Source organism: Ammodytes marinus (assembly GCF_949987685.1).
Source record: "Ammodytes marinus genome assembly, chromosome: 18".
NCBI lineage: Eukaryota > Metazoa > Chordata > Actinopteri > Uranoscopiformes > Ammodytidae > Ammodytes > Ammodytes marinus.
This window is the reverse complement of record NC_137222.1, coordinates 10,632,711-10,747,059: the sequence shown is the minus strand read 5'-3', so window position 1 is coordinate 10,747,059 and position 114,349 is coordinate 10,632,711. Positions and strand designations below refer to the sequence as shown.

The window sequence follows — 114,349 nt, the reverse complement described above, 5'->3', positions numbered from 1 at the left end:
TTTATGTGCATTAAACTGTTAAATAAGCTACAACCATCTACAACTTCTGTGCCGGGGGAGAGAAGACTCCTTCAATGGACGTCTCATGCACATTTTACATTTTTAATGAACATTTGATCCTGATCATTGTCTTTGACCCATCCAACAGTTCATTCAAACGTGAGGAATGATCTGCGTGTGAAGGCCTAACCACACACACCACACAACAAAGCACTGACTGTCTTAAGAATTGAAGTAATAAAAAATTAAATATTCCCTGAGAGGCTCTCTGTACAAATTCGACCATAGGTGCATGGCGCATTTTAATAAACTTAAGTTGCTTCCCAATGATTAGATTTTTATTAATTTTATTATTTTTCATTTCGTTTTTTTTTAAAGTTTTTTCCGGGTCTCTTATGTCTCCATATTTCTCCATATTATGTGTTACAGCCTATGCGCCCCCTTGTTTGAGGCGTCATGGTTGGAATGTCTTCAGGTGCATTGTTTGGAATTTGGAATTGTTCTTGTCCTTAAAGGGACACTGTGTAACATTTTAAGTAATTTATTAGCTAAAATCAATATCCTCATTCATAAATATGTCCTCATTGGTGTAAAATCACCTCTGCCAATTATCTGAATTATCCTCCTGAGCGGAGAATTACAAATATTAATATTACATTTTGTATTGAGCAGGCAGGTCTTATGGAGGCATCCATGTTTTTGGAATGTCATCAGGTGCATTGTTTGAAGTTTAGAATTGTTCTTGTCCTTGGGGGCCACTGTAGCTTCTGTTGTTATTCAAAAGGGGTGGGGTTACAGGGAGCGTTGCATTCTAGAACTTTAAGGAGTATGCCCTGACTGCAGCTCTACTTGCCTTTAAGGGCCACTGTACTTCTCTTATTATCTGTAAGGAGTGGGGTTGCCCAGGGAATGTTGCATTCTAGAACTTTCTTGATGATGTCATATTACACACTGCATGTAGTTGTCTCTTTTGTAACTGTTTTTAATGTTTTTTTTTATGTCATTTTATATGTCATCTTTCCAAGGATTGTTTGGGGTGTGGGGTGGGTAGGGTTCTAAATGTTTTGTATGTTTGTTAAAAAAGAAAAATTTCAATAAAAATCGTTTATGGAAAAAAAAAGAATTTAAGTAATAAAATACACACAATTTGAGAAAAGAACTCTCAGAATTATTTCAAAGCCAACTGCCTGTGGGATGAATGACTTCTTATACCCGGCTTATTGCCGGACTAACGTACAGAGACAGTTTCTTTCGAGCGTATTTAACACACCTTTTTAAAGCATCTGCTGTCTTTAGACTGTGAGCGGCAACCAGAAGAAATCTGTGCAGACCCATGAAGAACAAGCTAAGATTCAAACCCAGTGACGCACTGCCTGCTCCTGTATGGCACTAGACCACTGAGCCAATGTTCTGCTTTACCTCATCCAGTCTCCTGGTACACTGCATCTCCAGCAACTGTGATGCTCAACACGGATAGAGGTAAAAAAAACAAGCCAAATATTTCAGGGGCGCCCTTAGCTCAGTTGGTAGGGCGTCCCCCCCATGGGCCTCGGCCAGCAGCGGACCCGGGTTCAATTCCAGCCCGCGGTCGCTCTCTGCATGTCACTCCCCTCTCTGCCCCATTTCAACTCTGTCTCTACACTATCAATAAAGCATAAAAATGCCAAAAAAAATATCTGTAAAAAAAAAAAAAGACAAATATTTCTCATGTGACTCAATAAAATTAGTAAATCATTCCCTCTTTGACAGACTTCCTATTTTAATGTAAAAAATGGTATTTCAATACATCAAAATAGCTTACTTCAAATATAAGTAAAAGCACTCAATATTAAGAATAATGGACATATTTTTAAATTACTGATAAGATGGCACTTTATTCATCCCGAAGGAAATTCTTTTTTGTTACTGACGTTGATGTTGTATCTGATAAATGTAGTTTAATATATATAATAACTTTATATACTGGGATTTATAAAGGATAATTGCTATAATAATATTTGGTGATTATTTATAATTTGTATTGCAGTAATAAAAGATATCAAGTAATTGTACATCTAGATCCCACTCCTCATACTGTTTATTCTGTACATTAGTCTTTAAAGCAGCGACATGGGTTTTGCTGTTTAAATAGTTGTTGCAATAATTACAATCATATATAATATCATATTTATTTAGATAAGAAGAAAGCACAAATGTATTTACATTCACATGTACAGTAGCATACAATATAATTTTACAGTAAGTAACACTATAGTATATAGTATACAGTCTGTGCAAGGTTAAAGTGACAATTTCAGTTTTCAGTGTGGGACAGCTGACACAATGTACCCATGTCCCTTAGTTTTCTACTTACTGTACAAATCACTGACTGTTGTTTGAGTTAACTTTTCACCTGAGCTGGTGAAGATGAGATGTGAAATTAAAAAAATTAGAAATAAGTCTCACATGTGTAGTATATGACACTAGTGTCCACAGAGAAGTCTTAATAATTGATTTTGTAAAAATCTTCAGAGTTGCTTTATAGCATATTTTCCAAAATACAGAAAATCAATAAAACATATTTCTGTTGGAATTTGGATCACATGGTATAGCCAAAGAAACAAGCAATACAAATAAGGCAACATCTTTAAATGTCTTTGTGAGATGCTTTACCGTCACATCAACTCGTTTATTTCCTCAGTTAGGGAGTCTCTTCTGCCTCTATACAGCTATCATCTAAAGTGCAACGTTGTTCTGCGGGACTGTGTGTCATCATAGCACCATGGTGGGGATGTGGTGCACCAGCGGCATCTGGTGCTGGTGGGGCATGGCCGTCATCTGTTGGGGAGGAGAGGACACTTGCGGATGCACGTCGCCGCTTTGCACCACCGGCTTGTGCCGCGCGCTCTTCTGGTGAGCCCTGAGGCCCGCGAGCTGCGAGTAGGCGCTCTGACAAACGTGACACTTGTAGGGCCGCTCGCCGGTGTGCAGGCGGACGTGGTTTCGGAGAGTGGACGACTGGCTGAAGCGCCGGTTGCAGAAGCGGCAGACGAAGGGCTTGTCCAGCGTGTGGATGCGCATGTGGGAGCGCAGGTTGCTGCGGGAGTTGAAGCCGCGGTGGCAGATGACACAGCGCATGCGACCTGCCGAGGTGGTGGAGGTGGAGGAGGGAGGGGAGCAGGAGGGAGGGACTTCACAGGAGTGGGGGTCATCTAGGGGAGGAAACAAAGAAGAGGGAGGTGAGCTTAGGTCTCCACAGTCTGGGTTTGTCCTGGATGGGTGCTGCAGCCAAGAAGTTAATGTTTTATCTAAAAAAAAATAAGTAGGCCTATATCCTTACTCCACAATAAATAAATGGCCTATACACTTTTATCTATTTTGTTGCTTCATTGACTTTGTTTATTTTATTCACAAACACATTTTTGTTTTCTATTCTTTTTTAGGCCTAGGCCTATGTCTTTTTTTCACTTGTTTGAGAGTAAAAAACTCAACTTAAAAAATAAAGCCTGTTAAGGACACTCACAGAACAATTAATAGGCTACTGAATACTGATCTGTACTCACCATTCCTGATTTTCTTCTGTTGTTCTTCATCTAATCCTGGAACTCCGGGTATTCCAAGGAAAGTGTTGTGGGTGTTTCCATACCAGACAAGAAGCTCCTGGTCCGGTGGGATTGTCTGAGGAGGAAAGAAAAGAGGGCAAAGATTATAGCTAATCAATGTCATTTCAGCTCGCTGCTGGCTGATATCAGACTTGAAATCTCATTTGGCCAGCAGGCGGCGCTATTCCAAAGGACATTCAAATTTTGGATGGTCATAAATAAATCTCATAAAAGCCCCCCGAAGGCCCATTCAGTCCACACACATAGCCTGCATCGGTATGAATTTAAAAGGTTTTTTCTCACCTCCACCGCTCTATAGAAGATGCTGCTGCCGATCTGCACCACCTCGAGGTTCTGCTCCTGCTCGTTCCGCGCGCACTTGATATATGTCATCCAGCTGCGTTGGTCCTCCTGGCTGGCATCGATGAAGTAGCGCACCGTGCCGTCTTCGTTGAACACCTGAGCGCACAAAACAGCGAGGAGAACCAGTCAATATTGAAACACATGTCTGATCCAAATCACCTAGGATCCTCGTACAGACCAGAAACGTTTACAGCTTAAATCTCAGCTCACCTCCCACATGAGGTTGTTATTCTTGAGCAGGTCCACGTGCTCGGGGGAAATGACTCTCCCCGTGAAAGGGCCCATCTCGGTTCCTGCTTTGATCCAAGTCTTGGAGAAGATGCCGAGACCTTCTCCAGGGATGGAGCTCTGGGCGATGATCACCTCGCTGGGCAGCACGAGGCTGGACAGCTTCTGCACCTCTGCAAACGATGAATAAAGAATAAAAAATATCAGAATAAAATTCAGTGTCATTGCCTGAGAGTTAGACGTCAGTAAATAAAGGTTGTGCATCAATGCGCTCGAATAGATCTGTAAAAGATGTGCACGCGATTTTATTTTATTTCAGACAAAATTTCAAGTGGTCAGACTCAGAGTTGTTCCGCGGTGGAAGGGGAGCTGAAAGCAGCAAATGGACTGGATCTTATTTTAGTCACGAAATATTAAGCTAGACTTTATCCTCCGTTTAATTCGATTATCTGGTTGAAGTGAAAGTGTTTTGTTGTGCAGAGAAACCCCCTCGGAAAGTATTTTCATCCGCACCAGAGACGGAGAGAAAAAAGAAAAAAACTTCTTTAATGTCAAAATCAAAGTTTTTTTTTTTCTTTTTCTTTTTTTCCTTCCAAATGATTATTATTAAGGGCTTTGGAGAGAAAAAGGCCTGGCCGAATACAGGTTAAATGGTCCTCTATTGCTCAGGGTCCAGCAATTTGTCATGCTTCAGATGTGATATTCATTAAACTTTACTGGAAAAGAGACGGCTAATTCCAAATTCATTATCCTTTTAAGAACTTTGTAGCAATAAATTCGCGCTGAATGAGACGAGGACTTGTTTAAAAGGCTCAGGAATTTCGGCGACAAAAAAATGGAAAGGCGATTAGATGGTTGACATGCAATGAATAGCATTAGATTTAGCCTTCACGGTGCATTATGCGAGGAACAGCAAATCTTTTAAAGGGGAGAGAAAAGGAGAAAAGCTCCGGAGCCCCATAGCTGCCAAGAGAGGAAAAGAGACTGTCCGGAGATTGATGAATGCGGGATAAAAAACCCGCGACATCTCAAAGAAAGGAAAGCTTTCTCTGCGCGAGGTTTAAGTGGAAACTTTCCCAGGTCAAGCACAAAGTTAACCAAATGAATTTAATGCCCCTGCGTCTTTCAATCAGCGGTAGTTACACGCCTAACAAGCCTCTGAAGGCGAGGTCCCAGGGCTGTGGAAGGGCTAACGCGTTAAATGGCTCGAAATAAAAGCAGCAAAATGAAGGGAAAAACTGCAGGGAATAGCGACAAGTAGGGCCTTTAGAGAGAAACTTAAGGAGGTAAATGTTTGAGATGGAAAGGGGGACAATTTGATTTGGGATGCAGGATCTATAGCCTATAGTTGAAATGATGTTATAAGGATAATGGGACAACGTGCATTTCGCTGCCAGTTGAGAAAAAGAAGAGGGAAGAAAATGCTCCATGCAATACAACATTATTTGTTTAATCAAAGCCAGGCTATTTGATCAAGTCATGATTTTTATTTAAAAAAAAAATCTTTTAAAACGAGCCTGCAAAAGTGCAACTTCCACACGTGCAAACAAAATAAAAAATACGGTCAAACTGAAAAAATGCAGCGTGCATGTGTGTGAGCTTACCTCCGGCGAAGGACTGAGCCAGCACCTCGGCGGTGAAGGCAGTCTTGGTTTGGCCGCTGTGCCGCTCCTCTGCCAGGTGTTCTCCCAGTACGTTCCTCCACCTGCCGTACAGGAAGCTGTGCAGGATGTCCGAGGTGATCACGTCCGATAGCGCGCGGCTCGGACACTTAAATCCAGACTTGAGAGCCAGAGCGTCCGCAGGTAACACGGAGCCCATGTTGCAAAGGTAGGGAGAGAGAGAGCCAACTACGAAAACGGGAGAAAAAACCCCCAGGGATAATAGCGGTGCAGCTGCAAGAGGAGCGATACAGAACTATTTAGAGAAGAAGTGTTAACAATTGGGCACCGAGAAGCTGCTCCTCGTTCTGTCCCTCTGCTCCAAACTGTCTGCCCTGTCTGGCTGTGAGGGTCTCTTTATATAAGTGGCTGGTGTGTGACCCTTGTCTAATTACTTATTAATGACACACCCCTCACCGCGTGGACCTGCCCGCTGCACAGTAGCACAAGGAGGCGGAGAAGAAGTGTCCAGAAGTTTATTTTAGTAATTATCTGCTCTTAAAGCCAGACATTCAATTAATGAAATATTTTTTTGTTTAGGCTATAGTTGCAAATGCATGCCGACTAAAGGCCCTAGAAATAGGCCTACAGTTTTAAAAAAAATATCCTAATCATAAACCTAAAAGAAAAGAGAAAAGTTAAGTTTAGCCTAGGAGTGTAATAAATAGGCTAAAGATGATTTTATGAAAAGGCTGTATGTGGCACATGGATTTATGTAGCCTAGTCAAATATTGCGAAGGGTTGGATGTAAAAAAAGAATAAATAAAAACATTTCAGAAGTTGGATTGTGGGAGTCACTGCCATCGGTGTTTCCCCCATGCATTCATTTAGTATTCATTTGGTAGTAAGCTTTTTTTATTTATTTATTTCCTGTGAAGAGTTTAGCGCGGGAACAACAAGAATATAAAACCTCGAAGTGTTTTTTCTTTCTTTCAATATACATTTATATATAAAGCATTGTCCGAATGCAAAGCCTCTTTTGACGTGGTTCACGTGGTTTCCAAGCCCTTGTTGTTGAGGTATAAGCGGTTTAATATTCATGGTTGTTCGGAGCCCCCCTCCCCTCTTCTCTGTATTGTGACAACGTTTAGATGAGTATAGGCCCCCCTCTCGTTTCTCCTCTATAGTCCCGGTCCTCTGTGTCTTTTCCTCTCGCCTATTTTTCGGACTTGATGGACTGGGGGCTAAATGGGCAGTTTTCCTTCTCTTCCAGCAGAGAGGACATCTTTATTCCATCCCCGGCTCACAGGTTTCCTATTCAGCTCCCCTCCAAGTAATGTCAGGGCCCTGAAAAGTGCCGCAAATCAATCTTTCATGGTGTTTTGAGGGCAATTTGACATCCATGCACTCCTCTTTTCACTCCAACAACTACAAGGGGATTGTCCGGAGAGAAAAAAAGAAAAGAAAAAATGGGCAAGTTGTGCTCTCTCTTTCTCTCCCTTTCTGGACGAATATGGACTATGTAATGGGAATAGAAGATATGGCAACTAAATACAATAGCGGAGTTTTTTTTCTTCCTCCGAGCTACACAGATAGTGAAAAGGAAAGGTGAGTGACAGGGCAAGAAAAAAGATTACTGTGAAACAGCTGCTTTTTATGAGCGGGCCCCCTCCTACACTTGTCTCCTTTTCCCAGATGAAATTTCGCCGCTCTTTCAATGGGGATTCTTTCTCATCTAGATTGATTTACATTTATAGCATTCATCGCACAAATCCGAGGTAAATGGCGGAGGGGACGGGGAGGTGGGGCAGCCTCTTTATTAAAGAGGAATTAAATGAATTGAATTGGGGTAACGCATGGATTTGATTTGCTTATTTATGCATTAACCTATGGCATTATGCGGAGCTGGTAAAGCCGCGGGCATGTCACCAATGGCAAATCATCCCGCTTAGCAGTTCCATTGTATAACTATTTGAGCCATTATTCCGTCCATTTAAAGCTTATCAATTTAATGTGGATGATTGACAATTATTGCACAAAGAGTGCGGTAATTGTTTTATTTCAAAGAGCCGTTGGGAAACTTATCAAAGAAAGGCATTTGTCATGCGGATAAATAGTGGGGAGTTCATGCATGTCATTGAGAAAGTGAACCAAAAAGAGTGCAAGAATATAAAAAGTCGGTCCTTTAAAATAACAGCACGTGAACATTTCATGTAAAAGGATAAAAAACGGGGTAGGCCTAAGAAGACTATTATATTTGTGTTTTGATGCGTTAAAAAAAATGAATATATGCCTATGGGTTACACACACACACACACACACACACACACACACACACACACACACACACACACACACACACACACACACACACACACACACACACACACACACACACACACACACACACACACACACACACACACACACACACACACACACACACACACACACACACACACACACGAATTATGTCCACTGAAACACAAGTTGCTCAAGAATCACTGAGTCAGATTTCAGGCCTGCAGAGACACACAGACCCTTCTGCCGTCCAACCAGCTGGGAGGAAAGAGTGCAAAGTCTCCGGGGATCCTGCGCAGGGTCATTAAAAACAGATTAGTTGGCAGCCACAGTGAGGAGGATTCTGAAGATCAGCTCATCTGTTGCAAAGGTGAGAGAGGTGCAGTCCCTCCTCCTCGTGCCTGCCGCTCTTTCTCTCTCTCTATGGAGTCAAGACACCTGCTTGCATGATGGAAGTGTGTGTGTGTGTTTACCTACACAGCATGGAAAACAGTTTTTAAATTGTATCTAATTATAAAAGTGGATCCTCTATTTGAAGTCCTCAGACACTGACGCAACAATTACAACATGCATTATTGATTAGTGATACATTTTTCAATTCTTCTTTTTAATCATTAGCAGGAAAGTAAATAAGTACTTAAACAATTACAGTGAGTTTTTACTAATTTCAGGTACTTTTCACTGGAAGTAATTCTATTTCATGCTACTATATTTCTTATAAACATTACATTTTACCTTTTATACATAAGATGTCAACAAGAAGCATACAACCCAATTTGTATTATTCTTCAACAACAATTTAAAGTGTCAACATTTTGCTGTTGTTGAGAAGAGTTTTTGCATGTTTAGTCATTTTTCAAGTCATATATTTCATTAGACTGTAAGCTACACTTTCCCCAACACGGAGAAAACCGTTTCCTGCTCAACATGTCCTTTTTCAAATAGAAGAATTAGGGTTCAAATGCTGCAGCGTAAAAGAACCCCTGAAGGAGGAAAACTGTGTTCATGAATGGTTATTTATTAGGGATAATCTCATCTCTCATCCTCAGCCTGCGAAAGATCCGGGAAACAACTAAATCATTAGACAACCATCAGGTCATAAGTGTTCTCAATGACGACGTGTTGTTAAATGGTAAATAAAAGGAAGAGGATCAAAATCAAGGGCTGGATTTGGAAACAGCTGCAGCGCATCAATGCAGGGGCCGTGCGGGGCAGGGATCCCCGCAGAGTGCAAAGATGTGCAGTGACTAAGCTGGAGATGCTCTGGAGGAGGGGGGGGGGGGGGGAGGGGAGGCATAGAGGAACATCTCAGAGCAATGACATGAAAGATTTTAATCTATCATGAATTAAAAGTATTCTGTAGTGGACAAAACACATATTTGAGAAAAGTCACACCTGAAAAAGATCCAGAATGTTTGATATCAATTATTGTATTTTACCAAAAGGAGTCACTGTCAAGAATGAGAAAAAGCATAAAGGTTAACAGCTTTTAAAAAACATTTCTTCTTTTACTTAACATAATTGCCAGAATTAACACATAAAAATAATGTGTTGGATTTAGAAGAAATTTGAAGCAACACGTTTAAAACTTCTTCACTGATTTGATCTGAAATCCAGCAAGATTTATGTCTCACTCGTTTAAAATACTAAAGGACATGTATTTTACAAATTTACATTTCTACATCTTAAACATATCATTTGTATTATTCTATTTTACTGGCAGCTGTGTGGTAAAACAGAAACAACTGTACCTTTAAGTGAATTTTAAAATGTGCGCAGTGGAATAGTGTTAATATTGAGAAACTGTAACGATAGTCAACCCCAAGAGAGGCTTGTGGAACATTTATTTGAATTTGAGTATTGGCAATAGACTATAGAAAATATTTTTTCTCTGCTTAAAAAAACAAACATGAAAACACACTGTTGGCCGACAGATCCTCTATGCATCACCTGTTAGTATTTACACAATAGAAATCTAACATCAGAATACAACAAAAGACATGTTTCTATAATGGCATCAAACAGTAAATCAGCTTAACACACAATAAAGGTAGTCTGGATGTTTTTAATACATGGTTAACTGTACACATTAAGGAAAAACAAAAACACCATAATTAGAAATTATATCCCTTTTCATTAAGAAATTACGTTAATACCAGAATAATTTTTCCATAATGATGCATCATTTATATTAGATCACACAAAGAAATAAAAAATTAATTAAAACGTTATTAGCATTGGACTGAGTCCAACACCCCGCTGAGTCCACTGCGAGGGCTCAGTGGGGCGTTAGTGAACTGGGAGGTACCAAATAAGACAGTTTTTGATCATAATACTTAAAACATAAAAATACTACATTAATTATTACACAGGTAGAGAAGTACAGAGGCTTAGCAGTCTTGAATAGTTCAGGGTACGGAACATACACAAAATCTACCACTTCTTAGTTTTTTTTCTTCATGACAAGATGCAACATCAGATTTCAAATCACACATTCACAATCTTTGAACATTTTCAGTATGAAAACAGAAACAGAAAAAAGAGGGACAATTTTTTCCTGCAACACTGATCACAGGAAAAAAAATATTTTATATAAGTATATATATATGAAACATATATATTTTAAATTAACAGTCAAATATGAGCATATATACATAGTTTTACAAGGTAGCAAAGGCAAAAAAGCTATTTGCAACATCCCCCTAGATCCTATCATATGAGATAATTTTAATAAATTATCCATGACATTTCCATTTGAAAAGAAGAAGAAAATAAAACATCTTAAAACTACAAGTTAAAAGTCTCAAAATATTAGAAAAACCCATCTTTGTTTCAAAAGGGAAATAGGATATTGCACCTTTTTTTTTGTTTAAACCAGAGTACAATAAAATGACAATGAAAAACAGTTTACAATGCACAACAGGAATTAAATTAGAACTATTGCCACTGGCTGACATTAATCCTTATTTTTAAGCCTTGTAACAAAAATACATTTCCTGTAACAAAACATCACAGTTTCATTTCACTGAATTATTTAAAAAGAAAAAACAGTTCAACACACTCTTTTTTAAACATCTCGTGACATAACAAAAGTATTCAAGACTGCTAAGCATATAACCATGGGTTCATTTCAACATAACTAGAAAAAATAGATCATATTGCCGTTTGAAATGTTACAACTTTTGGGTTCATTTTGGCGGTACAATCTGAGTCAAAGACAGGAAAATATAGAAAAAACGAAAGCTCTCTCAAGTCCAAAAAGGGATCCCAGATACTGTCTATCCAAAATAACAGTGTACACAAGCATTTAGTAACAAATAAATGTTCCTGATTTTAGAAATATTACTTTATCATATAAGGTCATTCTACAGCTAGTGTTTCTCACTAAGAAAAAAAGTCTTCAAGGCGTTGTAAATCTAGAACCGCCCCCTGTTAAAAAAAGGGTTGTTTTCATCCTCTCAGTGATTCAAGTTTTTCACCTGGGCGTCTTCTCTAATGATCCTGAGGGAGGAAACCAGTTGGTTAATCTTTTCTCACAATATTTACCAACAACTAAGCTGATCCCTGAGGTGCTATACATGTATAACATTTGTTTACAGTCTAAAAGGACAGGCCTTTTTTTCTTATTGTCAACCAATACCATAACAAGATCCAAAATGAACAATTAATAAATCCCACAATTAAGTGCTATGCTATACAGCTTCATAGTTTCATGTTCTGTGATATGTTAACTCATTACAATGAACATGGCTACTGTAGTTTAGTGCGTATTTGTAGTTTTGAGAGACGAAATATGCATGTGGGAAGGTCCATTAAGAACCAGAAGAGACAAAGAAAAGCAGCAAACCCACGCGTTTTTGCTTGACAATTTATCAAAGTGGTCACAAATTAATTCTTTATTGATTGAGTAAGGGCTTTAGCTATACTCCTGTTGAAGTAATATTTGCTACCAACTAGTTTTTAACAATAACAGAGACCCGTTCACAAAGATTTATGTCTTCTGTTGGAGCCTGTATGCTTATGGCAAAAGTCAGGGTATGAAAGTCAAAAGTTTAAAACATTGTTGGTTTTGGTCTTTTGGTGGGATTTTGTTGAAACTGATAATAAATGCATAATAAAACAACAGCCTTATCCCCAAAGAACGTGCACCGTGTTTCTCACCTGAAGGCCCGGGGCTTGTGTCTGCTGTGCGCCCTGGTTAAAGTAGGCCATCGTAGGCTGTCTGTAGAAGTCAACCCAGGCGCTGTAGTCAGCATTAGAGGTCTGCTGAGATGCAGGACCACCTGTCTGGCCTGAAGAGGACGATAGATGATACATTAATTAAACTAATAGGAAGAAAATGATGTTCCTGTGTCACGGTCACATTTCTGTGTTGTGCTCGTTATAAAACACTTCCACATATACTCACCCCAAGCTTTGTTGTATTCAGGAGCAGTGCTCTGGGCTTGGTTCTGCTGACCTGGAAACAAACAAATAAACTTCATTTAAACGCCGCAGCTTCCATCAGGTCCTTTTAAATGTACAAGTTACAATTTTTGTCTCTTTCCTGAAACAGCTTTTTCTACTCCGACAGTTTAATTGACCAGGTTATAGGATTAAAGTTACCAACAGCATTTTTGCTCAACTTTTCCAACATAACGATAAATGCATGTTTTGCATGTCAGGCTTGTGTGAGCAAACAACAATGTGTACTTAAGAGAAGGATTTATTCAAATATAAACAAAAACCTTTTCTGTATGAGTGACACTTGCCTAGCTTTTTATAATACTGCTCCCAGTCCATCTGGCCCGTCTGGGATCCATTGTGACCTGAAAGCAGACACAGATAACACCAGCGGAGTTACTGAGAGTGGGCTTTGCTTTTCCCCCCTTTTCACCTTCTGCTCTCATCTGCAAATCTGTTTCCTATCGACAGCAAGTTTAAAATCTGTCCATACAGGAAAGAGGTGGTTAGCCACAGGAAACGCAACCATCCCATCAACCCAGACTGCAGCAGAAAAACTGGTCTGGGCCATTCATTCAGATCCTAAATTTATGGGTGCGGAAAATAATTCAATGGGTGAAACCTTGATATATTCTTTTGTTCCTTCGTTGATCTGGCTAAGGATAAGATTTTTTTCACTTGTGTTTTTCTATCTAATCCTGGTTTGGGATTTTGGCAGCAGATTGTCTATAAAACTTTAAGTAGTTCTTGGTGTGTTTACTCACTGTGGTCCTGTTGGCCTTGAGGTTGCCATATTTGAAAAGTTGTACCCCATCCTCCAGGCATGAACGACTGAGGCCCACTTATGCAGGAATAAACAGACAATTCAATGAGAGTTATTATATTGTAAACCAGCTTCTTAGTGAAAACACTATGTTTAACTTTATGAGCACATGGTGGAACAATAGCCGATTGAAATGTCGAGGGGAGAAATGGAAACTTACTGTTGAGGAGGAGTGGTTGGTCCTTGGTTGTAAGGGTTCATACCGAAGCTGCTGTTGCCCCCCATTCCTGGGCCCTAAATCAGAGAAAGGGAAGAGGAGGCAGGTGAGGGACCACACTTGTGTTTATAAAGAGAGCCAACAGGCAAGGTCAGAGGGCAGGGCCGGCCGCTGATGCACTCCATTAAGTCCATTTGATGGATTCTTCATGTTTAACCTCTGGTGACATCCTGCCAGCCACCAGCACCACGGCCACCAGGCTCACCCCAGCCGCTCCCCGCATTGACATGTGCGCTCATGAATATCAGGCCAGACAAAAGCGTTTTTTAGCAAAAAGAAAAAAATAGGGGGGGGGGGGGGGGAGATGCTAGAGTGAGACCACCTACCCCAATTCTCTCATCGATCAGCTGGCGAGCCTTTTCCAACTGCTGAGGGGTTCCTCGTATGGAGAAGATGCGCACGTTGGGGTCGGTGTTGGGCGGTGGGTTTCTCTGTAGCTCCACGTGGGCACGAGACTGCTCTTTGATGTTCTTGATGGTTTCTCCACCTGGAAAGTCATTGGGATTATTTAACTGGGGCTGCTGCACCTCACAATCACTTTCATTATTGATTCATCTGCAAATTATTTTTCTCAAATAATTCTTTGGTCTAAATATTAAAAAACACAACAATGATCCTTGAGCTCAAGGTGACTGATCAAAATCTTAAAGATAATTGGTTAACGGTCGCAAAAGACAGACAGACAAAACAGCAAACCCTCCATCCACAGGAAACACAGGAAATGTTTGGTAAAAACAAACCAATTTAGTTGCAAATTAATGTTCTGAAGATTAAATAAACTGAATGATACAATCAGAAACTGCTCGTGTGCAGCAAACAGAAGATTTTCACTAAACAAGTAACAATGCAAGTCAGACCGCAGCATTTGAACCTCTTCCTGCAGCTTCCTGGAGGTCAGAATTGGGGACAATTACATTTCTGTAACTTTCCAAAAACAACAATCCAGCAATCATGCCAACTTTATGTAGAGTTTTCTTTCAGCAATTCGTTCTGTCACCATTGTGTATGTCCAAAGGAGTGCCAAACTATGAATGCCTTTGAGATCAAACTGAAAAGGAGCAACATTATCCTCTTATTTAAACAATATATTGCCTTGATGTGGGGCAGTTCAAACAAATTTAGACACTTTTGACTTCCAACATGTGATGTGAACTGGGTATTTTCTAGCATACACTGACCCTAATAAGGATATTCAAGAAATATCAAGCAGTGATGGGCCCCTAACATCAACCAAATTCAATGGTTCAATGTTATGATATGTGTAAACAGATTTTATATACTATAAATACCCACTTTTTTGATAGAGTAAGAAATCAAACAACCATCTTCAGTTGTCTGAAGATGTGAAGTCATTAATATGGGAATCGTGCCCATCTCTCCGGTTCTACCTTACCAAGACATGTTTACCATTCTGTGGTAACATCCATGCAAATCGAGAAACAAAAGGAGACATCTCCTGCACACATCCCCCTCCTGTGCATCAGATGCCAGCTTCCCGACGTGTGGGGAGAGCAATTACACCAGCAGGTTGAAATGAAACATAGCTGGCAGGAGAAAAGGGCCAAAATTGAAGCGTATCCTCCTTCTGGGATATCGTTTGTCTCTTTTTTTTTTTTTACCCTTTTCATTCTTGACTCTGTGTTGTCCTCTGTGATGAGAAGAGGGAGTGGATGGGGGCATATAGCAGCACCCACCCAGCCCCCCTCTACAATGCCCATCTGAACCAAAAAAGGCTGAGGGGTGCTTCCCGGGGGGACACCAGGGCTGTCCCAACATCAATTACACATTTGTTCACTTGTGGCTGACACTCGGACGACCCTGGCTGACCCCCCAATGAAAACGCTCATCAGAAACCTCTCCCCTCCCGCAGCCTATTCCATGCTGCTAACAGACTGCACATGGGCCATTAACCCATTGTCAACCAAATGAAACTTCTGCCTTAATGAAGCCATTATGAGCTCTTCTAGTCAGACAGCAGAGAGCAATGAAGACCCGGACTATTCATTTCATGGACTGGGCTGTAGTGAGGACAGATAATACGGGCCTTATTAATGAGACTGGTTTAGTGAGCTGGAGAATAGGAGGGGATACAAAGGTGCAACTGGTGGCAGCATTCAGGGCAAAGCCAAGGGACTGGTTAGCGGCCAGGGGGGGAAAAAAACTCTCAGGCCTCAAGGGAAAATAACTTATAATGCATCAGCAGCTTTACAATCAAGTTAGGGGCGGGCAATGTGGATCAAATCAATATTATGTGTAAAAGTGTTTTTAATATATCAATTTATATCCGAAAAGAAAGCTTATCATATTCTACAATTAATTATGTTCGCCCACAAGGATAAATATAGTTCCCTTTCATTGATTTACTGTATAAACTCAAAAAGACTTACCGGTAAAGGAAAAATCTAAAGCTATTGAATGAGGGTTTTTGGATTTGTGGGCATTTATATTTTTCACTGTGGTTTATTAGGAGATCCTATGACTGGTTAAATTAAATAATCAATTTGTTAAGAACATTAATCTTCAGTTCATCCAATAGCTGCGTTTTTTCCATATATTAACAAAAGGGTGATCAAATTATACGAACAGAGCCTATAATAGTAAATAGCTGGATTTGACCAATACACTTTTATCCAAAGTGCTTAACAAATTCTCAGCTCAACAACTCTTTACATTCAAATGATTTACAGGTATTTAGGTATTACATTTTGTGAACATTGTGTCATCCCAACATTTTTTTTATTTATTTTTTTATTGTGTTGTATTCAAATGTTTTTTGGGTGTGGTTTTCATACAAGCCTGTACAGGTTTTTACCGCACCCACACATGTACTATTTATCTTTTATCACTTTTATTTTGCTTGTATGTGAAATAAAGCTTAACTAAACAGTTTCACTTAGACAATAAAGAGTAATATCAGAATATCGCCCAGGTCAAAGATGAAGATTTGATGAAAATCCACTTTTGTACCGGTATGTTCTCTTTGCATGGAAGTTTCTTTTTAACATTTAAGATAATCAAATCAACTTTAGTTCTCATAGTTCAGATATATTGAACTGATTAGATTAACATTTAGCTAATGTTAAGAAAAGATTTAAGTTAACATCTTGGTAAAGTGAGAACATTCACTCTTGACCTAAGCAGTCATAGTTATGGCAGTAGAAAGTTAAACTTAAAAGACCTACTTCACCGGTGGGAATATGAAGGTGTATTTAATTCTGAGATCCTATTTAGTATAAGTGTGCAATTTTTTTTTTAAATTTTTTAAAACATCCTAGCCTGAGAAAAGGCAGAAAGAGTGTTTTATGGTCTCACTGTCTAACCCTACATTTTCCTTACTGTGACATCACAGTAAGGGCTAGGATTAACAGGACAGCTTGGCCAAGGGAAGACTGAGGGAAGAAAAACCTCATTCATTATATTATAATAGTGATTTTATAATGATAGAACGCCTGTTCCGTATGGGTGAAGTATTCCTTTAAGCTCCACTCACTAGCTTTCTACAGAGCTTTGACAAGATTATTTCAACTACAACAACTTTATCTGTTTGCCCTGAGATATGTTTGAAGGCCCTGAAAAACCTAGTAAGTGGACCTTTCAGTTTAAGTTTTTTTAGGTAAAAAAATCTATTTGTAGTATACTTATTATGGCTCTTGCTGTCTGAGCAGATTAGTTAGTGGGTGGCTTGATTCATCAAGCTGTGTGTGTGTAGGGGGTCAAAACAGAGGGGCAATGGGCTGCATATGGCATCGTAAAGATATTAATCACTGCACCCTTTAAGGGCTGGCTGACAGCACCCAGACCCACCGCCATCTCCACCATATTGGCTCACTTCATATGCTAATGCACAGAGAGGGGGACGCAACGCCCAGGTTTATTTGTTTCCCTCTCCCCACTACATGCACAAAAGCCACTTGACATTTCTATTGCCATGTTTTTATCTTAGGTAAAGAGGCCCCCTCTGACCCCGCCCTCCACTGCACGCACGCACACACACACCAAGGCGACATGCACGCACACATGCTCCACTCGCACAATCACAGCCCCTTCCAATGCAATGGTCAATGACTTTTAAATAGCTGGCAATAGAGTGGGCATGAATAGCCAATAAGCTAATTCCTCCTATTCATTCCTTCGCTGCACTCTATTGGGCTGAAAGACCCTCATTAGATGCCAGGCAGCCTTCCACATGATTGAGGGCTGTTATTATGCACCTTTAACAATTAATGTCACATTACACGCATTATCCCCGTCATTAAGCCCTTAGTGAAGCCAATGAATGCCACTTGTGCTGTATACATGAGCCCCGGAGGGAGAATAGGAGGGTGGTCACTCACCCCCTCTTCTCATCACTTTCACGCCGTGGCTCAACACCAAAAGCCATTCAGTTATTATAAGAGAAAAGGCAATCTGGTGAGTTGGATATACTCTTCATTAAGACTGTTCATATTGATGAACTCCATTATTTATCGGAAGACGGCAAGTCGTGTCTGATTTCAGCAAAAGCTAGTCAACACCCTTCTAGGCAACGTTAAAAAATAAATAAAATAAAAGTGTCTTACCTTTGCCGATCACTAGACCACACTTGTCAGCGGGTACTGCATATGTCACCTCCTGCAGTCCTCCAGACCCTCCCATGTTGCAGTCACTTCGAGCTCGACGACCCATTATACCAAAGCCGTCTCTCTCCTTCAGGAAGGGAACCAGGACGGAAAAGGCATTGAGATAAGAAATCTTGACAAACTTTGATGGAAAGGTCATCTTAAAAAGAACTCATCTACTCATGTAGAAATGTCAAACTAAGATTGGCATGATAAGCAGACGACTCATTCATCCACCAAATCGCAACCTGGGAGGGAATTCTCATGGAAATGTATTTTCTTTCTTTTTTGACACCGAAAACGAAATGTAAGCAGCTGCAGGCGTCAGAAATGTTGTCCAGAGTGCGGATCTTTTGATGTTGACCACTCATGTTTTTTGGAAAAGTCAGAAAATGGTTGTAATTTTTGGAAATGGTATGTAAAGTGCTACGGTATGAAGTCCCGTAGAAAGTTGTGTAACTTCTCTGTTATAAATGTGATTGCAAATGATAAATATTTGATTAAAATACTGCTGGTAGCAAGCAAATAAGCTATCACTATGCAAAGGGGCAAGGAAACACTGCATTTTTATGCTTTATTGGATAGTTTGGAGAGACAGAGGTGAAATGAAGAGAACGACCACTGGCTGGATTCAAAACCGTGGTCTGCTGCTTCTGAGGACTGAGCCTCTACGGGCACTCTAACATGTGCCAATGTTTTTTATCGAAGCATTGGCACATACATTGTGACTGCCAAAAAGCGCAACTACACAGAAATGGAAACATTTACTATACAGGACTCAAAATAAAATACATTACACTGGAACAATAGTATCAGAATCATTCGCTTTCAAGGCACTTCCCAAGCAGTACATTTTTTTTATAAAGTTTTGTCTTGCCAGCTTTTTTTAATTGATTAGTTCCCATGTTGTCAACATGTCATGAATATTGTGTCAATAAAGATTGAAGTGAAAAGAAAAAGCTTTATCTTAAAAAAAAACCTGTAGGAAATGTGGGCAAGTTTATATTAGCTTAATTTTAAAGTTCATTTTATGTCGGGTTGATTTAATTTGTTTTAATTATACACATAATAAATATGTGCAACCAATTACTGCAACAACAAATTCACCTTGAATATAAGGAACAAAGTAGGAACAAATACCTGAGCAGTTTGAACCAGTTCGTTGATGAGGTGGACCGCATGGTGGCAGTGGTCGGGCTGGCCCATCACTTGAGCAACTCTGTCAGGACTGACTCCATCATCTGAAGGACAAATACAAGGAATACAAAGTCTTAACAGCCCAAAGATTGTATACATAATATTTACCTTTGGGTTCTTTAAAACACACTTCACTAAATTAGAAGATAAAAGGTTTGGTGTGATTTTTCCACTTGAGCTGCTTGCAGGTTTTGATTTCAGTGAGAAGTGAAGTAGGTAAAAAAATAAATAACTTTCCGATGATCATACTGGAAAAAATATCAATCTGTCGCCTATGAATTCTGGTGATTGTGAAGCTCTGCCTGGCGCTCAAATCAATCTTTATTCAGCCATCAAGTACTCAGATTCCCAAAATGACAGGCCAGATCTTTGTCAAAGTTGTTGCTGTTCCTAAACCAACACCACATCATCCATCTTCTGTGTGCACCAATTCATTTTGAATTTCAGGGCTTAAAAGGTCGACTTCCAGCGTGCCGTTGTGTCTGTTCAATATAAACTGAGCCTGAAAAACACACACTTTATTAACTCATGCAATTCCAGTTATTGGCGTTTCAAATGTTTCAGAACTAAATTCATAGGGTACTCTGCTTCCCAAGGTTATCAAGACCTACACTAAGGTGAGTAATACGGTGTAGGTTTTGTGGTTTCGGTGTCTCATTTCTCATGCTGATTTCACCACAGCAACACTCGATGGATGTATCATACAGTTGTGTTCAAAATAATAGCAGTGTGTTTAAAAAAGTGGCAAGATCAAAATCTGTATCATAGCTTTTATTTCCAAACACGCAAATGCATTGGGAACATTGAACTTTCTATTCCAACTCCAAATATGAAGAAACATTTGTCAAATGTTTCTTCATCTTTACAGAAAGTGAAGAAAAAGGAATATTAAGACTGTTCAAAAAAAATAGCAGTGTCTGCATTTTTCTTTACAACTCAAACATTTACTGTATCAACTGAAATGCATGAAGATTTAGCTTTCCTATGAATCACTGAACTAATATTTAGTTGTATAACCTCTGTTTCTGAGAACTGCTTCACATCTGTGTTGCAGGGAGCCGACCAACTTATGGCACCTGTGAACAGGTGTTTCAGCCCAGGACGATTGGACCACATTCCACAATTCCTCTGCATTTCTTGGTTTTGCCTCAAAAACAGCATTTTTGATGTCACCACATAGGTTTTCTATTGGATTAAGGTCCAGGGATTGGGCTGGCCACTCCATAACGTTAATCTTGTCGGTCTGGAACCAAGATCTTGTTCGCTTACTGGTGTGTTTGGGGTCGTTGACTTGTTGGAACACCCATTTCAAGGGCATTTCCTCTTCAGCATAAGGCAACATGACCTCTTCAAGTATTCTAATGTATCCAAACTGATCCATGATGCATGGTATGCGATAAATAGACCCAACACCATAGTATGAGAAACATCCCCGTAACATGATGTCTGTGCCACCATGCTTCACTGTCTTCAAAGTGTACCGTGGCTTGAATTCAGTGTTTGGGGGTCGTCTGACAAACTGTCTGTGGCCCCTATTCAAGCCACAGTACACTTTGAAGACAGTGAAGCATGGTGGCATATTTGGAGTTGGAATAGAATGTGCAATGTCCCCAATGCATTTGCGTGTTTGGAAATAAAAGCTATGATAAGGATTTTGATCTTTACTAATTTTTTTTAAACACACTGCTATTATTTTGAACACAACTGTACGTGATCAGACCATATTCTGCTTTTGTGAGGAGCAAGGGGATCGGTGTTTGATTGCTAACATAAGGTCCTGTTTCACCTTCTTACCTTGTTTAAACTGGATCCTGACCCCTGCATCATTCTGAATCTTCTTGATCATCTCTCCGTTCCTGCCGATGATGATGCCGACAGCAAATCTGGGAACAACCACCTGGATGACAAGGACAAAAGTGTAGGATTCAGAAAAGATTACTTATTATGCATTTAAAAAAATAATAATAATCACATTATCTTAGCTTCCCAGTGTTTTGAAAAGCAGAACAAAGTTCCTACTTCCAGACTGCTTCCCCCCATTTTGGATCCAAAGTCTGCTCTGCCAGGCCTGAAGTCTCCCTGGTCCTTGTCTCGGATGAGCTTCACCACAAGTTCACGGGCTTGCTGTCAACAAGATTAAAAAGACACACCAAAATCATCATGAGTAATGACATTTTAACAGAGAATGCTGCATGGGAAATATAAACAAGCCTAGATTTAACTCCCAATAAAAACAAACATGCAAACATCCATTGGGTGGTAGACTAAAAGGAATAAAATGTGTAAAATTGAGTGTAAACTGGACAAATAGCTGCGCGCACACACACACCAAGCTCTTCTCAGACTGACCTGCACTTTGTGGGGATCCCCAGTGATTCTCAGGGGCTTGTCTGCTCCAGTGGGCATGGGGTCATCTTGAATCATTATCATCTGCACTCCTGTTCTCTCCTGCAGGGGTACAATCAGACGGAAGCAAAAGCACACATCAAAAGAGTTACCAGGGAGCCAAAGGACTATTCTCTCCAACGACTGAAACTTGTGCCACATCTCAAAGAACAGGTTGTATTTTCTTAATTAATCTTGACAACCAATACCTGGGGGTGAATACCTATGGAGAGAATGTACACTGATCATTTGCAGTTTACTTTTCAATGCCAGGAATGTCGGATAAATAACTGTCGATTAAACCGGTTTAGTGGCATGTTCACAAGCTGCACTATGATGCTCTAGCGCAGGGGTTCTCAACCTTCTGCAAGCTGGGCCCCCCCCCAAAGCTGGGTTATTGCAGTTGGGCGCCCTCCCCCCCAGACAGACAGACAGACGGATAATCTATTATTGTTATTATCACAAGGGCTAGGCCAGTGGCGCACCTTTGAGTTGAACATTGGGTTTAGGGTTGGGGTCCGGAAATTTCTTATATCAACGTTAAATGCATCATTCTGGTGCACTTTAAAAGCTAATTATGAGATTGTATCAATGAGACACTGAGGAAATGTTTTTTTTTAAATCTCCTTAGAAGAGAAGAAAATAGTAGCCTAAATAGAAACATTTAGAATAGATACAAATGTGTGATTAATTGCGACTTAACTATGACATTTATGTGATTAATCGCGATTAAATATTTTAATCGTTTGACAGCACTACTATTTATTTATTAATTTATCTGAGGAGCCGTCCCACTTCAACCCCTGGAATAGTAATCATCTGCATTTTGGACAGAAGCTTGCAGGTAGGCGATTTTAATGTGAGATCTGAGCCTGCTTTGCCTTCAGACCTGCAAACTCATAGGAGGTGAAAAAGGTGACAAACACCCGTCCCTTCTAGGGGGGTCGGGTGTTTTTCGCTGTCCAAACGATTGGCTATTGTTAAATATCATTCACACAACCAGAGTTCTCCACTATTGCCTCCAATGTCCAGCTGGGTGAAAATAATAGCCAGCTGAGATCCTGACCCTCCTAGGGGGGTCTGGGGGTATGCCCCCCCGGGAGATTTTTTTTAAACTTTTTAAAGTGAAATGCATGATTCTGGTGCACTTTGAGAGGGAAATTAAGAGGCTAAATCTGAGGAATTTTGTGTGAACAAATAATTTGGAGACACTGGGTCGGATGAATTAGAAGCTTCTTGGATTTTCCATTAAAATGTTCATTTAAAATAAAATATTATGCAGGGTCCTCTGGGTTGGGCTTGGTGCTCTTTTTCTTTTATGCGACATATTTCTCTGTAATATAATGAATACATTTAAATGCAGTGAGAGGAATGAAGCAGAAGAACTCTGTTGTCCAGCTTTTTTTCCACAGACGAGGCTGAAATAGGTTATACAGTGCATGGGCATCTGAGCCCCATTTCCAAATGTTTTTAAATAAACTCAATACACACTGGACGTGAACGTGACGTGATCAGTTAAACTTGGATTACCTCCCAGATGAACTGATTAAATTATTGGGCTATTAACTAGGCTATCTAGATCAAAACATTGTATTCATTTTTTTGTATGATATAATAATATGATGTTAATATCAAACACAAACTAAAAAATAAAAATAAAAATAAATTGGGGGGGGGGGGGGGGGGGGCCTGTCGGTCGGCTCTGATTGTGAGCGCACTGCAGACACTGCGCTCATTAAACTGTCAGCTTCAAGAGTCCTGTGTGGGTCAACAGTGCAGTGCAAACTATGCAGCATAAAGTTACAACATTCGTCTACGACCGTGATGTTAAATCACCTTCACACAAAGTCTCCGCCCCAGCAAAGCAGCGAGTCGATCGCTGTGACGTTGAAAATCACCGGGACCCGGGAGACCCAGTGAGCGAGTGAGACGCCGCTCAGAAAAAACTCTGTGGTTTGATGGATGAAATCAGTCGGGGATATCCTGCCCGTTAACTTCCGCGATCTTTTTCTATGTCTCGAGTCTAACAGAGAGCCATGTCGGCAAACTGACACCGCGACTAAATAAAGGGACCTTAGGCTACAGTGAGCTGCGTCCCTCCGTATAGTTTCTGTTTCAGTAGGCTGTTACATTAACCTCTGAAGCATTGACAGTGTTTAATCAAAGCCTCTAATTTTTTATTATCAAAAGGGCTTTGATTGAGACTTTTAGCCAATTCTAAAGTCTGAACACACAGCGGCAGCAGTGATGCTTTACGGTGCCCGATCTTAACGCTGATTGGACAATACTCATGACGTCTACCAAAGATGTTTTATTGCCAAGATAACGATATTCCCTTGTCTCACACTACGGTAACTCGCCCACACAGTCCAGTCTGGGAAGCGCTGGCTGACTTCTCTGGCAGCTGCCGCTACCCCCCCCCCTCCCAAAAACAAAAACTCTTCGGATCTATACGATTCACGTGGGTCATATATTTTGATTCTAAACGGCGATTTTCGCCGAAAAGCGACGAGTTTGCAGGTATGTGCCTTGCAAAGATCCTCAATTCTTGGCGCAATGTTTGATAAACATAGCCTCAAAACATCCTCGATTTGTGCACGATTGCGGTATTTTGTTTTGAGTGCAGTCATTTTTGAGAATCCTGCCTCACACAAATATGTCGACGCGAAAGGGAGGAGAATCTTCAAGGCTATGTCACCAAGTTGAGGGTATTCCTGCATCAATGCTGCCCAGAATGACGAGAGAGGGCAGGAGGTAAAAAGTTCTTTCAGCCTACTGTCACTCTTCAGCTCAATAAGCTGCTCCTGCATATCAATCGACAGCTCATTTGATGTGCACACAAAGGGATCTCGAACCCACGCAAAAGAGCGATAATCCTCTTTGAAATAAGCTGCAAATTGTTTTCTCATTTCTGACAAGTGCTCAGATGCTGATTGAAATAAAGAGGAGAAATCATGTGACGTGCCTGCATCAGCGATAAAGTCTGCAAGGCTGGGGAACATGTCGCAGTTCCCTCGACTGATGCGGCCATGCCAGAGGTCAAGTTTTTGTGTGAAAGCGTCCACTCTGTCTGCGAGAAGCAGACAGAGTGCTACCTGCGATTAATGTGCTGTGCAGCCTGGACGCGGAGTTGTGTGTGTCTCCTCTCTGCTCTGACTGCAGGCTGAGACTGCTGCGGGAGGCTACTGAGAGACTAACTGCCTGTAAGTGCTCTTGGACGGGCAGGGGCTCACGGCAGCACCCGCTGCTCGTTGAGCACAGTAGAGCGATACGTGCTTTCAAGTCAGAGTCTCCAAACACCACAGAAGTTTACAATAACACCATTTAAAGTCTGTAGATTTGTCGCTAGTCACTTTTGACAAAAAAAAAGTCGCCCGGAGGATTTGGAAAGTGGCCAGATTTAGCTCAAAATGCTACCTGCGATTAATGTGCTGTGCAGCCTGAACGCGGAGTTGTGCGTGTCTCCTCTCTGCTCTGACTGCAGGCTGAGACTGCTGCGGGAGGCTACTGAGAGACTAACCGCCCGTGAGTGCTCGTGAACGGGCAGCGGCTCACGGCAGCAGCCGCTGACAATTATTTATTTTAATTTTTTTGATTTTTTTCCCCCCATCCCGTAGCGTAGCCTCCTCGCGCCCCCCCGGTAGAGTGTGCGCGCCCCACCGGTTGAGAACCACTGCTCTAGCGAAATTGTTCACGGCAAGGAAGATGGCAGACTAGAAAAAGCCAGTTTGTCAAGTTATCAAATGAACTAATTTACTGCAATAGCTTTACGTTGAGTGCGCTCTACTTCCAGACCTGCAGTTGTTTGATGGTCTCTCCCCCTTTGCCGATGACCAGGCCAACTTTGTTAGCAGGGATGAGGATCTGCTGGATTGAACTGTTGCCGTCCATGTCACAGTGGAAGCCCGGGCCATACCGACACTGCTCCACTATCTCACTCAGCAGCCTCTTGGCCTGACTGTGGGGGTGGAGTAAATATATTTGTCAACAGTTACAGACTCCACACACACAAAAACAAACGTTTGTGTCACGAAAATGTCAAAACAAAGTGAAAGAGGCTTTTTCCCCAGGTGATTCAGTGACTGATTAAGAGGATACGTGAAAAGAGATTTGAGTTCATACCCTCTGTTTCACAACAATGGGGCACACTTTCCAAATGGTCTGTGCAGTTTTAGTAAATCTGTCAGAGTTGAGAGGTGAGACTTACTCGATGTTCTCTGGGCTTCCAGTCAGCGTGCAGGGCCTGTCCAACATGCCTCCACTCTCTGCAACAAAAGCAGCACAGAAGTTAAAGATAACCCACATCTTCACATACACAAGAATGACATCAGTATATTTAAATATTTTCACACAGAATTAATGAGTGACTTTATCTTGGCTGTTGGTATCAAAATGTTGGTTTATGTGAAAGGGTCCACTGTTAAATTTCTATTTAATAAAGACAACGGCAACAACTTTGATGCAAACTGTTCTTGCTTCTCATTTTGCAAACTGCTCATTTAAAATGTATTTAATGTCAGCTTTACTGTCTCTGATCTTGAGTAAAGTGTCACACCACACTCTTGTAAGCTTAATATTTGACCAGGACTGGTTAATCTGGTTGTGAGGACACAAACTCCTGCTTGTACGGACACGTCTTGAATTCTGATTGAACATGAGCACAGAAACACGTTTCTGTGTTAAGCCTTTTAGATACAGCCTGCACATACATCACTCTGAGTGAAGGTTAAACTTCCAAGTGAAGGAACAATAAGCAAAAAGTTTTTCACTTGAGATCGGCATTTTAAGAGATGGAAACGACACGCAACTATGTCCCTGGTTGGACTCAAACTGAGGAGGTTGCAGTTTGTGGCTAGCAACTCAAGCCCCACCAGTCACCCCCCCTGACAAATACTGCATTTAATTGTACATTTCTTTGTCAGTAGAGTAGTAAAACACAAATGCAGCTACAATGGAAGCAGACCACATTTTCCCCCATAACACATTATAACTGTTAACATTGTTTTAGAGACTAGCAACACACAACTGACAGAAAACCTACAGAACACGTTTTACAGAATGTACAGCTGCTGCAAAACTTCGCACTTGTGTGCGATCTTACAGCAATGCATGGCCTCATCTACATCTTGTGTCATGCACAAAAAGAAAAAAGTTGAAATAAAAATTCGAGAACACATTTTATGCTGATATTGCATTTCATCTTCATTCTCAAAATTGAATTTCAACTTTTTTTTCATGTGCATAAGTGCGGAGTATAAAAAATGTCCTCTTCTCATTTTCTATCTCTCTTGTGGCTGATGTCGAACATTTGCAACATGAGGAGAAATACTTGTCGTTCCAAGTTTCTACTGCCACCGTACTTTTTGTTTATGGTCCCTGCCTTTCATTCTGGCCTCAGAGGAGAAAATTACATCTTAGTTCTGCCAGAACTTACCTGAAGCAATCTGGATCTTACAACCTGATTCCAGCTGAATTCTTGAGATCTGCTCCCCTCCCTTCCCAATGACTGTGGAAGAGAGGGAGATAAAAGGCCAGTTTTAAGCTTTTATTTCAGACAGTGTCCCACAAGAAGTGACCCAAAAACTGAGTGAATGTCAATACTGATGATTACATGTCAAACACTAATACTGACTATAATGAACAGGGGGGCTACTTACTGAATCCCACCATCTTATCAGGCACTTTGAAGTCTTCTGTCGCAAGAGCCCTAGAAGAGATTAGCAGATCAATAACTCCTACTGAACAAAGAAAAAGATATGTCTAAAACTAAACTACACTTTCGCCAAACCACTTTGTGATTATAAAAAAAGAAGCTGAAATGATCAGGGCTTATATCAATAATTTTATTTATTTATTTTTGGTCTATAAACTGCCGCAAAATACTAAAAAGTGCCCTGGTTGACTTGGTCGAATTGCTTCTATGTCTGACCAATATTCAAATGCGGAACCAGTGAATTAATTGCATTAAAATAAAATAAATAAACACATCATCAAAACTGTTGCTGTTAATTTTACCGTTGATCTGTTAATTACTTGAGTATGACAGAAAGTTATTCAGAAACAATTTTGATGAATAATTTTTTGTTGAGCTTATTTTTCAGGCAAAAATATAAAATGGTTGCTGGTTCCAGCTTCTTAAAGGTTAAGATTTGTCACTTTATTTGTTTGGTTTTTAAATCATAATGAAATTAATATATTTTGCTTAGTTGGTTAGTAAACTTTCACTCTGTTCAATCAAAAAAAAATATATATTTTTTTCAGATAAGTTAGTATACCTTAAAATTAGTTTACAAGTTTAGAATGAATTAAATTCAGTGAGAGAATTATTATATCTGATGGCTATTTTAGCTTCATGTAGAAAAATAATCTGTCTTTAAAGGCCTACTTCACCGGTTTGAATATGAAGGTGTATTGAATTCTGAGATCCTATGTAGTATAAATGTGCGAACATTTTTTAAATCGGTTCATCCTAGCCTGAGAAAAGGCAGAAAGAGTGTTTTTTTTAACCCTGTATTTCTCTTTCTCGTGACATCACAGAAAGAGAAGTATAGGGTTAAAAAAAATCTTACTTTGTAAATATTACTGTGATGTCTTTTACTGTGACATCACAGTAATATTTACAAAGTACGTTTTTTTTTTAACCCTATATTTCTCTTTCTGTGATGTCACGAGAAAGAGAAATATAGGGTTAAAAAACACTCTTTCTGCCTTTTCTCAGGCGAGGATGAACCGATTTAATTTTTTTTCGCACATTTATACTACATAGGATCTCAGAATTCAATACACCTTCATATTCAAACCGGTGAAGTAGGCCTTTAAAGAAGCATTGTGATTAAATAATGCTTTTTGGGAAAATAAAAAGGATAAGTGATCTCAAAAGTACTCAACTGGGACACAGTAAATACTAGGAATACCGAAATGAACAGCAACAAATATGTGAATGTGCTCTGCTCACCTTTGATGTACCATGGCACCAAGGTGGTTCCCTACTGAGAAGTGAAAAGAAAAACAACCTAATTAGCATGTGAGAAATAATCGGATCATGGTGAAAAAGCAGCAATATTTTATAATGTGTGTTAAAGTGACGAAGCAGCAAAACGAAAAAAAGAATGAGTCAGAGCTGGAGGGGACGGGAACAGATGGATATGGTCCTGCTGCCAATCTTTGGTTGTTTGTGTGTGACCCACAGCAGGGGCCTTTCACCAGCATGGTAATCAGGCCTGTGAGTGTCTGAGCGAGTGTTTCAATCAGAAAGAGGCAGCAGCCGGGTCAGCGGCTGCCGGTCAGGAATTGAATTTTGACAGGTAGCACCAAGCAAAGGGTCGTGCAGGGTCAGTGGAGGATGTGCTGCCACAGACGCCAACACCTGAGTTGATATCTAGCAGGTTCAATCATTTTATGGTCGTTTGCACTGATTTCACTTCTTCTGGAAAATGCACCGGGGTTAATGCTCGAGAATGGAACAGCTATGAATATAAAACAGTTGGTGCACCAAATTCATACCAGGAGAAGACTGCAAGATAAGATGTGAATGCCTCGAGCCCATTCGTATTCTTTTACATTTAATCATTAAAAGCTGCGAGCTAACTGCAGATACCACTTCTATACCCCCCGCCCAACCCAATATGGGACAACCTTGACTGAGGACATATTGTCGCCAACAATAACAAGTGTCACGTCAACGTCAAACAAACCTAAACTGGGATTCCATACAAATCTGTCCATGCATTTAGCGTCTAACTATCATACAAACAACTGTGACAAGATAAGAGGAGGACGGGATAAATGACTAGTGTTTCCACTTCATGGATATGAAATGGATCAAATCTTTATGTGTGAAGGCAGTGAGATAGAACAACGCCTTTCGTGCCTTTTCTCACTACACTGTACTGTCAGATACTTAATACTCTATACAAACACCAAAACAAAGGCTCCGACTTCAGATTACAGTGTTTCGCCTACATAAATCTATCTGTTGTCCATGGCCAGTTTTGCAACAACTACCAGAATCATAATAATTAAAAGAAATGTGTTGACCCCAAGCTGTGGAAGCACCAAACAAGTGGAGAAAGTAGAGCTGCTGTCACCATTATTAATTGAGGAGTTTGACAGGAAGTAATTTTTCAGTTTGTTTTTTAACTTTATTAACAAAATAATTTTTTTATTCAAACTGGATTATTATTTTAAAGGGGACTGTAGACACTAATTATTTGGCACTTTTTCCCTATTTAAAAAAAATAAGTTTATAGGTAAAGCTTATGGTTGCATGTAGAAAAAATGTATTCAGAAAAAAGTTGTTTACCAGCAGAAACACTAGCACAATGACATAAAGCCCTGACTGAAACCTTGTCACAAGCTAAATATTTCTAGTTATTTTTTACGTTATCATGATTTATTACATGTAAATATAAAATGTACAGTATAATGTGCCTTTTATATAGTAAAAAATCCTGAGCGAGTACGTACGACAAGATAGACTACGAACTCTTGGACCAGTTTCAAACTGGACTTCATGAATCAGTGTTCAGATCTGGTGTTTTAACCCTCTGAACCCGGAGCCCGCAGTACTGCGTTCTATTGCGTTACTTGACGTGCTGATCACGTGATCACCTTCGATCCGACGCAGCATAGAAACTAAAGCGGGGACAACTTCTTTTAAATTGACCCAGTATAACCAGAGATATAATGGTTTGAAGTTGATACATATCTATTTTATTTAAGCGGGCTCAAAAGTATGATAATTCAATGGTTGCGGCCATTATTTTGTCATTTTACGATCAGAAAATTATGCCGGAAACTAGCTCCTACTCAACAGGCTGCATTTACCAGGGAGGGGAGGAGGAGGGGCAGGGGTTGGCGGAGTGATACGAAGCTACACCAAAAGAGACGAAGAAGAAGAGTGACAGGGGGCGGGAGCTGTGGGAGAGTCTCTCTATGCGAGAGAGAGAGACGAGGCTGCTAGCTAACAAAATTGACAGACGCGGTGGAAGATTGAGAGGTAATGAGAGGTTTGAAGATAGACTACTGAGAATGTTTTAGTCATATTGAAGAAAACTTTGAACGTAAGTCAAGCTATCAGCTTGTTCTTTGACATGAAGGAGGAGGACAGTTCATCCTCAGAGTCAAAGTATGACTATGTAGGCTACATAAAGCCATTGTTGTCTGACTGAAGCACTGAGTACACACACAGCAGCCAGCCTTCATAACGTGTAGCCTACAGACACAGTAGCCTAATAATCTGTTCTTTACACATACATGTCGTATATGTATCCATATACTGTATGTGTTATTATATAGGTCTACCTAGGCCTAGCTTTTTTTAAATAAAAAGGCATATATGAAAAAAAAGTTTTTTTTTGTGTGGTTTGGGTCCATAATGTTCAAATATTATGTCAAATTGAAAAAAAAAACTGGCAGGTAATGTAGGTGAAGTTTTACTGAAACAAAATATACCAAACACAGCAAGCTTAACATTTTTGTATGTGCCCTCTGTGTTATGATTGACAGAACTTTGAGGAATTTGGGGAAAACGCCTATGTATTCACCTGCTATTTGTTCATAAAATTTGTATGAAGGCTGATGCCACCTCAATCAAACTTTTAAATTACCATGTATTTATTTTCAGCTTTCAATAAAATTCAATATGAATTTTTGAGTTACCCATGGTAGCAATAATATATTTTTTAATCTGTTTTTACATTTATCATGTTGTTTTTGGTCAACAAATGAAAGAAATAACTATCAGGTCATATAGGTTAGGGTGTTTTGAACAAAAAGATACCAAACTTTGGCATGATAAACATTTCTTACTGTAGTTTAGTAAGGATTGATCAAAAGTATGCAAAACGGCCAAAATAGCCCTAGGGTTCAGAGGGTTAACGGAGGGCTAATTCGGTTTTAAATGTTAAAACTTGAAAGTAGCTTGGTTCCAGATATTTAATTCACAACCAACATGTTGGTGTGGTGATGTGCTCAGTGGCTGTTTGAAAAAACAACAACAATCAATCTAAAATTTGTAGTCAAGAATGAGAATGTTATCTTCCTTTGCCAGAAACAGAAAAATGGAGACAGAAAATGGAACCAGCTGTACAGGTTGCATGTTGAGTTTTATAAAAAACTTCAAGAGGAAACTGCTCCAAGTAAACTGCTTATGTCAGTTGTCACTGATGGGTTAGCGCCAAATAACCACCTTTTCCAAACAATCAATGGCAACATGTCAGATTTCATAGGTGAAATGAAGGGGCATTCAGTCAGGATTGTTTAGGCTGAACTTTATCGGGTGATTTGAGCAGAAGTTACATAAAAAGAAGCACAGACTAAAACTGTTGGAACAGGCAGAAGCATTCATTAGAGCATCTCCTTTGTACAGCGCAGCAGTAAACATTGAGAGCTTGTTTTTATGAAGGCGTCAACAGGAATAAAAAGCTAAAGCATCAGACAGAGTGGTCGTGAATGTGTGTCAATATATCAGAACAGTCTGCAGACAAGCACACATGGTATGCATGAGTGCATACTGAAGGCTTACCTCCGTTGTCTAGTGAACGTTTTGGGCCTCCAAAGCCGTAGAGGGAGGGGTCCATGACTGGAGATGAACTGTTCATGTTGGGCATCTGGTCTCCGCCCATCTTGGCTGCCATCTGGAGACACATAGCAGCAAGACAGATGGAATAAAAGGTGAAAAGTGGATATGCGATGACACACTCTTTGAACATCACTTCCTTTCCAAGACATCTTGGCCAACCCCTCACTTTATATTCAGCAGCACATTTACTTTCCTTCTTGCTTTATGAAGGTATCCAGTTTGCTGTGTAGTTGGGCCTTGACAGAACCATATGTTGTGGACACTGTTATCTTTTTGACAGCAGCCGAGAACTGCACTTTGTACAATATGACAGCAGCTTGAAACAGTCTGCTACAGTTCTTGTTGAGACTACTGACACTGGTGTTTTCCTCAAAACATCCATCAGGTGCCAGCTATCACTGACTAACCTAATTATGTTTCACTGACAATGACACAGGTTATCACTGCATACGGCAATTCCTATACACACTTTGACTAGATGAAATGGCTAACAGTTACAACAGATACATTCTGCTACATAGAATTATTTCACAAAGAATACATTTTCAAGTGTAGGTTGCCTTTTGTTTGGAGTGGTACCAAAGAGGCGCTGTATTCAGTTTTGTGGTACTTCTTTCAAGCTGTAGTTTGTGCTTATTTTATATTTAACTGTAATGTTCTAATGGTAAATGTTGTCATACAAGCAATTGTACAAGATCTGTACATAATCGAGTATTGCGGCTCAACATTCTTAGTAATAATTTCATGTTAGAACACAATATTACCAAAAACATTGTCAGTGTTAACGTTTGCAGATCAAAATCAATACATGACTGACAGAAAGGAACCATCCATCACTGACTTACATTTCAACTCAAACATTAATTTCTCTACACATTTCTACCCATTAGCAATGGAAAGTGTTCCTTCCTTTAGTGTACATTGTACAACTAAAAGAAGATTGCACTTCGTAATTGCATTACAGCTAAAACCAATCCATGTCTATTACTACTTAAAGTGGATGATCACGTTCTGCAATGATGGACATTTAAAACTTCAGTCATGTTGCACGAGAGCGCCAACAGCATTTTCCACTCCCCGTTAATCTGTCACCTCTCCTTCCATACAAGTATAGCATTTCAGAAAATTACACTAAATTGACATCTGTGCCTGACTGGAATTCTTTTCACAATATGAAAATATAGTGACGGCAATTAGAGTCTTCCATCACCTTCGGGGATCTACTTCAGAGCCAAGCGTGGAAGTGAGAGGGTTGCAATGGAAATAAGGACGTGAAAGGAAGCAGGTGTGGGTTTGTTGTTTTGCATGGCACCTCCATAGCTACATATGTCAAGCAGCAGCCTAAAAAGCATTTTCAATGAAGCCAATACACAAGAAAAGTGTATGTAGTCACATTCACGAGGCTGTGTTGCACTAAAGTCAAGAAGAAATTTCACTGATAAATGTGTCTGAAACTGAGCACAAAAGTTAAGCAGTTTGGGAGTGTCCTGTTGGCAAGTATCAATTATTTATGAGCTGTGAAAATCACTGCTTTACTTGTTCTCTTGACTGATGACATTTCAACTCAAACAAAACAGTCATTTTGAAAAACTACATCATGAATTCAGCTGTATTAAAACAAAGTAAAGGTGATTACACAGAGTGTGAAGAGGATGAATAGAGGGCTGACAGGCTGAGACACAGCGGACTAACCGGGTTTTGTCTGCCACTCACCAAGCACATGTTGGCTGTAAGCGAGGAAAGACTAAATTAAATAAATAATACATTTAGCTGTTTTCTGTCTGTTTTCCAGTCTGATGTGCAGGTGATTCACTGTGGGCAAAGGTTTCTATGAAAACAGCCTAGAGACGATGGTGTGTAAGCATTCTATTTTCAGCATTTTAAACGGTTTATTGTGGATTTAATCTTTTGAATAACGAACTATGGTTGTTTTGGGTCACTAACAATATACACTATTAAACTATAGATCAAAGCACCTAAAATAACTATGAACCCCAAAATTTACTGTGTCAGATGCAGAGTTACCCGAGTGCATAATCAATCAAACATGAATGTTGCATATGAACACATTTGCTACAAAGACATCCTGCAACAGTCAGGTTTACAGTCATGCAGTCTGGTGGATTTGATGGAAAACTGTCTGGTGCAAACCATCTATCATACAGTAGAAAACTTTGGATGTCCACTGAGGCCTCTAGATAAACACCACTGTGGACTGGACTGCCATCAAAGACCAACTCACTTGTTGAATGAAATCTTTGCAAAGCAAAAATTAGAAATAAAAAAGACCTTTATCAGCAACTAGACAGGGTTCAACATAACTTTTTTTTCCTACTGGCCCGCCGGGCCAGTGGATCCGAGTTTTACTGGCCCCTTGTATATTTTCACTGGCCCTGCACACACTTTTTTTTTCTTCATAATTTAGTGTCAATAATTATAATACCTGTATTAGAAAAATAAAGAAAGATAACCAGATCTAAAGGGAATATCTATACTGTAACAGTATAGATATTCCCTTTAGATTTGGTTATTTTTCTTTTAGTTAATTATATGAAATGTTGATATTGCTCATACACATAATATAAAACCAGGCAAACATATTGAATTAGAAGCCTACAACTGAAAGTATGTTGAAGGGGTCGGCCAGTATTTTAAAGTCCAGTAGTTTGATGGTTGTTTTTATTCTTGAATTTGGGCAGTTTAATGAATAGTTCACCTGCAGAAGTCATGTTCAAACATAAAAAAAAAATAAGAGATGAAGGTCTGATCATTTTTTGTTGTGTGGTAGGCTGTTTTTATTACTTTCTCTATATGCATTAGGGATGTGAATGTGTCGACCGAATGACCGGTTTTCCACTTGCGCTCAAGTTGACTTTAAAAATAGAATAGAAATCCGAAAATCAGTGGGTTATGCCGTTTTTTTAATGGGAGATTTCACCGTGTATGTGAGTTCACGTCTGGTCGTGAGCGCGCTGCAGGAGTGTCACTTCTCCATGAAGTGTCAGCTTCACATATAAGAGTCCGGTGTGGGACCATTTTTTCAAACTATTGATAAAAAACAATGCAGTGCAAAATATGCAGCATAAGTTAAACGCTCGTCTAAGACTATGACGTTAAATCACCTTAGAAACACACAATGCCTTCGTCCGATCACAGCAGCGTTTCACCATTTGATTTCGCCAGCGAGTGAGCCGCCGCGCAGATGAACTGTGGTTTGTGGCTAAAATAATAACCGGGGATATTCTCCCCGTTAGCGATTTCAATGGGAAAGACTTCCGCGATCTGATTGAATGTCTCGAGCCTGAAAACACAGTGCCAAACTGCGCGACTATAGGAACTGTACAGTGAGCGGAGTCCCTCCGTTCGTTTCTGTCTACAACCGACACAATCACCGGAGACGCATTCACAGCGTTTAAATAACGCCTCTCATTTGTATTACCATTGGGGCTTAGATGCAAATACTGTAACATTACGGCGGCAGATAAAGGAAAAGCGCAGTTATCATTTTCTGCACCTCAACCTCTGCTGTGGGAAGAAAGAAAGGGGGCAGAGTAAGTCGACTGATTTGTCGACTCGCAGGCGGACGGTAGGCAGCTCTGCCAACGGAGCGAGAGTGCAACCGCTTGTTGCTCCGCCTGTCAAAACGCCCACGCATCGGTTGTCCACTGGCCTTTCATTAAAAAATATATTTTATATTAGGTTTATTATATTGAGTCTTAAATAAACACTGCTTTCATTACGACTCTGAACGCGCATTTCAATGAACCATGATGTAGTCTACAAAAAGATACTGAACTGTGATTGGCCAGTCACTGGCCCGGGCGGGACAGTGACTGGCCAATCAACTTGCCCTGCATATGATTTTACTGGCCCCGGGCCATCGGGCTATACGTTATGTCGAACCCTGCTAGAGTCCTGTTTCTCCTTTTCAAGCCTTAAATATGTACTTAAACTAGGGGTGTAACGGTTAACAAAAGTCACGGTATGGTTCTCAGTTAAGAGGAAAAATGCAAAAGAAACTGCGTCCAGCATTAACTTTAATTGCAGCTTATAGGTATTTTTCAGTATATACTGCTGCAAACAAACAAGCTCTCCGATATATAAAATACTTCTCTAATAAAAGTGAAAGTTCTGCACCTCAATCAAAACAAGCCTGTGTACGTTGGGCATTTTTAACTCATCTTGACGCTATTTATGCCATAATAACGTATTGCAGTACAGTGCAGTTCGGTACGGCCTGTACGGTTCGGTACATGTATTTGTTACACCCCTAACTTAAACGTCTGATTTGTCTAAAAATAAGAATGAAATCACATGACATGTGGTCACATGAGAAAGTATGTATAGTTTTCTATTTAGGGTCCCAGAACATGTCGTCCATTGGGCTTTGTGGCATGACATTTGTCAGTGATCAACATCAAAGGATTAAGCTAATAACTTAATGCACATTTACACAATTGTGTGCATTGTTTTGTTTGCTCTGACAACTGTTAAGAAAAAAAAGAAGAAGTTCCACTTGTGGAACTTTAAGATTTAAATGTCAGTCACTTTCACTGACAGCTACCTGTGTAAAGGGAGTAAGCAGGTCATGGCAATAACTATCTGTGGGGACTAATATCACACACTAGGAGGGCCCTATGATGGTTTTTGCAAGAACGAACACACGGATGGAATTGATAATAAAAACGGATTCTACTGTTTAACACGGAATCCCACCGAATTTCACATAATTTGGATCGAACTCCTGCGGGGCCGGCGGCAGCCAGGGGCCAGGGTGGGCCGTGCCCACCCAAATGTGCGCTGTGCATTCACAACACCGTTTTAGGAAAAGTCAAAGAATGGGGGGACTTCAATATTTAAAAAAAGTATAGTTATGGGCAAATGAAAATATATGTTATTCATAAACATTTTGGAAAAAAAACATGCAAGAATCAAATCTCCCACACAGCAACACTCAGTTTATTTGCATATTGTGTTCTACACAATTCACAGTAAATGTGCCAAAAAGCAGACGCAGAGATCTTACAAGGGCAAAAAAATTATTCGGTCTCTCTGCCCAGTGTGCCCACCTAAAATTTCTACCGGTGATTTTTAAATTTATATTGTACATTTATTTAAATGTGACAATAAGGCCATATTGTGGTAAATTGCAAATAACAAAATAATGGGGATTATATCACTAAAGACACCACGTAGATAATGTTTTGAAATTAGAATAAAAAAATGTAATGAGTTATCATGGTACAAAACCAAGGATCCTAGACTGGACTAGTCTAAAATGGCATCAATGGTATGCGAAAAGAAAAACCAAAACAGATTGAATAGAATTCATGACCTTCAAATTGAAAATCAAATCGAGGGTTTGGAGAATCAAGACATGAAAGCCCTAATGATGATGTGGTCCAAATGCGTTTTTATCTGGGCAAATTACCAAAATATAGCTACATTTTCAAATGTGCAGATATTGGTTCTAATTGTGTATTAATCTCCGTTTGGGTTGTGGGAAATACATGAGCACATCTTTAATTTTCATACAAATAAAAGAGTCAAAACAAGAATGGGACACGTCTGCTGATGCGTTGGTTACAATCTACACAGGGGAAAGCTCAACTGGTTGCTGGACTAAAGTCCAATTTACACACTATTTACGGCAGTAGGAGTTATGCAAATCTGCAAAGAGACAGCTGTTCTTTTCACCAGCCTAATGTTAGCAAAACTACAGTTACCGTCTCAGCTTGAGTTTCCTTCTAAAACTAAGATATCAGTTTAACAGGGAAATAGTGAAATGCAGAGTGTTTTAAAAAAGGTGTTCAGGTATTTTCCTGGCAGCAATGGAAAAATCCAAGTGTGCTCAACAGGAGGAGTGGAGGGGGGCTTATTTGAACAGATGACGTTACATTACATGGCCTTACTGCAACGCTGGCTGTTAGGACACACAGTACCACAAACACGCTAGCTAGCCAACACCAGCTTTGCTAGCTCAATCGGACGTGAAAGATACGCTTCATGTTATATTTACAAGCTTGTTATTAAGTTGAAAGATAGGATATGGGTATTTAAGCGTTAGCAGTGCATGTGATATTTTGTTGAGTTAACAGGGGGTCAGTATAATTGGGAAAATAAGCAGTTACATTTGTGCTAACATGGGAGCTCAAAACTAGCAAGCTAACTTTCTGACAGCATGTCCGGTTCTTCAAGTTTCGAGTCTAAACTAAATATTAGCTTTTAGTCACGTTGTCGGTCAAACTGCGGGGTATCAAACGTGTGCTGGTGTGTGAGCAAGCTAAGCTAACTGCAACTTCTGTGACTTGACAACAGGTTGCAGTGTGTCGGCTTAACTTACTAAAGTTGCACAAACTTCGACATTATAAAGAGGCCTTCGTATTTAGCGCGAGTCATGACTTGTCTCGTGTTCTTGACAGTTCCGACACATTTACTTGACGCGTCTTTCTGTCCCGTGCAAACTCTAATCTGTCCTCTCGGCTACTTAACGTTAGCTTGCTAGCTCGCTCTGGTACATGAGGAGTGTTTGTAGTAGGGGGTCCAGGGTGCCCCGACCCAAAATCCTGCCCCGCTCCACGTGCAAACACACTGCTCGTGGTCCGAAAACACTACAACGGTGTTCGCCGGAGAGCGTTTTACCTGTCGGACCCGGCGTATCGTGTCTGCGAAGTCATCTTTCGTTCCGGGCTGAGCCACCGAGGCCTGTCCCTGAACCAGCTCCGCCATCATCATCATCCGCCTCGGCAGCTGAGAGCCACACTTAAAAAAAAGAAAAAAAAAGACCAGCACACGTGCCAAGCCAAAGCTCCGCGAGCCACATGATCTCGCGAGTTGATAGAAGACCACAGTAAGGAAAACACCTTTGCCACAACATAGGATATTTGTGTAACAAATATGCAAGGTAATCATGTAGGCTATCATGGGTCATCATATAAAATAATCTAAAAATATATTATCACATCTGTTTGAAACTGATAGGCTACATACATAATCCTGTAATAGTAGCTTAATACAATAGCTGTGGCTACAACCATGGACCTATAAAGAAACAACATAGCCTATAGGCCAACTCGGGCCTACATAATTTATGCCAATCCATGTTTTCTCAATCAATTGTGGAAATTGAGCAGAGCCCGATGATATTTTAAAATAGGCTTACTGTTTTATTTGATTATCTGTCAAAACAAATTATAGATTTTGAATTATAATTTTCTGGTGATTCGACTAATCAACTAATTATTTCAGCCCTAATATATATAAACCTACACACACACACGTACACACGTTTAAACTACAAGCATATGAAAAATACTGACGTTCTCACATGAGTGAATATGAGGTTTTCTACATTTGCTAAACCCTGTGCGTTAAAATACTCTCACTTAAATACTGTTGAAGATGTATAAAAGAAAAGACTGGAATAATTTTTTTTAAAAGAGCAAACTTTTATTTCCACGGCAACATCGTGATGTGACGCCAGCATTAAATACTTCCTCCTGTCTTTCTCAGGGAGGTCAGCTACAGACCAGCAGCAGGCCTTGCTCTAGGACTCCAAAGCAGAGAGGGGGCCATGTCGAATATGTTGCCAGCTGCCAGAGACGTCTGCAGTGTGCCACCTTCCTGCCCAATAATCTAATGTGTTTTTGGTATGTAGTCTTATCACTGTTAGACTAACTTCTGGATTTAGCGATTTGTCCTAAATGTCATGTCAGAATGAAAAAAATCTGATCTGACACATCACAATTTACCACTAAGGAATATAGCTTTTCTCCCGTGCTGCACATGTGGAAACATCTATTGTTGCACATCTGGAAAAAAGCCGGCAGCCAGACAGAAGAAAGTAAAATTGCTTCAAATTTCCAAACTGTTTATGCAAAACAGTTCCTGCTCCATAATTTGTATTCAAACCTCAATGAGCAAAAGTCGACCAGTACGGATTAAAACGGAAGTGTGGTCTAGGGTTTGGAACTGTTCAGAGGCACTTGAGTGTTTGTTTTAAGTGCCTGATAAAGCTTTTTTTCCAGGACAAATGCCCTAGGATCATTTTCTCATTGTTGTACAATAGAACCTAGTACATATTGATATTAAAGGCCAAAATATGTCCAAAAAAAGGGGGGTTTCATACATGAAAGTTAACAGCATAAGAGGGATTGCACTATAGCCTGAAGCTTAAAATACACTTGATAACATATGTTCTGTTTCTTTACACTTAAATAGCCGTTTCCCCTCATGGTTGCTTGTGTGAAACATGCAGCTGCTTGAATAGAGATGATTGATCTCAAATTTGAGACAAGCAGATTGGCGTGCCGTGTCTTACACACATCCGTGCAGATATCAATTTCCCTTCCTTGTCAGCCCTTGGGGCATGTTAGCACCTCCAAAAGCAGAAGCAGAGAAATTAAGCGGGAGCTGAAGGCCGTTTCCAGACCAGCAGTTTCTAAATGAAGACCTCCAATTTAGCATGACTGAAGTATGATCCCCGGTCGCTGCTAACATATTGTTACCATGTGCTGTCCAATGTTTTCAAGGTGGCTGGGAAATAATCTCCAAGCTCTGGTATCAAAGGGTGAGTCAGGTTGTGGTTGACATGTTCCGTCAGTCAGATGATGCATACATGAGCATGGTCGCGGGAACACACACATGGATAGTTATAATGAATTCAGCCTAGAAAGTAAAGGCAGTTAAAGCAGGTGTTGGTCTGTGGCGTCCTGCCAATCAAGCAGATCGGATTGAGATAGTGTGGACCTAGTGTGTGTGTATTTGTGTGTGAGGAGCTGTGGTTACCATTAGCAGCCTGATCAAGTGTCACGCACAAACTCAGCTTCCCTCCCTGCCAATTGTCTTGCAGAGAAGAACAGACTCTCGTTCCCAGGGTTCACTGTCATAACACTGTAGGGCCGATCGTCAGCGAGAGTGCACGTGAGCTTGAGTTCAGCAGAAGTATTTTGGCCTCTCAAGAGTGAGAAGTTCAAGAAATCAGCAACGTGTGAAGAGTAATTGATCAATTTTTATTTCTTTTCATTTTCAATTCAATGAAGGGAAAATGTGGTCAGGCAAGTGGAACAGATGCCCAGCTGGACGACCGAGCATTTAGGGGGGAAAAAAGGGGACATCAATATTGGCACACTTACTCTTTTGTAACTATACTGAGCTTTTTACCTCCTCCTTTTCCCTCCTCAATCTCAAAAGAAGCGGCAATATGAAACTGTAATTGCTTTATAATTGCCATGGTTGCCATTGCTTTGGGCGTGAATTTCTAAAGGCAGGATACAAGAAAACGGATAGTGTTTCATCCAGAGACCTATGAGGTATTCCTGCACGGCTTTCACTCAGGGGCACATCATTGTTCGTGCAGATGGGAAACGGTGAATACAAAGGTAGTGGCTCGGACATAATAATACTTTTCATATTATAAAAACATATCTGAAAAAAACAAGACAAAACTTTAGCATCTTTTTTAAAGATTATTTTTTTGGCATTTTCAAGCTTTATTAGATAGTACAGGGTTGAAATGGGGAGACAGAGAGAGAGAGAGGGGGGATGACATGCAGTAAAGGTCCACGGGTCGGACTCGAACCTGCGATCACTGCAACGAAGGCCAGAACCAATATGCGCTCTATCCACTACGCCACCGGAGCGCCCCAAATTTAACATCTTTTAAATAACTTCGACAAATAACCTTTGAATCTCACTGAATTGTTAAACATGTTAACTATGTATTTAGCCTGTTGATTTTAATTTGCAAAAACCTGCAATACCCACAATGCAACTCAAGAGACCAGATAGGTCGGAGATTCAGGTGTGTTATGCTACAAGCAGAGATGAGAAGCGACCACAAATGTCTGACTGAGTTCTGTCAAACTCCACACTAACAGATTTTTGTCATCCTCAAACTTGTATCTTAACACCCATCTGACTCAAATGACATCACTCTAGGCAAATGATCAGATTTGCACATCACCAAATGTTAAACATCTTTAAAATGAAAGATGTGTGAGAGAGTAACAAAGGACAAAAAAAACTCTGACAGGTAACACACAGAGAAGATTGACAGATGGAAAGGATAAACCAGCTTTGTCAAATAATGGGGAGGGGGACGCACACTTCCACCTCCTTGTTTTTTTTACCTCTCTTCCATTTTACTTTGCAGCCTCCACGACCAGCCACTTTGCTTTGATTCAGCTCTGTATCTGTATTTTAAATGACTCAATTACATGGAATCCCGCAGTGAAAATTACGGATGTTTTCCACTATTTCGCTCTACTGGGACACCATGACCCCTCCCCGGCTCCAATAACCCCCCCTCCTCCTCCGTCTCTTTCCTGCAATCCGCTTTCCTTGCCTCTCTCTCTCTCTCTCCACCTGTCCTATTTTCTTCTTCCTTCCCACAGCCGCCCATTTTTCTTGATAAGCGTTTGCTTTCCTGTGTGTATCTGCGACTGAGAGGAAATAATAGCTAAATGGTCTTGTTTGTGAGCTCTCCGCACAGTGAGCTGACAAAGAGTGCTTTTGCAGGTAATTCGTCTGCTGCGGCCGCACAACAAGCCACCAAAAAAAAGACTTTCTTAAGGATGACACAAGGCGCTGTTCAAATCCAAACACCAAGCATGACAGACATAAAAGCACATCAGCAGGCGGAGTTGCAGACATGGACAGAACGTGTGTGTTTGTGTGTGTGTGTGCTTTTTTTATTCATCCAAAGAAAAGCACTGTTGTGATTCTTTTCAGTACTTTAAACCCACCGCTTTTGTAGGGCTCAGAGGCATTTTAGAGGGGGAATCTATCTTTGATGCACTCTGCTGGTGTTGAATCTACCTCTGAGATAAAACCCTCACCTACTGCTGTGTCGCTCATACTCACCGAGATGCAAAGCGGCAAGTAATTCTCAACCAAAGTGTGCTGCTGGATCATTTTTAAGGTGGCAATACATCCGCGGGAAGCCGTGAAAGAAGAAAACCATGTCCCTCTCATTTCATGCAAACAAAGGAGCACGGATTTCGCAAGGCTGTCAAACAGACTCTTGGCAAGCTTTATTTATTGCCATGTTGTGACATGAAGGATCCAAAACTAAAATCAGTAGCGCTATCAGAGTGGTACGGTAAATACACTGTTTTAAAATGACTTTAACTGAACAGAAAATCATCAACTTTTTATTTAGGTCTTAGACCTAAATAATGGCACCATGGGTATTTAATTCCTAGAAAACACTTCTACAATGGACTCTGATTTACTTAACATAGAAATACATTGTTGCTCCAAATTATTACCTTTGAATTATGATTACACATTCATCTGATGATTCTATGCACTATATAGCTTTAAAGGAGGTATTACATTTTTTTTGCCATAGGCCCACTAATGATGACCAGTTAAACACCCAACCCAAGCAGCCTGCACACCCTGTGGTGTAAATCAGGCCCCATAAAAAAGAAATTGCATTACCATCCATCATAACACACGCCATAAAGACCAAATAACCAGCGCTATTAAACATTTAGATTGTCCCAGGAATTGACTTAGAGTGGGGCGGACAAAGCTAACAGGACAGCCACCTTGATCCTCCCATCCATTCACCACCTCGCTGACCGACAGATCGAAGAACATAACGAGAGTGTGCCAGCAAACAAACCCCAGCAGTAGACCCCTCGGGAGTGGAGGGGAAGGGGCAAAGGCATGAGCCAAGTTCCCTTCCAAATGAATGAGATAAATCTATTGATTAGAGATCTGTGTGCTGCATTACTGCTTCTGCCCCAGGGGGATCTGGGAAGTGGAAGGAAAGAGGGGGATGGTGGTGGTTTATAGCCCAGCTATCGTGGCATGGCTCTGGAGATGGCGATTTCTGTTTGTCGGTTTGTCTGTCGGTTAGTCAGTCCACCACTTTGGTTCAGACTGAAATATCACAACAAACTAAAGGATGGGTTGCCATGAAGTTTTGTAAAAACATTCAAGGTTTTCATAGAATGCATCATATGGCTATTGCCATGAAATCGTAGACTGATATTCAAGGTTTCCATATGAACCCTAATTACTTTTTATAAATTCCTTATTGTATCTCATTTGCCACCAAGAGAGAAACATTTGTGTTTTTTAGTTAAACGTTTCTGTAACTATTGGATGGATTTCCTTGAAATTAGATGTAGTTGTGCAAGTTGAGTTTTAGTCACTTTGGTGATCCCTTTTCTTTTATTTAGAGCCATCATTGGGTCAAAATTCTATTTTGTAAAATACTTTGGTTCATGAAAAATGCTAATCACATTCCTGTCTGCTTTAGCTGTACTTTGTGTTTAGTTGTGTCTACTTAGAAAATGGAAGCATGTAAACATCCTAAACATAAGTTGTGAACATTATCGGCCTATGCGCTTCACATCAGCATATTTGCATTGTCATTGTGAGCCTGTTGGCATGCTTACACTGGCATTAGCCTCAAAGTGTCACTATCAAGGCTGTAGACTCTCGTCTTGTTTGATATCAGCTGGTAGAGAGTCAATAAGGTTGGAAAATTGCACGCTGCATGTTGGCATCTTACTGTGTAGATGGGCTCAATGCCAACAGGCTCAACAGGCCTGAACACCTGGCAAAGGTTCTCTCTGCAGACAAGTGGCAGACTGACACAGCTGTTTAGCGAGCCACATGGGCCTGGATCACAGCCAGCCTTATACCATACAAGCCATGAGAGTTGCTGACTAAGAACAAATAATGAAAAGTACTTAAATAAAAGTAGGCTATGGTCTGTACCATGTGGTCAAGTAAATACGTTATGAGGGCTACCTTCGCAGTGTTTAGGAGTAATTAAAAAACCAAGGTGAACTGACATTCAAGTGTTCCATATTTAACTGATTATCATGACCCGATGCAGAAGTAATAAAATATATTTACAATAATAATGCCAAATTTACAATGAATTATCACAATATTGAATATTTTAAATGCTGTTGCATATGCTGTAGGCTAATTGTTATGAATAAGGTGTGTAATAGGCTACTGGCCTAACTACCAATCTGAACATCATCTAGCCATATGAAGCTAGTGAGTCAGCCTAATTTAGCATAAAGACTAAGACAGATAGCCAGGTTCTTACTAAACGTAATAAGAACCAACACCAGCCAACAAAACCTCTAAAGCGGATTCATTACAATGAATAAATACAGTATATAGACTATTTTTTGTTTAATATGTAAAAAAACAGAGCGACCTCACACTGACGGCAGGACTCAAGGAAATCACTGTGCCCGGTTTCATAAAACTTTGCACAACTTCTTTAGGGGTGCTGATAGGTGGATTTTGTTGATTTAAGATTTTATTTTGTTTCCCGGTTTCAGCGTTTGTGCTTAAACTGCCAGCTTCATCAACAGTCAGACATGCCAGGGGTAGTCTATCAATTTTGTATCAGCCAACTCTCAGCAAGAAAGCAAATTAGCATATTCCCCCAATATGTCAACTCTTCAAGCGTTTCCATTAAAGATAGAAAATACTTGAACGTTAGTACCCTACATCTCAACATAACCACAAACTCATAACAGGGTAACTTAATCCCACATTGAAAAGGTTATTGATTCCTGTTTGCCCTGCACTGTCTGCAAACTCTGTTTTAGTCAATGTTGTGAGTAGTTAAGCTATGTTTTGTTGTAACATGAGACAGGGAAGTCCAATATACTCATTAACCCTTTTAGATGGGGAACATTGAGCAGAAGGCAAAATATTTCTATTTTTCCATCAATATTTCATCACCGTGTAGGCCAAACAAAGCCAGGGGCTTTGACCGTAATGGTTCCATCTGTCTATAGATCTTTAGGACATCAGTGTATGGGTGTCCTTTGACACCAGAAAATAGGCTTCGACATCAAGGAAAACACTGCACTCACAGGATCCATGGATGTTATCCAGCCTGGAAGGCAAAGTGAAGCCTGCTTTATTTTCATGGTTTCTCACAGATGGTGTCTTGATCGTAGCCAGAGATTAAGTTTCACAGAATGAATGAAACTGACATTTCAGCTATTAGGACAAATCAACTCTCACATCAATGGCATAGGGCTACGCAAGAAGTTATTTGAAGAGAGTAATTCATTAATGTATAGGCTACATTTTAAAACTGTTGGGGATTTTCTATTCCCCTCAACTGTTAAAGTTTTCATCACTCAAATAGTGCTCAGAATAAATTTCACAATCCTAATTCGTATTTCAGTACAGAAAAATGAGCTGTCGAACTTCCTTACTGTGCTTTGTACCCATGAAGTATAAATATAAATAATATATTAATATTAATCCAAAAGTATTGGCATGGTATCCTTGCCTTCAAATGGCTCATTGTTTCTTATGAGTGACCTCATCATCTTTGCCAGGCCCATTAGCTTTTCACACAGCCCTCAGGGGACCAGCCCATTAAACCCCTTACCTGCTAAGTAAAGAAGCATTAAGTGAAATGTTCAGAAACAGGGAGCAATTGACAGTTCATTGAAATAGTATTTTCAATAGACACACAGCACAGATAAAATATGAAGTGACAGATAGAAAAAAAGGATAAGTCATATAGAGATGGAAGAAATATTCATTAGGGATCTGAGGTACTGAAAAATAAGTTAAAATAGCACATTTTTACTTTTGTAATCACATGTTGAATTAAATGTGAAAAAGGACCAGAGACAGGGAGATGGACGTTACAATAGAGCCTCGATACAACACACTGGGCTTGGGTTACACAAACCATAGTGAAGGAGTACTTTGGCCTCTAATTGGTGGTAATTAACCCTCCATGGTCATTGTTCCTGCCTCATTGTGTTTTAAGAGAGGTCAGTGAACATGGGAGCCTTTTCCTCTGGTATAACGGAGGGCACAGATTGAATGACAACAAAATATTCTGATGGGTAAAAGACATTCTGATGTGCTTTGTTCAGTTAATACATCACTGGTTGCTGGGTGAAAACCTGGCCCTTCAACTTTTCGATGTAACCAAGTGCATTTAGAACGATGCATATCCCTTGGCATTAAGGTAATCAGACCAAAATCAAAGTCTATTAACAAACTCACAAAATACATTAAAATTTGAAAAAGTTAAGATAAAATTTGAAGATAACTTAACCAACAAAATAGTTTAGATATGTACCACTATCTAATAAGGGTTTTACAAGTTGAGACAAATAGGCCATAACAATGTTTAATAAATAATGAACTAATCCAAATTAGGTCGCCAGGTCTGGAAGTTGCTATGCCATACCTCCCTTAAAAGGCCTGTGAAAAATCCAGACCATAATCCACATACCGGTAGTGACTTTTTGTGTGACTTTGTGTGAAAACCCTTTAAAGTCTTATTTTAACATTAATAGCCAGAGTCTCGATGACCGATCATAATATATGAAACCCAGGTTAATTTATGATTTGGAATACCATACTATTTCCCATTGGTCACATTATGACAACCAACAAGTTGTTCTTAGCAACGACACCTTATAACTTATCAATACACCAAGTTATTTATTAACAATTCATAAGTTATTACATGGTTTGTGAGTTGAAAAGATTGGGTCAAACAAACAGAACATACATTTACATCTTAAATTCAAGTCTCAACACTTTCTTTTTTCCACCTATTTCCAGCGTGGCTGTGCTCTTTCAGCGGCCTTCTGCACTTCATCTCAAAAAGGTTATAGACCCTGATCCTGAACAATAGCCTGCTTTGTATGTGTGCTGTTGGGAGAGTGACAAGGACTTGAAGGTTAGTCGACCTGGACTCCTGAGGAGACACGGTTGCACACAGGAGTGTCCATTAGGGCTCTGCCCTGCGACGCCGCCAACTATCTTGTAGAGCTATTGTTACATGGCTCTCCCCTGAGAGGTGGACACAGAGTGGGTAATGAGGGGTAATTGGTCCAGGGTCAAGGATGATTAATTCCCTTGGTCGGGTGTCAGCCAGTTTTCATACCTGGCTGGTTGGGTAGACAGGTAGGAGGTAGGCGAGGGTGGGTGGAATATGAGACATGGTAGATGTTTGCGTGCACATACATGCAGCTAATAGATTAGAGAAGTAGGCTAGTCTGTGCTTAGATACAATGAATCCCAGAGTGGAGGATCTCACACACAGAAATCATCCAACACACATTGTACAAGAAGGCTATCACGTAGGTGAATTTTTTTCCCAGGATCATATCTTTCTAAAAATTAAGTTGAAAGGTCATCACGATCCTCCCTCTACAACCAGTGAAGCCAGATTGAGATTGATAGCTGTCCCCATCCCTCCTACCTCCACTTCAGCTTGACTGACTAATCTGAATACCTCTCCATCCATCCCTTCATTCTAACCGGGCAATTTTGGACACTGATTATTTTGCAACCTGTGTGCAAGACGGTAAATGCAGGGGCTGGCTGGTAATTGACCAGGCAAAGACTGAGACGCCTGCCGTGTAATTGAGCGGGGGCTGAGGGGCTCTTTAAGGACTGAAAGGGTCCGAGGATCCCTCATTGCCCATTAGACCTGGCGGGGGGTCTCCTGTGACTGTGGACTCCACCTTGGAGGCCCACACCATACCCTGCACTTCAATGCATCACTGACATCTTTCAGTGGTGGGGATCTGGGAGAGGTAGACTATGCACAGAAACAGCTGCTGGGTCCGGCAGACGGACGTGTGATATAGTATGGAGATTACTGTAGCATATTGTAAAGAGGACAGCGGAAATCATTTCAACATCTAACATGTGAACCACAAACCAATCCTTAGCATCTTTGAAATGGCTGTTGTAGATTCACCAAAGTGTCATGGGATTCAGATATGGGATTGTTTGAAGGATTAAGGTGAAAACTTCATCTTCAAAGATCAAGATCACTCTAAAGTCTGTACATTGAATATTAAGCCAGGGCCCAAAGGCAAAGCTTAGTCTAAAGACTGGCAAGACCAGCAACTCTAAAAGCTGATTTCTAAAGGGTTCCAGTCAAGCCAGTGCACCCTTTTGCATATTAACATTTATTGTTGAGGCGATTTCAGGTGTATTTGATTGATTGGTTAAATTTGTGCATCTTGGTAGTGAAGTTATCCTGTTGAATGTCGGTCCATCCAAGTCAGTGTGCATTGAATTGACTAGTTTTCCTCTTTGTCATTGTTAATTGAAAGTGCTTGGACTGTGTTATAATGCTATTTTAAAAGGGCTGTTTACACTGCCATATAAAATCATTTTGTAGGTTTTTTTTGAAGGGCTGACACACTTCTTCCTTGACTTATCTGTGTAGCTATCATGTTAATAACTTATATTTAAAATGTATATCAAAATATGAAAGTCTATCTGAGTGGTCACGTATTTCCTCATAGTGACAAATGTCTTTAATTCAGATATGTGAGACTGATAAAACAGAGCCCCATTCTCCTCCATAATGGGTTTATCCATTTCCAAGAAAAGGTTTTAATGAATGACAATACTACTAGCATTGCTATTACCCCCGTTCTCCAAGCCTGGAGACCCCATGCAGAGCAGGGAAGTATACATATGTGGCCAATTGGTTTTCCTTTCATCTGACTTGTGTCATTTGAGCTCAGAAATTGCCTCATCATTTCTGCTTCAGCAGCTATTAGCGAGCCACTATGTTGACTTTATTCCGTAGTAAACACAAGAACTGCTAGATACTGCAAATACGATAGTATCTTCACTTCCGCAAGTCTTCACGGGGCAGTGACTAAACAGCCCCAAGAGTTACACAGGTGGAATTAATAAATAGGCTGCCTGCCAAAGACTATTAATGACCAACACATTCAGACTGACAGGGGCTGACATGTGGCATCACAGCATTTAGATGTAAACTGATGATTAATGCTCAATATTTTATGTAAGGAATTTAGAAAAAAATAAAATAAAAAACACAATTCACTTGATTTTATTACTGAAGAAAGAAATCCTAGTTTTAATATTTGCATTCAAGTGCTGACCTACTGATGTCTAAACAAATTCAGGAAATGAAATACATATTACTAAAATACTTATCAAAACTATACTTCACAACCTTTGTACACCTCAGAAGTATTTTACTTTCATGTTGTTACATTTGGTAGAGTTTTCTTGCTCCATTTTACAGTTTTACAGTAAGAGTCAGGTGTGCTTGCTAATGTGTTAGATACTAATACTATTATATCTACGTAACATTTGACAAAAAGGCACAAAGTCTAAACCTAGAGCTGCTTCAGACACAGTAGAGAAGAAAGATGGTTTACAAGACTGTTACTTCTTGGAGCTGGAGAATCCCTGCAAACGATGGTGTTCCCTTAACCTGTGGAGGAGAGCGTGAAGAAAAAATAATTACATGGGAGTTAAAGTGTAGGTATGAGCACTATGCATGTGGACCAAATCAAATTTAAAATATATTTAACATTTAAGCCATTTTTTTAAAGATTTATTTTTAGGGTTTAAGATATGCTAACCTGACAGCATTAATCCTGATGAATCCAGATGCATCGCAAGGGTCGTAGTCTCCCTGCACATCCATGCTAGAGTGAAGAGAAAGTCAGGAAAGAGGCAGGGGAGAACAATCTTTATATTTGAGGTCGGAGGAAAACACAGCTCAAGAATAACAAAGAACTGAAGGAAAGCGTTTGAAATATCCTGGTAACACAATGATTGAAATGTTTGGTATCATTAAAGTAAACATAACAGACACAGAGCCTCATCAACTACTGGGATAACTGGATCGTTGATAATCTGCTCTTTTGAAATAGTGTTCCAATCGATTTTTCTTTGAACGCTCCTCTTTAGGTTTGTTTGTCCCGAATAACAGAGAATCAATATCGGAGAATGAAAACATGCTCATGTTCACAAGCGCACAAAAGACACACATAAGCCATTTTAATACAATCCTATCATATCAACTCAGAGCTAAGAGTGAAGATGATTTTGAAATCGGATGTTTCTGTTTTTCAGTTTATCTTTACAGAGAGTAAATCCATAACTTGCACCACTGTGTATTCTATGTTGTTTAGGCTGCTTATTGTAAAGCAGTCTTTTCTTGTGCGAGTGTCTCACAAAGAGTGTCCGTGTGCTGTGTAATTACTGCAGTTTCTACCTGCAGTGCTTAATACACTCCCTCACTGAGTCCTCTCCTGCCTAAGACACCCCCAACTCCCAATGTAAAGCTTGCACTCATTCTTGAAAAGCACTTAGCAAAAGAGGAAATTGCCAACAAATGATAGGATAAACACGATAAGAAGAAAGACCGACAACTAAATCATCAACTCTCAATACAAGGCTCCCTACCCGACACCTGAACACCATTATGAGCGACTGTGTGTGTGTGTGTGTATGTGTGGGCAAGCATGTGATATTTTGTGTATTTCTCTAAGAAACCCTGCAGTCTAATTGAGAGCGGAGCCAGCGGACAGTGAGGAGGGTGACATTTCTGTCTCAGATGGGTGCGGTGAAGGGCTGTATTACCACTGTGTTAATGACGCCGTTTACTGTTGCCCGTGGAGAGCCAACAGGATGTCAGCAGGGGTTTACTGCCTAATCTGGTCTGTGTGTGTGTATGTGTGTGATTTGTGGCAGGTCGTCATGTAGAGGAAAATAAGTGTTTGTGTGAGAGAGAGACTGCTGCTTCCAGGTGTATCACTGTCAGGTACAGTACATGTATGAATGCATACAACATCGTTGAAAATTGTTGATAATCCATAATTACCATAATTTCTGATTTATTTGGGATTTTATTTATACTGCAGCTCTCCATTTATTTTTTATAATTTCAAAATAAATGTTCCTGTTAAAATCCTGGCCAAAAATAATGGCTATAATATCATGAATCTTAAAATTGCTACTGATCTGAAAAATCAAGTATTGGTAAGGCTACATTTACCAACTTCTGAATATAATGCCTCGTTTCCACCGAGTAGAGCGGGTCGGAGCGGTTCGGTCCGGGTAGTTTGGCTTTTCATTTGCCAAAAGTTGGGTAGGGTACGGTTTAAGCGCACCTAACCGCTCTGAGCCGCTCCCGATCTCAGTACTCCTCCGTAGGGGTACTAGCCGCCTGAAAGCGGGCCGAAACGGCGGAGCCGTCATTTGATTGGTCGAAATAATAATTTCCGCCATGTGTAGTCATCTCGGCAAGAGTGAAGAGAGTCTTGTGTATTGGCGAAAATGTGAGCACAGCAATGTTTATTGTGTGGTGTTTTTCCTCGTCAATAAATTAATCAGTTGGTTACACTGTGTCCCACTAGTCGCGTAGCTGCTGCAGCCAGCACTGTTCGCTCACTGTATTTTATAGTTGCAACTTGCACCGAGCTGTCTCTGTGTGTTTTCGCCATAGATAGTAGTAGGCTAAATACACGTTCACAACAACACGGGGGGAATAAATAAAGAAACGGCTGGTTTGACCAAGCAAAAACGAGAGACCGCTGGCTTGTGAGCGCGGCACTGTTTATTGTGTGGTGTTTTTCCTCGTCATTAAATGAATCAGTTGGCTACACTGTGTCCCACTGCAACGATGTCGCGTAGCTGCCGCAGCCAGCGCTGTTCTCTCACTGTCTCTATCAGTTGCAACTTGCACCGAGCCGTCTGTGTGCTCACAACAACACGGGGGGAATAAATAAAGAAGCGGCTGGTTTGACCCTGCAAAAACGAGAGACCGCTGGCTTGACCACAGTTGTTCCACAGCGCGATAGTTTAACCCACATTCTGGCGGCGGCTATCGCAGTCCAGCCTAAACCCCGCCCTATCAGTAAGGGTAGGGTCGGCGGTGGAAACAACACCGAGATTCTTAAAAGTGAGCTGTCCCGCTCTGAGCCGCTCTGATCCGACCCGCTCTACTCGGTGGAAACGAGGCATAAGTTACCTTACTGCTCCAACAAGTAGGAGAAGTCATGGCTGAGTACTGTGTATGAATGTAGATTTTTCAATAAAAACTGCCAAGCAATGGAAAAAACACTCATTGGTTCCATCTTTCTCAAATGTTTGGATTGGATGCTTTTCCTTTTCATATATTTGAGTAAATAGAAGACAATATTTGTTAAAATAAGCTATTTTAATACGTCATTTTGGCTATGAAATCTGATCAAAATTCTTCCCCATTTTCAGATATTTTATAGTAAAAACTATGAATCATTTAATTGATAAAATAATTGGCAGAATAATCAAAATCATTAGACACAGACGCACACAGACACGCAGACAAACACACACACACACACAATTGAAAAGGTTACAACTGAGTAATTCTGCTTTAGCATGGTATAGAGATGTGTGTTACAGTATGTTGCTACATTTGAGACTGATCTGTGTTGGCTTTCGTTTTGCCTGTTTGTAATGTGCTCCCCTTTGCAGGAATCACTGCGCCCATCTGCCAGTGGCCTCAAGTTCTTTGTGATGCTGCAACACAACACCTCTGTCACATTCATGTGTGGTCCCAGCTCAGAAATGTCTCTCTGCAGGGTCAGATGTTAAACTGAGAACAGCCTTCATCAGTGAGAGTTTAGTATCTGACTGTTAGAATTATTGACGACTTGTAATTCATCTTGGGCGTGACTCAGTTAGCGGCTATAAAATGAAAACGAAAGCTATAGATATAGGTGCAATATGGGTTAACGGAATTGAATGAATGCCCAGTCTGCAAAGTACAGAATAATCTCTTTTATCTTTCCCGTTCATACATTAGAAAATATACATCGAGTGTATGACTTTCACTTGCCAAACCAGGAATTTAATAGCCTTCTGTGTGAGACAGGTTTCCCCGTTTCCCCCTTTCTGACCTGCTAAACTAGCATGACACCCATGTGCTTTCCTCTTAGGAGCCCAGAGAAATCACCTCTCTCCTCTGGCTTAAAGCGCTGTTTGCTCTCTGACTCTAGGGTACAAGTGGAGTGTGTGTGACTGAAGTGGAGATGGAGAGGCATATGGAGGGGTTTTTACTTTGGTCAGGGCTGAGCCTACCCAGAGGGCATCAGGGGTTATCCTCCTGAACAAACCCACTGTTACCACGGCTAAGAGGCCACTGGGGTGCAGTGGGAGGGGTTAGGGTCGGGGTCAGCCCTCCAGGAACTGAGTTTGACACTTCTCTGAAGTCTTTGTGAGCCAGGGTCGGTTTAGTATGTTGATGTGGGGGTCAGAAGAGAACTTGGGCAAACTGACCTTATAACAGGGCAGCTAGTGTAGGAATAGATGTACTGTGCCCAGATCAGCTGTCAAGTCAGAACAGCCAAACAGTCCGATTCATAACACATGTTTTATGTTCTGTTTTTTTAAGCACACACACTTTTATTCTATCCTTGCTTACCTGACCAACTCTTCGTTGTAAAGGGACTTGGGTGACTCTCGTCCCAGGATGTAGACCTGACCCTTGAAGACGGACAGCTGTACTTTGCCCTCCACGTTCTCCTGGGACTTGTCTAAGCAGTGTCGCACAAAGTCACTCTCCGGACTGTACCAGAAACCTGAGGCGGGCATGGACATATCAAAATATTAAGAGTTTGGCTGTAATGGTTTAAGAGAAAAAAACATTAAAAAAATTATCATTTCATCTCTATTATTTGGACAGTAGTTAATAAAATAAGTATAAATAGAACGGACAAATGGCTCCTCTGCAAATCTGCTATCAGAACCACGGTGTACAAGGGCGCTTTTTCATGATCTAAAACTCTTGTGTTTCGGTCTCATTTCTGTTCCAGGTGTAGTTCATACACCCCTTTCTTTTGTCCCATTTCTCTGACCTGGCCCGTCAGTCACAGAGACAGATGGGCGAGGGATGTGTCTGAATGCGTTCAGAGGTCAGGCACGCCCCACTCAGCAGGGGTCCTTCTCTCACCAGCAGCTGACCTTCACCTCATCGTCTGGCCATGTTCAAAGACAAAATCCTTCCAAGGCTTTCATTGCCTCTGAAGTGGCACAAGGTGTCGGGACATGACAATTGAACGCATGCCCCATTTTCTTTTTATTGAAGGTAACATATTATGCTAAATGCACTTTTTAAATGTGTTCTAACATATCCATGGGTCCACGGTGTGCCTAGAGACTGCCAAAATATAAAAAAAAAATAACAATCTCTCCTTTTCTCACTCTCCCCTTTTCTGAAACCCCCACCCCTCCCCCCAATATACTCCAGTCAGAATTCTCACCGTCTATAACGTCATAGACGGCACAGCCACATCCCCATATTTTCTTTGTATGTCCATGCTTCCCCCCCACATTAGTAACCAGAAACTTCCACCGTGCAGTGTTCTATGATAACTCCCCTCCCCCATTTCTTATTGGTCCACGGCCCCGAGATCCTCTGGAAAATTTTCCGAGCGACAGCCAGGTTGTTTTCCCCGCTAAGCGACCTAAGATGCCCATAGTACAGCAAACCATGCAGAGTGTTGCATAAACCAACACAGAAGCATTCTGCTCATAATCCACTAATTTATCTTAATCACAGCAGTCTTAATAATGCCGCGTTTATAACGAGACAAAGCTTAGGGAACTACTCGTGTAGTAATTCCATCGGTGAAACTAAAAGGAATCTCCTCAATTGTTCTTTGCCTGTTATTTACCTAGAGTAGCATGTAGCTTCGGGAGTAGCACCCAACGTTTGCTTCTATTACACTAACTTAGCTTTCCCATTGCAGTTTAATAATGCCTCGTTTTTAACACCACAAAGGGTGGGAAGTTATTCCTGTAGAAACCAAATGTGAAGTTACTGTTTTCACTGGTTTTAAATCGTCCGAGTGTTACTTTTAGCCGTTAGCGCACATGTAGCTTCGGATGTAGCACCCAACGTTTGCTTCTATTACACTAACTTAGCTTTCCCATTGGAGTTTAATAATGCCTCGTTTTTAACACCACACAGGGTGGGAAGTTATTCCTGTAGAAATCAAACTTTGACGCTACTGTTTTAATCATGTCAGGTCATGTCAAACTGTTATGTCAAAGTATGGCTTCGCTCCGGGTAAACATCGTGTTCGCAGTGTCTCTCTAGTATCACAAGAGCACGGCAGAGATGGTGGGAGGGGCCAGCCAGATCGCAGGCTGCAGACACCAATATAGGTCATCCGGAGACCAGAGGAACATCAGGGTATAGAGGCTTGCTACAATAAATTATCTGAACGGGTTTTTCAGCAAACATTTAAAAAAATAAGTATTAGGGACTACTTAGACCATATAAAATTGACAGCAAAGTGCATAATATGTGAGCTTTAAGTCAACTACTAGATTTATTTGGTCTTCGTGTTAGTTCTGTGTACGTGTCACAGTGAGTATCACTGTATGATGGTTATTTGAAGAGATTTCAGCCATTTCTATTTCCATTACTGATTAATCATTTGGTATATTAATTCCAGTGGGCAATATTATTATTTATTTTTAAATAATTACAAATACCTATCATCTGAAATTGGTGTTAATGAATAGCTGTTTTTAAAAACTTAAATATATAAATATAAGGCAATGCAACTTTATTTGAATAGCTCATTTGAAACATGTGGCAAACTCAAAGTGTTTCACATAAATACATGCCATATAATAAATTAAAAGAAGAAAATAAAGAGTGCAAAAGTTAAAAATGCATTGTAGAAAAAGTGCAACAGATAAAAGTGCAATGTAGTTAAGATTTAGCGTAAAGCTACTAGCTTAAGTGTGGTCTGGCTGTACGAGACTCGCAGAAAGCTAAAGTGAACATAAACGTATTAGTGCTAAACAGAGGCAGGACAGGTAGATTGTTAACATAAGCCCCACTGCCAGCCGTCTGCCATCTATCTGCAGAGTTATTAATGATTTAAATCCACAATGGGCTTAATCTCTGCCCTGCTTCTGAAGGTAGCACCTTTGTGTGTGTTTGCTTCCTGTCTCTAGAGGGTATAATTGAAGTGGCCTAGTACTCAGTCTCTAATGGCACTGATCCTATTATGTGGATGAAGGTGCAGGGGACTGGAGACTGAGCAGAAGGGATGATTAAGACACCTGAGCCAAGAAAAGCTTGCAGAGACACACAGACACACACGCGCACACACGCACACACACACACACACACACACACACACACACACACACACACACACACACACACACACACACACACACACACACACACACACACACACACACACACACACACACACACACACACACACACACACACACACACACACACACACACACACACACACACACACACACACACACACACACACACACACACACACACACACAGAGAGACCTAGGTACGCATTTAGCATGTTCCGTACTCGCTTATATAAAGTCCAAAGGGATGTTGAGACGTCTGATGGATAATGATATGGTTTATTAGTAGGTTTTAAAAAAAATCAGATAACGGTATATTGGCAATTAGTAATCTTTTTTTACAATATAACAGATATCAAATATCAAATCAATATATCCTGAGCAAGCAATATGCCTTGAAGTGAAAGACAATACATAACAGAATAAGTGAAACCATTTAATTGAAGGTGATGTATTTAAGGGGTCTTACCATTGTAGATGATTTCAGAGAACTTGATACCCAGTCCCTGTTTAATCCGGCGCACTTCTTTGTCCATGGTAAAGGTCTCAATGTCTAAATGAGCCTGCAACAGAATTGTGCCTCCTGGGGTTTCATAAATCCCTGAAAAACAGAAAAATAAAATATTTACACAAAAAACAACAAAAAAAAACCAGCAGAAGGGGAACAGTAAGGAGATGCACCGTTGCCAAGCTGTATAATGTTTTTCATCTCAAATATTCAACATAATATCTTTTCACTCTGAGGATTTTCTAAAGTCCACCTATGTGAGAGCCAATTGATAAAAAAATACTGAGACAGAGTAGTATGTATACAATTTCCTCCAATACATCCCTTCATTTTATCCCAACCAGGGGCACCATCATCATCATCATAAAAGGCGATTCATAGGAAGAAAATCTACAAGGCCGCCTGTTCATCTGAACTCACTACAAGCAAACATCTCTATTAACCATCAGCAGTGTGACAGACAGGCCATCGCAGCCCCCACAAAACATAGATGTGCCTGTCCTGGGTAAATGACAGGGTAGGAGGCCCCTGCCAGCCCAGAGCGTGGACCAGGACTCTGCCTACCCTGCAATTTACCCCCTCTGGACAGGGAGGGAGGGGTGAGAGGCGAAAAGATGAGGTGGATGACAGGAGAAATGAAGCCGTCACTCAAATGTCAACTAAAACAAAAAGGGGGCTGGGAAAAAATGCTAACGGAGAGATTTGGCAACAGAAATAGGAGCTTTATCAATGACATCCATTTTTGTGAGAGCTGATATTTTGAAAGACTGAGTGCTGTTTCACCAACCAGTATTTGCTTGCCCACATTATCTGTCAATTTCAAAGATAACGGCAATTTTTTTATTCAAGCTATGCTGCCAAGCTGCCTAACAAACTATTTCACAACAAAAACCAAAAAAAAAACAGACTCAAAAACTCAGATTTAAGAGATGAAAGCAATCTGGTGATCAGTGGAGCTCACTTTTGTATAACCGATTACTCCAGCACTGGTCCTGATCTGAAAATGGGGAAGCACTTACTATGTGCTGGCAGCCAAAAACAGAGCCGAGCAATGCTACTAATTGTCTAAAGCCTCAAAGGGTTGCCACCTGAGCTAGAACGGCTTGTGGCTTTATAATGATCCAGGGCCAGAGAGGGCACGTAGGGACATTTCCGCTGGCTCAATCAGATAAATAAGTTAAAACTGCCCTCCAACACATCTTGGCTTAAGTGCTCCAAAAGAGAGCTAGCTTAACAGAGAAAAGCAAACAATGAAACGCTATCTGGGTAAGCTCCAACAGTGGCAGTTTAGTTAAGCTTATGGAGACAACACCCCCAGTGGTTTTTGAGGTTTTAATCTTTTATACATTTACTGCTGGTATGCTAACCCTGCTGCAGGCCTGAAGGGGTCCAGGTCAGGAATTAATTCTTCCTGAGCTGATCCCCTCCGACCCTTTGGGCAAACTGTTAGTCCAGCATAAACAGGCAACACATGTAAACAAAAGCAGATAAATAAATTAAAAATAATAAGAAAAAATAAATTGAGTTATCTGTTTAGCTTATGGACATTTGTGCAAGAATAATTTCAATAAAATGTTTTAGGAGTTTTTTTAAGAATGATTTCTTTAGTGCCACTGCAGCAAGGACTTGGCATGAAGCAGAAAGTTCATCATCAAAGATATACAGCTATTTCCGATATCTTTTGACAGGAGCACAGGTCAGAGGACTGACAGCACTGTGGCAGGCGGGAACTGTTAGGCTGCCGCACATGCTTTTGAATGTTTTGTAGCACAGTGACAACATTCTTGACAAACCATTTCAAGTCCCTCCGCCTCCTTCACCCCACACAAATAAATATGACCCATCACAAATAGGTATGACATGTCCCCATTCAATCCCACCCATCATCTATTGTGCTATCACGACTGCCATTCCACAGGAGACCCAACACGTACTCTTCATGGTAGTTATTCAACCACTTGGACACCTTGTGCTCCACCTCTTCCTATTGCTTCAGTGGAGGAAAAAGCTTTGATCTTTTGTTCAGCCGAGGGAAGAGAAAAGTGGGCATCCCATTTTCCAATTTCTACCTGCCAAGTTGCGCCACAGCCACAGTCTGTTGGCCAGTCAATTTGCCAATCATAGAACATAGTGTCGTGGGGGAAAGGAGTATGTGCCTTGTATGTGTGTGTGTGTGCATCATATGAGGCCAGGACAGCTCACTGGCCTTTTATTTTAGTTGCTAAATGTAGAGATCCAACAAAGGAGTTAATTCAGTTGCCTTTGATACCAAAGATAAAGAGACAAAAGCATCCTGGTGGGAATACGTGTGCGTATACGTGATCGACTGTGTATTTGCATGCATCCAGTGAAGCACAGGGACGTTAGCTTGTTCAGAGTGTGTTTTCTGTATGTGTGCGCATGTATAACTGAATGGAAGTAACCAAAGTGTTTGATTCCAGGTGAACCAGAGTAAAACATTTCCAAGGAGATAGAGTGTGTTTTCCATCCAGCCCACTTTTATGAAAGTGGAACAACAAGTGTGACACTTAAAGCACTCATGTAAAATAACGGCAAATTGCATGAAAGCCCTGGATACTGAAAAGAAAGCTTTTGAATGGATGTTAAATTACAATATTGAAACGTATTTCAGAGTGAGTACAAGTATGTCCATCTCACTGATTTTGCGGTTTGTGTAAGTGAACAAGCATGTCAGATTGATTTGGCACGAATAGAACATTTGTATAACCAAGACTTATGAAAATAAATATGTTTAATTCCTTACCTCGAGACTTCATGCCAATGAAACGGTTCTCTACAATATCAATCCGACCCACGCCATGCTTTCCACTAAGAAAAAAAAGAAAAGCTTTGAAAATTCATTTGATTCTTGCTTAATAATTATATACAATAAAAATAAAATATTCAAAATTCCAATTTACAAAATAGCAAACATGATATAGCAGCACAAAGCACATCCAGTAAAAAGAAATCACAGCTTTGTTACAATACAAAGCTGTCGTTTGTAAGTATTTTGAATAACTGAAAAACTATTTCAGTTTCAACACAAGAAATTCCATGACATAAAACCAGAGCTACACTATTATATTTCAGTAATAATGTCTAAATCAGATGACAATATCAGCTAGTGGCAGAGGAAACAAATGTATTTGCTATCAATTATCTTTTTTTTTGCTTTTTATTTATTTGCACAGTAAACAGTGAGGGAAACAGTGAGGGACTTTTGTGTTATTCCAATAGAGAAGCTTCCTTAGACTGTACATCTAACAAATGATTGATGTAAGTTAAAACTGTTTAATTGACATTAGGAAAAGTCACAGAAAAATGCTTACCCAATCAGATTGAGGTATGAGAAGATATCCAGGGGCGAGTCCTTGGATACGCCTTCCTTCACATTGGTCACTCCAACAGGCACTCCTAAATGGAATTATTTTTAGTTTTTTTTAAATGTTATTCAACATACAAAAAGGCATAACATAAAATAAAAATGTATCTTTGATTTATAGGATTTACAATGTTCTTGACTCATCTAGTACAGTAAAAAAAATAAAAAAATAATAATAATATATATATATATATTTAGATTTAGGTTTGAAATTTAAAACATAAAACAGCCGTGAAGGTTTTCTTTGTAGGTTGAAAAAAGGCCACATTTATGTTTTGAAGGAAATCATATCCTGAACAAACGTAAAGAAAAATTTATCTTTTCACTGATTTTCCTTGGTACAAAAAAACAAAACTTCTAACTAACTCAAACCTATTACTACTAAACTGCCATTACTTGCATAGTTGTCAGTGTCACACTTGAAGTGAATGTTGCTACCTGATGTTAGAAAATGATACCCTCTACTACAATTCAGTTAACTGTGCTATTTGTGCACCGTTTGAATTTTTCAATTAAAGCAGTGAACCTAATACTAGACGCAAATGCACAAAGTATTAAATATACCATTTGATGTGTTTTTTTTTCTCTCATTTAGTTCATCCACCCTTAAGTATTATGGTGTTTCTGTTTTTTGATTAACTTTGTGGTTACCAAATACATTAACAAATTGTTATTATATTACTAGCCTTTATACAGAAAATAAATAGCCTCATTAGGAAACAAACTGCACTCGAAAAATGTTTACGGTAGCATTAACCACAAGAACTGCAAGTGTGCCAAAGTACAAATGTAAGATATGGGGGATTATTACCAAACAAAACATATGCTACAGAGAACAATGAACATTTTAACCTTTAAACTGGCTACTTAATCAACAGTTTTAGGAAATGACTATTTAAAAAAAAAAAAAATTCAAAAATTAAAAATGGGAAAAATGAATTTCAACTGACTAAATGGAGAAAAAAAATTAAGAAACAGCAAAGAATTGATCAAATCTACTGACAAGTTCTCTATCTCATTCAACGAAATCAATAGTCAGCTAAAAGTGAAAACCATTACAAAAGGAGGTGTTGAGAAGAGCTAATAAATTCAAAGGCCCTGCTCATTTGAAAGCTGTGAAATCGTGGGCAGGCCTTTATCTAATTCAATTACTCACGCAGCTTTGTTACCCATACTCTCTTTAGCGCTGAGATTTTTTGCGCCACTGAACGTTTGTGTGTTAATGTGCATGTGCAGGAGACAAAACCACTTGCAAATTCATCACCCATCTTTCTATTACGTCTCCAAGACACACACACGCACACGCACACACTTAAAGACACCCAAGTTTACTCTTCATACTCAGACTCCAAAGCCACTTAAACCAAATACACATCAATCACTGTCATGGACCTGCGCTTTCATGGCTTTCAATGAGCAACACTGACCAAAGGTGGAGGCGAGGAAACCAACATGACACAAGGGTGTGTGTCCATGTTTACACGTTGAGAAGGAAATATAATAATTTGAGGACTGCACAAGGAGAGGAAATGAGAGAAAAAAAAATCAGCTGATTTTCGTTCTCCACTTATCCAGTTTATAGCCCTATACATACTTTAGCATGCTTGCAGTTGTCACTCAAACAGCTTTGAAGAGGAGAGCAGCACTTCTGGCTGCCTTTCAGCCAGCGTTTACAAAGCCCCACACAGGAATGATACGTAAAGGACTTGACAATTTTTTTAAGACAAGTGCTTTGTTGATGGAACCATTCTCATATCGCGGGAATTGTGGTGGCTCCCATGGAAGAAGAAAAAGTACCTCCCGGTGCAGGAGAGAGCAGTATGGATGATCCATTACTAAAACGGCGGCCCCTCCCAGATACCTAATAATTAGATTAAAAGTTCAAATAAATTAAGTGTCTGAACGTGGGAGTATAGGGGCTGGCCTTTCGTGCCTGTTTTTCCTCGCTCTCTCCATCATGCGGGTTCTATCATTCACTGAGGGGTCTTTTTCTCCTCATGATCCTTTTCTTCAGTTTTTCGCAGCCTAACAGTGCAGACAATGGGAGCGCAGACACAGTTGTAGGAAAAATTACTGCTTTACATTTTTCCTCTCTGTCTCCTTTTCCTTTCCACTTATTTGGCATGAAAGGAGGGAGGGATGAAATTTTTTTCTTAAAAAGGGAGAGAAATGGGGAATGGCGTATTTGACGGGGGAAAAGGTTCCTGTCGTTAAATATTCTTTTTTAATCAGTGAGAAAACTTTGGTGAGAAAGGCAGGGATGAAAAGGTGGGAGGGAGAATGAAATGAAACATTCTTGAGCTGATCTTGTGCTCAGAGGGAGGAGTAGGCTCAGGCCTTTGTGTGGACAACTAAAACAGCTTTTGTCATAGGGTGCTCAATAAAAGGCACAGGGAATATGTGTGAAAACAGGGTGCAGGCCAGCAAATAAACCCGCGAAACCAAACCAGGCCTTACCATTGCATTGCTGTTTTACAAAAGCCTCTCATCTCAAGCTGAACTGACACCAACCTTGTTGGTACTTTATTTATAGTTAAACATTTTCTTTGGTTAACTGGTAAAGGGGAAATGAACACCATTAAAACACAGATACACGTTGACTACTGAAGGCATTTTAATTTGCCCCCTTGGCAGATATAGTGATCAGAAGTATTCCCACAATCTTCAGCCAACCTCCTGCTTCCCTTAAATTACTATTACAGCTCATAAAGCTGCCCATCAGGCCGATCGAAGGAGCTAGTGTATCTCAGCCGATTGATGTTAGTACTTTGCAGCCTCCACTAGTGACCGGGAATGAAGGGACATCTGTGCCATTTGCCCCAGGCTTGGATGTTCCTTGCCATTGCCACAACATGTGACACTTTCCGCTATTCAGCCTGGCCCTCATGGCAATATATCTAATGAGCGTTTCTCTGGCCCCTCAGGGCTTGGTGTTTTAGCTGGCCTTAATGCTTCCGGCATGGGTGTGCAGCCTTGGGCTAAACATGGCAGCTTTGGACCAAGTAATGCTGTGAGGGGTTAAGGATAAGTCTGGGTGGTCAGGAATGGTGATAAAGTGCAACCGGGTCAGTGGGAGAGCTGTGTAGCCCTGCAGCAATAACCATCAATGTTAAGTAACATGAAGAGCTGCCTTTGCTGATGCATTATGGAACTGATGAATAGTCATGCAAAAGTGAAACGTCCTTTTCAGTGTGTGCATGATATACAACAAAATCTATTGAAACAAATTGGTTTTGATGAGTGGCAGATTTCAGAAGCCAAGCCTGGGCAAGTCCTATCACTTTTCACATGAAGGTGCATATTTAGTTTGAATTCATTTTGCTCTCGAATCCTTGTAAAATCATCCACTATTCCTAGCTCAAATGCAAAATACAATTTAACATTCGATAGAAAAATACCATACAGGAAAAGAAAGACCAAGGAATGTCAGGAAAGACCAATTAGAAACCATATGTTTTGTTTACATTGGATCAATGAATGATAACGAGAATATATCGGGAAAAAGTATATCAGTTCTTTGCTTTTAGAACATACAGTACAAAACTTTTTTGTGCGCAAATGACATGCTTTTAGAAAATAGATCAATGATTAGGTTTGTTAAGTTTACAGAGGAATCAACAGGTGACGCATGTTGCAAGAACAAACCTTTTCTGAACTCTATCTCCAGTTCATCAGGGGTGTTGGGAGAGTCTTCAGGGTTCTTGGTCATCAGGTACAGGTCAGCCGGAGCTTGGCTCTGAAAAACACACAAAAGCTCACACTAACACTCTCCATTTCACTTTTTCCCCCTTGATGAATAACGTGGACCTTCTGAGACCTCATCAAAACAAGAGTGCTGCGAATGGGGAGACTATTGTGCAAGGTGAAAACAGACAACTCCAGGCATAGTGCGGAGAAGAAAAGAGAGAATGATGCGTGAAAAAGGAGGAACCTGAAAACACCATCAGGATTTGAGTGAAGACAAAAAAAATAAATCAATGTTCCATTTTTCTCCTCTATTTGGTTTCATTTCCCCTGCATGGCCCTGCACCACAGGGGGAAGGAGGGAAAAGTGGGATGTAGCGTGGAGGAGAGTGGGAAAGGGCAAAAGAAAGAAATGACTCACATCCCGAGAATACTGAACACTTGACAAGTCAAAATACACCTGATACTAGGACAGAACCCATTTGAGCAACACTAAGTGCTCAAACATTCTGTAAAAATCTCAGATGTGCTGATTCTGTCATGTGTCCGTGGTTTGTCCACACCCATCTTGATCTCCTTTAATCTTATATTTTAGAAGTTTTCCCGCAATTTTATTTTCAAATAAAGAATTTTGCTAAATGGGCATCACACAGCAGATCCTTACAGTCCACACCGTAAAATCCACTGTGAGTTGTCCTGGTTGACAGACATTTGAAGTTGTATTCCAGTTGGTGGGAGCTGGTAACATTACAATAAGTCATGTTTGGGACCTCAAAGAGCGTGGTGCTCTGACGTGTCTGCCAAGCGATGTGGCCATCCAACAATTACACAGCATTAGGACAAGACGATGGCCAATGTCTTCTGAGCTGAGGCAAATTGCAGGGGGACTATGCAAAATAACTACTGGGTGCATTTAAATGGAAAGCTTTACCAGACACTAAACCATCACACAATAACTAATCGGCATCTGCTCTATGCCTGTCAGTGAGGAGAAAACGAGCAGCGCAATCACTTTCCTTCCTTTTAACTAAACACCGAAATTGACTGGGAAGGCACCCGTCTGCCTCTTTTATTTTCTGCCTCAGTGACCTGAAAGATGCCAAATGAGAGCAAACAGGAGAGGGGCAAAATGACTACCCTAAAAAGCCTTTTGATGCATACTCTTTGAGGGGGAAAGATGGACTGAATGTTAAATACCGGAGTATTAGAAAGTCCACAATTCCTGTGATGTTATATGGTGATCGTAAGCAATTTTTCTTCTTTTTCAACCTTCAAATAAAACATATTTATCGCACATTAGAGCCATTAGCTGTAACGGTCTTCGTTGGTGGTGGGTCTCTAAATTACATTAAAACAGTGAAATATATCAGTTATGGGTTTTGACATAACTGCACATTTAGACTTTATGCCAAACCAGAGCGAAATATACCTTTGTAAATTAACTCCCAGAGTTTAGAATAATCGTTGGGTCCCGGTGTGACTGTCTTAAAAAGGTATGGAGTGTGGAGCTGCACTAAAACTCAGAGAAAGGCCTGATATTAGATACAATTTCCACCAAATCAACTAAAAACATACGTGGCTAAGTAATGCTTGAAAACTCATGCATGCTACAAAAATGGGAGCTCAAACTAGCAGGATATGGGATATAAAGAAAAAAAAAAGAAAAGTAAGGGGAATAGGCTTGTTTTCAGTAAGCGAGAGATCAATGCATTTCAATTCAAACCCCCTGCAGGTGGACCTGTCCCAAAGCCATGGCCCTGAAAGGGAGGAAAAGGTAGAGGCAGAGAAGGCGGGGGGCAGGGGGTATTGGTGGGAAATGGGGCATGAAGCGCACCACCATGTAGCACAGAGAAGCTCCTTTGGCAGCCTTTGCTTCTGCCATATTGTTGTGCTAAACGTGGCCCATACAGCAAAGAAAAAGGCTGACGCATGAACCTAAAGCAAGTAAATTTCTATCTTTCCACATATTAGTTGCCTCATTGGTTTTCAATCGAAACCAACAGAGCCAAAACAGGCAGAGGTGGCAGGAGGAAAAGGGGAGGGAGGAAAGGGAGATTGAGAGGGAGATAGAAGAGAAGAGAAGACACATTTTTGGCGCAATGGGTTGGAAATGACGCTTAAATCACCACGTTTCAAGTCTGTCCTTCTCTTTAAAATGCAAAGATGGCAAATTGAGACAAAGAAACAATATGCACATGATGTGCTGGAGAGTTATTTATATTCTTAACACCAAGGATGTTTTGGTTATTGTAGGGCCTCAGCTGAATTTGATTAGGACAACAGGCACTTCTACATGGAAGCAAAGCCACAGTGATGCTGAGATGAACACAGGGAGCACTTGCTAAGTATTACAGGTCAGACCAATCAGACCTGAGGGCAGTGAAGGCACATGACTAATGCTGACCTCTTTGCTTCAAAGCACACATTCACATGCATACATACACCTACAAGCCCACTTCCTTTCCCTACAGGCAGTCTTCTGACCATCCATCTTTCCAGCCAGCCATGCGACCAGCAGAAAACAAGTTTTCATTTCCTCTAGGTGGACAGAGGATTGGCGTTACGCTCCTTTACTCCTGGTCAACATGAGCAGTGGCTCATCAGTTCCCTGATCAAAGAGCAAAGTGGGCCTGGGGAAGCTCACTGACAGAGGCTATAATTAAGACAGAAGTGATGTTTTAATGACTCAGGACGAGTGTCGCGCTGCCTCAGGCTGTGCCCTGACAGCTCATGTGTGGAGGGACAGAAACACAGGAAGGACGTAGTGAGGAAACTTCAGGGTTTGGAGCATATTGCTAAAGGAAATCTGATGAATACCACAACATAATTGTTTTTCCTTTTTAATTTTAGCATACCAGACAGTAATACAAGTCTGAACTGTTAATGCCAACTTGGTACTTTCTCTGCCTTGAAGTTAAAATATTGTTTGACAGTAGGCATGATACATTTGTAAGTTGCAGGCAGCTCTGATATGTATATAATATAAAACATTTTGACCAGCATTAATAGATCAAACAACCAGATGGAAATGTCGTCTATCGTATAGATAGATACATACATACATACATACATACATACGTTAATTTTTTTAATCGCAATTAACGCATGTGCAGAATGATCCACCCCGTGCATCCCACCGGCTCTGTACTACAGCCACTCCAACGTTGCGGCTGACCCAGGATCAGTAGCTGCGCGCAGCCAAACATCACAGCACGTTAGCCCGTGCCGTGTTTTAAACTGCTAACGGTCACGTCTGTGTCGGGGGCATAGATAGTATATGAAATCAACTGCCACAGGTGACAGTTGATATCGGGAGCAACAGGAGGAGAAACATTGTCCGCTCTGTTCAGAGCCCGCGAGGACACAAACGTCTGGAGTTTTCAGAGGTGTGTGTGAGTAGACATTAGGGGTGTGCGGAGACGTCATTATCTGTATCTGTATCTGTTCAACCAACAAAATTATCTGTATCTGTATCTGTATCCGGATACACAACAAGAAGTGGGCGTGGCGTATACCGGAAGTTTCTTTTGCATTAGCCTACATTAAAGGAAGTCACACCTAAATTGATTTTCTAAACTAATATTCATTGTCAATGCAATTGTTGTCCCTTCAAAGCATCACATTGATGTAATGTTGAAATATAAGTCAAAAAGTCAGATATATTTCTAGCTTTTCATCTCTCTCTCTTCTTTGTTCTCAGAATACTAAGAAATTCAGGGAACGAAAATATTGATAAACAGCCCAAATCTGTGCATAGGCTACTAACTGTTAGTAAAAAGTTACTTTTAACTTAATTAAGGTATCCCTTTAACTGGGGGAAATACAGCTGTATTTCATGATTATTTTTTATCTCTATCTCTATCTCTCCCCCTCCCTCTTTTTTTACTTTTGTTTTACTAAACTAAGATTTAGGAACAATATATGTATCAACGTACCAATTTCATAAACCCTAAATAATATGTTAGCCTTTCCACAAAGCCACATGTGATTTTAATGTGTCAAGTTTGCAGTTTCCGATTTTATTGTATAGGTCCTGAAGTAGGCCTAGCCGTATACGCATTGATTGACAGCTGAAAAAGTACAGGTCCTAAACATCAGTTTGATGGAATGGAAACGTTGTGGTGTTTGAAAGAGTTTAAGCAGTAGGCCTAGTGAATGTAAATACATCGGGGAAGGGCTGACGGTGACTCGGGGTGCAGCATATTCCATCGGTTCGTCTCTTCTCCGCCACGGCAGCGGAGGAAACTCACATAAAAACGGCAGCGAATGCGACAGGTAGAACCCTCTATTCAAGGGAAAGGGCGAACGCGCTGCGTTTATCAGTGGATAAAAAGAGAGAGACCGCGGGTCACGACGCGCCCGGTCCTCTCATGTCCACCGCAGAACAGCTGTTAGTGTCATTCTACCTGTTGTGTCATTGAGGTGGAACGCGCTGCGTCAATTAGGCGCATAATATATAAAAAAAAAATCCCCGAATAATAACGGGACTATTCGGAAATGATCCGTATCCGTATCTAACTCATTATCCGTGCTTATCCGAATACATATTCGGATTCGGGCTCATCCCTAGTAGACATCAACATAACGTTGGCTTCCTGGCACAAATGAACAGTTCCCTAGGACGTGTTCGCGTGTACGTACACACACACACACACACACACACACACACACACACACACACAAGTTGTATTCAAGAATGCACAACCTATAGATTCACCAAATGAATGCCATTATATAGCCTATATTTGCCCAAAGACATAGTAAAGAGACAGACCAATTGAATTATGGTGTGGTAGGTATATATTTTAGTTTGATTTAAATTCCTTTTCAGTATTAAAACCATCATTTGGATTTTCAATTAATAAAAATTCTAATTTTAAATGTACATATCCACCTTCTGTCCTTTATCTTTCCGTTCGTACACCAATATACAGAGACAATTAGAATTTGTTGGGCATATTTCGAGTGGTAAAATTAATTGTGATTAATTCACAGACAGACCTGCAAACTCATAGGAGGTGAAAAAGGTGACAAACACCCGTCCCTTCTAGGGGGGTCGGGTGTTTTTCGCTGTCAAAACGATTGGCTATTGTTAAATATCATTCACACAACCAGAGTTCTCCACTATTGCCTCCAATGTCCAGCTGGGTGAAAATAATAGCCAGCTGAGATCCTGACCCTCCTAGGGGGGTCCGGGGGTATGCCCCCCCGGGAGATTTTTTTTAAACTTTTTAAAGTGAAATGCATGAATCTGGTGCACTTTGAGAGGGAAATTAAGAGGCTAAATCTGAGGAATTTTGTGTGAACAAATAATTTGGAGACACTGGGTCGGATGAATTAGAAGCTTCTTGGATTTTCCATTAAAATGTTCATTTAAAATAAAATATTATGCAGGGTCCTCTGGGTTGGGCTTGGTGCTCTTTTTCTTTTATGGGACATATTTCTCTGTAATATAATGAATACATTTAAATGCAGTGAGAGGAATGAAGCAGAAGAACTCTGTTGTCCAGCTATCTTTTTTTCCACAGATGAGGCTGAAATAGGTTATACAGTGCATGGGCATCTGAGCCCCATTTCCAAATGTTTTTAAATAAACTCAATACACACTGGACGTGAACGTGACGTGATCAGTTAAACTTGGATTACCTCCCAGATGAACTGATTAAATTATTGGGCTATTAACTAGGCTATCTAGATCAAAACATTGTATTATTTTTTTTGTATGATATAATAATATGATGTTAATATCAAACACACAAACTAAAAAATAAAAATAAAAATAAATTGGGGGGGCGGGGGAGGGGGGGCTGTCGGTCGGCTCTGATTGTGAGCGCACTGCAGACACTTCATTTCTGCAATGTGCGCTCATTAAACTGTCAGCTTCACTTAAGAGTCCTGTGTGGGTCAACAGTGCAGTGCAAACTATGCAGCATAAAGTTATAACATTCGTCTACGACCGTGATGTTAAATCACCTTCACACAAAGTCTCCGCCCCAGCAAAGCAGCGAGTCGATCGCTGTGACGGTGAAAATCACCGGGACCCGGGAGACCCAGTGAGCGAGTGAGACGCCACTCAGAAAAAACTCTGTGGTTTGATGGATGAAATCAGTCGGGTATATCCTGCCCGTTAACTTTGTCTACGGGAACGGCTTCCGCGATCTTTTTCTATGTCTAGAGTCTAACAGAGAGCCATGTCGGCAAACGGACAGCGTGACTAAATACAGTGAGCTGCGTCCCTCCGTATAGTTTCTGTTTCAGTAGGCTGTTACATTAACCTCTGAAGCATTGACAGTGTTTAATCAAAGCCTCTAATTTTTTATTATCAAAAGGGTTTTGATTGAGACTTTTAGCCAATTCTAAAGTCTGAACACACAGCGGCAGCAGTGATGCTTGTGCCCGATCTTAACGCTGATTGGACAATACTCATGACGTCTACCAAAGATGTTTTATTGCCAAGATAACGATATTCCCTTGTCTCACACTACGGTAACTCGCCCACACAGTCCAGTCTGGGAAGCGCTGGCTGACTTCTCTGGCAGCTGCCGCTACCCCCCCCCCCCCCTCCCAAAAACAAAAACTCTTCGGATCTATACGATTCACGTGGGTCATATATTTTGATTCTAAACGGCGATTTTCGCCGAAAAGCGACGAGTTTGCAGGTATGACAGAATCCTGTGATTAATCTGATTAAAAATTTTAATCGTTTGACAGCCCTAGTAAAAACATAAAGCTGAAGTTATTCTGGGCGCATGTCTTCACACAAGTAAACGCTACCAGATGGAGATGAGTAAATAAAAAGTCACTTGGCCATTGTGCTACAGGCAAGATGGTTTAGGGTTATCAGGAAGGATACAGTGTTAATCACAGAGTAACCTGAACTCTGCTGACTCTTATCTACAGAAGAACATATGAGCGACCATTTGGACATTTCCTAATCTGACTGTGTTGAGCAAAGAAGGGCCTTTGTACCACAGGTGGGGGCGGGGTTGAATAGTAGACCCTGAGCCTTTAGGGCTGTAATTGGAGGAGAGAAAGGCTGGGAGATACTTATAAAAGGTGACCTCTTTCAGAGGACCTTTTAGGTCAATCAAAATCTGTCAAGTCTGTTGGAAATGCCTTATGTAGTCGTAGTTATACTTGTTAAATTCGAGTTCCTGATATAAATAGCATTAAAAAAAAACTTTAACCTTGGAAAACCACTCAGATATGATGATGATGAAGATGATGTGACGTCTATACTGACCTTATTTAACAAACCTGAAAAAGTAAAATTGCCAGAAGGGCCATGGGTTGTGGTTACTGAATGTTACTCAATTATTACAGCTTGTTCAAAGTTCAGAATATCATATCGTACCCTGGGTAATTTATTTAAATCCTTTTACCACTCTGGAACCCTGCACCATAAATATTTCATTGTATTTAATGCCATTCATCGATTCAATATTTGAGTAAATGGTCCAACACAAAACCCCTGAATGAAATCAGTTACACAATACTGTCAACATGCATCGCTATGCTATTGAACCGGTTCAGCTCATTCTTTTCAAAACATTTCTCCACAGGCCGAACACTAAAGAGGCAGCGGAGGGGTGGGAAAGGGCCAGAAAAAGAGAGTGAGCGAGAGAGATAGAGGTCTTAGAGTTACAGTGGCCCTGCCCCTGCATCTCCACTCCAGCAGTGCGGGACCCCTCGCCTCCTTGTGACACCCGACCATTGGGGACTCATCTGTCTGGCGCGCTTTCTTTGTACTTTACTGTTACTGGTGACATTTTGGTGTCACGGTGTCACGATGAAATGGCTCCCCTCCCACGTTGCAGCCTGCGGCGGCGCAACTAGTGGAACAATGAGGTCCCGAGGAGTTGGGGCTGGAACTCAGGAGGCCCCAGCTGGGCGCAACGCCCTAACCCTTCCCCCTCCGCGGCTCCCATGAAATCGGGAATTAGTCGAAGCGTTTCTGACGACAAGTCAGTGTCTGTGTGTCCCAGTCTCTTCCCAGGGCCCGACGAGAACCCGGGGTGATGAGAGACAGAGACACAGACACAGTGGCCAAGGGATGGGAGCTTTTTGGGGGTCACTGGGGGCAACCTGTATGTACTGCTTTGACCTCCAACCCCAGCACAGATCAAACTCTGTCTCACCCATGGCACTGTGGGAGAGTGAGTCGTGTTTGTCTCTGGTAGGGCTGGCATGGGTCAGCAGAGGGGACAGAAGCCTTACTGCTGTGTTATTTTTATGGTCACTCCAAGTGGAGGATGCATTTACAAAAAAATATGTAATATTTTATCTGTCTGCTGTTGTGGAAATGACAGCGAACATTTTGAGTGTGAGAGAGGAGGAATATCATTTTTTAATATTGTACTGTACTCAATAGTAAAGCAATCAAATTTTCAGTTAAATATCACGTTTAAGATGAAAAGTGTTTTTGGTAATTATCTCGATGAGAAAAAAATACATGATGAAATTGAAGGGACTGAACTGAATATGTTCCACTGTCCAGATGTTTATGTAGAATCTTAACACATTTTATGGCACTAACGTCAGGTTCTTGAACACAGGTGTGAATGATTACCAATTTCAATAATCTATTTTGAATGAAGTCAGTATTGTCTGTGAACCTACTATTGCATTCTCGATATTTAACCAGTGCTCATTCATGAACTGTGTTCAGTATATATGCAATGTAGTACATAACTAGGTAGTAGTACATCATGCCGGTTATAGTGTTGATTGAGAACTCATTTTTCCCCAATAATTTCTAGACATGAGACAGAGAGCTGGTCTTACCTTGGGATTTTCCAGGATGCCAGACTCATAGCTGTAAAGAAACATAATTTAGAAAAACAGTCTATTTTATTGTGGTAAAATGGAAGCAGGAACTACAACAAGATGTATCACACCAGTCCTACGCACCTTATATGCATTAGGTTGGCATCCATGCTCCAGGGTGCCTTGGGAGTGACAGGCACAGGGATGCCATGTTTCTGCAGTTTGACAGAGAAAGCGGTTATGTTTTATAGCATTTGCCTTGAAGATGTCTGCAACAGAAGGTTGGAGTAGAGACTTTAAATCAGAGCTGTACTCTCGAGAGAAAGTTCTGAATAATACAAGGAAACAAGCAAACTATTTCCAACGGCTTGTTTTCGGCATGCTGTGTAACAAAAATACATCTGTTTTCACACACTGCTACTGTTTTTATAGTACACTGCGGAAAGAACAAAACAAATCAACAAAGAAATCTATGTTCAGTATGTTCACAGTCAACAATTCAGTGTTTTATGATTGGGTGATTTCACAAGTACTCCAAAAGCCCTCATGAGAATGGAGCTGCCTAAAACATCATGACCACCCTCTAGTGGGAGAAACTTGTCTAAACCACCATCTGCGCAAACAGCCAAGGGGTGCATGTGTGGTCTAAATAAATCCAGGAATGATTCATGTTGAGCTTATTTCTATACATATGGATCAGATTGTTATATGGATCTAAGGGGAGAAATTAGGTGTTACAGCAGCAACAGAGACAAATCAAATACAGATACAAAAAAGAGGAAAAATAGAGAGCTCTACCATAAAATGTAATTGTATAGAAATATATACAAAATAGGTACACAAATGATTAATTTTAGTGAGAAGAAAAAAGAAATATCCATACAATATCTGGATATTTCTGTTATGTGTTCACTGTTTTTTTTTAATTAACAAAATGTTGCTGAGAAATCATCTTAATAGCTAAATGTATTCAAACCGAAACAAATTGAACTAAAGTCATTTAAAGAAATAACGTTGTGCCCTTATTATTTCTGATGGGCATGTCTGAACATTTAATAGACCAAATAGTTAATCAGTAGTACCACATTATTGATAAGACTGATTAACACCTAAACAACATTGCACTGAACTCTAAAAATTTTGTGTTTTTGAATTTAACAGACAGATGGAGTTACCTCTGCATATTCCATCAGGTCTTTTCTCCCCTTGAATCGGTTGTAGAACTCGGGGATCCTCCACGGTGCAATGATCTGAACAGCAGAAACAGACGGAGAGAGTCAGCACTGCTGCAGCGACAGCACTTCAACAGATGCTGTGTTTAACCATCGCAAGCCATACTGCGAAGGCAAAAACTCACCTTAACTTCAGGGTACAGAGCGTAGCATGTGAGCTCAAAACGTATCTGGTCATTGCCCTGCAAAATAGAAACACAATGGTTGACCTTTATGTACCACATGCAAGATGTGTATATGTTGTGTCAAGGACACATAAGCTGATGACAGTAGATATACAACGTATACAGTATACAAAAACAAAGCAATGAATGAGAAAACCCAATCTATATATAGATGCCGTAAAATCGAAACCATCTATTAGAAAAAGGGACCCCGAGAGCCTTAGTTATGTTGATATATTCAAAAAGCTAGGCTTGTGCAACCTAAAATGCAAAAGCTTTAGGGGAGAACGGGGTTATATGTCACACGGGTTGGTTGTCACAATCGTTATATCTTGGAACCAGAAGGTGCTGTCTGTGAAATTTTGGTATGTAAATATCCAGAATTGGGATCAGAGCTTGCCTACATAGTCTTCCTTGGAGTTAGACTGCTGAATTTGAGGTGAGAGGACTGTTTGTGTTTTTCATGTCAAATTGAAAATATTTAGCTCCTCAGTATTTTTCTTCTAGGCTTTTACACATTGGGTTTATAACAAAACACTTGTTAACCATAACAAAGTGTGAAGGGTAAACTATAGTTTAGAATGTGGTTAGTAAGCTAATTAGTTGTCAGATGGTTGTTGGCCTTGATGCTAGCAAGAAATTCAAGTTGGGGTTGGTCGTCACATTTTTTGGGGGGTTGGTTGTCACATGTTATCCAAAGGCTGCAGCCAGAAAAGGAACTCAAAAACGAAATACATTTTAAGCGGTATCCTCACTGACACCCCAGAGAAGGAAAGAATAGAGCAGGGAAAGGCAGCTAGCATGCGAAAGAAAAAAGGGCAACAAAATCAAAACAACCCAGTGCATCCCAAACTAGACCAGCTACCAAGGCTACAGTAAGTTATGTAGGCCCCTACATGGGGTTGGTTGTCACAATGGGTAAGGGTGTCTTTGATGATTAATTTCTTCTTTATTACAATAAGATAGAAAAAGTGAGGGGTACACATTTCAAGCCAACACCTTAAAGAGGACCTATGATGCTTTTTGACTTTTATGACCTATAAACGTTGTTATGATGATTCATAGTCATGCTTAACCATACTAAATTATCAAATAATGACTTACATGCATTTCAACGTATTCCCTGCTGACCGTCTGGGGTGTCTGTGCAGAGCACTAAACACTATTCTAGCCAGTCGAGAAGTCACGTGTTGAAAGCGGTCTACCCTTTGTAACGTCGCATGTAACTTCGTGTCGTCACCACGCGGATGTTTCCATGTATAGTAATGCTGTCACTTCCCTGTTCGCGTCTGCCTCGCGCCCTTATAGGTCCATGCTCGCGCTTCCCGCCACTGAAAGTGTTCCGGAAGAAAGGTAACCAATCACAACGGAGTGGGGTTTGCAGGAGGGGGGGGAGGGGAGCGGAGATTGCCGAAGCACAGGCGGAGGGACCGGAGATTGCCGAAGCACACACACTCTCAAGTGTTGACAGGACGTGCTGGATCGCCAAAATAAGAGAAAGAGCTTCCCGAAAATCTACATAGTTTTTTGTGATGTGATTCGTGTCAGGTTGCTCTATAGCAGTGTAAAACAAGAAATTAAGACCAGAAAAGTAGTATAATAGGTCCTCTTTAAGCTTCATTTTTATGTAGGAATGACTATTGAAAGATGTGTAGGTGATGAGCAATTCTCACTAGAGTAAAAAGTGTGCCTACTTACCCCGGTCTCCCCTACTATCAAAAGAGAAAAATTCACATTTAAATTTTATTGCACAGTGGTGGTTGAGGTTTCTCGTCTGGTGTAATATTTGACATATGTCAGAATCACACCCAACATTAGTTGTCATTCCTGTATTATCCTGTTGCTCCATTTCGAGGTCTGTTTTAATGTCATGATGTGGTATCTGTCTCCATCTACAGGAAACATATGAACACTGCAGTTTTGCACTGCATAAGTGATTCACAATAGCCATATTGTCAAGTCAATCATAATATAACTTTACCTAATGCCTACCACACACTAGAGGACTCTGAACATACTTTGAACAGACTAAAAAGACTGAAACCCTTTAACCCCTTAAGACAATCAACTCACACCTGAAGACAATTAGTCATTTGTCTCTCAGTTTTTAGTCATAGACTAAATATTTTGCAAATCTTATAGCACATTTGCAAGACACAGGCTAGATTCCTTTTGAGATAATGATTATTTCTAATCCTGCTACAGGGGCTAAAAAGTTATTTCAGTCAAATAAAAGGTTATTTTTTTAGCAGGTAAAATGGCATGGGTGGATTATAATCTTAACCAAGTAAATATAAGTAGATGCCCTAATGACATAAATGTCATGCCTGATCATAGACAAGTCAGTGTCTGTGAAACTGCAAATACAATTGTGATTATTGAAGTAAAAGAAAAAAATTTGTTCCGAGTTTGGAAATTTGTCTTGACCACACAATTTGTGAAGCTCATTTTCCAGTTTATAAACTTTAGAATAGTTCATCTTTTTTCCAGGCGTCATTTTAAGATGAAAGTTGAAAAAGGGAATGCAGCGCAATTTTGTAGTAATTAGGAGGTAAAAGAGTAGATTTGAGAAATAAAACATGAAAAGACAGCCAACATTTAATGGGGTAATTCATATCTTTAAAGGCGAAGACACACTGTGCAGACAGCCGATCGTAGCCATAAAATGGAGTCAGACGATTCAGTCCGCTACAGTGTCCAACACACGGTCAAAAAAGTGCGAAGAACACACCGAGTCGACTACCGACTTGCCGTACGTTCTGCACTTGCGTGGGATGACATTATGTTGGCTGTTATCATCACACCTGTGTCCGCTCCTCGCCCAAACTACCTCGACTATTTCTGAAAAAATTTTAAAACGTCATGCATGTGTGCTGATTGTGTTAAGCCTATGAAAATCCGAAGGTTCTCCGATTCTATCGATAGCTTCCTAAATCCTGTTTGACAAAAGTGAATGAAACTAATATCTGCTCCGCTGCCATGGCAGAGCAGAGACGGGCTAGCCCTCCACCATTCAGATTGATCAGACTGAAAGACTGGCCGATGCCGATTACACATTTTGAATCAGGTGAAAAGAAGGCCGACGACATTTACAACCGACGTCACCAAACACTCATGTCCCCGCCCCCTCCAGACGATGTCCGACGCCCTATTTTCCCCCCGGTGTGTCCTCGCCTTAAAAAAACGCAATCCACAAAATGTTGTGTAATGACAATGTAACAGGATAACGGATCAAGTTGTCAATTTGCACGAACTCATGACTAATATTCAACATTTTTCACTCACTTTTCACTTGTTACTTAATGATCAAGGTCAGAATGGCGCTAGGGAGAGCAGATTTTCAAACTGACTTTTGAAGTTTTGTTAAAAAAGGTTAATGTTTAACTGTGCAAACACATGGCCATTTACCTCATGTCCAGTGGACTTGTTAACCTGATTAGAAAGCCTGGTGTATCCTAGTGGATCAGGCTCATAGCATGCTAACAGAATGTCAAGGGTTCCATTCCAGTATTGGCAACTGGTCTTAAGTCATATTAGCAGAGTCTAGTATATTGCCAGATTTCTGTTTACCTTCCCTGTGGCACCATGGGAGACAAAATGAGCACCCTCCCTGCGTGCAATCTCGACCTGGCGGCGGGCAATGCAGGGTCGTGCAACGGCAGTGCCCAGCAAGTATCGGTCCTCATAGACGGCATTGGCCTGAACAGCGGGCCAGATGAAGTCTTCCACAAACTCTGCACGCAGGTCTTCAATGAAAACCTACACAGGAAAAGAGGTCAGGACAGAAAGCAGGGCTTTGTTAAGTCATTAATTCTGTTCATCCCTGGTCCCTTTTTAGGTGAGACATATTTAATGATGATGATGTTATCTTTTCCTTCTAGGAAAGGAAATGACTGATGATTGTTTGCCACAAAACATCTTTGTTTCACACTGTAAGTAATGTTATGTGAATGCAGAAACTCAAAATATCAGAATAAAGCAGCTACTGATTTCCATTCATAACAGCACGCTATGACATGGTAACTTGAATTAAATCAGACGTACAAAGAGAAATTTTTTAAAAACACATCTTTCTTGTTTGGGAGACAGTCAGCTGACAAAAGCATTATATTCACTGGACTGAATTCAATGTCTTTTTCTTTCACACCAACACATGATAAAATGTTCTATGTATATACGCACAACAGCATTATGTAAAACCATCTGCCCAACCTCGTATTTCATTCAGTCTCTTACCTTCTTTGCACCAAGGGTTTCTGCCTTTTTCCGGGCAGCTTCAAAGTCTTCATCTTGCCCAATGTTGGCCTAGATAAAACAAAGTGACACGAATATAAACTTTACATTAATTGTCTGCAACTGAAAACTACAACACCAAAATTAAAAACCTGTACAGATACTTTAGTTCAGGGCTGTAGAATAAAATGCAATATTAAAATGCCGGGTCACAACTGTGTCTGTTTTTGAGTCTGACACTCAATCATCTTGTAATTAAGTTACTGTCTGCTGTGAGGAAGTAGTTCCATCTGATTAACAAAGACCAGGCATGAAAACCACTTAAGGGCTTGAAGAGGCTGTCTGATCTCTGAGCTGAATACTAAACAAGGGATATTTTTCCTACAAGGACAGGATACTGATCTAGTAAACACAACTGACAAATTGATTTGAATCAAATCGTGACCTCAGGAATTGGAATGAATCGTGGAAATGTGAGGAGAAGAGCTAAAGTAGGAACCAGGAAATCTGTGCGAGCAACAATATATCTGAGTGCAAACAACAATATTTTTTATCACTAAGCGCGGCCGGAAATAATTGAAGCTCTATTAGCGGAGCCCCAGCTGTGTGTTAACACCAAAAGAAAATTAATCGTGCAGACACGAGCGACAGGTAGCGGATGGCGAGTAGATATTAGCTGATTTTGACAAAAAGTGTACTACATTACAAACACTTAGTATGCTTTTAACAGACCCAATAAAACAACACATTGTTGCTATGGCAAAAAAAAATTCCGCGTCAAGGCAGAAGCATTTACTTCTGTGTACTTATAATTTACTGCTTGTTGATGCAATTTTCCTTGACAAGTGCACGCAAGTGCAAAGTTTTGCCATTTCATCAAAGACAATTAATTGCATTGGATCAATGCATGCCATTCTTTTTCTGCTTCAATGGAAAGCCAAGGCCAAAAAGGTTTGAAGGGCTGCACCTACATCAGTGAACTAAAGGCCATAACCCATCCCCCCAAACCACTGACTAAAAAGTTAGACAACGAGAAAATCTGCCTGCTGTGCAGTTTTAAACTGCTGCCGTGCAAAAAGTAAATCCAGACAGATTTACGCTTGCATTATGAAGCCAAATCCAGTGGACAGGGGTTAAACAGTATTGTGGCCCCAACAGGTTTATTTGGAAAAGCCAAACAAAAACTCTTACACACTGCATCAGCAGTCCGAAACCAGCAGATAGTAAAACTTCACACAAACATGACATGCAAAGGCAGCTGGCTAGTAGCAACACAAACTTAAAGACACCTGTTGCATGAGCACTGCTCTCTCAACCTTACCAAATACGCAATCACATCGTAGCCCTGTTCCTTCAACCACACAAGAATACAGGATGTGTCCAGTCCACCGCTGTAGGCCAGAACCACCGAACCTTTAGACATGATGGGGGCCGTTTAGTCCAAAAGGTAGAAAAGCTGTGAAGTGGCAGAGAAGAGAAAGCACTCTTTAGTTACTAGTTGTTGTCAATATATAACCTGAATGAACCACAACCTTGAGTTATTTCAAATTCATTACACATGTAGTCTTATCTGTGTCTATTGCTGATTTAAAAGACAGCTGCATTAATCCTAAACGCATCACAAATCCAGGATAGCAGCAGCAGCAGATAATTGATCAACAATTTTCATATTTTATTTTACTTTGAAGTATTCCATTAAGGAACATTTCATACCATGTATGTACTGCTTATACTTTAATGTAGACTTGAATATGGGATTTCGGTTTAGGGAACTCGTGATGGACAATTTTCCAGTATTTTCTGGCATTTTAAAAGACTAAATTATTAAATGACTGAAAGACAGTTTAATCAATAAAGCAAATCATCATTAGTTGCAGCCCTATATCATTGGGCCGAATATGATGGCTATTGCATTTTAGCTAGGAATATAACATTTTATTTATCAGCATGGTTTGTAGAATCAGATGATGACATCTTCCATTGTGAGTTACTCACATCTTGAACCAACCCTTTTTTGATGTACCTGTCCTGGATTATGACTAACTAGGAGGAGTTGTGGTAAAACCGCATCTTGCTTGCCATGAAAAACGTGTCTTGGAATGTGGTGTGTATGTGTGGGTAGGAGGGGGGGGTGTTCCATTTCATTCCCGTTTTCCCACGTGGTGTTCGGATAAGTAATGCAACTCATAATGAAAGGTCTCGGCACGCGCGTAGGTTCTTTTCAAACCATTAACGGTTACTGACCATTACTCCATGTTTTTCTTCTTCTTGCCTGCTGTATCCTGACAAGTTATCCAACTAGATGCAAGGACGTACGCCTACATTGGATAAACAGATAAACCTCGTTGCAGTATTTCCCCCCTGGGATAGTAAGCGTATTTATTAACTTATTTTTGAGGGATAAATCCGTATTTTACCACAGCAAGTGTATTCATGTCAATTAAAAAACTGGCGACAACCGGTTTCTAGTACCCTCCGGTGAAAATCAAAGCTGTTGGTCGCTGTGACTGACAGATAAACCTTAGTATTGAAACATTAGAATAAAACACGACGGTTGGTTGTACTTACGAAAGAGCTTGGTAGGGGCGATAAATAAACCGTAACGTGAGACGTTGTCCGCCAGTCGGTGAGGAGTGGAGTGTGGAGGAGAGTAGCAGCAGCTGCGTGGTCGGTTCACGGCTGTTTGACTCACTGCTGCTGCTGTCTGACTGGTCCAGCTCACATTGCGTCATCTGCCACACACACATCGTGCTGGCGTGAACTCTCTGTCACTGCACTTCATTCGTTCAGGCTGGCATATACAGAACAATTATGAAAGACGCTCGTGAGTTTCATTGTGGAACACTTAAGCCACCGTGGGAACTAAAAGCCATATTATGTTGGCCTCTTCTGCTTTAAATTTGAATGAATTATTGTTTTTGCCAAGTGCAAACAGCATTTACACTTCCAGTGCAAAAGGGGGATGCAAGACCCTCTAGGATGCCCACCAGGGGAGAAAGTCTTCAGCACTAGTGGGAAAGTATATATATGTCTGCCTATGTGTTTTAATTAAAGAGATAAAATGCTCCATTGCAGTAAACTTTATTTCAGAGGATTCCTGTATTTGCTCAAAGTCATTGACCTCTCACAACAGACTGCTTTCAGTGATTTTATACCAACACCGGTTCAATAAAACACCTGTGTGTAACTTTCATGTTTGTTTCTTTCGGTATGGCAAAACAATGTTTTGTAACTTTTCATAACCATTTTCGGAAAAGTTGCATTTCTCACTATACTGCATCATTTGTGTTCTCTATTGAGAACATTTACATTTATTCGATTATCTGGTCTACCAATGTCCTCCAACTTCTGAGAACGTAAGAGTTAGACAGTGTCAGTGACTTTTTTATGCATTTATTTCTTCGCCATGAACTTCCAAAATCAAAAAACAAAATGATCAAAAATACAATATAAACTTCTGAAAATCAATACACTGAATAGTTTTTTTATTTTCTCACACAAAGCAAAAAACACTAAGCAAAGACAAAGTCCTGGTGGGTAGTGCCTGCTTAGTCCTCTTTGCGTTCCTAGATCGCAGAATATGGTGTTTCACAAACGTTGAGCACCCATCCCCACCCGCCCCCCATTATCCCCGATCATATACAGTTCACTAATTAGGCATTTGCCAAAGACGTACAGTACAAAGTGCCCAATAACAAGTCCTGGAACTAACAACTGTGTTGAGATATTCAATCAAGCACGACTGCAATCCACCACTTGGTATACAATGTACCCCCCCCCCCCCCCCCCATGGACAAGACAAGAGTCAAGATGACATTAAAGGTGTAGAGATCTATTGAATGGCTAGGGTGTCAGAGACAGAGAGAAAACATAAGAAAAAAAAAATTGCTGTCAAATCAGTGCCCAAGTTCTTAGTATCGATATGGTGAGTAAGTCCAAAATCCAACAGTAGAAAATAATAGCCTCCATGGGGGTGGGGGGGACCCAAACTCCTGCACTCAATCCAATTTTTCTGTTTTTATTTAGAAAATATGAACATTAATCTAATATAAATTATGGCCAAACACCCATGAAACACAAATTATTTTGTATTCCTTCTGCACACAGAACACAAACCATCTGCTTGCCTATATTGCAGTATACTTGTTTACTTTGCACTTTGAAATACATGGGCCAGTTTTTAATCTTCTCTTAATGAAAAAAGAGGACATACAAGAAGGGTTCAGAAAAAAATATCTTATTATTATATATGTTCAACTAAAAACAGTAGTTTGAAAGAAAATGATAAACAAAATGTCCATGGATTGCTGAGGTGTTGCCAGTGGATTTGGCCAAATAAAAAATAAGATAGAAAACTAAACCCCTGCTGGGAGGCGCTGACGGAGCTGGGGGGGGGGGGGTTCGTTGTATCCCGGTCGGCAGGGGAAGTTAGTGGTGCTGTGCAATCCTCTTATCTAAACCCCTTTGCCTACCACTCTTTCTTTTTCTCATCCATGGACACTCCGCCAGGCCCAAGGGCCACCACCAACAGCAGACCGCCGATCACCGAGGTGGTCTGGAAGAAGTCGTACTTGAGGAAGTCGTGCATGGGCTTGTAGGCGGGAACGGTCCAGAAAGCGTTAAAGTAGACATTGATGGCCAGGAGCCACACAACCAGGGTCAACGCTGCTAGCTTGGTTTTGAAGCCGATGGCCACCAGAACGATGAGGGCAGTCCCAACCAAGTTCTGCAGGATCTGTAGAAGAATACACAAAAGGTGAAGTGGATGGTGGGGTGATTTGTACTTTACATTATGTGGTCATCACCTCACAGGTTGGCAAGCAAGTTTCAAGTCTGCATTTGTAGAGAGTTGCTGTATTAAAATTAATTGAACTCAATAGCTGTAATATTGTTGTAAACTTTGGAAAATGCATAACACTATTTACAGTAAACTGACTTGCTTTGTGTTCCCTGTATATAAAGCATGCACAGGAGACGTGTGATACACAGTCCTATCAATTGTGACACTATCAATTGTTTCACATTATTCCGCTGATCCACAGGTGGCGCTACCACTTTAATTATGCTGCAATGCACCAGCAGAGTCAAGATAGAAGAGAAGACAGGGGCTACAAGTTAGTAAACATGGATGTTAACAATGCTGGATCTAGACCTCAACAATGCATTTAGGTGAGTAACACATAGCTTTGTTTTTTTTTAAACAAGATAACTAAGAAATGTCCCTTTTAGGGATGGGCATTTTAAGAAATTTCATTGATCGATCGGGAAAATTAATGATCAATTATCGATATCTTTTTACATATTAAAAAATGCCAACAGAACATCCAAAATACAGCGTTTTTACCATAGACTGTATACAAGAGGTTTTTACTCAATTACATCTTTATTCCAAGATGTTCTAGGCAAACAACAATCCATTAAGACAAGGCAACTTTAAAAAATAAAATAATAATAAAATGGGCGCTGGTTAATGCCCGAGGCTATGAGCCAACAATGAGCCAATGCTACGATACCTTTAAAGTTTAAACACATATGCGCCTCCTAAGAAGCTGCCAAAGACTGCATAAGGGCACGGCACGTTTCTCTGAGTGGTAAAGGACCTAACGTTACTTCATCTAATAAACAAAATGTGCAAATTAGTTCCCTGATGAAGGCAAAGTAGGAAAACATAGACGCTAAAGTTAGCCACTAATGCTAGCGGGGCTAACGTGACACGTTAAACAGGGTCGGATGTAGGCTTCAATGTACAAGTGGTACATAATTTGGTTTGTTTAGGTGTTGTACTTATACAAGGTTTCACAATGTTTAATGAACTTAGTTATTTTCGGTTCTTAAGCTGTCTGATGCCAAACTTCGCCTTGACTTCTTCATGTTTATGTTTTGACATCTACGGCAGCTCGCAGGCTGCTGCCTGAGCCTTTTCTGTTGTCTCCTACTACTAGTTAAGTATTTCCCCCTGCTGGTAGGATGCATAATTGCTGCCCATACAGTCTTTGGTTAGCCTGGCTCCGCCCGCCCACCTACCTACTTCCGCCCAAATTTTATTTTCACTTCAGTAGTCAGTCTGGGGATGGGGTGTATTAGTGGGATTTTGCTCGAACAAATTTCTGAGTGTCCAATCAGCGAACAGAGGAAGTGGCTGAGAACGATGACGTCGAAGTCGCGCTCCAGTTTCAGTTGAATGCTGCGTCGTTTTATACTCGGAAATCGAAAATTTCCGACTTGGTAGTTCCGAGTTCCGACCTGTCTGTGTTCCAGTGCATCTGCTCGGGAAAGTATGGACGCCTACAACCTTTCTCATCCAAATAACTAAACGTTAGGCTCTAGCAAGTTACCGTTGCCAGGTACCGGTAGATCCATAGACTACAATATGTAATGAAGTCGGAAATTTCCGAGTTCCCTGTACAACTGGAACGCACCGTCAGAAGCCGACCAAACGTTATGCGATTGGTTGGCTAATCCAGAGTGGCACTGAGCAGATCCAATAGTTTTAAACTTCAACAGACACCCGCCTCCAAGTGAGTGAACGTTTGCCAATTACAGCAGTTCCAGACCTTCTGTACAAATGAAATGAAGTACGATGGTCTGGTAGCACCAGGCTAGTCTTTGGTGCTGCCACGTAGTGAAATTCATTGCTGTGCTGCAGGACTCACACTGCGCAATGGCGATATGATCGATAACAATTTCACGTGATCGACAATATTCTTAACGATCAATGATAGGTCATCGATTAATTATGCCCATCCCTAGTCCCTTTAATGAGCTGGGGAAGTTGCATTAGACATTACTCTTTTGCATTTTGGACAATTATCCTTGCCGGGTGTTAGTCTGCCTACGGTCACGTGTCATAATTGAGGTTGTAATGCTTTTATAAATTAACATGTGGTAGCTACAGTAAGGGAGATTCTCCACAATAACGGCCTGTCGATCCCTCCTTTGCAGATAGCTACAACCAATGTATTGTTCCTCTTTGACGCCTAACAGGGTGTACATATAAGCCCCCTCAGAAAAATTGTAATTTCTCATACTGGGTCCAAAAAATAAAACTGAAGACAAAGAGGTGACTTTGGTAAAGTCAGTCTTCAGCTCTGAACAGGCCATTTTCACATGGTAGTACTGCTAGTATCAAAGCTTTGGCAAGGAATTTTTACCAGTTGTGTTCTTCATCTACTCTTAAATCGCATATGTCCCTAGAGGTGTGAGTGCAGGTGAAGCGCACGGCGCCAGATGTTTCAAACCCTCTGGTAGGTTAAATTGTGTGGCATTAAAATAACAAGAGCTTTTTTTTTAAAATGCAGCTTTTGCAATATGTAAATGCATTCTACTAAATTGTGATGTTTTGATTTTGATTAATTGTTATTGAAAATAAATCTCTAGTGAGATAGCATTCGTCTAATGATGAAAAAGAAAAAAGGAGCTGTTGTCGTCAGTACTCACAGAGAAGAAGTTGGAGTCAAAGTGCAGCAGAGTCATGAACATGAGCACTAGCAGTACTCGACCTCCCAGCTGCATGTACTGCTTTGGCGAACTCTCTCCCATGGAGGGGACTCCAGCAAACATGCTCTTTCCTTCCGAACGAGACTCGGCCAGCAGCAGGAGCAGACCCCCTCCGAGGGCAAGGTTTCTAGGAGAGGGGAGAGGGTGGTTAATTATAGACGGTGCCAATCAGACCTGCAGTCAGGAAAGCAGAAGAATGTTTGGAATACATGACGCGTATACAGTAGAATCAGGTTAGCTGAGGACAATTTCAATTGCTGAAAATAAATCATCTGATCGAGTTGCTGAAATTAGACTGTTCAGTATGGATGCAACTACATGTTGTTTAAATATCTCTTTGTAATGAACCACTTACTCAATTAGTCTTAGTGAATGACAAATGCCAATCACAAAACTGATTATTTTGCCTTTGAAAATGTAATAATCTAAATCACTTAAATTATTTATCAGTAATCCAAATTAACTCACCGATTGCACAACTTTCTTTCAACACGACAGTTTTCCCTGACTATAAAAAACCAACTACACAAAAGAAGATAAATACTCGTAGCCCAGTGTTTAGTGGGTCGTTCAGATGCTCGCAAATCAATCATCATTGAGTCTGCCGATTTTTTAATAAATCACTGGTCTCGTCCACTGTTATTACCGTAATTGTTAACTGAGATGCTTTCTCATTTACTACCCCTACAAGCGAATCAAAGTTTCTATTGATGCTGCTAAAGCATTACCTGTTGTCTTATAGTTAAGATAGTTCTAATCTATGATAATAAACAGTGAAATTCAAAATGTATTATCAGTCTGACATTAACATCAAGCTTATGCAAATAACGTTCTCTTTCAGAATTCTGCATACTAACCCAAACCTTGCAACAAACTTGTAGAAGGTTATTGTGCTTTATAGAGTTTTTTCAAGTTAGCCTCAAACCACACTGATTCACACTTACCTCATCAAGAATTTAAGGTCCCATAAAATGCTGTATGCGACAGTCTGGTGGAGAAAAAAGAAGACATTCCTGATCAAATACAAAGACATAGTGCTTGTGTACATTGAAAATGTAATTCAAATGTAATTGGTCTCACCTGTAATGCTATGATGCCAAATAGTCCAAAGCAGGCATACTGTACAAAATTTCTACTGAGGATGAGGACACAACCACCTGTTGGGACAGACACATCAAGGCAAAGATATGAAAGAAAAGATTTGGGTGATGCCTTTAAAGAATGCGGCCTTCTGCTCCTACAACCCATCTGTTTCAAAGTTGTAGGAGCCTGGGGATGTATTTTGGGGGGATTTTTTCATGAACCAGCCGCCTTTTCTCCCTTGGTCTTTAGCCCGCCCAAACGTGAAGTTTGTATTTATTGCACCTATTGCATCTTTCTGTGAACTGTGTAGACACAATAGGGCTGAAATGCACTTAGCAGACTATTTAACTTCATAAATGTAATGAATAATGGATAGTGGCTCGAGTCAAGTCAAGTTTCAGAATGATATACATTAATTTCTTTAAAACTATAGTGCTTAACTTCTGTTGCCCCCATGAGGAATTCTGAGTAATTACAACAACACTGTCTGTGCATCATTGATTTTATCCCTTCTGCTGTACGTTCAGGTTTTTTCTTAGTAGTAGAATCAGCAAGTGAAATATTTCGTGGCCGCTTCTTGAGCTTCTGTGGCAGGTTGTAAACAATGCCATACTAAGAAATACAGAAAGAGTTTTGTGGAGCTGATCTGTCAACTCGTTTGGCGATGGCTTGAATGTAACCTACATTCATTCACATGAAAAAATTATGCACTATAGCTTTAAGTATACCGATATCTAACAAGTTTTTAATCTCAAATGTCAAGCATTAAACAACATTTCCTCTGTTTAGCCATTTGACACCCTTGACCTTATATGGCCGCGCATTGCCTCTCATTCACTTACCCAGCTGTCCTACGAGGTTTAGCAGCACAAAGCACGTAGCCAGGAAGTAGCCACAGCTCCAGGTAGCCTCAATGTAGTCTCTCTGCTCATTCCACTGGAACCACATACGGATGCCATCTTCCAGGAAGGTGCTGATGAGACACAGACGTGCCAGGTGGGGCAGGTACTGTTTGGTTACCCGCAGGAACTGGGCAACAGAGAGGGAAGGAAAAGTCAAGTTACTTTATTTGTCAATTCATTGTCATTGAAAGGATTGAAAAGATAGAGGATGACTTTAACTGCAGTGTCAAGTAGTAGAACTCTCTGAAGGATGTGGTTTCTGAGGTGTTTGCTGTTTTTGCCTACAACGGCAAAACTGTTGAAAATAACTGGGTCACCAAGCTGTAACACACATATTCTGACCTGCTAGTGTGCAAACAGATCTCAAGAGTTTCAATAATTAAAAGATAAGAAGTCACCAGGATTGCTGCTAATTATTATTTGCATAGTCAATTTTAAGTATAGGAATTAACCCACTAGAATGCAACTGCAATCTTCCAGCTAAGTGAATGTTGAAACCATAGTTATTTAAGGCTGAACTGCAGTCTTTGCTGACTTTGATTGAAAAAAGAATCCCAGAGAGGTCCTAAAGTCAAACAGTGTGGACAGTTAGGACAAAAAGCACACCTGAAGCTACAGCAAATTGTTTGCCAGCCATGGAGCAAGTCTTTCATTTGTAAGTAGATGAAATGTAGATCAGTGTTGGTCTGTTTATTTTTTATACAGTTTTAGACTTCAGTTGCGTATAAAGCTACCATATAAACATCAATACCGATTTTTCATAAAACAGCACATAATTAACTAGAGATACGTATTGCTGTCTAAAAAGTACATTACATATAGTTTTTTTGTAACCATATATTGAATATTTAATTAAAAAAAAATTAAATTAAATAATCTACAAACGGTATACTAACTGAACCTATGACTGAAAATTAACAGAATTAATTACTGAATAAAAGAGATAGAAAGCAAAACATTTGTAAGATGGAAATTTGGTTGTGCACCACAAATCTCATGACAATGACAGGGCTGTGCCTCCCAGTTACAACCACAAATGGTTTGTCGTGTTATTAGAAGCTTAAATGCAATGAATATTTCAATCAAATAAAAAAAAACTCCAGATACTACAGTGACACATTAGAGGAGTAGTGACCTGCCCCTTGCTCCGCCTACTCAGCGGTCCACATCAGCACTGTCAGACTTTGGCAGCCTATCAGAGTCCACCAACTCCCACTACAAGTGCTATGTGCCCTCATGAATGGGCCAAGTGTGAGCCAATCCGAACAAGCTCGAGGTTGCTGCAACAGCCTAGAAATAAACCATTTTGTAGAGTAACTTTTTAGCCTTTGGTTTTAGAGGGAGTTTCTTACAAAGAAAACAAAGCATTTCATGACACTTCAGGCTCTCTTTTCCTTAGGTTGTTCCTGTTTTAAACAAACAACACACACAGCTCTTGTGATAGGAGTGTACTAAATCAATCAGGTGTTATTCGATTAGGGAAGCTGAGCAGTTATTGGCCCTGAGGGTTGAGCTCAGTCAACAGAGCTGCCATAACATATGCAGAACTGACTCCATGATGAAGTGAAAGTACTCCCCCCAGGAGATAGCGAACATCGGAAGTCCTGCAAAAACCCAATGAATGGCCATGAATGCAGCACACAACACTACAGCACACAGTCCTATTTCTTGTGAGCAAAGCTACATGAAAATACAGTAAGGACAAAATGTCCAGGACAACAAAAAACATATTTGTGGCTTTTCCACCCCCCTGGTCTATTGTAATATGGGTGAAAGGCAGATTTGAAATCTGATCTTGACATCTGTTCACCTCTTACAAATCGGTGCGTTAACCTTAGTTATACCAGCACAGCAAAACCCAAGTGACTACAGCCAGGCAGATGTGGCACTTGTAATAAAGTGAAGGTTGACATACAGTTGTTTGTGTGCTGAGGCAGCTCAGTCAAGGCCATATGCAGTTAAGGAAAACCAAATGCTTCTCCCACTTTTTACCCTGTAACCCCAAGCTAGGCCGAGCAATTAATTGCACAAGAAATAATCACAATATGACTAATGTAAGCTAATAACTTGTGGAGGGGGGGGAGGGCTTAGCTAAGTGATTTCACAATGTTCTGCCGACACTTGGCTGTGTTTCTGTTAATAAACCAGGATGCTAGACAGTACAGCCAGACGACAAAGCTAACTAACTAGCTGGCACACTGAGGCAGCCATCCCCAAACCATACCTGTTAACGTTGCCAAACAGATGTTAGAGTGGACTAATAAACTCTACCTATAATCCATCTGGAGACGTGTGACAGCCCCAGACACCTAAACCCGTGTCATGCAAATTGAAGACACGAGTAAATTAGCTATGATTTCGAAACAAGGTCGCGTTAACGCCGTCAGCAAGCTAACCGAGGACCAGTAGAAACAATAATTGAAGGCGTCGCGGTGTTGGAGGAGACCCTAACGTTACTTCCATTCCCCGACACAAACTCGTTAGCGGCTAACATGCTAACAGCGGCTAGCGCTTCCCCCTTCAACTGTGGCGTGCTGGAATTGAAGTTTACCTGGTCTGCCACGTCTTCTGCCGTACTCATGAGCTCCTCCTGCCCCATATCTGTGAGTTGTTAATAATATATTTTAAATAATGAAGGTTCCTCGCAACACAGATTTGATGTGCTGGGTGTTTATTCTTCTTCTTCGCTCGCGCCGTTCCTTCCCCTCAGATAACGTTATATTTACTTGGAAGATTTGCTGATCGCCCTGCACACACAGAAAGGCCGCCTCCGCCCCACAATGCCCCGCGATTTGACGAGCGACACGGAGCCCCCCTACATGGTACTGCAACCGCTGTATGCCACGTATACTGATCCGCACAGGGGCCCCTGATACAGAGACCCGGTTAGGGCTTTTACACATACTTAACAAGCAAGTTTATACCCTCAACCTCAACAGGAATCATATTTGTTTCATATGCAAGCTCTCATGCAGCTGTTAGGACGGTTAAATTATGTGCATTCGTCTTGTTGCCAATTAAAAATACTATTATATCTATCTGACCTATAATCAATCCCTTTATCGAAAGAAAAATGCAAAGACAACACATTAAGAGGAGCCGAAAAAAACTTTGCCTTTTGGGGAATTATTATGTGTTTGTTCATTCACTCTTGAAAGTCCATTCAAATGACTTATTACAATGATAACATAACAATTTAAATTATTATATTTTATATATATATTCACTTATATTGAGTTAAAAAAACTAAAATAATGCATGCAGAATGAATGAATAAAATAAAAAGAAATGGCATGCCAATAACTGTATTGAAACAGGTCCCACAATAGGTTTAAGAAACTCAAAATGTTTTGCATATCACAACTGTCAGCCTGCACAATTATGACAGGGCATTTCTTTTTCTCTGTGGCATCACACTAATTCAAAATGTGGAGAATGTCAAAGCAACACATTATTTTCATACTCATCAAACCATTCAGTGCCACTGCTCGTCTCCTGCAGATGGGGGCATTATCGTCCTGGAAGACACCCATATGTCCACAAAGGTACATTTTAGAATTAATCTTTGTTTAATTTATTTATTTAAACATGTGGCTTTAAATCCTGTTTATATTTACACACACCTCTAGGGCTTGCTTATGTACACTGCAGTGTTTACGATGGAACACTAACGGCACGTTTAGCCCTAGCCCCATCTTCTTCAAAAGACACTACAGACAATTTTTGGCCAAAGGAGGCTTACAAACACCTCTCCATGTTTTCTTAGTCCGCCGCCCTCTTTGTCAAGATTCTTTGGGGTCTTCTCCTGACATGACTGTGTATGCAACTTCAAGGGACACTGTAATATTATACTAAAGTGTTATTGGGATGTGGTATGCATATAGTTTTGTGTTGGCGTTCAGATATGGGGCTGCTGGTGATTGTAGTGAGAGGATGATGAGCATTACCATAATGAGAAGGGCAGATCTATTAGAAGGGGAACTGGGATATAAGGTTTAAAAGGGGACCATTGCCATAGCTCACATGTGGCTTGTTAACAGTCACTACCAAAAGGATCAGTCTTTAAACTCTGAAATATGTCTGCTCCACGTCAGCAATGCTGAAAAGAAACAAGCAGTTGCCCAGTGTAAACCATTGTATATATTTTGCATGATAAACTTGACTTTCCCTCGAGTGCTTGGAAAATAGACAAGTTATAAACATATTTTTTTAAATAGCATTTTTCCGTTTAGTTATTATCGGTATGGTCAATGATTATTAGGAAATCAATGATTATTAGGAAATCAATGATTATTAGGGAAAAAAAAGGAAAAAACACAGACAATGTTTGTAAATCCAAATAGAGTTGTATTTTATACTGGAACACTTGGGTTGCAAAACCAGAAAGTACAACTTATCCAGTCAAAATGATGCGTTACTGTTGCTAACACAATTTCCATGTGACATAAACCGCCCTCCTTCCACCAGTGCAACATCTTTCATATACACAACATATGAAAAAATTTAATGGATTTTCACTCATGCAAAAGACCAGGCTGGCTCAGACTCGGCAGTACTTCTTCAAACTAGAAGTGCTGTGTTGCTCCCTGACAAACTACCAGGTATAAAATTTACTATACACATGTGCTTCTGCTTTTTACTTCCCGTTTAACGCTTTTCCGCTTTTCTTACGCCCCGATTGGTTATTTCTGAATTTCTTCTGAAAACCACCACCCTGCACCTGAAAGACATAAACAGGATAGCAAGTCAGTCAAGGAAAAGCACAATTTAAAAAGGAGGAGTAAGCGCTTTTAGAGAAAGCTTCTTGTCAAAATCACTTTGTCAAAATCAGTGAATATCTCCTCAGGATCCACTACCTGTCCATACTTTGTGCGAACTGAAAAACATAGCCGGGTCTCTGTAAATGGGCATGTTGTTTATTTACCCGTTTACAGAGCCTAGGCTGTATAAGAACACCAGCATTTTCTTTAGCACACACACACACACACACACACACACACACACACACACACACACACACACACACACACACACACACACACACACACACACACACACACACACACACACACACACACACACACACACACACACACACACACACACACACACAGTACCTACAAGTAGCGGATTGATAGGAGATATTCACTGATTTTGTCAAAAGGGGATTTTGTCATCAAGCGTTTGCTAGAATTGCTGACTGCACCTTTAATTTGTGTCAGCTGTTAATATTGACACACAATATTTTCATTTCAGACTCACCTTTTTGCGTTTTTGCTGCACCTGCTTTTCCACCTCCATTCCCTCGTCTTCATCTGTCTGGAAGTCATCTTCCTTCTCTGCACTGTCAGCCTCCATACCTTCTTCTGCCGTGTTATTTAAAGTGAATAGTGAGGCTGTGGGAACATGTGACACTGTTACAAGCAAATTAAAACTGCAGTACAAGGTGTCTGTCCTTAAGATAGACAGTATTTTTGTTGAAGTTTCGCCTGTAATGAAATCCTGCAGAACATGACACATGGTTGGACTTAACAACCATAGTAATATTTCACAAAGGTGTCTAAAGTATGGCCTACTAACTTCCTTCCTCCTACATACTTAACATATATACTACATCCTGTCCACTTAACGATCGATTGTGGATGCGAGGTTCGTCGGACCGTTTACACCTAAGTATACAGGAGCAATAAAGAATTTAAAAAACCCTTCTGTCTCCTTTGAAAAGACGCAATGCATTGTGGGGCGGTTGAGTAGGAAAAGTAACCTATTGATCCATACACAATCTTCCCGGAAGTAAGTACTCATCCGGGCATTTCTCGCCTACACAACCACAACATACTCAAATTGATGTCAAAATGAGTACGAGTAGGACATTAGTATGGCTTTTTGAACACAGCCTGTGTGTCATTGGGGTACTGACGAGGGTAGAGGTCGCTCATGCTGTCCTCTGAGTCACTGTGATCCCCGTCACTGGATGAGGCTTCCCATGAGACGCTCCCAGTTTTCGGAGCCCTCCCTCGATCGGACTCCTCTCCGGTGTGTTTGGGTCTTTTCTGTTTAAGTCTAGCTGGAAGGAATTCCACCCCTTGCTGCTTACACTCTTCATCTGGTGAAGGAAGAGAGGAAACAGTCATGTCTGTAATCCAAGTATTATACAATCCCTGTTTTTTAAATTGTGACCCCATAATGAAGTTTTCAGCTTAATATCTATTATTGTGGACTATTTTTTTTTTAAATTAAGGGATACAATGAATTTACAAAGATCACGGAACCGTGATACTGTGCCCAATAGTATGAAAATAAAGGGGCCATGTATGTGGGGATTAGGGTAAGCACTGACATTTGGAGAGGGCTTTCTTGTAGCGTTTCCCGTTGACGTGTTTTAGGACGTGATGCGGCTGCCGGTTGAGGTGTCTGAGGGTCAGCTTGCAGAATAGCTGATTGCTGGGGAACACATCAAAGGGGGCATCAGACAACACGTAAACAAGTGTGGTTACAATTCCCTTCACAGTTATTGACACTAGTTCGAGTCAGATAAGAACAGTGATTTATACTGCAAAATGACAAGCAAGAGCTCTTACGGCTGCTTTGAGCTAGGCACGACGTGCGGTTCATACTGTTTGTAGTTAAACTCCGCCGCGGTGCTCAGTTTCTCGTACTTCTTCCCTTGAGTGAACTTCTGCAGCTCTGTCAGGTTGCACGGAAACTCGTGGCCGTTCAGAGTGCATTTAATCTGGAAAAATAACCAAATCAGGAGACACACGTGGTGGGCAGTGTGATTAGATGATGTATAGTTTAGATGGTACATCAATCAACCTTGTAATCATTGACAGGGTTAATTCAGCCTAGGTCAACAACACATGTAGCCATCAACTCTTCACTTCACTCAAACAGTATGGCTAATGGGGCTAACAATACAGCTAGCTAGCATCACGTTTTACGCCAGCGTCGGTAAATCGACTGTGACATTTACCCGCTGACCTTTTTGCCATCTGTGATCTGAAGAAAAGGATGGTTCAGAAGAAAAGCTTTGAGGTCCGCAGGTAATTCATCCATAGCTTAGCAAACACACCAACACATATATTTCCACTATGTCTGATCCTGATCAGGAGGCCACCCCCTAAACGTCCACACGTGGGTTAACTCCACAGACTCTGTTGCATGGTGTTGGCGCCACCCACTGATCAAAGCGAGTAATGTCAACTTGCCTTAGCTTGTCTTTTAGCAATCATCGAGGTATTGATCAAACAAGGATCTTTGGTTAAATCAATTTAAATAAACCTAGTGATTTTTTAGTTTAAAATATATAATTCTAAAAGATAATAAATGCCATTATAAAATGTATTTGCTATAATAGCAACTCGTCAATCGATCCCGTTTATATCTAGGTCTCGAAATGATTAACAAAGTAAGTCAAAGTTATATAATTTTCTGTCATGGTGTAAAAATATCAAATATACGTTAATTGGCTTATGTCAGGTGATAGCTGTGGTTCAGTCAGCTGACTGACAGAAGTCGGAATCAGAGAGCGGGAAAATGACGGAGCTCTCACTCTGTTCGTATTTTGTAGAAACCACATGTTTAGTCAACAAAGATATGAGAGAAACGTTATATATATAAAATGTCGACATGTTGAGACGGAACCTAGTGATAATAAGTTTGAAACGTTTTTCTGATTTTATACGGTGAAAGATGCAAGATGGTTTCACATATACGCATCACTTTTTCTGTGCAAAATGAGACATCTTTCTGCGACGTAAACAATCTTTGTTGAGACCGTAAAAACCCCGCCTACTTATTTCCCAGAATTCCTCAGTTCAGTAAACAAATATCTGACTGCTGGCAACCTAGCAAGCAGAAACAGCGTCAAAGTATCGTATGTATTTTTGGTAAAACATAAACAAACGTTGCGTGAATTTTTAAATAATGTCTGGACCAAACGGGGATCCAAACATTGACGAAGGAATTCTCAACGACGAAGATGACTTCGGCGACGGGGAAGGTACTGATTCATTCATTGTCATCGATAAGGTTACTGCAGCTAAAAGGGAAAATCCACTCTAAAAATCGAATGTAGATTGCTTTAGCAATGACTTCAACATTATTAAAGTGAATTTCAAACGTCATGTGACTCATGTCTAATATAACGTAATGTTAAATTTAAATAATTAAACATTCATATATATATTTTTTTAAATGAGCTTAGTTGGTTAATGGGATTTCTGATCGAGATTTAACATCAACCACATTTTATTATCATTATCGTTATACAGTCTATTGCCATTGACTCGTATTCAAGTTTGATCTCCAGATAACAGCTGATCTGCTTTTCAGCTTGTAAAATAAGGTCCTCAAATGTAGGTCTGACAAAATATCTGAGAAGTCTGTAGACTTGCACTGCTGTAAGTCTTTAAAAAGCAGTTTCAGTCCACCTTTTAATTTTCATCATCTCCACAGGTTAAACCTACCCAGATTCTAGAAATTATGTCATGCCTTAATCAAAAGTCTGAGCTAACCATATACTGTATTTATATCTTAGATTTTGTCTTAAACCTCCTGTTTTTTTGTGCTTGCCACTTTGACATGAAGTCATGTAGTAATTTAGTTCATATTTACAGCTGTAGCCCTTCCAAAGGGATGGGGCTATAAGTATTCACCATAGTCCATCCTAATTTACATAATACCAGGAATTATTAAAGCTTTATATTTTTGCCTTCACAGAAGAGACTTATTTGTATGACTTACTTGTATCCACAGAGTTCGAAGCCATCAACTCCATGCTAGATCAGATCAACTCCTATCTTGACGACATGGAGGAACGCAACGATTCACTCAATGGCAAAATGCACGAGCTGATGGAGTCAAACCGGCAGGCCCGGCAGGAGTTCAGGGCCCAACAGCTCACACCCACAACCCCAGAGGAGGAAGGGGGGGACGTCTCCTCGCCAAGCAATGACCATAACGAGGACAATGGGGATTGAGTTCAGTAAAAAATGCAGGGATGGAAATATCTTTGAACAAGTTGAATCGACTCCTTGTGTTGGATTAGTGACCCTTGAGCTGCGTTGTATTGTCTTCTGTGAATTTCCTGAACCAGCTCAAACTACAAGATCATGCTTGGATTCTCCAAAATGTCTGTCCTATGCTAAACAATTTATCGTCAAGATCATCAGTCATTAGTGGGGTCATAGTGAAACTTCTGGTGTCGACATTCAGCTTAATATTAGCGGTAAAGTCTCTGATCCTCTTTGTGTTATAAAAGGAAGTAAATATGCAACATTCCTGTGTGTTATGTTTGATCTGTCCTGTTTCACTTCCATTAGCGTGTTTAGGATGCGTGATGAAAGTCTGAATAGTGTTTGCAAAAAAATAAAACAATAAAAATTAAGATGACAAAGTGTGGAAATTGTCAGACATTTTAATATAAATTATAACAACCACCCCCCCAACCAAAAAACAGAAAACATCCAAAAATACATTAAACTTCCAGTTAGAAACATTGCCTGTTTTTTGATCATCTCAATTGGTCAGTAGCTGAATAAAAATACAATAAGAAACATACAGCTGTGTTTGAAATCATATTTTACACATTTTTTCTCTCTCCTGCTCGTTTTCCGATTCAGATCTAAAAACGTCCGGTTTCGATCATGTCTCGCCTTCCGTCGGACAGAACATGATGTGATCCTAATCATGTGACGGTCACCACCGTGACTAAGAGTTGTTACATGTGTCAGCCAACCACTTGTGGTTTTAAAATATCCTTCTCTATTAACAGGTGAAATGTTTCCAGATCAGCAGGCTATAGTCACAAAAGATAAGATCCTTATTCATGCCGCTGTGGTGAAATGCTGGAACCAAAGTCAGAGATGTTTATAACCTGTAACTGGGAAGATCTGCTGTATGTTAATGGAGTTAAAAGTTTGCAAAGATCAATTGCTAAAATAAATACCAACTTTACAGACATTTCATCTTTTTTCTTTCTCCCATTAACTCAAAATGTTATTCCATCGGTCCAGTGTATATCCAGGAAAACCTCTTATGAGAAAAAACTAATCTATGCGATGGTCTATTTGAAGGAAAATAAGCACCAACTACCACTAACAGCATTCTATGTCCGTGGAACTGAATTTTCACCTCAAAAATGTAAGCACACTTTACAAATGCCAATGGGAATGTGACACCAAAGGTGATTCAGATAAAATCACTGATCCATTATACAAAAAACGCCTTTTATCTTTGTGAATTCTGAGCTAAAATACTGATTTGTGGGTCCCCAGAAGAGGCAATCTTCAAAAGCCATTAAGGAAAAAAAAAAAAAGTCTTAAGCTTCAAGCAGCATACGCCTGTCTTGACTGACAGGCGTTGAAATAAAAACAATCAAAATGCAGACATCATGCAGCCTTTCTTGAATGTTAAGGGTGCTAGGTGAGTCGGGGACAGCTCATAATTTAAATTCAGACCCTGGTTGTCAGTAGAAACACATTTCCTTTGTGGCTGCTGATTAAATTGTGCACTGCTATATAACATTTTTTAGAGCCCCTTTTAACATTGCAACAATACAGTAGGGTTTTCTTTCCATATGCCTGTGTGTACATGTGAACATTTTGACAGTTGTTCACTACCACATTCGGCACCTACAGATAATGAAGGGACATATTTTTAACTAATTTAAAAAAATCCAAATTGCTAGTAGTGGGTCACAATGAATCTGTGCAATATCAGACGACGTTGGACCACTTTTTTCTTTACCAACAAGACATCAAGTAAAAAATATGTTTTTTTAAAAGGATGATAAAATGCCCTGAACCTTGCTATGCTCAGATTTTGCATTTCTCTACACTCAAGCCAATGTACCATTTTAACACTTTTTATTTTTATTTAAATAACCATTGTCAGCTTCTCAAACACTTCATTTGGTTCCACTCTACATTTCAGGATGCGAAACACATGTGCTATGTGGTTGGCAATGTTGAAAAAGACTCCACTTGTTGGTTATAACGATCATTCATCCAACTAGCTAGCCAGAGAATTAAGAAAAGCTGACAATTAGCCCTCATAAACTTCCTGATCCTTTAAAAACACAAGGGTGGGAAATTAACTTTTTTTGCGAGCCATCCTCAGAGACTAATCGATAGAAAATGGATAGATAGAAAAATCTACCGATACCTTAAAATCGAAGAGACTTTTCATTTAAGGGTCAGAAGCAGTTAAAGAGTTTGTAATGCATGTCATGCTAGACCTATAAGATAATCAATTTATTAGCTTTTATGAGTTTTAATCAATGTGTGCCAACTCTGTTGTCCAGTTTAACTGTTGTAGTACATGTAGTCTACAGCCATGTTCGTGGCTCTGTGAGCTTGGACTTGAGGTGGCGCTTTAAGCTACAATCTAATGTCAACAGATTAAAATGCTCACAATGACATTGCTAAAATTCTAAAGTAAAAGGTACACCGCTGAGCATATTTGTTATAATCAGCACTAAACACAGAGTAAAACTGAGGCTGATGGGAATGATATTAGTTTTGCTGGTATTTAGTCATAAACTAACACTAGATGAAAACTCAAGTTATTATAATTCATCCTGAGGGGACATGAATGTGTGCATCATATTTAATGGCAATCTCTCCAGCACTTGAGTGATGTCACTCAAACCTCAAATGCCAACCTCATGGGGGCGCTCAAGCTTGAATTGAATTTATTATGGCATTTCTACCAGGGAACCAATATAAAGTTATTTTTAATTCAGGCAACCAAATTGCAGTTTTTACACATTTGTAAATTGCGAAGGAAAGGGGTTTGTTTTTGGATACACACACTTCATAATGATTTCATTTTGAATTCTGTAATCTAACAAAGGGGCAAAATAATTCTCTAACTGGGAGCCAATCTTTAAATACTAACCCACCCTTGCCAAGTCTTCCTATCTGTTGCTGTGTGTTTAAGACTTTCCACCCTGGACAGAGGCAGGGCAGTTCCCTTCTTGGTCTTTGTTTCATGAAACATAATGACACATCCTATCCTACGTTTTGCCATTGTACCAGGTTTCCTCTTTGTTTCCGCATCCTATCTGTGACTCAGCGTCTGTTGGCGGCCCTCCCTGACCTGCGTTTGGGTTTTGCCTTCCCAGTTCTGCTCTTTTTCCCTGGGACAACTGCGGGAGCTTCCTCCTCCCCCTCCTTTTCGTCATTAGCATCCTCAGCTACTGCCTCGGATGTGGTCTCTTCCTGCTTGATGTGCGGGCTGAGGTCTTGGTCTGTGCCGTTGGTGCTGGTCGCTGAGGTGGTGAACAAGTCCTGTGAGCTTGGGTCCTCCGGCTCTGCTCCTTCCTCTTGTCGCTGGTCTTCTGCCGGCATTTCCTTCTCTCCCTCCTTTTCTTCATTAGCATCGTCAGCTACTGCCTCGGATGTGGTCTCTTCCTGCTTGATGTGCGGGCTGAGGTCTTGGTCTGTGCTGGTCGCTGAGGTGGTGAACAAGTCCTGTGAGCTTGGGTCCTCCGGCTCTGCTCCTTCCTCTTGTCGCTGGTCTTCTGCCGGCATGTCAAGCCGCTCGAGTGCGACGAGAGGCTGCTTGAAGTTTAGGTCCTTGGCTGAACTAGGTTCATCACAGAGGGAATTTTCCTCTGAACAGTCTGTGGAGGTTCCTGTTACAGCAGGCCTGAGGCTGTCTGCAGCTAGGGGTGGTTCTATGGAAGATTCAACAGCTTCATCCTTTTGGCTTAGGGACTCTCTGTACCTCTGAAAAGAGAAAGCAGAGAAATAAAAATATATGCAAATAATATATGCAAATAGAACATGTAATGCAAATACTTATGGAAATTACTCATTGATAACACACATTCATGCACAGCAATTGTGCTGTATGAGGCACCCCAGCGCTTGGTTTGAGGGAGTGGTTGTACATTCAGTCAAATATGATAAAATAAATTTCTTAAATACTGAAGACAAATGAAAACAAATTTACCAAAATAGTTACTTAAAGTAGAATTAGAACAACAATAATTTCCTCAGGGCCACAGATAAACCATTGTACCAATCTTGTATTCAGTACTGGTGGGTGAGTGAAGTTGTCAAAAACTGACCTTGAGGTTCTCAAAGTGCTCCAGTGATTTGCAGTGAGTGTGCAGGGCAGACGATTCAAAGTGGTAAAACTTGTTGCAGAGTCTGCAAAGAAAACCTGCGACTGGAGCAAAAAAGCTGGACCCTGTGGGTGGAAGAAATCCCCGGATAAACGTCACTCAAATACAATATCACATATAGCAATGTTGAGTGTTATCAGTAAATCCAAATGACAACAACAGGCTTGAAAAGAAAACAACTAAATGAATAAGGCAGCATTTGTCGCACCGTAGACAGTGGTGGGGTCATACTGCTCATCACTGGCCATGTTCTTTAGAGTCACTTCTTTAAGGGAAGAACAGCCATCCTGAACCTGGGTACCAGAGAAAAAGTGAGAAAAAACACATAATGCCCCAACTATGAGTAACCAATAGTGTTATTTCAGAGCTCAACTCAAAGTGATCCTTGAAATGGACAGCTTACCATTCATGTAAATATTGTTAACTGTCACATTGAAGGGAATTAGAAAACCAGATCAATTACCTGTTTCTCTGAGAAATCTTGGTCTCCTTCATTCCCCTGTCTCTCCTCTTCCTCTTCTTCCTCCACCTCTTCCACCGAGAATCCATCTGTGTCCATGGCAGCCGGGTTGCCTAAGGCCTCAGATCCTTCATTTTCCTGGAGCTGCTAAACAACAAGCGAGCACAAATATTTTATTTTCAGCTGTGTCTATGGGACCAGTATTAGTTGTTTGTTGTTTATTGGTCCTACATCAGGAATTTAGAAATGCAGATACCTTCTCCACTTTCTGTCTGTGCTCCTGGGACTGCAAGTGCTCCACAAATATCTGGGTGGTCCTGAAGCGTTTCTTGCAGACTGAGCAGGTGGAGATGGCTGTTCTGCTGGCTAGCTGAGGAGAGATGAAGGGGACACCATATTGCGTTACTGATAATTCTCAATTAAACTAAACAGAAAAGCATTAAATCTTCTCGAGCTCAGCATTTACACCATGTATATGTGCTTATCTATGAAGTGAGCAGCTGATTACTTTGTGCTCCTCGGTGTGACGGTGGTCCGTCAGGTTACTGGTGAAGTGGGTGTGACAGGTGGCACACCAGTGCTTCGTGTCTTCTTTCTTCTCTCTGCAGATGGACATTTATTTGAAAACTCATCAGGGTACATTTTCATTTTTAAAAACTCAAAATTAAAAATCTCTAATCATTTAAAGGTCACCTATTAAATACACCTTTTTTCATGGATTTCAACATTAATATAGGTCCCCTATGGGTCTACAGGCTCCTGAAGAATGAGAAAAAAACAACCCTCTCTTCTCCACTATTCTCTCCCCTTTTGACATCACAAGGGGAGAAGCCACGCCCCCTTATTACCAACTTAGCACTACCTCAACCGGCGATAAGACACACCCCTAAATACCTCAGAATCTAACCGGCAGTTAGATTCAAACCGGCAGATTGATTCAGGGCCAATCAGAGCAGTCAGTGCATTGGAACGCAGGGCTTAAAGATAAATCGGAGTGTTTCAGATAGAGGAAAAGAGGAGATTTAACAACATCACTGTGATGAATAATTAAGGTTTTCTTTGGACACTACACCACGAAAACTAATTCTAGTAGAAACCCAAATCACAATTTTGAACCTGAAAATTAGCATAATAAACTTAATAATGGTAAAACAAACAAAGAAAAGGACAAAAAGAAAAACACAAGCCAAATGTTTGTGTGTTTTAAACTAACCCATCTTTGTTTGCTCCCTGTAGAGTTTCCTGCACTCGTGGCAACAGGGTGACCAGGCAAGCGTTGCTCATGTGTTGGATCTCCATCATCCTCTGCTGGTGGGAAACACTGTTCATATGACTCTTGAAATTCTGCAACAACAAAAAAACACAAAGAGTAAGTTAAAGATGGGAGAGAGTAGGTAAAATCATTATAACTTTGCTGGGACTTTTCAGCCTTTTGCACATTTTTCAACAAACATAAGCAAACTAATAAAAATAAAATACATTTTCCACTTATGTATTTTTGATGCGCGTGCAGGGCTCAACGCTAAGGTTTTTTTTCACTTGCCCGACCGGGCAAGTGGGTCTGAATTCTACTTGCCCGAAGTCAATTTTTACTGGCCTCTATATAATTTTTTTTTTATTAGTGGTGATAAATATTTGTTATATTCGCTCTTTATTTACAATGTATAAACACATCATGGACAGTGTTATAGATGAGTGAAGGGTCATACTGAAAGTGGAGGCTATTATTCAAATATTATTTGAGTTGGAACATTTGTAATTTTTTAGTTTCTAAACCGACAATAACTGCAAATGAGACGTGTTTTATGCAAAAAAAACATTGGTCACACAAATGTTTTTTTCTTGTACCTTATTCTTTTTACAACAGCAATTCTTTAGAACTTTTTTTCTGTAAGACATTATTTTAGGCCTACAACAATCTGTTTTAAACGTTTTTTATTATTATTATTAAAAATCTCAACTTTTGGCTAAGGACACAGGACAAGCTGTTTTGAACACTTTTCCAGTATAGTTTCAAGCTTCCACTGCCTCCTGGTATGTGAAATGACACCTCAGGTCCATTTATTAAGATGTACATGCAGGCTGTAGAGATGTTCCTCTGCTAACTGTTGCTGATGTTTGTGTTGACCTGCACACATTAAACTGGTAGTAGGCTACTAGCAGCAGAGCTAACGTTAGCATCCTCGCTAAACTACTACTAGATTCACTTTGGATGCATTTAAAAAACGAGAATATTTTTGCTGCTTTTCAGACGGCTGGGGTCTACTTATTTAGGCTTCTCGTTGGCTTTTGTACTTTCTGTTACACCAACGTAACGCGTGTAGTTCTCTTTCCTATCTCTCTGACTGTTTGTGTGAGAGACGCGCACCAGTTTTTTGCCGAAATCTATGTGTGTGTGTTTCGGCGCTGGAGCCCCGCCCCCCTTCACTAAACGGAGCAGAGGAGAGAGATGCAACGGAGCAGACACAACTATACTCACACATAAATTAGATAAGTAACATAGGCCTAAGCGTTTATTTAATAATGAGCACCAGCTCTATATGAAAAAAGACCGTGGATAGATGTATTTTATTTGGCGCTATAAAAAATAAAAATATTATTATTATAATTTTTTTTCAATAATTTCGGAAAAACTCCCGGTTGCCCATTCGGGAAAGTGGGTTGTCATAGTTACTGGCCCGACGTGGCGTTTTACTTGCCCCGGGACGTCGGGCAATCCTTATTGTTGAGCCCTGCGCGTGTATGTTCAACCTACTTGCTGGTTGTGGCAGGTAATGCTGCAGAGGTAGCAGTAGAACTTGCTGGCGCCTTCCGTTACCCCATCATCCCCTTCCTCCTGGATGTCAGGTGATGCCAAAGGCTCGTCTTTAACCTGTGGCGCCTCATCCGGGGGTAAAGTCACCTGCTGGTCATCTTCGCTCAGTCTGCCTGACGGGGACACACAGCTGTGCTCCTACACAAAGGTCGCAAAACAAAAACTTAACCCAGTGTCGTGCATTCATTTAAATGAGATATGACAGAGATTGTGAACCTCATATTTAGTAGCATTCACAAAGGTAATTTAAGTACTTTTAAAAAGACATCTATTATTTAGCATTAACATTGTTTTGCGATGATTCCTCAGGCATTAATAAAGTAATTATCCCCCCACCTCAGCAGCTCCACTGTCCTTCAGCTCCTCGAGAACATCCGATCTCCCTACAGAGCCCCCTTCCTCCAGCAGGATGCAGTCTGGGAAATGGTTTGACAAGTTGAGCTTCAATCTCTACACTACAATTCGATGAAAGTAACATGTGAAGCTTTTGAAACCATATATGATACATGTTTCTGCTAGTTTTACCGTCAGGCTGGCTGTCTTCTGAGTTGCCGTTGCATTCTGAAGAAAGAACATCCCCATCTGTTTCTGCAATAATGACCGTTTCAACAGCACACTGTTCATTGGAGTCCTCCAACCTGAGAGGAAAATAGGAGACAAAGAAGGAAAAATGAACAAATGTTGAGGCGGTAGCAATCACAGAGAGGGCCACCCCTGTTTCGTTAATAAAATAAAAAGATGTCTTCCCTACCCTTCTGTCCTCAGCTTCTTAACTACAGGTTCTTCTAGTTGCTCATCAGAAGACTGTGTGGGTTCGTCCAATCCTCCCACTGCACCATCTGGGGAGAATAAAACATTATCTACCACAGATCTTCTCCAAGTATTCTCCATTACTTTTTGACAGCAGTTGAAAGTCACATGACATGTTCACCTGTTTCAGTATTGTCACTGGCTTCATTGGTGCTGCTAGCAGCTGGTTGGTCGTCTGCGCTCCCTGCTGCCATCTGGTCGCTGTCTCTCTTCCTGTCTGGATGGCGGGCGGCAGCAGCCTCCTACACAAAGAGACAAACAAACAGGATTAGAAATATGCTGTATATAAATTGAGGCCTGCCTTGTTTTATTTCAGCTCAATATTAACACAGGAATTAACAGACACCACTATACATCCAATTTGGAAATCAAGTTGCAGCTATGATACATATATGATATAAAACACAAATTCAGAGAGGATTTTGTCATTACTGGATATAATGGATTTTGGCTGAGTCTCTAAAAGCATTAGAACATTATTTTGGGATATATGAAACATCTGAAATTTAAGAGTCCGTTTAAGAGCCTGCAGAGACCAAAAACATTAAATAATGTTGCCTGCCATCTGTGAAACGCACACCTATTTGCATTATTCATTCATCTGTTTTGTACTTTCTCACTGATAAAATTGTGAAATATATATATATATATTTTTATTTGATTAATCAAATAAATTAAATGATTAACCGACCAATTAAGTAATTTGTCTTAATTATTTGTCCATCAGCTCCTTGATTAATAATGTAATCGTTTCATCTGTGTGTATGGTGAAAAAACATCTCTACAACTGTTAAAGACACACAGAAGAGTCATGCTGTTGCCTCTGGGTGATCTGTTCTGCAGAACCCTCACAGAGATTATAGACATTACAATGGTGCTGTTGTAATTACTGTGGTAGTGATGGAAGCGGAGGAGGAGGAGAAGGAGGATGAAGAGGCTGTGTTAGCGGTAGCAGGGGTGTTGTTGTAGTAGCGAGCATGCTGGTGGTACGGTCGAGCAGCTGGGAAACCCATCATGGGAACCGGCCCGAGCAGAGACGACCCGGCCGCGAAGAACTGACGAAACTGCTGTCCCCCCATCCCAAAGCCTCGCATGTTACCTGGATGAAAGGAAAAACATGGGTGATAAAGTCAATGTAAACCCTTGTAAAGCCTCGCTTACACCGATACAGTTCGGTATGGTTCGGTATGGAACGGTAACCCTAGATCTACTGTGTGCTGTGCAGTACTAAACCAAACTGTACCGCTCAGTGAAAACTAGGCGTTAGTGAGACATTTATTGCTTAAAACATTATCTATGAAAGTGTGCAATTTATTGTCCATTTATGTATTTACACTATAATCCATACATACCCTGCATCTGCTGCATCAGTAGGGCCCCCTGCAGCATGGCATTGGGGGCCATCATGGCAGCCTGGTTCGCCTGGCACATGTTGACCATCCTGTGATTAGGCGCTGGCTGGGGAGGAACAGAAAGTGCTCTGAGAAACAAAGAAAAAAAGAAAAAAATCGAACATAATCAGGCAGAATATATACCAACAGACACTGAAGCTAAATAACTAACAAATGATCAACCAGAGCAAAGTAGTCTGCCTTATTAACAACCTGGAATTGTCTTTAAAAAACATCTGTAATGTTTTCTAAATTAACAGATAAACTAATGTAGAAAATAGTGAGTGGAGAACAAAACGACTTGACATGACACCTGCACAAAAGTTGTCTATAAAGAAAAAAGCTGTCGGGATAAAGCTAAACTGACATAACTTGCTCATTCTAAGAACAAACAAAATAACTTCATCCTTGTTTTATGACGATAAAAGCCAAAAGACCAGGGAGGAGATCTATATTATATTTCAAGTGATTCAATAAAAATCCAGGACAGCAGAAAATAGGTTATATGGTCTGAACCTTTTTGCACTGGAGCCAACAGTCTTGCAACATTGATTTATGTAATCTGCAGTTTATCAACACTACCTTTGGGCATAACAGATAGCAGATACTGGCAAAAGTCCAGACTTTTCAAACGAACATAACACTAGTGTTCGAAAACCAAATAACAATATAACTGATCCAGAAAGACTTTGATCACAAAAAACAAACACACTTTATATACTGCAAGTATAATACTTGCATGCCAGTGCTGCTACATTGGGACAGACAGACATATTGCATACCTGCAGGTTCTAGGTCTGAGAAAAAAAAATCAGAGCCTTGGCTGTATGCCCCCTTCACAATGGTACTATAAGGCACATACAAGGTGCACAACTATTTATATCTAAAGAAACAAAATGCACATCTATAAATGTCCAGGCCTGTAGTCTGGCATGTGTTGTGGCAGGACTTGCAGCTATCCCACAGGCAGCCACACACACTTCACCCTGAGGGCCTTTGTAATCCCCGGTCTCGAGTTACCGGATCTTACCGCTGTGCCTGGTGGTGGTGATGCGGGACATGGTGCCCCGGAGGCGGCTGCGGAGGAGGTGGCGGAGGCTGCTGCTGGAACAGTTGTTGAAGCTGCCGCAGGTGCTGTTGAAACTGTTGCTGTTGTTGCTGCTGCTGCTGTTGATGGATGTGTGGGTTGAACATCACGGGCTTCAATTGTCCTCAGTCACCCCTCGAGTTGACAGACCGCCTGAGCAGCTGTAAAGTGCCTTTAAATAAAAAAAATATATATCTACAGCGAAGGGATAGAAAGCTCGTGTTACCAAAACATACTCATTGTGTGTGTTAAGACACTTTCTAATGGCAGTGCGCACCTCCTGAGACAACAGGTCGCTCTTATATTTCATGATGAAAACAAAGCTAGTGTTAGCGGTTTAGCTAACAATAATTCACTCTTTTGTTTACTTACTTATTGAGTTAGCCCACTATATGAATACAACGACACATTTATCATTGATTTGGGGAAAAGGAACGCACTTAACTCCAAAACTTACACAAAATAGTAATATTGAGTGAATAAATGACCAAGTTACACCTGCTATGAAAAGAACGCAGCTACATTAGCCGCCGCTCAATAACTGAAACCATCAAGTTAGCTTAGCATAATTAGCATGGGACCAGCTAGCTCAAGTCGCAGATAAAAACCTGATAACCAAACGCGTCTCCCTCAGCAACTTTCTACATTTTACTGTAAGCTTCCTACAGTGGCACCGACTTACTTCTCAAAGCGGGAAACAACGACGATGATTTATAATCCAGCTGAAAATCATAACACAGGGTTCAATACTTGCTCAAAGCCCCAGTGCACAACTTGCATTGAGCGGAGCAGATATCGGAAACCCAAAACAATCTTTACGGTGGGTGAATAGATCGCCTCCTGGTGTTTGTCTGGAGAACTGACGATACTGCATGTCTGCATGATGAATAGGCTAATACACATTTCCTTTATTGTAGGTTAGTGTTTTAATTAAACTGTCAGTGTGTCTGCATTTTACATTTGTAAAACTATAGCTAAAATAGCCTAATACAAGCTGAATATCATTGTTACACTAAGCTCAAGTGCACATTAAATACATTGTTACATTGAAACGAGCACTTCACATTGGACATGTTCTAAAGCAGCACAATACAGGAGGTTATTCAATAGCCTATAAAGCCTATCGGCCTCCATTTAATCTAATTTGATCATATTAGTTCTATGTAGCCTATATGGCTAATAACTTTATACTTTTATAAACAAATATACGCTACTAGCCTATATTATTTTAAGATAACTCATATATTAACAATAGCCTATATTGTGTCTGTTAGGCTATAGGCCTATAGCAACCCATACAACAAGGCTAATCTTTTTTTTAGCAACATTTAAGCCCATTGGGGAAAAGGGGATGGTGGGCTAGATCTACCTAGGCCTATCTCAAAATAGCTGTCGATAGAAACGGCATTATAAAAACAAACATTAAAAGGAGTGGTATACTGCCCCCTGTCCTTTGTCCATGGTGCCTACAGATTCAGCACCATGGACAGATCTGTGCATCCAACAACATTGTATGTTTGGGAAGTAGCATAAAACACTATGCCAGAATTTCTCATCCTCACGTTTTCAACCAGATTACACTTTAGAGTCAATAAAGTCTAAAAATAAGACATTTCCTTTTGTGTAAACAGCAGCACCCACCGGTGTCCCCACGACCCCACCGAGCGGTGTGTGTGGAGAACTGCAGGGATCTGTCTCCTGAGAAAATACGAGATCATCCTCCTCCTCCCTGCGGTGCTTGGTGGATGGGAGTGTGCATGTTCGGTGGCGGTGAGAGTCCTAGCTGAGGAGATCTGACGTAGCGAAGAGGCGCACTGGATGAGCAGCAAACCCAAAAGTGAAGGCACTTTGAACGCGAGACTGGCGAGGAAGGACAGTAAAGAAATAAAAACCCAATTCCCTGCTCTGACAAGTAAGACAGGCTTCCCATAGCGCTGCAACGATGGGGAACCGGGGGATGGAGGATCTGATTCCTCTGGTGAACCGCATGCAGGATGCCTTCTCCGCCATCGGTCAAAACGCCACCCTGGACCTGCCTCAGATCGCCGTGGTGGGCGGCCAGAGTGCGGGCAAGAGCTCGGTGCTGGAGAACTTCGTCGGAAGGTAAGTAGCTTTCCCCCTGGATGCAGTGCATGTCCCTGCGGCCCGGTGCATCCATCAGCCGCAGTCGCTTCTCATGTTTACACATAGATACCCAGACAACCAACCACTGGGTTCTTAGACGTGGAGAACTTTCACCAGCTGTATCCCCCTGTCTTCTACCATAGACACGACACCAACGGCGAGGAGATTATTTTGCTAGGCCTAGGCCATACAAATCCTAAGTGAAGTTTATCTCCATTATGCATTCAAGGAACCAGCCATTTTATGTTAAATATCTAAGGCATTTGATATGGTAAACCTCCATGTTAAAAAAAAAGTTTGTTATTTTAGGGTAGGCTACTAATATGACAGTCCAGGGTTTTTATCAGTATAAATCCTATGCCATCTTTCACAGATGAAAGGTCAGTTTGGATGCTGACTTTCCTGCACAGAGGATACAGTTACATGCAAGCTTGGTGTGTGTGTGTCTGTGTGTCTGTTGTTGTTGTTTCTGTGGCAGTGCTACCATTTTGTTGCCCTCCTGCTATTTAATCCAGACCAGGCAGAAGTGTTTCAAAATGATGCTCGCTGTGTGTACGTGTTTGTGTGACTGTTTGGTAGGTGGAGAGGTTTCAGTCCTGCAAAGGTTTCTGTCTGTCATAGCCATTGATGGCATAAAACAAAATCTGATATGTTATGCTACTGCAGTATGACCTTGCTGAGAGAGAGAGAGAGAGAGAGAGAGAGAGTCCACCTGAGCTTTAGCCCTTGTAGCTCAGCTCATCCATCTGTCTGCAAGTTCTTATGCTGTAAGTGAAGCTTACCACCCGTAGGCAACAGCATGGGTGTTACTACAGCTAGGTGTTTGTCAGCACTGCTTGCTTGTTTTTCACTTGATCTGAAGTTTTTTTTGTTGGTGTCGCAGACTTTGAAACCCTTGGATGCTGTATGCAAAACAGTGTGTGTGTGATTCAGCAGTATTTCCAGCTCAAGCAAGGTCAGATTGTGGCTCTGAGGCATCTGCAGCCACCCCACCTTTCCCCCCTTGATTCATCACTTTCTACTGGCAGATCTAAGGAGGCCCAAACACACCTTCCACTGTTGGGGATTGTCGTTTTTACCTGACACCTTCAAATCTTGTTCCTTATCACACAATAAAGGGAAGGAAATGTAGCATTGCACTCCTATATCGTTGTCGGACTCAGGATGGACAGTAAATAATTTTTTAATTATTAGTGCCATTAAAAGAAACACATCCCAGTGCTCATTAGGGGGGCTGCACCCGCTCAGCTGTAGCCATAGAAACAGCTTGAGCACCCAATTACGCTGCCTCACCCGAGGGGATCAGCAGTTAAGAATGATCGTGGCAGGAGGTGGTCGAGATGTTGTTACAAAGGAAATGGAGCAGAACCTTTTGGCGAAGTGTTATATAGATGTGTCAGTGTCATACTGTCACGCAGCATGTTGATGTGTTAAGCTCTCTCCAAGTCCAGCTGCAGTGACGTCGATGAGGTCCTCCCATCCTCCTTCCCCCATCCAGTGGCCAATTTTGTTAAGTGCGCTATCAACAAACATGCACACACGCACACATGCACACACGCACGCACACACACACACGCGCACACACACACACACACACACACACACACACACACACACACACACACACACACACACACACACACACACACACACACACACACACACACACACACACACACACACAGGCTGTATTGTGTGTTTACATGTCACAACTGCTTCCTTTTCTCCATCTCTATCTTCCTTCCCCTGGGGTCTTACTCAGGAATTCACATAGTAATTTAACATGATGTTTATATCAGACAAGGTTGCTTTTTATATATAGCTATATATTTTTTAAACTTTTGATAAGAACTACCAGCCTTGTCACGAATCTTTGGAAGTAACATAGGAGTGATTACTTTATTCTGCCCTCACAGCCCTGGCTCTAGCTTTGTTTTTTGCTCAGCTGCTTTTGGTTAGTACAGATGGTCAATACCAAAGTATAGGAGACTTGAAGGTGCACTATGTCATTTTGATATATTCTCATAACTGACTAAAACAAACTTTCCTCACAAGAAAATTGGATCCCTGGAACACCGTTTGGAAGAAAGAAAGATTCCTGAAAAGTTACTGTTTCACTGTTGTTGTTTACAGCAGCAGGGCCCACAGTTTTGTTTCAAAACATATTCTAGTCTAACATTTGGTTCCAGGTGCCTAAAAATAATTTTGTTTTGATTTATGAATATAGAATTGTTCAATACTAAGAATTACATGTAGAGTAAACTAACTGCAGGCTCTTCAAATATAAACACATATCTCTCTCTCCTGAAACTGTATAGTGCACTTTTAAAAATGGCGGAGACATTTACTATGCAGTCCATTATTCCACAGAGCACACAGGAAGTGAGATGGAGACAACAAAGAGGGTTTCTTTTTAGAGTCTTGCAAAGATCATCAAAACAGAACCAAATGATTAACTAGCAGCTACAGGATTGACAGAAGTCCTGTTGAAAAGGAGTTTACCGCACATCTTGAGCTTTTTTCTCCCGGTAGTTCAAGTTCACAACAACATGACAACACTCATCTGAGGTGGATCAGATTTAGATGCATGTCTGGTATGGGGAGACTCGGGCACAAGGACAGCTAACATCTTAGTGACGTTTGAGGGAACATCTGAGGACACTAATCAAATTGATCTATTCTATTTCATCATCTATCCTTTAATGTCTGATCCTGCATTCCTAAATTGTCCTCACGGAAAGACTGCTGTCCTCTCCGTTTATCACCTCAGCTCCACCTGCCATTCACAGCCTTTTCTTGCTCGTTCAGCTTTGAAGTCGGCTCAAAGGTGCTTTGTGGCATTACAAATATTAAACTTCTCGAGATCCACTGCAAAGGCAGCAAAATTAAAATCACAGGGATCTAATAATAAAAATAACATTTAGTGAATCTTGATGTGAACACAAACCCCCAGTTTTCCACCTGACGTTCTGAGGTTTCACAGTCTGTATTTTAGTCTCCCAAGAGTCCAATCAGCACAAACAAAGCAGGGAGCTTTTACTAGTCCCCAGTGCACATGCACTAGCAGCTGGGCCACACCTGTTCAGGTAGAGGTAGGGATGCTTTGTCACATGGTCAAGGAGACAAAAAAGTAGATCAAGAGTAACTGTGAAATGGGAAGAAAAGAGGACATCTTTGTGGGTTTTCTTTACAATGAAGACTCAGCAATGTTTTTATCTTGAACTATGAGATGTGACATAATTGTGTCATTTAATATGCAGGCCATTGAATATTGATCATATCCACGCAAACATGGTGTATCTTCTCAAATGGAAGGATTTGTTTTTTTGTTGTCCGAAACGCATCAACCCAATTTCAGCACCACAGACAGCTCTCTTTAAAAAAAACAGCTGATACTACAGCAGCACCACAGTCGCCTCCCCCCTAAAACACAACAAAGTACTGAATAAACCACATACAATCAATCTCCATCCTTCTTATGGACAATATTCATATCCACGCTCTATAACGTTGTCCTGGGATGTACTCAGACCCAGGAGGATGGTGCTGCTGCAGCTTAGCCGACTGAAGCACTTTGTTTATCAGCAAAGGCTGCTGGCACCAGCACAGCAAGCGGCAACATAGAACTACAACACAGATGGGCTTTCTCTCTCTCGCTCTCTCTCTCTCTCTCTTCCTGCTCCACATCACTATTCCAACCCCCCACGCACAGATTAAGCTGATGATATATAGCTGGTTTCATGTACTGTATTGCATAACACAGAGAGGAGGCCCGAGGCGTTATGAGCAGCAGCTTCACTCATGTG

General features: G+C 40.6%; 8 protein-coding genes across 14 annotated transcripts in view; 2 read left to right on the top strand and 6 right to left on the bottom strand.

Moving 5' to 3' along the window:
- Window positions 1-2,751: 2,751 nt before the first annotated feature.
- On the bottom strand, window positions 2,752-5,993 carry prdm12a (PR domain containing 12a; the record flags this gene model as incomplete). Its single annotated transcript, XM_080047190.1, has 5 exons — window positions 2,752-3,191; window positions 3,543-3,657; window positions 3,885-4,040; window positions 4,155-4,345; window positions 5,777-5,993. The coding sequence occupies 5 exons, from the start codon at window positions 5,991-5,993 to the stop codon at window positions 2,752-2,754; spliced, it is 1,119 nt and encodes a 372-aa protein (XP_079903316.1).
- Window positions 5,994-10,119: 4,126 nt separating this feature from the next.
- Window positions 10,120-39,071, bottom strand: fubp3 (far upstream element (FUSE) binding protein 3). 2 transcript variants are annotated; one of them, XM_080046407.1, is made up of 19 exons: window positions 38,962-39,071; window positions 32,263-32,374; window positions 28,693-28,726; window positions 27,395-27,444; window positions 27,172-27,243; window positions 25,945-26,002; window positions 25,533-25,695; window positions 21,702-21,800; window positions 21,372-21,476; window positions 21,147-21,249; window positions 19,296-19,396; window positions 18,117-18,243; window positions 13,884-14,044; window positions 13,501-13,574; window positions 13,282-13,358; window positions 12,826-12,882; window positions 12,483-12,533; window positions 12,236-12,366; window positions 10,120-11,575 (listed from the first exon to the last, which is right to left on the bottom strand). In XM_080046407.1, exons 1-19 carry the CDS (start codon window positions 39,055-39,057, stop codon window positions 11,567-11,569), a joined length of 1,680 nt encoding a protein of 559 aa, XP_079902533.1. In that variant the 5' UTR covers window positions 39,058-39,071; the 3' UTR covers window positions 10,120-11,566. The 2 variants fall into 2 exon arrangements, with proteins under 2 accessions (XP_079902533.1, XP_079902534.1); XM_080046408.1 differs by lacking the exon at window positions 12,826-12,882.
- Window positions 39,072-50,160: 11,089 nt separating this feature from the next.
- On the bottom strand, window positions 50,161-81,927 carry ass1 (argininosuccinate synthase 1). Its single transcript, XM_080046310.1, has 15 exons — window positions 81,808-81,927; window positions 80,561-80,695; window positions 79,243-79,311; window positions 78,577-78,765; window positions 74,968-75,024; window positions 74,786-74,860; window positions 73,755-73,825; window positions 73,629-73,659; window positions 64,806-64,896; window positions 61,108-61,192; window positions 60,540-60,604; window positions 57,737-57,868; window positions 54,551-54,707; window positions 50,718-50,783; window positions 50,161-50,566 (listed from the first exon to the last, which is right to left on the bottom strand). Exons 2-15 carry the CDS (start codon window positions 80,660-80,662, stop codon window positions 50,518-50,520), a joined length of 1,239 nt encoding a protein of 412 aa, XP_079902436.1. The 5' UTR covers window positions 80,663-80,695; window positions 81,808-81,927; the 3' UTR covers window positions 50,161-50,517.
- A 780-nt stretch (window positions 81,928-82,707) lies between these two features.
- surf4 (surfeit 4) lies at window positions 82,708-91,492 on the bottom strand. The gene is made up of 6 exons (XM_080046904.1): window positions 91,273-91,492; window positions 88,662-88,848; window positions 87,817-87,893; window positions 87,681-87,724; window positions 86,677-86,863; window positions 82,708-83,974 (listed from the first exon to the last, which is right to left on the bottom strand). The coding sequence occupies exons 1-6, from the start codon at window positions 91,318-91,320 to the stop codon at window positions 83,708-83,710; spliced, it is 810 nt and encodes a 269-aa protein (XP_079903030.1). The 5' UTR covers window positions 91,321-91,492; the 3' UTR covers window positions 82,708-83,707.
- A 1,553-nt stretch (window positions 91,493-93,045) lies between these two features.
- Window positions 93,046-95,834, bottom strand: surf2 (surfeit 2). The gene is made up of 6 exons (XM_080047196.1): window positions 95,703-95,834; window positions 95,303-95,454; window positions 95,062-95,165; window positions 94,642-94,827; window positions 93,984-94,117; window positions 93,046-93,441 (listed from the first exon to the last, which is right to left on the bottom strand). Exons 1-6 carry the CDS (start codon window positions 95,775-95,777, stop codon window positions 93,358-93,360), a joined length of 735 nt encoding a protein of 244 aa, XP_079903322.1. The 5' UTR covers window positions 95,778-95,834; the 3' UTR covers window positions 93,046-93,357.
- Window positions 95,835-96,553: 719 nt separating this feature from the next.
- bbln (bublin coiled coil protein) lies at window positions 96,554-98,278 on the top strand. The gene is made up of 2 exons (XM_080046908.1): window positions 96,554-96,723; window positions 97,479-98,278. Exons 1-2 carry the CDS (start codon window positions 96,648-96,650, stop codon window positions 97,700-97,702), a joined length of 300 nt encoding a protein of 99 aa, XP_079903034.1. The 5' UTR covers window positions 96,554-96,647; the 3' UTR covers window positions 97,703-98,278.
- A 139-nt stretch (window positions 98,279-98,417) lies between these two features.
- ciz1a (cdkn1a interacting zinc finger protein 1a) lies at window positions 98,418-109,211 on the bottom strand. Of its 3 annotated transcripts, none has more exons than XM_080046905.1 (16): window positions 109,102-109,211; window positions 108,363-108,591; window positions 107,294-107,421; window positions 106,832-107,040; window positions 106,063-106,183; window positions 105,883-105,970; window positions 105,657-105,769; window positions 105,468-105,547; window positions 105,072-105,269; window positions 103,530-103,660; window positions 102,825-102,918; window positions 102,573-102,686; window positions 102,320-102,463; window positions 102,065-102,149; window positions 101,800-101,921; window positions 98,418-101,455 (listed from the first exon to the last, which is right to left on the bottom strand). In XM_080046905.1, the coding sequence occupies exons 2-16, from the start codon at window positions 108,524-108,526 to the stop codon at window positions 100,796-100,798; spliced, it is 2,451 nt and encodes an 816-aa protein (XP_079903031.1). In that variant the 5' UTR covers window positions 108,527-108,591; window positions 109,102-109,211; the 3' UTR covers window positions 98,418-100,795. The 3 variants fall into 3 exon arrangements, with proteins under 3 accessions (XP_079903031.1, XP_079903033.1, XP_079903032.1); XM_080046907.1 differs by having other exon boundaries at window positions 102,320-102,460; XM_080046906.1 differs by having other exon boundaries at window positions 108,363-108,614; window positions 109,102-109,154.
- A 1,150-nt stretch (window positions 109,212-110,361) lies between these two features.
- dnm1a (dynamin 1a) overlaps window positions 110,362-114,349 on the top strand; it is a gene marked incomplete at its 5' end in the record, with an annotated part of 50,462 nt that continues 46,474 nt past the window's right edge. For all 4 annotated transcript variants that reach the window (XM_080046986.1, XM_080046987.1, XM_080046984.1 and 1 more), the window contains one exon: window positions 110,362-110,522. In XM_080046986.1, the coding sequence (XP_079903112.1) occupies window positions 110,362-110,522 (161 nt within the window). The remainder of the gene's footprint in view (window positions 110,523-114,349) is intronic.

Excerpts from the sequence above, each read along its gene's own strand:
- fubp3 (XM_080046407.1), bottom strand. The coding sequence starts at position 39,057 with ATGATGATGATGGCGGAGCTGGTTCAGGGACAGGCCTCGGTGGCTCAG. Across the intron at positions 27,445-28,692 it reads GGTGCCATGGTACATCAAAG|GGCTCTTGCGACAGAAGACT; the intron begins GTGAGCAGAGCA and ends AATCTCTTCTAG. Across the intron at positions 21,801-25,532 it reads AGACCATCAAACAACTGCAG|GAGAGAACAGGAGTGCAGAT; the intron begins GTCTGGAAGTAG and ends GTACCCCTGCAG.
- ass1 (XM_080046310.1), bottom strand. The coding sequence starts at position 80,662 with ATGTCTAAAGGTTCGGTGGTTCTGGCCTACAGCGGTGGACTGGACACA. Across the intron at positions 73,826-74,785 it reads ACCTGATGGAATATGCAGAG|AAACATGGCATCCCTGTGCC; the intron begins GTAACTCCATCT and ends GTCAAACTGCAG. Across the intron at positions 73,660-73,754 it reads GCCAACCTAATGCATATAAG|CTATGAGTCTGGCATCCTGG; the intron begins GTGCGTAGGACT and ends GTTTCTTTACAG.
- surf4 (XM_080046904.1), bottom strand. The coding sequence starts at position 91,320 with ATGGGGCAGGAGGAGCTCATGAGTACGGCAGAAGACGTGGCAGACCAG. Across the intron at positions 87,894-88,661 it reads AAACCTCGTAGGACAGCTGG|GTGGTTGTGTCCTCATCCTC; the intron begins GTAAGTGAATGA and ends CTGTCCCAACAG. Across the intron at positions 87,725-87,816 it reads TTGGCATCATAGCATTACAG|ACTGTCGCATACAGCATTTT; the intron begins GTGAGACCAATT and ends TTTCTCCACCAG.
- surf2 (XM_080047196.1), bottom strand. The coding sequence starts at position 95,777 with ATGGATGAATTACCTGCGGACCTCAAAGCTTTTCTTCTGAACCATCCT. Across the intron at positions 95,166-95,302 it reads GTGCCTAGCTCAAAGCAGCC|CAATCAGCTATTCTGCAAGC; the intron begins GTAAGAGCTCTT and ends TGTGTTCCCCAG. Across the intron at positions 93,442-93,983 it reads TGCAGCAAAAACGCAAAAAG|GTGCAGGGTGGTGGTTTTCA; the intron begins GTGAGTCTGAAA and ends TATGTCTTTCAG.
- bbln (XM_080046908.1), top strand. The coding sequence starts at position 96,648 with ATGTCTGGACCAAACGGGGATCCAAACATTGACGAAGGAATTCTCAAC. Across the intron at positions 96,724-97,478 it reads TGACTTCGGCGACGGGGAAG|AGTTCGAAGCCATCAACTCC; the intron begins GTACTGATTCAT and ends TTGTATCCACAG.
- ciz1a (XM_080046905.1), bottom strand. The coding sequence starts at position 108,526 with ATGTTCAACCCACACATCCATCAACAGCAGCAGCAGCAACAACAGCAA. Across the intron at positions 107,041-107,293 it reads ACTGATGCAGCAGATGCAGG|GTAACATGCGAGGCTTTGGG; the intron begins GTATGTATGGAT and ends CCTTTCATCCAG. Across the intron at positions 105,548-105,656 it reads AGAAGACAGCCAGCCTGACG|ACTGCATCCTGCTGGAGGAA; the intron begins GTAAAACTAGCA and ends ACCATTTCCCAG.